This window comes from Peromyscus californicus, unplaced genomic scaffold (genome assembly GCF_007827085.1).
Source record: "Peromyscus californicus insignis strain IS unplaced genomic scaffold, ASM782708v3 Scaffold_23__1_contigs__length_62951481, whole genome shotgun sequence".
In the NCBI taxonomy this organism is placed as follows: Eukaryota; Metazoa; Chordata; class Mammalia; order Rodentia; family Cricetidae; genus Peromyscus; species Peromyscus californicus.
This window is the reverse complement of record NW_026294534.1, coordinates 37,302,163-37,424,058: the sequence shown is the minus strand read 5'-3', so window position 1 is coordinate 37,424,058 and position 121,896 is coordinate 37,302,163. Positions and strand designations below refer to the sequence as shown.

Sequence of the window (121,896 nt, the reverse complement as noted above, 5' to 3'; positions counted from 1 at the left end):
ACAACAGGCTTGAAAGAAATTGGGAGTTAGTTAACATCTGTTAACACAGAGCAGGCCAGGAAAGGGAAAGAAAATGGTTGCTGTAAATGAGACACCTCTAAACCAGTCATACAGAAAGAGAATTACTCCGATACAGTGGAATTAAACCCAAAACTGTAGACCAATGGCTGCTACGTCTCCTGACACCATCGCCCTCAAGCAAAGCAGCTTCTAAGACAGGAGACACTTACCCTTTGTAGTATAGATTCTATCCCATGATGTTCTTCCCCAAGCATGGAAGGACTGTGGCCTGACCAGTGGAGGGTAGGGGCAGTGTGAGTGTCATAGAAGGACTGGGCTGAAGGCAGAGACCAGGGACGGGAAGGAAGCAACTGGAAGGGGTCCCAGAAGGAGGGCCATCCCTACTCAAGGGGCACCCCATGGGCTGTCTCCAATGTGACACTGCACTCGAAAGACATTCTCCACTCACTCGAAATGCAGAAATATTTATTTTGGTTTCCTTCATTGTTTTTGGAAATTCTGTTTTGGTTTATAAAACATAGAAATAGCCAACACGGAAAGCAAACATTCAAAACCCCGTTGTGAAAATTATCGACTTCTTGTGTAATTAAGAATACAGGTATGAAGTTAGGCTACCAAATAGTGTTATTACAATGATGATTCTTTAGTGCAAACCCAGCTGTGCTTCGGTAATACACACACTGTCTGTCACACGGCCAACAACAGTGGCTTCCAAGGTACAGATGACAGCTTTACTAGGTCACATGTGGCAAAGACTCGTAGGCAAGTGAAATGCTGCTCAGTTCCCAAATTAACTTTGAAAAAAGAAATCCCTTTTGAGAAGTTATTCCCAGGATTCCCCCCCCCCCCCCCCCCGATTTCTACATCCCAGAATTTTGGCTTGTCAAATGCATCTCACAGAAATCAGGAAGTTTTACATTTACTTACTACTGTCCATTTTAATAAGTACCCATATTTATCAACTCCTTTAGTAGTTCTGAAGACATGCTTTGCCTGAGTTTAATTGGGAGGGAAAAAAAAAGCAAGTTGATCACATCATCTTTTGCTAGGAAAACCATGTTTGGAGCCCAGTGGCCGTCACGGACACGAGCTGGTTCCACGAGGAGCGAGTGGACAGCGGCGGAGGCGTCACAGCTGAACATGGCCGATCCAGGTCGTTGTTTGAAATACCATCTTCATTGCAGAGTCTAAGGCAGGATTTCTCATAGCCCCCGGGAAGGGGGTGGGGGACCAGATCTGGAGAAGAGTCTAAGAGCATCCTGCGGTGTGAGCGGGAAGCTGCTGGCTCTCAAGAGCCTCCATTTCTTTTCTTTTCTTTTTTTTTCTTTTCTGAGACTGGGCACCCACAGTGTTCTGAGGAGGATCTGTCCTTTCATTTACTGGGAACCTTGTGTCCCAGCAGGCACAACAGGGGACCATTTGGAACCCCCCTTACAAATCAGAAAGGTTGTGTGAGTGTACTGGACATGAGGTGGAGAAGTGCAGCGGGGGGGACTGAAAAGAGAAACCTGTGGTCCACCGTGACTTTCTTCGGCCTGGACGCCTGCTCTTATTCTTAAAGGGACAGCTTTCCTCCAGTGCACTGTACTCTTCGGAGCAGCCGACGGCTGCAGGATGTGCAGCAAGGAGCAGACATATCAGAAAGAGGCGAGTCCTAACCCCTCCGCTAGAAAGACCGGAGACAGAAGCGTCAACACCCACCTTATTGGTTGAGGAAGTCTTAAATAACTTAGCACTTTTATGGGTTCCCCTTTACTATATTTAAGGCTCGTTTTGGAAAGTGTGTATCACCAGGATCATGGGCGGCAGCACAAGTGGCTGTAAGGCGGTGTTCCGTGCCCTCGACTATCCCTACGGCAAGACCCTGTGGACAAGTCCGTCACGGCCATGTCCCTTCCGACACTTGCTGCAGGCAAAGTCCCCAATGCGAAGGCCATTGGTACAAGGAGGATTGTGGAGGTGTGCCGTTTCTTCCAAGTCGTCTGCCTCGCCTTAAATCTTGATGGTGGAATACATTTCATCTATCTGTGACCTGAAATAGTTCCGTAGCTCTGGCCTTTTGGCCTTCATTGTTGGAGTCAGAAGGCCATTGTCAACAGAAAATAATTCCGTGTGTATAGCGATGCCTTTGACCTGCAAATAAAGGAGGCTGTTAGAACGAGGGGAGGAGAGGCCAGACACACAGAAGCCGCCTCAGAAGTCTCAAGGGAAATGAAGTTCTCAAAGGAGACGGAGACCCTTACGGCATCCAATCTACTCTCTCATTTCACTGTGCATTCTCAACAGTGGACACGGGTCCCATTAGGACAGACTTTAGGAGTGTGTGATAACCTCAAGAAAAAGAGCAGCCACATACTGAATAAAAACCCTAACACTGGAGAGATGGCTCAGCAGTTAAGGGCACTTCCTGCTCTTCCAGAGGACCCAGGTTTAATTCTCGGAACCCAAGTTGGGTGATTCATGACTGCCTATAACTTCAGCTCCAGGAGATCTGACACCTTAGGCCTCTCTGGCACCTGTATTCATGTAAACACGTGTTCGAGCACACACACACACACACACACACACACACACACACACACACACACACACACACACACACCACATAAATCTTTAAAAAGAAAATCCTTCTGCATCAAATTATTTCCAGCATTTCTTTAGGTCCGCTCTTCAACCTCTAAAATCTACCCATTGAAAACCATCAAGTCAGGTTCTGTTCCATACTGAATTTGTACTTGGACCAAAGTCACACCTGTTCGAAAGGCTTCAGACCAGCTTCCTTCCCGAGTTTCACCATGTCTTCCAGGATAGTCTTCTGCACATCCTAATAATGCATGAAAAACCAGATTATTTTCTCTCCTCCCTCTAGGCGCTGAGGACAGAGGGCAGAGGCAGAAGACGGCTGGGACACTGGGGCGTCTCACCTTGTTTCTGCACAGTTCCTCGAAGGAGCCCTGAAAGCCTCTCTTCGAGGCCCAGGAACCCAGGTTCTCGGCGTCTGGGACCACGACGGCTATGAGAAATGCCTGCAGCACACACAAGTGAGTCGTTACCGGTTGACTGTTCTGCACTGCAGGCCTGTGGGGTTGTCTGATAGTATTATGGGCTGTCACTCAGCATGTATTCCTGCCACGTCCCTTCCCAGGGAGGGCTGCCTGAGCCCAGGTGAGGAACTACCAGCCTTACCTACTGATGGTGATACCACCAGTCACTGGAAATCAAAATCTAACATCAGAGCAATTTTTATTTACTTTGATACAAACATTTTTACTTGTTTATTTATTTATTCATTTTTGAGACCAGTGTCTCATGTAGCCCAGGCTAGCCTTGAATTGGCTACACAGCTGAGACCGGTCTTACACTACCGACTCTCATCTCTACCTCCCAAATGCTAGGACTACAAGAGCGCACCACTCTGCATGGCTGTGTATACTTCTGGAAATTTCTATATAATTATAATACTAATTTTGGTTTCCAACAGCAAATATGCTTGACTTACAACATAATTTTCTCAAAAAAAAAGATTTATGATATCATAAATAAGCTAGGCTTAGTAGTAAGTTTAAAAATGTAAAACCTTCCCCGGGGTCCCTGGTCTATCTGGTCTTAGGTTCAAATACCACCATTCTATTAGAGGAATGTAGCAATAAAATGACTCTAGTGAGATTCTGCTGCACTCCTAGATCAGTGCCTTGCTCAGCCACCATCAGGGAAGCGGATGGGAAAACACAGAGATCCACAGCTGGACAATGTTCAGAGCACGAGAGACTGTGGAACACTCAGCCCTAAATGGGATGTCTCCATCCAATCCCTCCCCTCAGGGTCCAGGGAACCCTTCAGAAGAGGAAGCAGAAAGACTGTGAGAGCCAGAGGGGATGGAGGACGCCAAGGAAACAAGACCCTCTAGACACATCAGGACCGACACACATGTGAAATCAGAGCCTGTGGCAGCATGCACAGGGCCTGCATGGGTCCAAACCAGATAGGGTTCCAGCCCTGGGAGAGAAAGTGGGCGCATGCCCCATCCCTAACCCAGAAGCTATCTCCAGTCGATAACCACGCGCAAAGGAAACATTAGTTTTCTCCAACCAAGTCTCCCTGGGTATACAAACTAAACAAGGGCAGGCCCCACGCCCAGCAGATGTCAACACAAAACGAGCTCAGTGATGTCTTTGGAAGTTCTTTGTTTAAAACAGTAATCAGAATGTATTATATGGAAAAAAATCTCCTTTATTTATTTTTTTTGATGCTGTTGTTTGATTAAAACAGGGTTTCTCTGAGTAGCCAGGGTTATCCTGGAACTCACTCTATAGACCAGGCTAGCTTTGGACTCAGAACTCCACCTGTCTCTGCCTCCCAAGTGCTGGGATTAAAGGTATGCACCACCATGCCCAGTTTTGTTTTGTTTTGACTTGTTTTTTTTTTTTTTTCTTTATTAAAACAACTATTTTCGGTAAAAAGCAAATAGGAAAAAAATGTAAGCTGTGCCGGGTGTGGTGGTACACTCCTTTAGTCCCAGCACTCAGGGAGCTGAGGCAGGAGGCTCTCCATTGAGTCCAAGTCTGTCTACAAAGTAAGTCCCAGGACAGCCAGGTTGACAGAAAGAAACCCTGTCTCAAAACAAAAAAATGTAAAACTTGGGGCTGGATTGATGACTTAGCAGTTAAGAGCACTTGTTACTCCTGCAGAGGACCCAGGTTCGGTTCCCAACTCCGACATAGGGGCTCACAACAATCCATAACTCTAGTGCCAGGGAATCCAGGGCCTTCTGACCTCCACAGGCATTATGTGGTGCAGATGCACACACTTTTACACACAAAATAAATAATCTTTAAAAATGGAAAACTGTGCTATATTCCATAAGTATTAATATTTTCATTCATAATTAAATTAGAAACATACTATCAAATCCCTAGTATCTTTTTCTAACTCCTACTGATATACCACAGCAATTAAGTAGAGTTAAAATGAAAATCCAGAAACGGAAGAGACACCAACTTTGGGGGATAGTGAAGGCCAATGGCGCAAACCTGCCAGTGAGTCGGTTGTAGGTCAACGGTCACTGACTCAATCTGTCAATCACCTTTTTGTTTTGATGTCTGAAACAAGGGGTCTACAAGCAGTAGCACAGGTTGGCCTCCAACTCATGATCCCTCACCCTCCCAGGCGCTGGGACTATGGGCGTGTCCCACCACGCATGGCTGTCAATCACCTTTAAAGCCCCTAATTCCATGGCTTTGCTTAGCAATGGTTCTAGCCTAGAGAGCACATACCTGCAAGCTTTCTCCATGGACAAACACCTGGGCCAGGGCTTCGCTCCGCAGGTAGATATTTTCAATCTTTTCTGGTGCTATGTACTCGCCTTGGGCTAGTTTAAATATGTGCTTTTTCCTGTCGATGATCTTCAAGGTGCCATTCTGTGTGTCAGAGAGGAAGGGGCGAGGGCTGAGTTCCAGGCTAGTTTACCACTGTCAGTCACAGTACAGGGCATGTGAAATTGCCTAGGGCCATTGAGCCATGCTGAGAGAAAGTTAAGAGCCCAGGTGACATCTGCTTCCTCACTTAGCATCAGACTTAATCACTCTGCTTCATTTAGTCTCCTGTCTCAAGCGGGGACACATATATCCTGCTCACCAAATGAGGTGTGTTCCCTGACGGCCAGGACACAGCCTTACCCTCCCACATCACTCTACACAGGCCAAATTTCCACCGCCATTACCATTTTTTAGGGGAAGGCAGGTGCTTTAGTACTCTGGGAAGGGCCAGTCCCAACATCTACAAACCTGTGGGAATGCTAGCCAGCACCCAAATTAAGGTACAGACTTGATGTAAAAACCCACCATTTTTTTTTTTTTTTTTGGATGTCAAATGGGAGGCAGCTATCAACTGATTTTAGGCAGCAAGAAAGCATTGTGCTACAGTGAAAAATCAAGATTTTAATCAAGTATGAGACTTGAGAACGTAAGCCTGCCTCCTGCAGGACACAAAGGATCATTCAACAAGGAGAGGGGTGGGGTGCAAAAGCCCCAGGCTATACAGCCGGGGTGGGGAGGTGGGCAGGGGGAGGGGTGGGCATGTTCCTCTCTGCAGTGAGACAAAACTGTCTGTAGAGAGGAGAGGGGATAACTTACTGGTAGCCATTTCCCAATGTCCCCCGTGTGTAACCAGCCATCTTTATCCAGGGCTTCTGCTGTTTTTGCTGGGTCCTTCAAGTAGCCTTTGAACACATTTGCCCCTTTCACACACACCTGAGGAAGGATGGTCTATTAACATTTCCTCGGGATTCGCCCCAGAATTCACACACGTGTATTCCAAGCTGAATCTGGAAGCCTTCGGTTCTAGGCTCTAGAGGGCATTACCAAAGTCCCACCAGGGTCTTGGAACCATGTCCAGTGTCCCCACTTCCTTTCCTACTGACCTCGGGACAGTCAAGGCACAGGGGAAATGACATCACTTGTGTGAGGAGGCTTTACAGGCGGCACAGGCAGGGCCATTAGCAGACTGGAGACCAGTCCCACGGGAGCGTCTGTATGTATCCTGCTCTTGGGCCCTAACTGCCCTGCAGGCGGAAGGACTAAAGTGTCCTCCCTCCAACCCCAAGGGGGTCAAACAGAAATGCACCTTTGACCTGACCTCCTTGACTCCAAGATCCCAATAGAATCCAGCTTAACAGCTGTATCGAGTGCTTTCCGGAACTGTGCTCCTAACAGCGGTTGTTACGGGAGATGATGTTACTCATCCGTGATGGACAGGCTTCCACTCACCTCACAGGAGATGTTACTCCTCAGTGATGGACAGGTTTCCACTCACCTCACCCTCGCCCTTGGCGGCCATATAATTCATTTCTTCCACATCCACAAGCTTCACATAATTGCAAGGCATGGGGGCACCAACATGGCCTGCAGATAAAACGGGAGAATCGTTTCAAAGTGTACTAGAATGGCCTCGGGCCAAAGCATTTTTACAACCAGTAAGCCTCCTCATAGTAACAGCTGCTATAAATTTCTGGCTTTTGCAGTTACAGTCTGAGCCTGGTAAAATAATTTTGTTTTGTTTTGTTTTTGTTTTTGTTTGTTTGTTTTTTGAGACAGGGTTTCTCTGTCTAACAACCCTGGCTGTCCTGGATCTCGCTCTCTAGACCAGGTTGGCCTCGAACTCACAGAGATCTGCCTGCCTCTGCCTCCCGAGTGCTGGGATTAAAGGCGTGTGCCACCACTGCCCGGCCTGGTAAAATAATTTAAGAGGGTTTCTTTCTCAAAGAGAGGTGAGAATACCCAAAGGTCTATTCAGGACCTTTCCCATTTCTGAGGCTCTGAATACATCTCCAACATTTAAACTCCAGCCACTGATTTGAAGGTGGGCACAGATACTTGGAGGCATGCCTTCTAAATAAAACCTCAATTCCATGATCTGACTGGATTGATTTCACCAACCCATATACTTTTTTTTTTTTTGCCTCCAACTCCTTATATAGCTGAGGATGGCTTTGGATTTCTGGTCCCCCTGCCTCTACCTCACCAGTGCTGGTCCAGGCATGCACCACCACAACCTTCAAACTTCTTCATATCCACTCTCTGAGAACACAGGCAGCCCTGGACACCCTGGTGATTCTCTGACACACCCCTCGGCTCCGATTGACACAGCCATTGTTTTTAGAAGAGCGTGTTTTTACATTTAGGTCTCTTAAGACATTTCCACAGTCAATTATAGTCTCCTGTCTAAAAGAATTAGGGACAGGACCTGTGCTGCTTAGTTTTTTGATAACTTGATTCAAACTAGGTCACATAGAAAGAGGGATCTCAACTGAGAAGATGCGTCCATTAACACTGGCCTGTAAGTAACTCTCTGGGGCATTTTCCTGACAAATGATTGATGCGGGAGGGCCCAGCCCACCGTGGGCGGTGCCACACCTGGGCAGGTGGTCCTGCATCCTATAAGAAAGCGAGCTAAACAAGCCCTGGATAGATAACAAGTCAGCAGTCTCCCTCCCTGGCCTGTGCTTTGGTTCCTGCCTTGTCTCCTGCTCTGAGGTCCCTCAGTGATGGATTACGACTTCAGAGTAATAAGAAGAAATAAACCCTTTCCTTCCCAGGCTGCTTTTGATCCTGGTGATTTCCCACAGCAACGGAAAAAGCCAACAAGGAACGGTGTCTTTTTCCAAGACAAACATAAGCTATCACAGATACATTTTAAGAGTCTCACAGATAATACTTCCTACGTTTCACTAATCTGATATAGAGGTGGTTATTCTAAATCCTCTGGCTGTTAAGGAATATGGTGATAAAAAACCTGAAGGTATAAGGATGGTAGAATTCCGGGTGCCGCATTGATTCCTATAGAAGTACATTATGAGACCGTGCTAGAGGCTGGGGTCTATGTTGTTAGATGGTTACTAGATCTGTAATGCACCCGATAAGCCAGGGGAGCTCATCCACTGCTGTGTAGACTATCCCATCAATGGGTTACAGAGAGAAGCATGAAGCTTTGCAGTCCGATTCACGGCTCCGCAGCAATGCAGTGAGTTCTCCCTGTCTGCAGGCTTTTTAAGCAACACCTATAACTTATTTCCCCGAGGTGTCACAGGGATAACACTGACACGGTGTCCACGAGAAGCCCTTCCTACAGACCCGGATCCACTGCAGAGGCTTGTCCTTGGGTCTTGTCCTCCCTGCTTGCTTTGAGACAACGGGCTTGTGTGCATTCCTCTTGGCAGTTCCAACAGCTGGCACAGCACACAGTATAATGTAATACCTACTTATGGGTTAAAACCACCAGCAAATGAGACCCCGCTCCATCACCGGCAAGTCTGTGGAGGAGGCAGCTCCTCTCAGATACCTCTGCTAGGATGCATCACAGTCTCATCACACTGGGTCCAGGGACATTTCCTACCCGGCTCACAGAACCTCAGGACTATTTGCCTGAGGCCTAATTCCTTGAGACATAGTATGCATTGCTGTGCAAGGAGGCTAATGGACCAGTCAACGATGACTCTACTCCCAAGGCATCCCAACCTGCAACTCCAATGAGGAGACCCTGGAAACGGCTCTCCTGACAACCGTACCTGCTGTCCAGTCTCCAGGCAAGCTCAGGCAGCACCCAGCGGTGCACTCGGTCTGTCCGTAGCCTTCATAGAACTTTGTCATCGAGAAATAAGAAATTATTAATGTGGGGCAGCCATGTCTTTGCAGGAAGTGCACAAGAAATTAAGTTTTACTAACTCCCGAGGAATCCCAGCCTTTGAAACCTTTCAACTTTCAGTTTAGTAAGTTCATTCACCAGCATAAAATGCATCCAAAGGTCTCCACCACCATGCCAAACACTGGCTGTAGTCCATGTTGCCTTCCCACTCAACTTCCTGCAGACAGGCAAAGGGGGTGCCTCCATAGAATGGGTGAGCACCCACCTGGTAGTACTCCTGTTCTGCTAAGCCAGGATATCCTACACATGTCCTAACTGTCAGCATGAGTTCTGGGTTCTTTTGTAATAGCTTCTCAGCATGGTGTGTGGGCACACTTATCACCTATCCGATTCCTCTAGCCATACTCTAGAGGCATGGCTCACACCTTACCCTAGATAAAATTACACACACATCTTGCATAGGGCCAACCGCATACAGATTTATTCCCCTAGGAAATCTGGCACTAACCTATCCTAAGCAAAACCAAGACATACAAAAGAGGGGCCAGGAGGCTTGGAAAGATGGAACAGATACTTGGAGGCATGGCTTCTAAATAAAGCCTCAAGGAGGAGTGAGCTCAAGCGATCTACTGTACAGCATGGTGGTGAGTGGGCTCAGGGGCGACCACATGGAAAACAGAGCAAAATACAATGAACCATCTACTTGAAAATGTCTGAGCTGTTTCTAAGTGTTCTCACCACACACAAAAGCGATAAGTACGTGAAGTGATACAGCAATTTAGCCATTACTCAATGCAGTCATATGACATGCTGTACAATGACAATACATATAAATTTCTGTCAATCAAAACATGGGCCCACAGCATTACAACGCCTGGAATAATTGGGTGGTGTGACCAACCTCACCTGACAACCGAGCGCCGACCTCAGAAACGTCAGTACCGTGGCGGACACTGGGGCGGCTCCCGTGATCATCAGCCGGACTTTCCCACCCAGGCTCGACTTGCAAAACAGAGAGAAGGCAGGGTTACCTATGCACAGGTCAGAACTCCTCTGCCAGACACTTGCTTGGGACCAGCTGTCCCGCAGCTGCATGGACAGGACTCTCACTTGAGACAGAGCTCTTGGTGTCCACAGCAGGACCCAGGGTAAGCTCATTCCTCCCGGAGCTGCCCATGTCCCCTGGCAGACTTGGCACTAAGCCAGCACTCTGCTGATGGCTGTCTTAGGGATCAGATTATGGCAACTACCACATGTTTGGCATCTGGGACAGCCCCTGATATTACACATTCTTATTCTCAGGCTTAAAACATCACCTCAGGAGTGGCACACTTGTTCCAGAGAAGCTAAAGGAAAGCTAACACACCCCGAATCCTTCTACCTAGAACAACTGTAGCATTTTCAGATGTAGGTAGAGAACAGGGTCCACCTAACAGCTCTGTCTCTAACTTTCAGATGGGTGCCAGAAAGAACGGAAATGTGTTGTTGTCTCTTGGCTTCCTATCTACCCCGATCTGTGTGTGTGTGTGTGCATGTGTGTGTCTGTCTGTCTGACTGATCTCTCAAGGCTGTGACGAGCATGCTAGCAAGCATTCCACCACTGAGCTGTGTCTCTACCCCTCTTTTTATCTTTAACTTTGCAAGAGGGTTTTACTAAGTTGCTCAGGCTAGTCTTGAACTTGCAATCCTCCTACCTATGCCCCCCTAGAAGCTGGGATTACAGACCTGCACCATTCAGCGCTCTCTCTCTCTCTCTCTCTCTCTCTCTCTCTCTCTCTCTCTCTCTCTCACACACACACACACACACACACACACACACACACACACACACACTTGCACGCACACACGCCCGACTTTCCAAGAGACATCCACGAGGCGAGCGTCTATCTGCTACCTGTATCTTGTGAAAGATGAGTTTGTCCCACAGGCTGTTGTTTCTGATGATGCCGCTGCGAAGCTCAGCTTCTTTCCTTTTGGAGGCAAAGTCCAGCAGCCACCGCTTCACTGCAGTGTTGGCTTGGCCAAAAATCTAGTGAGGCAAGAGGGGAGGTTTTCACATCTTCCAAGACAGCCAAAATCAAAAGGGCAGACAACAGTGTGGTGGAGACAGCACGCAGGAGCCTCGGAGCTGCAGGAGGGGTGGACACAGCTTTGGAAAACTACCCGCCAGACCCTCTAGCTGTGAAGTACAAAGGTGGCCCAAGACCCAACTCTACAGGAACGGAGACATGTCCACAGAAACCTACGCACAAGTGTTATGTTGACAGCAGGCTTATCTGCAGCCGTCAAAAGCTGAACCCACCCAAACGACTGTCAATAAAGGCACGGCTAAGTAAAATGGGGATGACCACACAGTGGGATATATTAGGCTATGAAAAGTTGTGGAACACCAAAATGTACATTTTGAAGGTCTCCTATTGGTTGCTCAGGAATCTAGCAGGTGGGAGGTAATGAAGAGCAGGTAAAGGGTTCTTTTCTGGGGTGCTGAAAATGATTTTTGGTGTGGTTAGAAAACTCTGAAAGCACTCAGAGATCTTTGGAAGGAGTCAGTGCTCCCCACTATAGCACCCACGATGATACCCTCAAAGACCATTGAACTCCCCACTTTTACTGCTGGGCTTGAACTGAAACCTCACACATATACCTCACTGTGAGCTCTAGACCCCCAGGCCCTGCACCGCACAACTCAAGAGGGTAAATTATACACTATGTGAATTACATCTCCTTTACTTTCTTTCTTCTTTCTTCTTTCTTTCTTTCTTTCTTTCTTTCTTCTTTCTTTCTTTCTTTCTTTCTTTCTTTCTTTCTTTCTTTCTTTCTTTCTTTCTCTTCTTCCTCCTCCTCCTTCTTCTTCTAAGATTTCTTTATTATGTATAGTGTTTTCTGTCTGCATGTATGCCTGCATGCTAGAAGAGGGAGGGCATCAGATCTCATCACAGATGGTTGTGAGCCACCATGTGGGTGCTGGGAATTGAACTCAGGACCTCTGGAAGAACAGCCAGTGCTCTTAACCACTGAGCCATCTCTCCAGCCCGTGAATTTTATCTCAATGCAACTGTTTCAAAGGTGTTTTTTTTTTTTTAAAAGAATGGACTAAAAACTAACAAGTTTTTTTTTTTTTAGCGATGACAAGAAAAGAAAAAGGGAAAAGTATTATTAACAGTGCCCACTAGAAACTCAGCTTGAAGACTGGCCATGCTGGTCTTGCTCAACTGAGCAGTCTGTGCTGAGACAGCAGATGCCACATCTTCCCAATTGGCACTGCGGCCTGGACACTTCTCTCAGTGAGGTGAAATGAGGCTTCATGCACACAAGGGTTGGTGGAAAGGTTAATAAACCATCTCGCAGTTATTTGTGAGCGGTCCACTAGCCCCTTGATGAAACAGGGAGATGGAGAGTCCGTTTTCTAGATGAGGAATGAAGATCAAGGATCATGGGAAAATAAACTGTCCTGCCGCTCACGGCCGAGCATCTACAGAGTGCGGTATGTGTTCCCTTACCTACAGACCTGTGCAGTGAGAGTTCTACTTCGGCAGAGGTGTAGACTGAAGTTCTGTGAGTAAGGGAACTGCTGATGGCCGTCGAGGGGTAGGTGGCTGAACCTGAGTCGGACTGGCACCAGGCCTCCCCGCCCCACCTTCTGTCCCCTACACTGCATGGTTGGGGACTCACCCTGTCAAACATCCGGTTCAGCAGCCTCGGAACCACCGGGAAGATAGTGGGCTGAAGCACCTTGAGGTCATCCATCAGAAGCCTGATGTCTCCTTGGAAAAATCCTATCTTCGCTCCATGACACAGCATTACACACTGGAGTGGAGACAGATGACAAGCTTCAGTACCACCAGGAGGGCTCCACGCACCCAGACTCAGAGCCCGCGAGTCTGCAGCACTAGCATTTCAAAGCAGCTTCCGGAAACCTTAAACCTCCCTAAATATGGGTGCTTCCTTTAAAAGTGTGTCGGCATTGACTTGCCACTGTACAAACATGTAAACGGAGTATTTTCACCACTCCAATGCCACAGGAGTTAGTATGAAAGTGGGTTGGGGGGGGGCGGGCAACCCCTTTCTGATGGTAATGAGAAGGGTTATCTGGGGCTAACAAGCAACATCTGTTGGATGAGTTATATGTTATTTTACATACACCAAATATTTTTAACCTTCCAGGAACTTGAAAGCTTATTTATTCCCCAAATAAAAACCTGTTGCCTCCAGACCAGGCTCATTAAAATCTCATTTCCTTTTTTTGAATCGAGGAGAAATTTTCTGAAAAGACACTGAATTAGCTTGGGTCAGGACTCCAAGTGGCTGGCCACGAGATTATCCCAAATGTTGCTTTCCCTATAGCCTGCAAACGGTACCGGCCACCCAGGCAGACTACACCAACCATCTATCTGCCGATCTTAAGTTCAACACAAAAAAAAGTTTCATCGGGTGGTAGGGGCACCTGTTGTGGTGCTGTGTGCATTTGTGAGCCTAGCACTGGTGAGATGGGAGCTCTCTGGGACCTGGGACTCGCTGCCTAAGCGAGGCTGGCTGACCAGAGCTCCAGAACGTTGTCACAAGGGTGCAGGGAACAAACTCGGGTCTTCACGCTTCCAGAACAACCACTTTACCAACTCAGTTCTCTCTCTGCCCTTGATCAGGTTTTAAACTGGGCGCATGGTTGTGTGTGCACAGGGAGCCCAGACAAAGGTCAGGTAGACACCATCCTCCCTCCCGGGGGCATATGGAATGTTAGTGAAGAGATTCAGCCAAGCTGTGTATCAGTGAGAAGCACAAAGAGGGAGGCGTCTTCCACAACAGGTGCCTCAGAGACATCGGACTCAATGACTTAAAACATTTCCTTTAGAGATGGGAACTAACATGGAGACCCACAGCTGGACACCCCGCAGAGTATGAGAGACCTCGGGACACTGAGTCCTAAGAGGGATGTCTCCATCAAACCCCTCACCTCAACTCAGGGAACTCAATGGAAGAGGAGGTGGAAAGATTGTAAGAGCCAATGGGGACGGAAGGCTCCAAGGAGACAAAGCCTTCTAGACACAACAGGACTGATGCACAGATGAACTCATGGAGACCGTGGCAGCATGTACAGGGCCCGCACAGGTCTAAACCAGACGGGGCCTCAGCACTGAGGGGAACTGGGCAGAGGCCCCCATCCCTAACCCAGAAGCTGTCTCCAGTGGACAACCACTCCAAAGGAAACATTAGTTCTCTCCAGTGAAACGCCACAAATCACACCAAAAGGAGGGCCCACGCCCAGAAGTAGATGGCCAACAGACAGCCAAACCGAAGGTATCTTTTGGAGATGTTCTGTCTCAGAATGCTTTGGGAATCTTTTTTTTTTTTTTTAACTTTACTTGTCTTTTGCTTATCTATTATCATTTGCTATTTTGTGTTTATGTGGGTTTGTCTGCCTTGTGTATGTGTGCCTGTGTATGTGTTTCTGGTGCTTTTTTTTTCTCTGTGTGTATCTGTTTGCTTTATTTTGGTTTGCTACTTTTCTTTATTGGCCTGTTGGTTTTCTAAAGAGAGAAAGAAGGGTGGAGTTTGATGGGTGGAGAGGTGGGGAGGATCTGGGAGATGAGGAAGGGGAACAGTGGTCAGAATACACTGTATGAAAAATAAAGTTATTTTCAATTAAAAGAAAAAAACAACTTCTTTTAATAGTTCATCTGCAACAGTGTGCTTATGGGCATTCTTTGTTCAAACTCTCAGCTTTAAACTACAGGGTTAAAGTTCAAATTCCCAGTTTGGACCTAGAAGAAGAATTCATATTCTTTCCAATAATCTGCCGCTGCGAATGGAACCGAGCGAAGAACCTTGCGTGGGACGGTGGCTGTGCACCACACTTACCTGCAGCTGCTGCTCATACATGTGTGCCAGTGGCAGGTATGAGATCTGTGTGTCACTGGCATTCAAGGTCAGTGTTCTCTGCAAGACACAACAACTTAGCAGGGCACGCACAGACACGCGGGGAGACACGGTCGATGCCTACCTCTACAATGGTCTCAAACATATGGGCCAGAGGCAAGAAAGATATCAGAGTATCATCTGGGGAAGCGATGAATGCGTTCTGAAAGCAAGGACACCAGCAGGAAGAGAAGAGTTAAGACTTCCAGGATGTCCCCATTTCCCCTCAGAGCGGGGCGCACGGCCCCTCAACACTCGCCATGGACTACTTCTGCTCACGTCTGCCATGCTTTTTCTCACCAAAGAACCGAAAGTGACTTTTTTTTTAAAGAGTAGTACTGGGGATGGCGGTAGAGCAGTGCACATGCCAGGTAAATGCTCTGACACAGACTACATCCCGTCTCAGAGCGACACCAGCCAGAGTGGGAGTCACTCCTAATCACCCAGCGCACCCACTTCGGAACGATTTTCCCTTCGGTAAAGAAGCTCGCCCGAACCGGAGTGTTGAGGGACCGTGTGCCCCACCTGTTTCAGTTATGACACCCCAGTACCAGGTAGTTCCCCTGCCCCTCAAGCACCATCAGACCAGTACCAGGTAGTTCCCCTGCCCCTCAAGCACCGTCAGACCCGCCGCCTGACAAGACAGCACTGTTACCACACAGGGAAAGGGAGAAAGGGTTCCCGGGCCCTTTTCTTTCCAGTATCAGTGGTGCTACTGGATGAGCAGGATCGATGTTTTTACCTTAACACCTCCCTTCAGCTCAGGAAAGTACTCAACAGTGGTTAACGCAACCTCAAGTCTGGCTTGAGGAGATTTGCTCTCCTATAAAATCCTGACCAAGAGGAGCCTACAGGCAGATAAGTGTGGATGCCTCGTTTTCCTCAGAGTGGGCCTTCTTAGGGATGGATGCAGGGCATGTTATTAACACGAAGAAAGCTTGCCCATGCAGCTGCAGTCACATCAATCAGAAATGGTGTGTGTGTGTGTGTGTGTGTGTGTGTGTGTGTGTGTGTGTGTGTACGCGTGTGTGTGATCTCTACTAATTTCTAGGTCATTTACTCTTATCCCCAAAGCTGGATCAGTCTTAGTAACAATGTAACCCTAAGTGGGGTCACTGACTATGGGATAGTTAGGCTATAATTTAAGTTCAATCTAAAAAAGTTAGAAATGCATATCAATTGGTATTTCTTACTGTGACATTGCTACATAATGAGAAATCAGATCCAGTAATATCCATATACGCATGTGTGTTTATATGTATGTACATGCGTGAGTGTGTGTGTGTGTGTGTGTGTGTGTGTGTGTGAATATGGACTGAACCCAGGGCCTCGAGCATCAAAAGCTTGCTTTCTACTGCTGAGGTACATTCCCAGCACTCATACTTTTAAATTTCTGAGATACCACCAGGGTCACGGTTAGAAGTTTTAGAAGTGGAGCTTAATCCTTGATAGTGTAACTATTTTCAGTGATGTTCTGTTGCCATTTAAGTGATCCCTGAAGGCCTATGGGGAAATTCAAATTTCACTTTGGTGGGGCATTAAGTGTTGAGCTTTGTTTATACAGCAGACACCCCCCCCCCAAAAAAAAAAGTGACGATGGAGTAAAATTAAGTGGAAGCACCCTCAAAAAATCCGCCTTTGACAGCCACCAAAGAAAGATGTCCGCTCCCCTAAACCCTGAGGTACAGACAGCCTCCTGCCGCAAGAAGTAGGGCTGCAGGATACTCCCAAGAGCCTGCAACAGCACACCGTGTTAACCGTGAAAAGAATGTGCCTTTGCAAAGATACGCATGCAATCTATCTTTGGAGTTCCAGACTGAACTCTGCTCCCTCCCAAATTCACACTCAGCAGTCCCGGGCCCCAGGTCTCAAGAACAGGGCCCTGAGATGACTGGATTTGGGAGTAGGCTCCGACCCAACAGCCTGGGGTCTCATTAGAAGAGGAGACACTGGAGCACCCAGAGAGAGGCAGCCATCGGCAAGCCAGGGAGAAAAGCCCTCACCAGGAACCAAACTTGCTGCCAGCTGGTCCTGAACTCTCAGCCTCCTAAACTGAGGGAAATAATGGGCTGTTGGGCTTTGTTAAATGGCAACCCGTGCAGACTCCGACCTGTGAACAGAAACCTTCAGATGACAGCACATTGGCTGGAATCAAAGTGACCACAGGACAGAGCGGTGATCCTAACCTTCAGCTGTCTTTAAGCTTCCCTGGTAACTTAAAGAAATTCGGTTCCTAACACTAGAGTAAAGATGCTGGGAGGCCTCTCCTTTGTCTTTTCCAAAAAGCACTTATAGAGTGACATCCAAACAGTCCCCACACGGAAGCCACCTAGAGTTCCATCTGGTGATTCATCCCGTGTCACAGTAAGGCTTACAGAACTAGGTCCACAGGTAAGCCATCTGAGAGAAGGGGACTCTGGGCCTGACTTACATCTCGCTGCTTACATGCAATGTGGACCTAACGGGGAAGAGGAGAGCTTTAGGTCTTTCTCTCTTGGGGCCTAAAAGCAATCGGTGAACGTGAAGACCCGGATGATCTTCTCAAGAATTACCTCTGTTGCTTTCACAAAAGCTGAACAGTCGCTCACAATGTTTTGGTGAGTGATCATTGCTCCTTTGGGGTTGCCTGCGGAGCACAGAGGGAGCAGAGTGAGGTTAGATACCCCAGCCAAGAACAGCAGAAACCCTCTACCATTGGGGCCTCGGATGACTTTGCTGGATACCCACTGGGGAGCCCAACACTGAGTAATAATACATTTCTGAGCAACCTACGATCCTTTCAAGGAAACTTACTATCAGGAAATCACTGTAAACAGTCTTCATTAAGGTCTGTATGTGTATCAACAGGGGAAATAAACTAGGAATTGTATTCAGCAGAGACCCCGATAGAGTACATCTGAGGTCACTTTCAGTAAGCACTGAATTAACTACAAAATGCTCTCAGATTGGGAGACTGCCTCACGGAGCAACAAGATGACGTCACTCAGTCCACTTCTGTCTCCTGCTTTCCTGCGCCCATCTATAATTAGTCAATACATTACCCCAAAGGCAGGCAGAGAGCACAGGCTTCCAGATACTGCTTTGAAGCAATTACATCTCAAAATGTACCTGTGGTTCCACTTGTGAAACAAATTATTGCAAGATCTTCAGGTGCTGGAGGCTGAAGAAAATTTTAAAAGAGACGGGTTACATCAGAACAGAATATATCAAGCCATAAGGTATCACCCTGCATTTCCAACAATATGACTCAGAATTGCAAAGAACAAAAGGCTGTAATTCAGAGTAATCCAGAATGCTTACCTTGGGTTTCTTTCTGTTCACTTTTCCAAGGTCCTTAATTAGAGGAGAGAGAGAAACAAAACCTCAGTGTTAAGATTTTCTAACAATGAAGAGTAAAGTCAGGGCTGTGGAAATGGCCCAGTGGTTAAGAGCACTGGCTGCTCTTCCAGAGGACCTAGGCTGGATTCCCAGCACCCACATGGCAAAAACAGTCTGTAATTCCAGGTCCAGGGAATCTGATGCCCTTTTCTGGACTCAGCTGGTGCACATCTATGCTTCACAGACATGCATGCTGGCAAAGCACCCGTATACAAAAAAAATAAAAGACCAAAGTCCTACCAGTTACTGCCTTTATTTGCAGATTTCACTCTCAGCTGGCTGAAATACCATCGTTTTCAAATTAAATGAACTAGAACAATGCTAATGAACAAAAGCCACTGTATCTATAGTTCTAGGAAGACATTTTCCAGTTATCTGTCTCTTACATGAAACCACATAAATGGTCTTGGAAATAGGATTGATTCCAAAGACAGCAAAATCCTCTGCACTGTATTTTAGTCCCCTTCCTTTTCCTATGATGGCGTTTAACAAAGCCTTGCTCTTCTTGACCTTAAGCAAAGACCTGCCGGTCCTCTATCCCATGAGAGAATGCACTCCCTGAGCACCTGGCTCCACCTCAACGACCTCTTGATAGGTAGAGACACTCTCTGCCCGATTTAAACGCTAGCCCTGTTAGTGAGGCTCAGCTGTCCACGCTCCATACATGGGAAGGAGGATTTGGGCACTTTGAACTGAAACAGGCTGCGAGGAGGAGGGAAGGCTGCTTCTAGACAGGGCGTTAAGTTGTTCTAAGCTCTGTCTCTAGGCGCAGGTGTTCCCGGAGCAGACTTCTGCTATCCGGGATGTGCTTCAGTTTACATGCTTGAGAATGCATGTGGGGTGCGCTGGCATCCACCATAAAATGGAAATTAGATGGGCATGCTCCACCTAGCACACTTTCAATCGATTTAAATTACATACATCATGACCAAAGATTAAAAACAAGAACACTGACGTCTAATTAGAAGTCAACTAGGGTTGGGCACTGCAGCACACACCTATAATCTGAGGCAAGAGGACGGCTTGAGCCCGGGAGTTCCAGATCAGCCTGGGCAATGTACAAAGCCACCAGCTTAAAACAAAACAAGACAACAACAAAAACCACCCCACAGTCAATAAGGAACTAAAGCATAGCACTTCTGCAAATTATTTTCCCAATAAGCTTTATTGCCTTTACTGATTTCTACTCATCCATTCACAATTTTCTCCATTTTGTTGTTGTTGTTGTTGAGGCAGGACCTCACTCATGTAGGGCAGGCTGACCTCAAAATAGCTAGGTAGCTGAAGATGACTTGGAAATGACCCTCCTCCCTCCACTTCCCAAGTTGCTGGAACTACAGGCATGCACCACCATGCCCAGCTAATCTGTTCTTAAGTGACTTCTAGAATCTTCAGCTGATGTTGAGTAAGATAAAGCTAGAGTCACATGCAATTTGCTTTTAATTTAGGAAAAGAAGCGTGACCTCCACGGGTCCATTACTTGGAGTGACAGCTTCAGAGCCTTAAGTTTGTCTTGTTATTTCTTAGGGGAAAAAAGACAACAATTACTTTTAAAAGTGGTCATTCTAGGTGAAAAATGAATAAAACTGAGTTCTAGTGAATGACAAGCCTAGTGGAGTACTTATGAGTAATGGAGTCTGTTCCCTAATAATAAATATGGATGGGTAGATGGATACTGGGGGAAAGTACTGCTGAAGCAGATGTGTTAAAACCTTAACCACAGACTCTTTAGTAGGAAGAAGGGATATGGCTGTATGCTGTAGCACTCAAGAGTTTGTATGTCTGAAATGTTCATAACTAAAACACAGATGATGCGAACATTCCAAAATGCCTATATCCTACCTTGATGCTACAAATATATGTATTAATGTAAATAGACAGAAGTATCACAATCAACCATGATGTGAACTTTAAATTCTTTTCTTCTCAGTTTTGTTTACAAAATGTCTAAAATGCATAAGTGACATTAAGCAGGTGAGTGTGAAACAAGATTTCAATATAAACTCCGTACTATAATTGTCATTCATTCATCAAAGTAATGTTTAATTTTAAAGTTACCTCTTCCTCATGCCATGGTTTTTTAAAAAGGCAAAAGCAAACAACGATGTGCATGTACCTCAGAGGAGGGACAGGAAAGCAGGTAGGAAAAAGATTTCAATAGGATGAAAGGAGACTACAAGTTTAAAAAACAAAAGGACACCCCAGTGGAAAATCTGGGTAAAAAGCTAGCTAAACTCTAGTGTAAAGATGAAGCCCAGGCAAAAATGCATATGCCGTCATTCCGTATGCTGCATGAGCGGCAGGTGAGTGCATGCATAGTTGCATGTCGGTGTTGCAATAATGAGTTTCCCTCTGACGACTGGTTCCTCAAGAAAGATCCTACAGACCCTGCTCTGTAGCCTCTAATTCTCTGTAGAAGGAAGGGAAGTAGACATAAAAAAACTAAAAGCTGATTTCTAACAGTGTCTCAAAAAGACTTCCATCTTCAGCAACAGCGCAGTGTGATCTACTACCTATGAGGCACATGTAAAAAGGACCTCCTGCTGGCCTCCTTGCTTCCTAACCTAAGGTCAGGGTTGGATCAGATCACATGCACCCCCTGATACTCCTAGAACGGTTACTGTTAAAGTTGTGCTTAAGCTGAAAATAAACCACATCGAAAATAAAAACAACCAAGAGATAAATAAGTGAGTTGTGCCAGATAGTTTTCCTGTCAACATGACAGCAGCTAAAGTCATCTGAGAGGAGGGAAGCTCAATTAAGAAAATGCCTCCATAAGATCAAGCTGCAGGCAAGCCTGTAGGCATTTTCTGAATTAGTGACTGATGGAACAAGGCCCTGCCTATTGTATGGGCTGTGTGATTGTGATTGTATGGGATTGTGTGATTGGGACACATAAGTCAAATAAACCTTTTCCTCCCTCAAGTTGCTTTTGGCCATGATTTTTACCACGGCAACAGAAGCTTAACTGGGCCAAGCGACTCATTCCTGTGATCCCAGCATTTGACAGACTAAGGCAAGAAAACTGCTACAAGTTCAAGGCTAATCTGAGCTCTGCAGTGAGTTTTAGACCAGTCTCAGCTATTACAGCAAGACCATCTTAAAAAACCAAGCCAAGCAAAACAGACAAATAACGCAGCGTGCAAGTCCAATCCTCGTCTAGTGGGAAGATGGGAATTTGTCCAGTATCTTTAACATGACTGACCAGCACTGGCATGACAGTGTCACTGGGTACCACATCCAACCCCTCAGAGAAGCGGGCCATGTGGAAGGACTCACCTCCAGAGCCCTCAGGCTGATGATTTCCACCCCACACTTCTTGCCTCGTTCCACCAGATCACTGCCATAGGAGTCCATGATGACTATGATTTTAAGGCAGGGAGTTAGCTTATTTTCTACACCTTCTAACAAAAGTTTGGCCTTCTCCGACTTGTCAGCAAAAATCACAGCGAGTTCAGCTGTAAACGAAGAGGAGATAAGGAGTGAGTCCTGGGAGGTCAAAAGCTTGACTGTAACATATGACACAGACATACGAAACATGCCAGAGTGGTGCAGATTTAAACGTAATACTCCCCCCTCTAAGCAGATACACGGATGTAAAGTCACCGAATCTGAACCCGGAACTAAGACAGTGGTCACACCAAGGTCAAAGACGTACCTTTGTTCACTATGTAGGTGATGGCTTCGGCTCCCAGGGTATCATAGAGTGGAACAACCACCATCGAATAAGCAAAGCATCCCTGCTCGATGATCACCCACTAAACAGGAAAAGTCACAGAAAGAAAAAAAAGTGACGTCTCGCCAGAATCATTGCAAAGGGCAATATGCGGAAAGTCAAACCAGAAGCATCTACTGTAGCAAAATGAACATTAGCCTGTCTACTACTGTGCACACCGGGTACCAGGAGAGTTCAAAACAAATACTCGCTCCTTCGTTTTATTTGTCTGTTCTTGCAATCTTCTCCTTCTTTTTAAGTTAGTGTACAAAAATCTGTCTCTTGTTAAAATCAAACTGCAATCTGCCTAAGGAAGAGAGGCAAGCGTGTGAGGACAGGACCATTACAAGGCAGTCTGGCTTAGAGAGCAGGGACCCGCTGCGGCTTCTAGACGGCTGCGGGAACCTTGGCGGGGAGAAATCTGCGTGTATCCGTCGTAACAGAGACACCATTGGAGCACGGGGGAGACAGGGAGAGAGAACAGCAAGGGACTTGCAATATCTAAGGCTGGGAGGCAAGTGAGCAAGCAGGCTGGATAGAAGCCTGGAGGCATGGGCGGACTGGAGTGAACCTGTGCCACAAGGGTCTGGCTCTACTCCACGGGCCACCCGGAACTACTAAGGTATTCTGGGCAGCCCAAAGGCTGCGGGGTTTGAGGAACGCCATTCCCACAGCAGTATGGAGTAAGGTCTGAGACCTGGGAGCAAGAACACCTATCTGTCAAATAAGAAAGCTGTCTTGAAAACAATTCTCCCTAGAAAAGTGACCAGGGCAATTACTGGTTCTCTTGCCACTAACCTTGGCTGCAGAGCAACTCGCTGATGTCCCAGACAGGTGGCACAGTCCCCTTTCCTCTTACAACTCTTTGAGACACCCCTTTATCCCAGCTGCACTTTTCAAATGACACCACAGGATGCTGATCACAGCACAGAGAAGGATAGAGCTGCTGTGAGCGAGGAGCCACTTGGTCACGTGCATGTGGCCTGGATCTGGGACGGCGCCTGTGTTATTAGGATTTCCTCCAAGACTCTACTCAGGGGCTCTATGTCCAGAAAGCATGTCCTGGCTGATCCCCCACAATCCTTCCGTGTGTCCACACTTACCACATTTGAGAGAAAGCATCAGTAATCTATTCCTTGAAGTAAGGGATGTGTTTTGTGGTTGTGTGTGGGTGATAAAAATTCTCCTGAAGCAAAATTTTAGGCTGTGTTTCTGAGACGTGAAAGAAAACCAAATCATTCCATGAGATTAAGCACAGGCCAGCTGTGGACAATGCGGCTTATTGGCAGAACGTGAGGCTCAGTCTAAGACGACGTTCTAACTTATGAAAACAGGACGCAACACAGGGGTAGCAGAACTAAGAGGCCTTTCTGGACATGAGCAGAAATAAAAATAAATTTGATGCTTGCATTTTTCCAGGGCAGCGAATGCTGACACAACCAGTTAACAGTGCCCCAAGAGGGACTCCCCACTTCGAGTCACTTTATTTTTAAAATTGTGTGTGTGTGTGTGTGTGTGTGTGTGTGTGTGTGTGTGTGTGTGTGTGTGTGTGTGTATAGGTGCCCGTGGAGACCAGAGGAGTTGGATCCCCTGGAGTTGGAGTTACAAATGATTGTGAACCAAACTCTGGTCTTCTGGAAGAGCAGTGTATGCTCCTAACCACTGAGGTACCTCTCCAGCCCCTGAAGTCACTTTTCTGAAGTACTAAGCGTGAGCTTCCACAGCCAAATAACAGCTGTATACAGCCACAAAGGCCAACTCAGAATGGGTATTTCATGGTATTTTAAGTTTGGAAATTTGATCAGAAGAAAGGCTCAGACCTTTTAAGGAAGAAAAGTTTGCTTCTAACAAAAATATACCCAAGATTTCTGGTCTAATTTATCAATAATCTATTGATGCCTTTTATCTAGTCACAGAGGTAGCCCATGAAGAGAGGAGACTTCCGATATGAAATTTTGTTCCTAAGAGTTTTGCTGACAACCGGAATTAAGAAAAATGTAAACAAACAAAAAAATTATGGGGGCGTGATGGTTTTCTTTTTCTCTTAAAGTTTAAGAAATTCTCGGTTCAGGTTTTCATACCTCTAACTTTCTACGGAAAAACCACAAAGCCATATTCCCAGCAGAAAACAGACAACAAAATCTCGTCCCCAGCAGCTGCAGGCGTGAAACCATGGAGACTCGTGGAAACCCTGTGCAGTAAATGGCTCGTGGTTAATACCTCAGGTCTGTTTTGAGAAAAGATGCCGATGAACTGTTCTGAGGCGGCCTTGAAACCCTTCTGGATCAGCGCGGAGCCTATGCACTCAGCCAGTTCTTCAACCTGCAGAAAGGGGAGGGGGGAAAGGCAAGCATTAGCAAAGAGCAGCATTCTCATGGCAAGGACTTTAAAAGCTCACCAGGTGACGCCAGTGTCTCAGCTGCAAGCAGAGCTATTCAGAGAAGGGGAGCTATGCCTTTTCAAAACTGTCTGCACAACACAAGGTTTTATTCACCACAATGCAGCAGTGTCAATGGACCTGGCCATAGGATTCCTTCTGCAAAGCAGGTTGTTCTCAGTTTGCAGGGCTCACTGGGACAATACACATACATTTATGATTCTAGAAAGATGGTGCATTTTACTCTTAAAAAAAAAAAAAAAGACTCAAAGAGATTCTTACTTTCCTAAAAGTCAGTCTTGTTAAGTGAGTAAAAAGTAAATTGAGGTAAAGATCTCTACAAAGCCAGAGTCGGCTTCGGGTAAATTCAGCTCTGTGTCTCTGCCAAGCCTCTGGCTGAACTGTGCAAATCACACAGCAACACCTTCAGAAACTCCAGGGACTTACAGTGTGCCCTGAACACCAATCTACAACAGATGCCTTGTTTCTTCAGGCCAATAAACCTAACAGAAACAATGCAGTGAGCATTGGGGAAGTCTGTGGAGCCTGAGGGCTGGCACACAGTGCCCTGTGTCCAACACACAGTCTTGCTATAGAGACTCTGGAAGCAAGGGTCTTAGTGTTTTGAGGTGGTCTCACTCGGCAGCCCAGAGTTGGACTTGGCCTCCATATGTATCCAAGGCTGGCCAGGAACTCACAGGGATCCTCTGGTCCCAACTTTCCCAGTGCTGGGAGTACAGATGTGAGTCAACACTGACTGATGGGGGGGCGGGGGCAGGGACCGGATAGAAACTAGTCTGGACTTTGGTAAAGCCAAACAGAAAGAGAGAAATCCCTCTGGTCACGTGAGTTCCACAGGCAAGGTGTTATAAAACCATCTCCCTTATCTCTCTTAAGAGACAAACACTACCCAAGCAGAGCGTCGGGCATTCTTGTCCACCCTCTGAGGAGGGACAAGGACAAATCCAGGGCTTCAATCCAAGAAGCTCTGACAGGTGCTACTCCCAGGCTGGGGTTTATGGCTCCAAAGGACAACTCCCTCCACAGCCACACCCTCAGACAAGCCAGCTACTAAAAACGAGGAGGGAGAGAGTCAATTTGTGCTGTTCATGAGTGTCACAGGATTACCTGGCCCCGGAACAAGCAACAGTGGAGCCCAGGGACAGAAGCCGTTTCCTGGACAGCTGTGTAGGAAAAAGGAAGGCAGCTAAACTGTGCTCACAGCTGCGCCTGCCCATCCTGAGTCCAGACCGGAAAAGCAACAACAGCTTGATCTGTATGATCATAATGAGAATTAAAAAAAATAAAAGGTGACATCTTCCTGCTCTGAGACACACTACTGAATCACAAACTGTGATTCAGACAGTTATGGCCGCTGATGAGTGAGGATGAGAGCACTAAGTGTGCAAATATCCAGATCCTAGTTTTAGGCTTACACAGACAGGCAGAGGTGTCCTCTGAACATCTGGGCTCTTCCCTATGGCCGCCAAGGGGTTAAATGCCACACCCTGGGGAGGTGGCCAAGGACAGTTTTGAGGATCAATGAACAGATGCCAACATGTCCACGGTACACCCGGCTCTGGTCTGGTTTCTGCTACTCACACTATGTGAGCGTGGGCAAGGACATTCCCAGGGCATTTTTCCCCATCTATAAAATAGGGGGACACTCCAAATTGGGGCTTTTAAGTTTCCTAGCACCCCTCAGGCAAAGACATCCTAGGCCAGGGGTGGGGGGTTAGAGGGAGCATTTGCTTCTGGAGATTTCTAGAATTATCTGAAAAGTTATACTTCCCAATAAATCCATACAAGTTGCCAATGCAAAACTTTAATCCATCCATTAGCTAGACTTTCCCAGGATTTCCTCTGCTCTGTTTTTCCGTAGATGCTCAGTGGAGTTCCCAAAGTGCAGCCCATTTCCTGCCCCAGCAATCTTTCAGCAGTGTGCTGGACCAATCCACAGAGCCATTCTTACAGCTGGAGTCTGAAATGGACCACGCAGGCACACGTGCTTAAACACTTGGCCTCCAGCTGGTGGCAGAATTCTGGAAGAGGCAGAGCCTTGTGGACATGGGGCCTAGCTGTCACATAGAGTCACAGGTTTAGGCTAGCCCTGCTTCAGATCGGGGCTTGGCGCTGCAAGCCGCAGGAAAACGTAATGGAATTCAGCTACTGTCACAAAAGCTACTACTTGGAAAGGTCAAGGACTTCTCCAAAGGTCAAGCCATGGCTTAAGAAGTCTTGGTGACATTTTACCTTTTATATATATATATAAATATATATTTATATTTTAATATAAATAAATAAAATAAAAATATAAAAAAATAAAATAAAAAAATATATAATATATATATATTAGCTGGTTCCTAAAACAATTTTCTTGTGTGCTTCCAAGAACTCCTAACAGTGTATTTATCTAAAATGCCTATCAAGCATCCAAGGGCAAACGAAACAAGATCTGTCTCCTAGGTCAGGCAGGTAGCTTTATTTCTTATGCAATTTAGGGTGAGACCCTCCTTTCTTGTACAACCTTACCAATAGACCCTAACTTCTTTTTTTTTTTTCTTTTCGAGACAGGGTTTCTCTGTGTAGCTTTGCGCCTTTCCTGGAACTCGCTTTGTAGACCAGGCTACAGAGATCCGCCTGCCTCTGCCTCCCAAGTGCTGGGATTAAAGGCATGTGCCACCACCGCCTGGCTACGACCCTAACTTCTTACCTAACCACTTCTAGGAATGTAGACTGCGCATACAGATCTCCTTTTTGATATACTAACCGGTCATTAGCACTCAGTTGACCTCCTCTTTTACCGCTGCTTGGCTTTCAGATCTGTTGAGATCTAACAAGCTACATAATCCGCTTGCACAGCCGGGCACCAAGCCTTCCCCACCATGGCGGACTGGATACCCCCAAACCCGAGAGCTCAAATCAACCTCTTCTCCATTTATGTTGAGTATTTGGTGGAGCAGTCCACTTAGCTGCTGACCCTGAGAATCTGGCCACAGATGTGAGGAGAGCTATCAGAGCCAGGGAACTCACCTGCTTGTAGGAAATCCATTCGTAGGGCTGGTCTGGCTTTCTGGAACCCAAACAGGGACCATTGTCTACAAAAGAAAAAACAAAGATGAAGCAGAAGATGGCCTTGACCGTTAACTACTCCTGCGTTTTCTTTGTTTCTCTCTCTATTCCTCGAAACAGCAGTCTAGTCTTCAAATTAGAAATGGTTTTCCCGCCTGGAGTCTAAAGTGATTGTTATGTTTCTTTGTTTAATTTGCTCTGTTTCTTAAACAGAAGGGGGTTGGAGATAAATAATGGAGAAAGGCAGATATTAATATGACTGACTCTTTCGTGGTTGGGTTGGGTTTTTTGAGACAAGATCTCTCTCCTCTCTCTCTCTCTCTCTCTCTCTCTCTCTCTCTCTCTCTCTCTCTCTCTCTCTCTCTCTCTCTCTCTTCCCCGGAGCTGAGGACCGAACCCAGGGCCTTGCACTTGCTAGGCAAATGCTCTACCACTGAGCTAAATCCCCAATCCCAAGACAAGATCTCTCTTATCTCATCGCTCTGGCTGTCCTCGAACTCACTTTGTAGACCAGGCTGGCCTTGAACTCACTGAGATCGACCTGCCTCTGCCTCTGGAGTGTTGGGATTAAAAGTTTGTGCCACCATGATTTTCAAGAACATTTAACTTGTAGCTTTTTCTTTCATGCCAGTGACTGAGTGTAGAGATGCTACTGTGGGTTTGCAGAAGGGGCAGCCACCAGAATTCCTAGGGAAGCTTCAAGCATTCCAACTCAGAATGAAATGCACCCCAAAGGTCAGGCATTGGAGGCTTAGGTTCCAGCTGATGGGCTTCTGAGGAACAATGGAGCCCTGAGGGTTCGACCAAATCACTGGGTTAATCCCTCCATGGGCTTGTCATAGGAGGGCAGCACTGGGACAAGATCCTTGAGGATAACATCTCGCGCTGGCTGCGAGTTCCTGTATCCTGCCCCAGCCCTGCTAACTTTCTGTCCCCCACCCCCACGGGGAGGAAGGGAAGGGAAGCAAAGATGCCACAATGTCTGGGTTCACCAGTCCCACATCTGAGTTTGTAAAGGTGTTCTGATCTGGTATGGGGACACGGCAGAACTGGCAAGGAAGACAGGAGAATGGCTTCCCCGGGGGCTGTGACAAGCCTGGTGCTAATACCTAGGTCAATGCCTAGAGGAGTGTGGCGCGCAAATGGATTCAGGTGTCACTCAGCCGTCGAGAAAATGGGAGGACATGAGCTGGGCTCCTGAGAGTTCCCTGACAGCAGACCTGACAAAAATGGTCCTTCCTCCAGACTCACTTCCATTTACAGTACCCTAACCCAGGCTGGGAGCGTACGGTAGGGGCAGCAGCTCCCCATCATCTGAGGGGAGACCCCTCAGCTACAGGAACCGATGTCATTTTATTCCTCAAGAACTGAGACAGGCGAAGTGCAGCCAAGGGTCACAATGAGCCAATGGCTGTTTCTGGAAGCAGTGTTAGTAGAACACGGCCTTACCTACTCATCCGCCTGCATCTGAAGCTGCAGAGAGTCTGTGGCCCCAAACGTCTAAAGCCTAATGTATTTACTGTTTGGTCTTTATGGCCACAGCACGCTGATCCCAGCTCTAGAGCTGTGGTTAAGAAGAAGCTCACTGACAAACTTGAAAATACCCATTCCCAGGCCCTACTGCTAAAATCTGCTGTGACTGGATGGCTGGGCATGAGCTTTAGAATTTTAAAAAGTGTCCCCAGGTGACACCAACTTGCAGCTAGGTGAATTTTAAAAATATTAGGTTTGAGGGGACTAGAGAGATGGCTTAGCAGTTACAAGCACTGGCTGCTCTTCCAGAGGACCCAGGCTCAATTCTCAGCACCCCAAGTTCATCTCTGACTCTAGTTCCAGGAGGTCTGACGCCCTCTTCTGGCCTCTGTGGGCACTTCATGCAACAGATGCACAGGCAAAACATACACAGAAAAACAATTTTTAAAAAATTAAAATGAGGTTTAAAAAGCTCTAGGCTATCCCAGCACATGGGAGGCAGAGACAGGTGGATCCTTCTCTGAGTTTGAGGCCAGCCTGATCTACAGAGTGAGTTCCAGAATAGGCTCCAAAAGCTACAGAGAGAAACCCTGTCTTGAAAAACCAAAAAAAAAAAAAAGCTCTAGGTTAGCTTCTCCTGCCACTGAACAAACTTCTGACCGTCTACGAAAATGTTGGGCTTTGCTCCTCTATAATTTTTTAATCCTGAGATATCCTAAGAAAATTAAAGTTTAGGATAAAATGTTTCTTAGAGGAAAAAAGGAAACATTGACTTAAAAAGCAGCTGCCTTTAATCTGTGTGTATGAAGAAAGCTGACATTTCCCTTTCCTGTGATTTATTGAAAACCACTTATTTTCCAATCAGACAATTGACAACAGAACAGGAAGCTGTCTGCATGCCAGAGGTCCAGGGTAAGTCAGCCGCACACTCCTACATACACGCCACTCTCTGCTTACAGAGGAAAGGCTGTGTACATCACTTACAACATAGATTTTCATGTAGCTTGATGCTGGCCTGCTCTACCTCAGGGAGATTTACTGTCCTAGATGAGCTCAGCCCTTGATGCCAAGGTCCAAAAGTTCATGTCATAAATGACATACAAGGAGGTTTGCTTTCTCTTTACCATGGGCTAATGCGCCTTTTATAGGACTAGTCGGCTGAACACAACAGGCTGAGTAATCAGACCACACCAGTGTCGCAGTAAACAGCAGGTACTTGTTAAGTGTACACATGTCCTGTGGGGCACAGAGAACGCAATGTCCCCTGGTTCCTGACTGTACGGTCCCAATCTAGCGACCAGTGGCAAAAAAACAGAAGCTAGAGTATGGATGTTAAGATCTATTTCTATAGCAGAACCTCAGGAAAGCAAGAGTGGCCCTTAAAAAGAACCTTCCAGCCGGGCGGTGGTGGCACACACCTTTAATCCCAGCACTTGGGAGGCAGAGGCAGGCGGATCTCTGTGAGTTCGAGGCCAGCCTGGGCTACCAAGTGAGTTCCAGGAAAGGCGCAAAGCTACACAGAGAAACCCTGTCTCGAAAAACCAAAAAAAAAAAAAAAAAAAAAAAAAAGAACCTTCCTTCATGGACAATGTATTGAGTATCCAGTGTGGACAGGTCCTGGTCAGTGCTGTGGGGAGAGCAAAATGGAAGGACATGTTCTTGGGGAGCACAGGCTGAAAAGCAAAAGGTAGGGCATGCAGGCAGGAACACCTCCGCACAGTGAGGGTTCACTGCAGAAGCAGACGTGAGATGCTGAGAGGAAAAGGGGAGAGGCCCCACAGGAGTGAAAACGACACACTCCGAAGATGCTTAACAGAAACACTGACATGCAACGGGGTCTCAAAAGAGCATCAGCGCCGGGCGGTGGTGGCGGCGACGGCGGCAGCGCACGCCTTTAATCCCAGCACTCGGGAGGCAGAGGTAGGCGCATCTCTGTGAGTTGGAGGCCAGCCTGGGCTACAGAGTGAGTTCCAGGACAGGAACTCCAAACTCCAAAGCTACACAGAGAAACCCTGTCTCAAAAACCAAAAAAAAAAAAAAAAAAAAAAGAGTACCAGCATACCAGCATGTCCAGAACACTGACAGAAGTGTGGAAAGCGCAGGCCTGTGACCTGGAAAGAGGAAGTGCATGAAGCCGTGAAGGGAGGGACCAGCAGTGTTCTCGCTTGAGGACCGGTCCAAGGTGGGGAGCTGGAGAGAGGCTGTAACGGAGGGAGGCAGGCGATTGGACAGCAAGGGCTCTCTAGGGTGTTTCTGATGGGGTGCAGCTTCCCTGGAAAGTTAGCATTTCTCTCAAAATAAGAGTGTTAATGGGGGCTGGAGAGATGGCTCAGCGGTTAAGAGCACTGGCTGTTCTTCCAGAGGTCCTGAGTTCAATTCCCAGCAACCACATGGTGGCTCACAACCATCTGTAATGAGATCTGGCGCCCTCTTCTGGCCTGCAGGCATACACGCAGGCAGAACATTGTATGCATAATTAATAAATAAATCTTTGAAAAAAAAAAAAAAAAAAAAAAAAAGAGTGTTAATGGCCCAGGAAGCTTGAAAAATGATGGGCCAGGGCCAATTAAACATTTTTTTTTTTAAACTATAGGAAACATTGGAGCACAGTACATGTGATTCTCCATCAAATATAGGACATATTTGGTGACAGAGGACATCTGCAGGGTCCTATGAGCTTTGAGACTGACTGACAGGTTACGGAAGGAAGCGGAACACGAACAATGCTGGGCATGGGAAAGACTGGCAGATGTGCCTCTTTGAAAGGAAGGCTGCTCGTTCCTCACGAGGAACAAGTGTCAGTCACACCCACGCAGCTACGGGCTTACTTGACACCTGCATGCCCCTCTGGAAGCCATCGTACAGTGTTCGGACATCGTCGTAGATGTACACCAAGAGCTTGTCGTTGTCGAGGAGTGCGGACCGTCGAGCACCGTCAGTACCCTGGGGAGGACACGGGCGAGGAGGATGTTAGCAGAAGCCCACAGCATCACGCCTTTACCGAAGTGCGTGTCACGGCCAAATGAAGTTAACCAACGTGCCTATCGGCCCCCCACCCCACCCCGAGCCTTGTCGTTTATTTGTGGTACAAACACGCTCTCCTGTCCTAGCAATTCTCAGGTGGACACTAAATACACTAGTAATGAATGGTGGCCATGATACTGTAAAAGAGATTCTGTGAGCCTATTTTACTTACCGTACACCTTCCATATATGTGATTACTATTCATCAGACGGATGTAAAATAGATCCTAACTGCTATGCGGTGACTAGCTGCTGAATGAAGAAGTGCAGAATTTGTTGATGTGCTAATGTAAGTTATGGGGGGCCTGCCCTCACCTTCCTCCCCCAGGGTACTCTTGAGGGGTGAGGGATAAGAGACTTAGATAGAAACACAGAGGGGAGAGAGACAGATAGAAACACAGGATAGCCTCGGGAGGGCCTGGATCCTTATCCACCAGTCCCTTCTGTCTCCTCTAAAGGGTTTTTAAAGGAATGCCAAGGGGTGGAGCAAAAGACCTCCCCCTATCTCAGCCAAGTGCAGACCCTTCCAATCACCTGGTAACCACACACATGGTCAAACAATCCTCTGATGCACCCTGCTGGGTAAAGCAAGCTCAGATCTCACTAGGAAATGAGCTTTGTGGACCTCCACACTAAGTCAGTGTTAGAACCACGGTGGCTTTGGAGAATGAGGCTAAGACAATACAGCCATGAATGAATCTTGGGGAAAGAAAACGGAAAAACGAATAAATAAATAAATAAATAAATAAATAAAAGCTGCTCACAGACTCATAAGTACTTGCCCTGCTAGACAAAGCCAACGGGAAGGAGAGGACAAAAGGAAAATGTCACCACCTCGTGTACCCAAACTGCATCCACCAACAGAACAGAGAGGATGACCCTACCAGCTTGGAAGGCAACAACCGACCACTCAATTTTAACTTCCGTAAGTCACCTATGCAGGGTTACTGCTACAGCTCTCACTCATTACCAGCTGCAACACAGTCCGGGAGGTGTCAGCTACTAAAGGTGAGCAGACGCAGGTCTTTCCAGGTGTTTGTTGGACAGGTGTGCACATCTGCTGCTCAACACCATCTAAGTTCTCTCCACCTGCTAGGGCCTAAACACAACTGCCATGTACAGGGACTCCTGACCATGAACAGAATGTCAGTTCCTAGCCCCCCATCCCCCGAAGTAGCAGGAGGAGCTACCGAGCTCTCTAGGATCATAGATCATATGATCTCTAGGATCATACTACACGGGGTCCAGAGAGCCACAGGAACCCCTCAGACATCTTTTCTACACCGGCAGGTAAGAGCTCAACTACTAGGTTAGAGCCTTCTTCCTATTTCACACTTCAAAGAAGAGGCCCTTCGCATTTACGACACCCAGGAAACCCTTGGGGGAAATGAGAACGTGGTCTGAGAACTTCCAGCACCACAAGAAAGGATTGTCCAAAAAGTGGAAGAGATCACTTGTGGCTTGAGGTTAGGTGAAAGAAAACAGGAAACCACCCCAGCCAGCAGGGTCAAAGAGCAGTCAGAGTGGAAGTACAGGCACCCTGGCTGTCCCATGCTGTCCACAGGCAAGTCCTTAGGACACTGTGCTCAGGATGGTGCCTCTCATCCCACTCACCCACTCATCGTGCCACGGAACCACTCATGGCCTTTCTCTATACCGCGTTAGCTCTTTAGAAGCGATGATGATCCATACCTGCATTCCACGGAGAGGTTCTCACAGCTCTGAGTGGAGCAGTTGAGAGTCAGATAAACAGGGGGCCTAAGACTTCTGCTATGGTGTGAATCTGAAATGTCCCCTGCAAGCCTCATGTCTTGAATGCTCATGCCCTAGCCAGTGGTGCTATTTTGGAAGGCTGCTGAACCCTTAAAAGGTGGGGCCTCTCTGGCAGAAGTAGGTCACCAGGTATAGGCCTTTGAAGGTGACAGCATCCAGTTCCTCCCGAGCTCCCTACATCCTGTCTGCCATGACACGCACAGCCTCTGACACATAATCCCATTGCTATGAACTAAGCTGCCCCATCGGGCCTTCTCTCCCATAGGGGACCGATACCCTCTGAGACCATGAGCCAAATTAAAGCTTGCCTCCCCTAAGTCATGATGCAGAAATGAACACCGGACAAATGGTGCTGCTGCTCTGACTGCACCTGACCATGTGGTTCTCGGACTGTTGGAAAGGATCTGCGGGAACAATCTGGAAGACCCGGCAGCGGCAGCGACTATGGTGGGAGTTTGGAAAATGAAAAATGCCTTTAGGATTTCAGACAGTAAAGACGGCTCACGAGTTTTCAGATGGGAGCAAGGACTCCATTAGGAATCCGGACTAGAGTTCATTTGTAGGATGTCCTGGTAAAGAACTTGTCTATAATTTCCCCACACCCCCCCCCAAAAAAAAATTAAATGAAGCTGAACTAAAAAGTAACAGTAATAACCAATCAATTTGGAGGGGAAAAATGTCAGGCTGTTGCATGGTTATTACTAGTTGCTTTTTAGTCAGGTTTACTTTGAGACTTGTAAACAAAAAGATGGGGAGAGAGAGAGAGCGAGAGCGAGAGCGAGAGCGAGAGCGAGAGAGAGAGAGAGAGAGAGAGAGAGAGAGAGAGAGAGAGAGAGAGAGAGAGAGAGTACAGCTGGCCAGAATGGGACTTATTTAATGTTGTAAACAAAGGAGTAGTTAAAGAGACTGACCACTTAGGAAAAGCCGGCTAGTCTGTACCAGGAAAATAGGAAAGGGGCCTTGTGGACTTTCCAAGAATTGGAGAGACTTTACCCACCCAAAATTCCTGGATCCTGGGTTTTATATATTTCACCATCATATTATATATACACACCATTTATATATACATCACCACCATTTTATATCACACACACACACATCATCATCATCATCATCACCACATACTATATATGACATGAAAGTAAAAATGAAACCACTCAGGGGAAGGCAGAGGGTACGAGAGAGAAGATGGTCCGACTACATTTCACACTTGTGCGAGATGCAGTACCATGTGCTGTGAATACACACCCATGCTGAAGAACTGAGTTAAAACAACAACAAAATAAACCCTCCCGTGTCTAAACCCAAAAGCTTATTTTAAAGACCTTCCTTATAAAGAAAAACTCTTCCCTGTGAAGCAGGGCGAGGGGCTCTCTCACAGGGCCCTACCCACAGACAAAGAACTCAGGCAACTAAGGAACACTAAGAACGGAAGACACAGTCCCCTTGGGAATGAGTCCCATAACTGATTATCCAATACCAAGTGGTCAGGCCTAAAATCACACACATACAATTAACACTAAATGGTCTGAGCAGGTTGTAGCTATATATTTAGGAGTGTGTGTGTGTGTGTGTGTATCTGTGTGTGTGTGTGTGTGTGTGTGTGTGTGTGTATAGCAATAACAACTAAAGAAAAAGGGGCCACAAGCCATGATTTTGAGAGAGAGGTTTACACAGGAGGGGTTGGAGGGAGGAAAGGGAAGAAGGAAATGATACAATTATATTTTAATTAAAAAATAATTATACAAAGGTAATGTATTTTTAAAGCTATGATAATAAGTAACATCACTTTGTGGATGCATGGATTCCCTTATGAATAAACATAATTAAAATGACGGAGGATGCTAAGGAGAAAATGAATAATAGCCACTAAACTGTGAGAACAAGGACAAAGTTTTCCTAGGGTGCCTGACTTGCACAGAGCAGCATAAGAAAGTGTCTTCCCAGGTCTCCCACCCCAGAACTCAGAGGTGACTGTGACCATGGTGCAAGGAGGCATGGGCCTTGGAACTGGAACCCAGAGGCAACTGTGACCACAGGGCAAGGAGGCACAGCGGCTGCCCAGGCTGACAGTGGAAACATTGTGTTGTCCGGTGGTACTCGTTGTGTGGGTGGGCAGAATCCTAGAGTCATGGAATCATGGCAGCTTCCACCAAGATGTTTAAGAAATTCTTGGGAACCAGGCCAATGTATATAAGCATCAGATTTGCTGCAGGGAGCCCCCGAGAGGTCTGCAGATGAAGCTATGAAGGCGAGGACTAAGGTATAATGGAGTTCCAGGATGGTGGCGAGGACAAGAACACAGGCTGTCTGTCAAGGAAAGCTGTAAGCACAGAATAGAGCCGTCCCAGAACGGAGGCTGCATGTGTCACTTGTGGCAAGGAGAGGTGCTTCCCAAGGTCACTGGGGCACACATCATGTCAACATGTGCCTCTCACGCTGGACACAGAAGTACAGGACGCGATGTTTGCCCTGCTGGCTGTGGGCCTTGCTTTGGTCCTACCATCACACACACATTCACACACACACACACACACACACACACACACACACACACACACGGCCCTTGCCATGCCACCATCCCTCCCTTTTAGAGTGGCAGTGTTTACTCTGTGTCATTGTATGTTGGAAGTGTATAGTTCCTGTATTTTCTGGGAGCTCAGAGCTAAAAGACTGCTTTGGGTCTCAGCGAAGATTCTGGATGCAGACTTTTGGACAGTGACGGAACTGTGAAGGCTGTGGGACTCTAAGTTGGACTAAATATATTTTATGTTATGAGATGGTCATTAGCTTTCAGGGCCCAGAGGTAGAATGCTATGGTTGGAATCTGGAATGTTACCCCACAGGCCCATGCTTTGACTCCGTGTTCTCTAGCTAGTCACTCTATTAAGAGAGGCTGTGGAATCTTCAAAGGGTGGGGCCTAGTAGACAGACTTGGGTGATGGTGTAGGTGTTTTAAGGTGTATCTTGTCCCTTGTTTCTGGCTGGCTCTCTGCTTCCTATCTGTGGGAACACAAACAGGAACTTCTTCAGTCACCATGAACTGAGTGCTCCACAATGCCTTCCCCTCTGTGAAGATGGAAACCTGTGAAACTGTGAAGCCACAGCCTTTCTTCCCTTAGGAAGTCGCCTCAGGTGTTGTGGCCACTGCAGTGCAGAAGTAACTAAGACATCTTGTCCTTGAGTGACCAAAGACTCCAAGGAATATTGGCCAATCCAAACAAAACAAGGAAGTCAACAAGGACAGACAAGAGTAGGTCTGGACTCCGAGGGGCACAAACTTAACAGAATTGTCTTTGTTAGAAATAAGTTCTGGGTTTCAAAGAGAGAGACCATCATCCCAACTGCAGTGTCTGGACAAGGGAAACTTTACTCTTGACCAGGAGGTCACACTCGGAAGAGTGAACACACACACTGCACTTGGGGGCGGGGGGGACTCTGTCCTTTCCCCATTGGCGGGAGTGGGACCTCATGGCCTCATTTGATTGGCTAGTCCATCTTAAGGTCATAAAATCCTGGAATGCAGCAGGAGGCCTTTGTGTAAACAAAGGTTTATCAGTTGGGGGCGGGATTAAAAATTTTCATGAAAGTTTTAAAAGGTGGGGAAGACAGAAAGTTTTATAGTATTTAGGAGAAAAGACTCATGCTTAATATTTCTTACATCTGAGAGACCAGGTCTACAAAATACAGACCGGGGGACAACTGCCATTTGTTGGGAAAGGGAGTGAAGTAGGCTGAACCTGAAACTCTGAGGGTGTGACCCAGCAATCAGGGTTTCAACAATATTGTCAAGAGATCCTGGGCCAGCCCTACAGTCTGAGAAGCAGGATTCCAGGGACAAGCCCCAAGCTGGGGAGTGGTGAAGAGCAGGACAGCACTATAGAGAGAAACCTACCACAAGTGCAGTGTGTAGGAAGGGCTGTGGGAGGGAGAAAAGGATTTACGTGCGCTCAGTCTCGGGCAGTGGCCTGGGGACAGGGCAAGGGCAGCCACGCCACGTGCCACATGAAATCTGTCATTTAACAGAGAAAAGGGAAGAATTAAGGCATGGAGAATCATAGCTCCGAGTCCAGGGGACGTTTGAAAAGCAGATGGGGTTTAGCTAGACAGTGATGACCATAACCCTCAAGACAGGATGAGCCTCTCGGTCTACTTCCCAACTCTCCAAAAACTGCTCTAGAGGGTCACTGCAGAACAAAGCTTTAGCTAAATCGTTCTTTAGTTAGGCTTAGGCTTTTGGTGTTAACTGAGCTGCAGGACTTGAGGAAAGATGGAGGCAAAGCTATCCGACCAACCCTGAAGAAGTTCATTGTACTCCTAGTAAAGCCATCATCTTGACACCATATCCCAAGGATAAGGTGTTTATTATTGGTCTAATTATCAGAACTAAACTAATTGGCAAAGCCTTGGAAAGGAAGCAGTAAGGAGATGCCAAGGAAGAGGTATGAACTAGAAGGGACAGGTGGAACTGGGCCAGAGGTCCCACTCACTGTCACTCAGTTGTAGGGAAAGGCTATGATCTGGAGAAGAGGGCAGCGGAATGGGGGTGCCATGCTTTGAAATCTGTTCTAGGAATGATCACAGATTCCCCTAAACGGATCTTCATCTTGGATGGGCGGGAGTGTTCCCATTCTTCCTGAATAAAAATGCTGTAAGTAAAAACTGGGCATTCATCACCCGAGTTACACAAACCTACAGCAAGGCGTACTGCACTCTGCAGGCCAACAGCTGGAGCCCAGAGTGCCCAGATGTGCCACAACACAGAGCCTCTAATTGCTAGGTTATCCAGGTCCACAGATACGGTTCTAGGAATGGCTGCTACTGAAATGGAAAAGGTCTTAAGTGCAGCCTCCCAACATAGCCTGCAGAAAGAAGGTTGGCTGGGGAGTAGGCTGTGCTCAAGAGATAGCTACCAGTACATTCTCCAACATCTACAGGGTGCTAAGGTCCCTTTGGGATCCGTTTTTCTATACATCGAATTAGTAAATACAGCTGAGGCTGAATTAGGCTAAATTAGAAAGTAAAAACTCAAAATTCCCCCTGAGGGCAGAAAGGGGTAAAGGCAGGGATAGAAAAACAGGGAGCTTCTGTGTCTTAGGTAGTTCTGGAGACTAAAGCTCTTGTCAGGATTTGACAAGCAGGAACCCATGGTGGTGAGTTATTCTGACCTATCTTGATATATAAAGTATAACAAATGATGTCCCTGAGGAGTTCCTACAAGTAAAGGGTCCAACTTGACATTGTAGCCTCGCTAATCTCAGTCTATAAAATGGGTAGCTACAGGAACATAAGTAAAAAGCAACCCAGGAAGATAAAGAAACCAGAGGGAAGGAAGAAAAAGAGAGAATAAAGGAAGAGTAGTGGGCTAAGTCACTTCTCAAGAGACTTCCTAAGGCTCGGATTGTAATGCTCAAGCTGTCCCAGAAGAATGGCAGCAAACAGAAGCACTGTCCTGGTGGTGAAGGGCGGCACCTCTGCCCCGTTCCGGAGTCCGCTTCTCCCAGCACTGCACCTGACATCTGCCACTTGATTGACAAGCCGCTTCCCAGCAGCCCACCAACACACACTTCTCTTCAAAGACAGGATGAAACTGCTCTTCAGCAACACTAGATCTCGACATAAATGAGGTCTCTTCGAGGCCAGCCTGCGGGAGGCACTCCACACTCCAGTGACCTCTCAACGGTAATGGACAAAGTATTTAAACAACACCCCTGAACCGTCTCAGTAGGTACAGGGCAGAGGCTGCAGGGCAAGGGTCATGCTTACTATTTAACTAGACAACAACCCTGGTTCTTGACTCCCACAGGCAAAGACAGCACAACTGTCATCCACCGGTTGGTGCTGGATTTCCACTAGTAGAGGGAGAACGTGTGGGGCCTCTCAAGGCCAGCCACCTCTCAGCAAGGACAGGCTTGCTGACTGCATCCCTCCTCACTTCCCTGTTTACAAGGCAGTGAAGCAGAGCTTCCAATCCAGCTAGCCTGGTGAAGGGTTCTGCAAGCAGGCTCCTCCAGACTTGCCCACCCATCATTCCCTTCATGCTTGAGAGGACAGGGTCCCAAGAAACACCACCCTCTAATTCACAAAGCCCTTGGCGCTTTCCAAATCGAGTTAATTCTCTAATTCTTGCTAATGTCCTGTGTTGTCCACTATCCCAATCAGAAGATTTGTTTAGGAGAAATTGGGGGTGTGTGTGTGTGTGGGGGGGGTGTAGCACATAAAAAAGTATCACTAGAAGAAAACTCAGCACACATTGCTCTGGAAAAAGGAGAAGACTGTCTATAAAGTTTTTCCCTAGCCCTGTAACACACAAGGCACTAGGTGTCACCTCTGCCTGGCCTAAAGGGGCCACAGCTCCAAGTCCTACCCTATGTGACCCCACCTCTTGGATGTTGGTGCGCAGTAGAAACTTTCTGCAGGAAGCACAGAGTGGTGACAAAATTGTCATTTTTTTTTTCATTTGGGACTTTTTGGCCTCATTTGGGAGGGTATTTTAAAACTCAAGTAAATATTGCAGAAATCCTATCTGTCACTTCAGTGTACATGCATCTCTTGTGTAATAGCAGGTCAAAATCACATGTGTTTTCAGAATGGGTTTATCATATTCCTATGCAATCAACCCTTGCTTTTCTTGGAACTCAGTAACATACCAATAGGCAGGTATATTACATATTATATAAATTGTTATTTTGGGTTTATTTATTTATTTTTATGTATATGAGTGCATCTACAGATAGCTATGAGCCACCATGTGGGTGCTGGGAACTGAACCCCAGTCCTCTCTAAGAACAGCACGTATTCTTAACCACTGGACCATCTCTCCAGATGCAGTGTATAGTTTTTTAAGACTAATAATCAACTTCTTTCTTTCCTTAAATTTCGAAGACACCTGCTTAAGCCTTCTGCAGTCTGGTGTTAGTGTGAAGGCCAGAGCTCTGCCCCGAGTTCCCAGCAATCCCTGCCTTGACCCCCCAGTGCTCCCAGTCCACTGCCACTGCTCATTACCAGCCTGACACTTCCTCCTCCCAGGCAATTCAAAGCCCCAGGCACATGCATCACTGTTCCAAGTCAGCAGACTGCTCCTAGGAACACCTTATATTTAGGTTCCAAGAGGGTGAGTACGGTAAGACAGCAATATTCAGAAAGGTTTCATAATTTATCAGAAAGCCTGTTAAGTTTTGGGAAAGGTGCTAAAGTTACCGAAAGGCATGAAACGCTGATGTCTGCAAACTTCCAGAAGACTCTCTGAACAGAAGCACCCTGAATATGCTTTCTTTCTTTCCCTCTGATCCCCACTGTCCCGTGAGGACTGCCAGCTAAAGACATTCTCGGACACTGAAAACCCCTTTCAGAAAAATGTGTTCAGGAATTCTCGGAGTTGGTGGAAGCAGAACTGTGAGGGCAAACTTTGGCTCCTCTTTCTTTGACCACCTGTACAATTACTTTGCGATCAAGACCAAAACAGACCATGGGAAACAGTGACCAGGACCCCGAGGGGACAAATGGTAAGTCGATGAAAGTGACTGCCTTCAGGGTTCATGGGACAATGACAGATAGATACAAAGCCAGTTTCGTCATACCAGGAGGTTCTTCTGAAGCATCATGGGTACTTCCAGTCCTACACACCTCTACTAATTGCTCTCTGTCCTAACAGCGTCACAGAGTTGAGAAGTAGTGCTCATCTACAAATGACTACAAAGCAGTATTTATGATGTCATATTTATAAATAGCTGCAGAAATAACCACATCCTACCGTGGTCCCTAATATTGCTCAGTACTCAACTGCTACTTCCCTTTCACTTAAAAATTTACAACCAAGTGGCTTGGGCGTTTCCGCAGACCTTCAGGTTTGTGTGGGAGACAGCCACGGACACCAGCGTCCAACCTCATTCCACAGCAGCTTCCACCCAGGGTTGTTGCCAGCTGTCCACCTCCCAGCAGGACTGGATGCTGCCCACTTCAACCAGAGCTCCCTGGCTCAGAGCTGGTCATAGGTTTTCAAGTCCAAAAGGGCACAGCCATTCTCTGAGATTTCACCATCATTACCTTACAGGCCTGTGCTTGTTTTATGGCCACAAGTCTGGTGTGAGTAAGTCTTCATAAAAATGTATCTCTTGTGTTGAAGAAACTGCTCATGCCAGTTGGTAAGTGGGCCTTTGCATATGCGCATGGGTAAAGACGGAGTATGTGGAAGACTACTCACAAATATGTCTAAATATGGACCAGGACAGCTGGTCCTTGTTGCAGCGTGCCCTTGAGCTCTGACTTCAAGAATGGCAAGCTGGGCGGTGGTGGCACACACCTTTAATCCCAGCACTTGGAAGGCAGAGGCAGGCGGGTCTCTGAGTTCGAGGCCAGCCTAGTCTACAGAGTGGCTTCCGGGACAGCCAGGGCTACACAGAGAAACCCTGTCTCAAACAAACAAACAAATGGCACTTGACCCCCAGCAGTCCCTCTCACAACCAGAGGTTTCACAAGGACAGAGGCCTGCCCTACCTGGTAATGTGTCCATCATGTGGCAGAAGCTCGAGTACTTGCTGAATAGACGCAAGTCTGACAACTGGATTCAGCGAGCGGAGGAGGGCTCCGGAGGGCTCCGGCAAAGCCACAGCCTCTGCATCAGACTTTCTGGAGCATATGATTAGCACGCTAAGAGGAGTCACTAGCCACATGCAGCCCAGCATAGGAACCCATAAGTTCCAACCCTCCATGTATGAGGGTCACCAGATAGCATGCAGCCTACATATCGTATCATTTACTGTGAAGTGACGTCATCCAACTTAGAAACCAGATGAGTTATACCCAGGGAGCTGGTTCTGCATTTGAGAAGCTATGAATCCAAACCTGAACCCACATCTACTCACAAGCTTAGACACCGAATCTGCTATAGCCCATGGTTTAGTCACCAGAAGCAAATTCTACCCTAAATTCTCATAGTCCAAGAACTGCTTTCGATAGGCCAAGGACTTACAGGCGTAAATTCTTATTTGTTCCAATTTATTCATTTCCATAACTGGAGAAAAAACAAACATGTGTTTCCTGAAGTTCTTTATGACCTAGTGGTAGTCACAAGCCTTTCTAACCTAACTTGACAGGAAGCCATACCTCTCTTTTCTCTCTACGGCCTCCTCCAGTAATTCCCATGGACCTCATCTGCACTTTGCAACTGGTTATGTCCCAAATCCTTTGAGCCTCATAGGTGGGCACACCGCCCTCACCCCTGCAGTAGCAAGCTCCACTCCAGTCACATCTCTGCCCAACCGGGGTCAAAGGTCAGGATGGACAGAACTGCTGGCATTTCACAGCTCCATGCCTTCCTAGGCTCTCCTACAGCCTCAACCACCTGATTCTTAACAGTTTCTGATTCTATATCCACAGACTTTAGCCATCATTTCTTATCTTTCTTACTTTGTTTTGTTTTGACAGGATCTTGCTATGCAGCCCAACCTGCTGCCCTCAAACTTGCCATTCTCCTGTCTCAGCGCTAAAATTACAGGCCTACACATTCAGTTTCAGAAAAGCCTCCTCCTGAGTCCCAAGGCTCCAGGCACTGATCTTTCAGATTTCCTGAACCCACTCAACCTTCTTTATCATAGTAGTCCATTCTCCTCCCCAGAGCTCTTGTTTTAACAAACTAACACCAAACACATCACAGACCAGGCAGACGTGTGTCTTCTAAGCAGTGCTAGGCAGGGGCTTGACTTATGTTTCTTAGACATAAAATGTGGAGGTTAGAAGAGTCAGATGACTATGTCGGGGCCGTCAAGTCTCTATCTTCCGGGTCCTTCCTGTCAGGTCCAAAGGAAACTCCATTTCCCCAAACTCTGGTGGTTAGACAAAACCCAGCATATCGCAGGAGCGTGTGAAGCTGGTTCTCTCAACCAAAGAAGCCATTTCCCATATCGCAGGCAGACGGGACAAATGGCTATCTGCGGTGTCTGTTAGCATACCAAAGTGCACGCCGGCCTCCAGGCTCCCTCAGTGTCACAAGGACCTGCTACATATTTCAGAGTCCAGCCTGGCATCCTGGCTCTGCTCACCCCTCCCTACTCCAGACTTCTCCAGCTCATGGGCTCCCCTCTCCACAGCTACTCACTCTCCTTATAACCCTGCCAGTTCAGCTATGTTCTCTGCCGTCCTCTCTTCTGCCCTCTCTTGGTCCCCTGCCCTCTCTTGATCTGCTCTTAGCCTTCCTTTCTCGCTCTTCCCCCACCCTCTTCTCTCATTGCCCGGCCCAGTCTGCTGTCCATGTTCAGTCTGCTACTTTCCCTCTCTGCTCTGACTCTTCCAGATGTCTCTGGTGGTTCTCTCCTTCATGTCTACAATTAAAAAAAAATGTTTCCATGAACCATATCTTAGAGCGGCCATGTCATCAGTTTATAAACTTCTCAGCCTCAACGTATCTTAATGCTTCCCTTAACTGCAGGCAGCCCCCAGGGTCTGGACCCTAACCAATCAACAAAGGTTTCAAGTCACCATCACCGCTGTGAACAGCATCTTTACTAAGGGAAGGTGAAGAATTCAAACTCAGCAAGCAAGGGCAGGTGAGGAAAATAAGAGATCTTATATATCAAGTATGAAAGTAGTTTAAAACAAACCAAAAAAAAAAAAAACCCCAAAATCTGTTTTTATGTCTGTTCAAAGTCATGGAACAGCAGAAGCATCCATCTGCAGCAGGTGGGTGTTCCTCCTAGCTGCCAGGGAGAGGTTGGCCTTTAGGTAACCAAGGCTCCCAGGTGAGCTGCAATCACACACTCTGGGACAGGGCTCTTGAAATACAGCCTGATTAAACCATACTCAACTTTTCAAGATCCTGGTGCCAAGCCCGGCCACGTTCTGGAGCTGTACTGCCTTTTCTGATGGGTCCACAGAGATAAACTCACATCCTCTCTAGCACCCTGAGTCGTCATAGGAAACTAAGATGTAACTTACACCGAAGCCCTGGGTTGGTACTGTACAAACCAAAGCTAGGAAACAGCTAGAGTGGTCGAGGAAGAGAAGCATCCAAACCAAAGTGTGGACTCCTCATCTTAACATCCATGTAAAGTTTATAGAAAGGGAAGTGATCGAAACTGCATGAGATGGGAGGAGCAGGGGAAGGGCCAAATGGCAGGTGACTAGCAAGTGGTACTCACTTGCTTTCAAAGTAGGAACAACACAACAGCCCTTGTCCTGAGAGACAGCTCGAAACAGTTGTCAGGTGTCAGGAATACCTTAAGAAATTAGTGGTATTTGTTTTTCTTGCTAACAGAGTTTCATAGAACAATGCTCCCTATAATGTGTCTATAACTACTGAGTATATAACTCCCTATAATGAGTCTATAACTACTGAGTATATAACTCCCTATAATGTATCTATAACTACTGAGTATATAACTCCCTATAATGTGTCTATAATGACTGAGTATATAACTCCCTATAATGAGTCTATAACTACAGACTCCAACTATGTTTAAACTTAAAATTTTATTTCAATTTTTAAAAAGCAAAGCAAGTCCATTATTCCTAAGATCACTGAATTCTGAAACTCAGATCTAAATCTATTTCTTATAAACAGAAAAGAATCAGAACTCCTATATACTGAACAGTAAAATTATAATTTTAGTGTTCTGTTTATCTGTAATTTTAAACTGTTCTTCAGAGAACATGTGTAATTATTTTAATCAGGAACAATCACTTCATGCTAAGATGGAACTTTACACACTGAGGGTTGGAGAGGCAGCTCAGTGCTTAAGAGCATTTTCTGTTGTTTCAGAGGACCTGGGTTCAGTTCCCACACCCACACGGCAGCTCACAACCATCTACAACTCCAGTCCCAGATACGACATCATCTTTTGGCCTTGGAGAGCATCTCCATGCAATATGGTGTGCATATATCCATGCAGGCACACACTCATACACATAATGAAAATATAAATAAACCTTTTTTTTTAAACCACACTGCAAGTGTCCCCACTGGTGCACTGTCTCCTCTAGTGAGACCTGGGTATTTCCAAGAGTCGCTGCTGAATTACTGGGGTCTGAACTCTGTACCTGTCTCCTACCCCCTTGAGAGTGACACCCACTGTACCAGGTGCCATGCAGAAGAGAAGGAATGCCACAGTCACACCGACTCTAGGTTGAATCCTCCTCACTGGAGTATGGAAAGCTGGGTGGAACGCCATCACCTCCCCATGGAAATGAAGCAGAGAGCCCAGCTTTCTCAGACAACCCTTGCCTGTATCGGTCACAAATTACCGACTTATTTGGTATATTTTAAGAACTTCGTATTAACAAATCCCAGGACTCATTTAAAACAAAACCCCAAAATTAGCATCCCCAAACTATTAGTCTAGCCAGGGCTTTCTGCGGAGGGGCACAGTGGTCTGCCACAGCAACCAACTGGGGGAAAGGTGAGGGGACCTTTCACCTCTCCGTCCAAAAGCAGCAAATGCCTGTGTTTCCCAACCTCTTTCTGTGTTGAAAGTAACAAATGCTGACAGCTAATTCTGACCAGAGCAGAGGAGAGAGAGCAGCTGTGCAGTGGAGTATGTGTGAAGAGCCAAAGCACCCTGAGGACTTGGCTTCTCGGCCTTGTCAATCACTTGCGTGTTCTGTGAAATTTGGGAAGAGATCAAGAGGAGGACACAGGAGTGGTAGGGAAGGGAATTCAGGGGAGGAGGGTCTAGAGGTTCCTTACACCATCCCACCCACGATTCCTTATCACGTTTGCCAGCTTTCACATTCATGGTTACTTCGTGACCTTCCGTTTGCCCGGGGCCACAGACAACCTGGAACTCACGGTGCCAAGCACAGACGCCTCTTGAGTTCTGGCTCCTTGTGCCCTGTCCTAAACACTGCAGCCATGACATTCTGTTAAGGGCTGATGACAGCCTTCACCTGAGTCAAACCTCAGCATCCCTTTCAACAGTGTGAGAATGAGCTCTAGCGATCAGATGTGCCACAAGTCAAGCTCTCAGTGACATCTTCCCTACGGAACAAGGCTCTACGTTCTCTCTTTCTCCGGGCAGAATGTTCTATTCCCGCATGGAGTCTAGTAGCACAGGGAAGCTCAATGTGATTTCTGGGACCATCTTCAATGTAACTATGGAAAGACAACTAACCTACCTCACGTTTTCCGTCCCCATGCCCTGCCCCGTAATTTGGCTTCTGCATGTGTTTACCACCACCAACTTCTCTTTATAAACTGTCCTCAAAGACATATCAGCGAAGTTAAAACTAATCAGGGCACATGAAGAGAGAGCCCACAAGACAGGCCAGGCCCCCACTTACCGCTACTTCCACGGACTGCATGGAAAGGTCACATGGTGGCTTCAGAGCCTTAGGTCTCGTGGCGTACCAGAAAGTGGTAAGCGCTGCAAAAGCTCCAAAGCCCATGAGTGTGTTGGTTGGAAGGGTACGCACATACTGCCGGATGTCAATCAGCTCTGGCATCCGGAAATACCGGAACAATTCATGGACTTCCATGGTCCTGTGTTGGTGGCTCCTTAGGCAGAATTCTGTTAGAAGAGAAAAGATGCATGTTCAGTCCAGGGAGCAGGACACTTCTCCAGAATTCCCACAGACCAATCACTAGTGCCATGGCTTGCTGCTCAATCCAGCCATTAAACCCAGAGTCGAATGGTCCAGGTCTTTTCCACAGTCAAATCTCATTTTTCTGGTAACATTTGAGTCATTTACTTTTGTTCCATTTCCCCATTATATTGCATATAACAAAGTTTTCATTAACTACATTAAACTTAGAGAATTCTTGCCATATAATGTTCAAGTGATTCAGAAAAGAAGAAAATGACATCTTTGCTCCCTTCCACTCAGCCTTCACTGTCAAGGTGATAACATGAGTAAAGAAGAGTGAACAAGCCCAAACCACCTAAGGGTCAGGAGGAGTTGCTCCTGCCAGGAGATTCCAGAACAAGTTTTCCAACTGGTAAAACAGACCAGCCTCAATTTCAACACGTCTCTCAGCTTCCCAGTACAAGTGGCTACAAATGTCAGGAGATCCATAATCAGCTGTTCTAATCAGATCACTTTCTTTTATATTCCCCAAGGTATTACACCTAAACTGAATAAATAAATCAGTGCACATGAACTTGAAAACAAACACCCGAAGTCTCGAGAGGGGTTATGGAATTGTATTTGAGAGAAAGGTAAAACGGTATTGAAGACTGTACTCTGGAACCAAGGCCAGCCTTTGTACTCTCCTGGCTGTGTGAACAGCTTCTTTTGCCTTGCTGAACCTTGGTTTGTGTCTCCATAAACGGAGATGGAAATAGTACCCATTCCAGTGAGCTTTCAGTACTACTGAAGGATTCCCATCAACAGCTGAGGATGTTGTGTCTTGTGCCACACACAAGAAATTACTCAATAAATGTTAGATGATATTATCATTTCCTCTACCAAAGCTCTCTGATGAGTCCTGAGCTCAGGATACTAAGTTACTGTGGTAATAAAAATGCTTACCTACATTTTACAGAGCCCAAAGAAGAAGCCAAGATACACAGAAGAAAATTAGGTGAACATTAATATATACCAAAGCCCCAAATTGCATCTTCTAAGCAATTTATGTAGAGACTAGTCTAAAATAATTAAGTGTGCACTAGAGAGCAGGAACAGTTCTAATTTAAAAGCTTATGAATAATGTGCTATGTGCCTCAAGGCTGGCACATAGCAAAGGAAGAAATAAGAAATAATCCGGGAGACTGCACTCCTCTCCACAGCACTCAGCAAGTGCTCACTCCGCCACTCAAGTTCAGACAGCATACGTTCCTTTGAAAGCTAGGTCACAGGACTGGAAATATCTTTTTGAAATATAGAAATCATCCTTTTAAATCAAATCTACACGATTATACTATTCCCCCCCCCCCCCCCCACAGAGTAACAGAATATCAAGCTGCTTTTCTGAACCAAGACTATGACAGGACCCAACATCATAATACATGTGCTCAGCTTGTTCAGGCTTATGCTATCATGGTTCAGAGTAAGAGTAGTCATGTACACGCAAACACACACACACACACACACACACACACACACACACACACACACACACCCCTCAAGGTTAACGTGCTAACAGAAAGAACAGATAGGCCAGTGTCTTCAGATTTTAATTCTGGAAAGAAAGCAGCCATGCCTACTCACCATCTGTGCCACGGACAGCTGACTGCTAGGTGACACACCACAGCAGAATCAGAAAAGGGCAGTGAGGGTGGGGGTGGGGTGGGGGCCAGGGCAGCTCAGTGGGTGAGTACCAGGCCTGCCAAGGTCTTTCAGGGCATTAGTCACATGCCGAGTCCTGCCCTGCTGCCCACTGGGCTAAAGGTAACTAGCAGACAAAATCCATACTTGACTTCTCAGGGGAACAGAGGGTGGAGGATGGGCCAATGAGCAGCTGGGCGTAGAGTCACCCCACTGCTCCACCCATGGGCAGGGACCAACATCAGGGAGGGTTGCTGCCAGGGGCAGTTCTTCAAACAGACACTGTTTTCATTTCGCTCAGCTTCCCATAAGAGGAGACAATGGATAGGTTTCTTTTCAACCACTGACATGAAGGCTAGGATACTGGGTGGTATGTCTAACCACCATGAGACAGCTCGGGGAGAAAGATACCAAGACTCACTGGCAGAGTATTTGGTCTCAGTGTATTCACAGGAACCGAGCTCCTCCCGTCCTCCTGCGGATCTGAGTGCTGAGGGTGTACCCAAGCACCGTGCTGGGCAGGAGCTGGGGAGACAGTGCTAACGATCAAGTCAGTCACTCAATGGGTTAACCACCGAAGGAGGAAGAGAATGAAATGAGCAAAGCCCACTAAGCATCCAGAAGGGTCCTTCTGAGAACCAGACCCTACACTGAGGCTTCAAGGATAAGCAGAGGAAATCAGGTCTCATTGGCACCGGCACAAACAGTATTATAACTTGGCACACTTCTGATCTAACACGCCAACCTGTCTTGCTCCCCAACCATTCTATTCCACTTGTCTCCACGGCCCTTCATCATTGTGAGTCTGCAGAGGCATTATCCACCCCTTGCATACACACCCATGGCCTCTTCTTTCCTCAGTGTCTGGGGAGTAATTTTTATAACATCTAGATTGTGTGGATTTATAGGAGTTGAATACAGTAGAATTACATCCCTGAGTGAGGCTACTAATTCATCTCTCAACAAATAGAGTCTCACACAAGAGGACTAACTTCTCTATTTTAAGCAATGGCAGCCAAGATATAGAGCGCATTGTGCAAAGAAAGTTTAATAAGGCTGGGAAGAAAAATGTTTTAAAAACCTTCTGAGACTTATATATTAATAGCATGTATGCAAGAACATCTTATTACGTGCTAATCTGTCACGCTAAGCATTTAAATCCAGCCAAATTCTGACATTTAGTGGGGGGATAATGACAAGCAATAGCCATTTAATCCATGCTAGGAGCCAAGTACCAATCTGCAGACCAACTCTACCGTGTACATTGGTAAGGCTGTACACTGGAAACTCTGCGTGAAGAAGAGAATACATCATTTAGTTCTGTCGAGAACAAACATCAAGCACTGATCGCACTATAAACCTTGCTTCTTCTACTCAATGCTGTTAAGGAAAAGGTAGTCAGATGTGTAAAATGTAGAGGTAGGCTTCCAGTCAAACAAACAAGACACTGTAAACAACCATTCTATGACGACAGATACCATACATACCTAAGATTCAGTCCTCGATAGGTTTTTGAGCACTTCCTAATAAATGGCTAGAACTAAGGAGACACATTGTGTTCCTAAGCCAATGGTATTCTGTTGGGAACTTTCTTGGATTTTTTTTCAAAAGCAAATTTCCATATCGGCATCTAGCAGAGCTTATAGCTCTGGCACATTCACCACACTGCTCTCTGCTAATAACATGATTCAGTTGGCTTAAAGTCTTAGGAAGAAGACATATGTCTCAGTGTGGAACATACAGACTTGCTGACGGCCAGCTGTTCCTTCGGCTACAGCCGCTCCTGTGCACACCCTTCCTTCCCTGCTTACGGAAAGTGTGTGTGGAGCCGTGGAGCCGGAGAGGCGGCTCAGCAGTGAGGAGCACTCGCTGCTCTTCCAGAGGACCTAAGTTCAGCTCCCAGCCCCCACACTGGGCAGCCAACAACCACCTACATCTCCAGCCCCAGGGGACTTCAGCTTGTTCTGGCCTGTGGCACCCACATCCATGTAGCACACAGAAATACAGACGACAAACCTAGACATTTTTCACAAGTATTTGTTCAGCTGGCTTGTTAGAAATGCCGCTAACACAAGAGTCCAAAACCACAGAGTGACAGGAAACTAATAGTCCAGAAGAGCCTTGCGAACTCAGCGAAGAACAAGAATGGAGGATGCCTCTAGGTACATGTGGGTAGAGACAGGTAACAAGGGAGAACTGGATAGCAAGACTATCAAAACCAGAAACGCCGGGACCCTCTGCCCAAGCTTTGAACCGAAGCATCATTTAGCTGTACCCGGTGCTTCAGGGAGTTTTTCATATTCTGCATCTCATTAGAAAATGACCCGGAGGAAAACCAGAGCCGGACACAGAAAAGGCTTCTCTGAGGTGTCTGTCAGAAGGAGACACTAACCTGACTCTAAACCCAGTTCATATGAATGGCTCTTCCTCTTGGCTGCCCCCTGACCTGCTCACTGAGAACATACACAGGGTTAGCTGCACATGGACTCCCGGTCCCCTTCAGCCTGCTCCAAGTTGGGAGCTAAGAGAACAGGACAGAAGGGTCCTTCCAGCAGTAATACTGACTGGCGTTAGGAGAAACCCAAACCTGAAATCCATTTGAACTCTCCATGTCTTACGTAAACGCTACCATCGATCCTGTCTCCCCGGCCTCTGAACACGTAGGTTCAGTGCCCATTGTCCACAAAGGTTCACCTCTGTGTCTGCATTATAAAAAAACAAAACCAAACAACCCGTAGCTCTGAGCCAGAGGTGACCCACAAGGGCATCATTCTCCCTAGGGACACATGAGGTCGGACACACGCGCGCGCGCACACACACACGCACACACACGCACACACACGCACACACTCCTGCAATTCTGCAAAGTCAATTCTTTTCCTTACAGCAGCATTTTATTCTCTCCTTGTGATCTAGATCCCGTGTGTTTCTCTCCTTCCGACGCTCCTCGAGCTCCCATCCATCTGAGCAACAGCAGTTGGATGGAATGCTCTGCGAGGAATGCAGACCTCAAACAAACCCACACAAATCGCACACTTGCCTGACAGCAGCAAATTGAGAAGTCCTGACATCTTTCCTTAAGGCCGCAAGCCAAGCTGGCATGCTGCTGCCATTCCCTGCCCCACCTCCTCCCCCTGACACAAGAAGCTATTTACAGGGCTGAAAGTGCCCCCTTTGTCCCGCACTAGCCGGGCAGAGCTCAGGCCCCAGGAGGAACAAGAGGGTGGCAGCTAGGCCATTTGCTGGTCTTTCAGTCTGCCACTCCAGAGTCACTGGAGTCGTGCTCCTTAACCCGGTCTGGCAAACCACCTAATGCTAGATTTGTTTAAGCCATAGCCTAGGAACCAAAGAACAGTGGGGCTGCCCCTACAGAGGAGAAAGTACTGGGGACCAAACAAATGGGAGTCCCCAGTAGAGGGGAGGCAGGGGCTGCTGGCCAAAACCCATGCCATGGGAATCTCCAACATACTCACTTCTTTTGGCCCACGTCATTAACCCAGAGGACCACTTGGCGGGGTGGGGGTGGGGTGGGGGGGGGGGTGGGGAGGTGACTCTGGGATCCTGTGCACAAAGAAACAAGGGGATCCACAGAGAATCCATCATTGTCACCTATCACTTTAGGGCTTTTCCTCTCAACCAACTATAACAGACCTTAGACCAATGGGGTTTTTAGTTGTCATTTTAAGTGACTGATCCCGTGGACTACCAAGTTAATTTCCATGATGATTTTTAAAGGAGAAAACAAAGCAGAGATATTTTGCTTCTAAAAGCTTGATTTATTTTATGAAATACTGGAGTCAAGTTGAGTACTTCTATACTCAGGCTTCTTGCCCATCCCTCCTAAAGTTCTCAGAGGAAGAAATGAACACACAAAGCATTTAAAATACAATTAATGAGGTACTACTTTTATCCACTAAGAGTAAGGTCATAATAGTGGCTTTAGGTCACAACTAGCACATATGCAACACCCCAACAAAATATCCCAAATGTAGTACATTAACTTGAAAAGATACACTTTTAGGGATACAGATAGGACTGGTCAAATATCTGTTCATAATAATTTCATATTCATTAAACTTATATATAGATAAGTCAAATGACAAACTAAATTACTTCGGAAATATTACCTAGGCTTGCTTATCTATCTATCCATCCATCCATCCATCCATCCATCCATCCATCCATCCATCCACCCATCTACCTACCTACCTACCTACCTACCTACTTACTTACCTACTTACCTACCTACATATCTATATACATAACTATCTACCTACCTATCTATTTTGCTATATAGTCTAGGCTGGCCTTAATCTTCCTCAGCCTCCCTAGTAGAGTTCTGGGACTTCAGAACTACACCACTTCAGACCTACAGTTTTCTGTGAAGTATCTTCATATTCTTCCCTTTCATTTAACTTGAGTTGAATCATTTTTGAAATCATGTATGCATTTATCACTAAACACAGTCTCCCCAGGTTACAGGAACACATTTGATTATGGATCCATATTTATAACCTTGATTGCTTTTTAAAGTGATTTTCAAGTCTCTTAGAGCAATAGTCAACATTTCTCTTTGGAAGGTCAAACGCCAAGAACTAATTAGCTAGCTTGCATTATTTTTCTTTGCATTACAAAAAGTCCATCAGTTACTTTACAAGGACCTGAGACTGAGTTCAGGGCTAGGTGTTTGCTCTACCTGATGCTGCTCAAAAAGTGGCCGACAGCACACCTCACCATATGAGAACACTGGTGGGACTTTGAATATGAAGACTGAGTAAGGGATTGGAGAAAACCCTGCCCTGGTAATCAAGTACAAGACTAATTTCCCACTTAGAGAAATAATTAGACAAACTGAGAAGAACTCAGACCTGCTCTTGAGACTTGGAACACAAACACAGGAAGAGGGCAAAACAAGGCAGCAGTACAAGAGACCGTGGCACGGGCCCTCAGGGGAGCTGCATGGTAATAGCATAGGCTGGCCCTCCAAAGTGGGGACAGAGCTGAGACAAAGACAAGCCACTCCCACTTAGGTCTAACACTATTGACAGATGACCCTGGAACAAACTGACAGTTAGGGTGGATAGGAGAGGGGAAGGAAGGTATTCGGGGAAATCTGTTGAGTCACGATTTTTAAAACTTATTTATTTTTATTTTATGTGTGTGAGTGTTTTGCCTGGCTACATGTGTGTATGTGTACCATGTACATGCCTGGAGCCCTTGGAGGGCAGAACAGGGTGTTAGATCCCCTAAAACTGGAGTCACAGACAGTTGTGAGCCATCGTGTGGGTGCTGGGAACCAAACCTGAGCCCTCTGGAGGAGCAGCCAGCGTGTAAGATGGCTCTTAACCCCCGAGCCATCTCTCCATGCCCTAGTTCCAATGCTCGTAAGAGTCCAGTGCCGGCTCTGCACTTATAGCATAGCAGGCCCTACCTAGACTATTCACGCACACACATGGCCAAATGTCAGTCTTCACAATGGCCTTTCTTTACTGCGTGAGGTAGTTACTGCCCTCTAAGAACAGGACATTCCCTGCTCCTAATCCACTCAAGGAAGGATAAGTAGCCAAAACCAGGCTGAGGTCAAAGCTTACGGACTTTGAGAGGTCAACACCGTGACTCAGGCAAAGGGACTCGAACCCAGGCAGGGGTGGGAGGCCGTGATGCTAACGACAAAATGCCTCCATACACAACGCTTTAAAAAGCCAGTATCTGAACCCAAACGCCCATCACCAGACAAATGAATAAGCCAGGTTGTGGCGTACATAGGCATACATATACAACAGATCAGCATCCAGCCTTTCAAAGAAAACCAGGAAACCATCACAACAAAGGTGAGATTAACGAATGGAGAAAACACCAAGCTAAGTGAAATAAGCCAAAGGGAAGGACAAATATGAGCTTATCTACACGAGGTACGCAGAATCAGCGATTTCCCAGACAGAAAGTAGTACAGAGGTTACCAGGGCCTGGGGGCAGGAGAGAGACACATGAGCTACATTGCCCAACAGCTGCCGGGGTTTTGTTTGGGGTGATGAAAAGTGTGGGGCTGGACAGTGGTGATGCTTACACAACTCAGTGCCATTGGGCAACCGTACACTTCAAAACAGTTCCAATGGTAACTCTGACATTAGGTGTGCTTTACCACCAAAAGAAAATTCTAAATAATTTATAAGAAGCAGAAATTTGGGAAATAACTGGCAATAAAGGATAAGGAACTGGAGAGCTGAGTTTTGGGGGCCTGGGAGGATGAGTGGTGGAACAGTTATAAGAGCGGAGTTTGAGATTGGGAAGTGGTCCCCAAAACTTTCCTCCATGGACAAGATCAGAAGTTTTGGGGTGGCCACACTCGGCTGGGTCTTTGATTCAGCACCACCACAGGGAGAGGTCCACATGTAATGCTGCGTCAGTCCCCGAGTCTGAGCGTCTGCACCTGCCCTTTCTACACCCAGCAAATCTTCCCTCTAGCCTGTGCCTGCTCTGCATCTTTCTTTCTCAATCTCTTCCCGAGGCCTGTTTTATGACGTCCAAATCCCACCCGAAGAAGACAGGGGTCACTTTCTCTAACCAATTCTTACAGGATCTCCTCGCTGATAAACAGCTCATCCTCCAGCTGGACTCCAGGGATACTTCCTTTGTGGCCTTTGTGAGTACTTGGTGCTTCCTGCTAGACACTCAGGAAGTGCGGTACCTACGGAACTCCTCTCCCCTCCTACCCTGGTGCTTAATACAGTGCGCAGGCCAAAACAGGTACTTGCTGAATATTCCCTGAGTATTTCCTGACTATGGATCTACTGCAATCCACTGGAAGGGGCGCTAACACAACAGGGGACTCTGAAGAGGAAAGAGATAGCCAGGGTGTCCCCACACTTCAACACCCCTCCTCTCCCTCCCTCCCATCTGCAGAGTCTCAGGTGATCACCGGAGTCCCCATGCTGCTTTATATGTCTCCAAGCATTTCACTTCCTGAGAAGTTTGTCAACACCAACAGAACAGTCCTCGGGTACTTAAGGATGTGACTCCTCATCAGTTTAAGACGATCAAGGCTGCCCACGGGGGCGCAGATTCTATGGGCAAAGAAAGGAGGTCCCAGGGTGCTGCACCAGGTGAGTTTTCTATGACAAAACAGAATCCTACAAACCAGAGAAACACATTGGGCTTCTATCCCTGGAGCCGGGGCAGCACAGGGCTGTGGTGAGGAGAGCATTCTCCAGACACTGAGAGGGCTGCGTGGGCGGCCCTCTGAGATGTAAAGGAAGCTGACTAGAGGACCTGTCCAGCATTCCCCACAGCGTGTTATTCACAGTCAGCACAACATACAGCTCCCCCCCCCTGCCCCCGCTCCATCCACACAGACACAAAGAGGACCTGTCTGTCTGGAGACTCCTAAGAAAGACACCTAGGTCATGGGAAGGCTTTTATGTAGGACAACATGGTCAAACTTGAGTCACATGTATTGAAGAATGTTCCTAAGGGAAGCAAGATGACTCTATTTGTCTTCATATTTATTTAATACACAGATGAATAACGTCTGACGGGGCAGGGGGTTGTTTTCCTCAGTGGTACAGCCACTGATGAGGCTCTCATGCTCCCCTGAACAAACCCACATTGCTGTAAACGATCCTAATGGAACGCATTGGGTCAGGAAAACACAGGAAAGTAGGGGAGGGGCTAGGTGGGGAGAGGAAGGGGATACATGGGAGTGGAAAGGGGACAAAAGAGGGTGGGAGGGATGACTATGATTGCAGCATCTTCTGTACATCTATGACAATATCGTAATAAACCCATCATATACAATGAACACAAGCTGACAAGATACTGCAGTATCGATCGACTTAACACTGTTCCATTTCTGTACAGATGTCATAACAAAGCAGGGTGCTTACTGACGAAGGCTAGGGAAGGAAGCAGGCTTGGACGGGAGGGGCCGCCTCAATCAGCTTCAGCGGATGGAATGGGTAGACTGACCCAACAATCCCTGAGGACGCAGACAGAAGAGGCTTCTGAAGATTAAACTTCCGGTCATCAACTGCATCGGACAGGGCATGTCCTGTCAGATGGTACCTGACCCAAGGATGAGTCCTAATTATGTCCACGAGACTGCAGGTTGAGGGGGTGACACCATGGTCTCACCACGCTGGGCAACACAAGTAGAGCCTGTTACTGTAGCAGGTAGAGGAGGAAATAAAATTCCCCTGGCTACGAAAATAACCCACAAGAATGGACCCACTGTTACTGCGGCAGGTAGAGGAGGAAATAAAATCCCCCTGGCTACGAAAACACCCCACAAGGACAGACCCTCCACCTTACAAAGGAAATCAGGAGTGAGAAACCCCACCGTGAGAAGGGAGAGAGCTTAACAAGTGAAGGGACTCCATGTCTCTCTCCTACCACAGCCAGGGCAAGAAGAGTCCTCACTGAGGGCCTGCAGAGAGGAGGAAGTAAGGTCCCTGTGCTTCAGAAGGGGACCGAGCCAATCCTCGAGGTCCCCTCAGTGGGTTTGCCCAAGCCTGTATCTTCCAGTAGTGACTAGGAAATTACACAGCATAGAAACGTGGAAAGGATTCTGGACTCAAATGCAAAAGGGTCCCATCCAGGTACCGGCTGTGCCCAGACGAGCTGCATGTCATGAGCAGGGCCCCTGCCTGTGTGGGCCCTACAGGCACAAAGAAAGGGGTGGGACCAGCGGGAAACTGCTCCTCTTTGGGTCAAAAAAGCCATGCTGCGCCGCCCCCCCAAGACAAAAGGATGATGGAGTCATCCTGTCAACAAGATCAAATGAACAGGCGTCTACCCACACCTTGAAACCCCAGGTAATGGGTACTGGAGGAAAACATTAAAAACCACCAATTCTGAGCTGGAGAGATGGCTCAGTGATTAAAAGCATATCAAGTTCTGTTCCCAGAACCACCTGTAACTCCAGCACCACGAGGATCCAATGTCTCTGCCCTGTGTGGACATATGCAGTCATCTATACATACTCACAGACAGACAGACAGACAGACATAGACAGACAGACAGACAGACAGACAGACAGACACACACACACACACACACACACACACACACACACACCCCTCTGGCCTCTGTTGACATCAGCAGTCATACTTGCATACAGACACAAAGACAGACAGACACACACTTCTGCCCTCTGTGGACACAGGCAGTCACCTACACATACACACAGACATGCAGACACACACACACACACACACACACACACACACACACACACACACACAGAACTTCAAAATAAATCATAAAAACCCAGCAGTTCTGTGGTAGTAGGCCTGTGTTTATTCATTATTATTTTATTATGCTTTACATTTGGCTCCACCCCCCCAGCTTTTTAATTGTAAACGCATAACATAAAATTTGCCCTATCAACCACTAACTATATTTTCAATCAATTCTCAGGATAAACAAGGTATGACCAGGTTCAGGTTGGTTGATATTCTTTTGTATTTATGTATTTTCTACCTGCTACACAAGGATTTAGGGTGGTAACCTGCCCTTATTAAGGAGTGACAGATGGGTTATAAAGCTCTTCCAGAAAACACAGCTAAGCCTTCCCTGTCTGTCCTGAGCTGGGCCCTGGCGCAGGCCCTCACCAGCCCTGGGAGCAACTTCCACGTAAGTGTCCTTTCAGAGAGGGCCTCACTGCAAACCAAACAATATTGAGGGAACATTGGAGGGACATAAAACTTGGCAAACAGAAGGTCATTGCCAGGACGATGGAGCCCTAGCAATGTTTTCTCCACCTTCCACGAGTTCAGGAGAACAGTGAAGACAAACACACCTGCAGGAGTTAAGGAACACACACCGGACAGCTGGGGATAACCTCTGGGTAGGAAGAAAGGGGTGGGCTCTGCTGCTGCAAGCATTTGGCAGGTAGAGAACACTGTGTATGGGCTGGAGGCCACCAGAGGGCCATGCAGAGGCCAAGGTGGACCTGGGCCAAATCTAAGCAGTCAAAGACAGGTGGGGGTAGGGAGACACCCGTGAAAACCAGACCGTATGGGGAGCAGGGAGGCAGGCCGGAGCCCTGCAAGAGGCAGTTAGGCGCGGGTTAGGGACTGGCCGCCTCAGCGGCCAGGAGACTGGGCCTCTCTCCTAGGACACTATTCCTGTCAGCAGGTTACAGAATAGCTGCTGGAGGCTCATCTTCACCCCGGATGCTTAGTGTACAGAGTCAGCCACGTCCTTGCGGGGGGCCTAGGTCAGTACGGGAGAGAGAAGAGACTCAGTCCTTGTCCTCAAGGAGCCCACAGGGCCCAGCGACTCAGAGGTCACAGCTATCAAATAGCAGTGACCTGGATAAGAAGGCTCAAGAGGGCACAGGTTGGGTAGGGTTACTGACACCTCTTAAAATAGAATAAGACTCCAGAGTAACCGTCAACGGGAGAAATGGCTTAGCCCAACCCAGTGGGAGTCGCAAGCCAAATACAAACACAAACTTCCACCCAGGGAAGGCCAGTCACTCCCAAGGTTAGAGAAGTCACCTTGGCATTTTAACAGACCTCAACAGGTAACTAAAAAAGCAGAAACCGACGGAATCTTTAAAATATGTTCAAGTTGTGAGGCTGCTTGGAATTGAACGGAACCTTTAAAGAACATGGGCCCCTAGGTCTTTGTGGAAGGGAGCGAGGCTAGGAAAAGCAACAGGCGAAACAGAGGACCGATGAAGCAAGAGTTTGCTCATTGTATGGGAAGGCATGAGAGGGATCAGTGACACCACGGGACACGAGCTAAAATTACACAGAGTTCAGGTAACTTTAAGAAGTGACTGGCTTAGGAAAGCTAAAAACAAAACAAATCTAAGTTATGGAAGATTACAGAATACAGACCAATAACCTACTATTTCAAGGAGAGGAAAAAAGAAAAAAAAACCAAATGCCAAATTTGGTTGTTACCTGCTCAGAATAAACAGGCTACATTAGTTTGGGGATCTTTCCATTCCCGTTATAGTTAGTTTAAACTCTGGCTACAAAAGTCCCCAAATCTATTCAAGAGTCCACACAGTACAATAACATCACCATGTACTTTTTACCTTCAGTCAGTGTCAATCGCAGCTAACACTTTGCTAATATTGTTTTATTATGCTCTTCTTTTTAAAACGGTTGGAAAGCAAAGCCCACACATCCCGTCATTCAGGAGACACTCTGAGGTGCCAACAGTCCTCTGACTCTATAGGTTCAGAAACTATTTGTGCGGCGGCAGTCAGCCTAACTGGCACACGTAGTGTACCCTGCCAATGGCCCAAAGAGCTAAACAAAGGGAGCCAAGTTAAATGTTGACTTGAAGCAGCCAGTCCAGCGCAGTATTTAATTTCCATGCAAGCAAAAGGTCCCGTGTATTCGGTTGGCAAATATTCATTGACCACCCACTATATACCAAGCCAGCCCAAGCCTCAGGAGATGTGGTTGTAAACCACAGAGAAAATAAAGGATCTGTCTGTCCAATTAAGGCTTTCACACTAACAAATCAGGAGAACAAAATCCCCAAGCACTCTGGCTCTTACTAACTAACTCCCCTAAAGTCAGACACATTCTGACAAGGCTCGGAACCTAGTTCCAGAGATAAGTTTCAGTTTATATCCCCCTCTGCCAAACTGAGTCACCTTTTTAAAAGTGGCCCTCAGAGATCAAATGCCAAGCTGGCAGTTGAGGGGACAACTTTCTGGTTCTCTACTTCTTCTAACACATCCCACTAAGTGACGAATAAATGCACCTGTACATGCTTTCATTCATAAACTAAATCCATATCCTCTAAGACAGCTATGGCTATGAATCAAATCTGGATTTAAAGAAAAGCAAAAGGGTGTCTAAAATAGTTCTAATATTTCCGTCTTGCACTCTATTACATGGTCTAGCTGCCCCCCCAACCAAGAGAAAACGTAACCCCTATCAGAAACCATCCTCTCTGGCACCTGCCTGGTGAGGCTCACCTGTTTCTGCCAGAGCTGCCAGCAGTTCCCTCATATGGGCAACAATACATAAGCCCCTAAGAAGCTTGCTGCATCAAAGAGCCTGCAAAAGAGACCACAGCACACAGGATAAAGACACCTACCATCACCTGCTGGACGAAAGACGCATGCTGGAGACTGTCACCAGACCACAAGACTGGGTCGGTTGGTCTGTAACAAGGAGAATTAAAGCCACAGAGCCATGCCAGCCTCAGAGGCTGGCCACATTTGAGGAACTCTGTCCAGGGCTGGGAATCCTACAGCTTTACGCTAGCTCCAATGCCAAGTATCCTTACCTTGCTTACACTCTGCATTCCCGAATTCATCTCCAAGTCATGTCATGAAAGAACAAGAGACTGGCACTGTCTGTGGAGGCTAGCCCAGGGCTCTGGACTGCTCAGCTATACCCTCTGGATTTTGGATCTGTCCTCTCCAGGGTGTCCGGTCGGACTGGTGATGCATAAGGTCCCTGTCAGCTCCACATGCTATGATGCCTCACAGCTTGCCTGAGGTACAATGTGGGTAACTGTCCCACAGAAGGAACAGAGACCTATTTGACCAATGCCGTCCTGGCACAGAAACAAGGCACACCTTTAAAGTAGGAATACCCGGTAAGTGACGACTCCAGTACAGTTATGCAAGATTATCTGGAATTCGACACTAATCTCCCTCTCACATCCCGAGAAGCCCAGAACCACCTGTTTCTCCTCCTCGCTGAACTACAGACAGGAAAGAAACCCCTGAGCTGTGTTCTGAAACCCAAAGTTCACCTCCAGGAAGCGCACCTTGTGGTCCACAGATTTTCAACTCCTTCATCTTAATTGCTAAGATCCAGTTTAGCAGAGCAGATAATGCGCATTATCGTCAGGGGCCATTATCTTAATGCCTCCCAGTTTCCATCAGTCATGAAGACTCTACGAAGGGCCTGTTGGGGTAAGGCACTGTATAAAATGCTGGCTGAGGGACAGCGAGCTGAGGCCACGCTACAGAGGCCCCCACCAGACAAGCTTAACAAGAGACCTGGGGCCTGACTGTGGAGAGCCGTGACTATTCTGCTGAGGAAGGATTTGATCAGACCTTGGCTTCAGGGAAAGCAGCTATCCCCCTCTTCCCAGCACCCCGACCCTCTTTTTGTTTTAACTAAGAGCCTTCACCTTCTACGCTGGAGGCAGCAGACTCTAGACGAGGCTGGTGGTGCTAAGAATCAAAGCAAGGGTCAGGCGCCCGCTGGGTGCTATCGTTCGGAGAGGACATGAGAATGAGCAGACCCTGCCCATTGACTGGGTTTGGGGACACAAGTCAAGGACAATACCTAGTTTCAATAACTCTTCAGGCCAGTCCAGGGCCCAGGAACACTTCTGGAAATATGGAAATGACAATGATCAGGTCCCCTTCTTACCTAGAGGTCACAGAAAGGTTGAAGTGCTCGTATGAGGATGAGAGATATACACACATACCCAGAAGCATGCAAATCAGAGGCAGAATGCTCACCACAATATTAAATAACCACTGAAGAAGATGCCCAGTTTCTGAATTCCGGGTTGGGACACTTGGGACCACAGGCATTTTTTTTTTAACTGGTCTAAGCGAACTTCAACATTTTAGCCATCAGCTGGATTGCTGTTGCATCCTGGCTGGGGGTCAGAGAACTCAAGGTTCCAAAGTATGAGAGTCTGAAAAGGGAGTTACCTCTGAGCAACAGCTCTCCGAGGAAAACGGTTGAGAAAATGATCAACATATAGAAAGGCCCATGAAGACACAGACACACAGGGTTTTCGAGGTCTGTGCCTCCTTCCAGGATACAGGCTAGCAACTCAGGTATCTGGACAGCTTGCAGAGTCTTAGGGTGCATAGTTCCTTCAGCCCCAAGCACCTAGTGTCTTGTCCCTAAGTCCCTCTTCATGGAGCTTTGAGACAGGCAGAGAAAACAGCACCCTAGAGCCAGGATGTAGAAGCCCTTGAAAGGCTAACTAAATAAAGACTTGGGACTGATGGATTCTGCCCTGGAGTTCTGCTTCAGAAAAACTTCCTTCTTTCTTAATCATCATCACCTCCTTCTCTTCTTCACTTTTGAGAGGGAGTCTCGTTCTCTAGTCCAGGTTGGCCTGAAACTCACTATGTAGTCCAGCTTGACCTCCAACTCACAGTGGCTCTCCTGCCTCAGCCTCCCGAGGGCTGGGATTCCAGGTGCTGTCATGTTCCGATTTGTTTTTTTATTTGTTTTCATCTTAACTTTTTGCTGCCTACACTGGAGATAACCGACTGTGAACTTCCTAAGACTGCAAGGCAGAAACAGGTGCATGCTGGGAAGTGCTGGACAGAGAGTAGATTACAATAAGCAGACGAAACCGGCTGACTGCCTGCGTCTCAGGACATTAAGTCAAGGGCAGGCAATTCTAGGGGCCAGTCATTCCTCGAACAGGCATGGGGCCCAGGAACAAACTCCATGTGTGTGTGTGTGAGAGAGACAGAGAGATGGCCAGAGGGGAAGGCAGGTTGTGTAACCTTGACTGAGTCATACTCTCCATTCACCACAGCTCCTGCCTCAGTGGGAAGAGGAAGCCTGGCTGTTTCAGAGGTCGGGGATTGTCTGAAGAGACGCTGAGGTGCCAAGAGATAGAGGTGACTGTGTGTGGATTGCACCCATGCTCCTTACACCTGCCTTCACCCACGGCAGCCCTGTTGTATCTGCTAGCTCTGTACTTTCAGCAGGAAAGATGGAGAATCACCCAATGATGCCACAGCTCCGAATATGGAGGATTCCACTCTCTTGTCTATTATGTTTTCAACATTATCACTAGACCGTGCCAAGAAGGGGGTAGAAGTGCTCCCCAGATACACAGCAGAGAGCAAACCCACGTGTTACAGTGAGGGGAATCTCTTAGTAAAGCGCTTGGCTCCACAGTCTGTGCTAAGCTAAGGACCAGTGCCCACCTGCCGTCTCCAATACTCAGGGCGTTCACTGATCATGCACCCCCAACTATGCTCCAGGCTTCCAAGACCTAGTTCAAAGGCAGACGATTGTTAACTTTTAATTACTCTTTAATTCTCCAGAAAGTCATAGCTATGCAGTAAATGATCTCAATCACACACTCCACTATGCTGAATCAAGCGGTTACCTCTTGGAACTCCGGTGTGACCAAGAGAACATTCACCGTTGAGTGTAAATGAGACACAAGGAACGGACCTGCCTTGTTCCTAGATGAGTAGAAAGGAACTTCCCAAGCCTCAGAACCCTAGCTCCAGAGACAGCAGAGGGAAGCATTTGAGAACACAGGTCCCAAAGCCAGGCAGCAGCCTAGGCTCAAATCCTGCCTTGGGCAACTTAATCTCTAAATAGCACAGAGCAGCAGTTCTCAACCTGTGGGTCAAGATCACTTTTTTTGGGGGGGGGGGGGGAGGTCAAACAACCCTTTCATGGGGGTTGCATATCGGATATCCTGCATATCAGAAATTTACATTACGATTCATAACAGTAGCAAAATTACAGTTATGCAGTAGCAATGAAAATAATTGTATGGTTGGGGTCACCACCACATAAGGAACTGTATTAAAAGGTCGCAGCATTAGAAGAACCACTATCATAGAATCTAAGAGTAGGGCCTGCCTCACAGGGCTGCTGGGGAGGCTAATGAATTAACATCTCTGACGCACCAAGAACAGAATCTATCGGCGAGTACTGGCACTACTGCCCCTCAACTGGTCCTGTTCAGCTGACCGGCGGCTGAGCCTAAAGGAAGAACCCAGTCCTGCAGTGGCTTTCTCTTAATTCGGCTTCATCAATGGTGGTCTGACCTCGTGGCTCCAGACATGCTCTCCAGCAACAAGGCTGAGTGCAGAGTGCCAATTTCTACAGCAGCCAAAACTCTGCAAATGGGTAGATAATACATTTATCAGAAGTCGCACCCCAAGTGGGGAAACATTCTAAAGGGCAAACCGCACTTTTCTGATGCCCTACCTCCTTTCCATTTATCTTTCCAAACCATGAAATCCTTATTTCAACAGTTTTCCACTAAAACACATGAAGCCCAAAGCCCATTAAAACCCATTCATTTATTGTTTTCAAATTAGTTATAAAACCATGAGTAGTTGTTCTTTTTTTTTTTTAAGAGCATGTTTTATTTTAAACATGCATGTGTTTAACTAGAGAAAAGAGCTTGGTAAACCGCTCTGAAGTCAAGAGAAAGAGAGAAATGAACACATTGAAAGGAGTCATCGTCAAAACTCACTGAAAACAAACCCGGAAGGATCGCTCTGTAAGTTAGGTGATTAAAAGTGACTCGTCAGTCTGGAAAGACGGCTTGGCAGTTAAGAGCATTGGTGGCTCTTCCAGAGGACCTGGGTTTGATTCCCAGGATCCACCAGACAGTCCCCAACCATCTGTTATTCCAGTCCCCGGGGACCCAAGGCCCTCTTCTCAGCTCTGCAGGCACTGCATGAATGTGGTACACAGACATGCATGCAGGCAGATTATCCGTACACATAAAATAAAAATAAAGGTTAAATTTTTCTAAATGAATTGTCAAAATGTTCAACTTCAAATGACAATATACGCCTTAAAATTGTTTTTCAATTGCTTATAAAACTGGAAAAAAATGAACCCAGATGTGCTTTCTTCAAGACTTTTAGTTTTATACGTCCTAGTGTTTAATAACAAGTATGTATTACTTTAATAATATGAAAAAGCAAAAGTACACTTTGATTTAGATATTGAGACAGCTTTCCGTTTTTTACTTAAAACCTGAAGACTGGCAAATAATCCATAAAGAGAACTAACCCAGGTTCCTATGTGAATTCGGCCACTGGTTTTGAAATCTCAGACTTAGGACACAGGGCATACCTTGTTCTCCAGCAGCCCTTCCTATCCTAAGGGAATACAGCCTTCACACACCTCCAGGTTAAAGTGGCATCCCTCCCAGCCAGCCAAGGAACAGGAAAAGGACCACTCTGGGGCAACCCCCAGCCCTCCTCAGCTTGATTCCTCAAAGGTTACAAGTGACTGAATACCACTGCCTCCGACAGTTAAGAAATTATAAACATCAGGATGGACAAAGTAGAAAAAATTAGCACAGCTCATTCACAGGATAGTTTTCTTTCCCTTGTCCACATTACCTACTACCCTAGAATTACACAAACCACAATGTCCTAGGCGTTGACATCCAACACTTTATGAAGATGAGACTCTCAGAGTACTATCACCAACACCGGCAAAACTGCCTCTCCTGTCTAGTTCATCAAGTTCAGCTGCCACTTTTGAGGGCTTGCTTGCATTTCTTTAAAGTTCTCAGCAGCCCCTCAAGGTACCAGGATGTTGAAACCCAAACTCAAGCACAGCAGCTTCAGATTAGCTCTGCGTACTGAGAACCATCCTCCTGGCAATAATGCCAAAGGTACATCATGACCCTAAAATGTTTGTCCAATTTGGACATGAAGGCCTTCACTAAAAACTCAGGCACCTTAATCTAGCTGGGCCGAACAGTCAGGTTTAGAGAGGGTTTAGGAAACTCCCAGCTGTGAGCTGCCTTAAAGTGAGTTTCCATGTTGCAGCGGCATCATATAAACAAGGCTGTCCATAAAACATTTCTAATGGTGTAACTCCAGGAGAATTTAGTCATAAGGGACAGTGCATGCAAAGGAGCAATCGGCAAGCTTACCCAACAAGTCAAACTGATCTTACAAACCCTCTGAAATGACTGAGTATAAACGTCTAGAAACTACTGTAGTTATCCCACAGCCTAGCAAGAAAAAAAAAAAAAAGCCACAGGGAGAAAGATAGAAATCTCTACATGTAAATGACAAAACCACCTGATCCTTCCCCTGGCCCCTACTCCAAACACTGAGCCACACTGCACTAGACAGCCACATCAAAACCGAAGATGTGCTAAAGACATTAACACTGACTGTATCATGCTGGTTTGCACTTATTATTCCACACTTAACTCAGAAACCTGGAGGTAGCTGAAAAGTACCCGTATGGTATAAATAGATAACCTGCCCCTATTTGCAGTTGTCATATGCCCATGTGTTAAATGTCAAAACGTGTAAGGCCCAGAGATTGCAGTCAGGCTGCCCTGATAATAAAACACTGACAAAATATAAATAACAAGACACAGGAAGGAAATGTGTCAAAATGCTTATAATCGTGGGTGGGGAGGCTAGTCTTGTTTGTTTGTTTAAGTTCCGTCTGTTTACAGTAAATTCAGAAGAGGTGAGTTGTTAAGAAAGCGTGTTGCTTTGAGTTTTCCTTCACTAGCCACCTAATTGGAGCTCAAGACCTTTTCATCTCGATGCACACCAGTCACAAAAGCACCAGGCTCACACCAGAAAGGGACTTCTCAGTTGAACTACAAGAAAGAACATCTTCTAAGATCTGGTCCCGCTTGTTTTCCGCCCTAATCACACCGTGTTTGCTGCCGGCTGATGGTTCCTTTTGGCTGTGTTCTCAACCCTGCCCATTGCAGACCACCAGTTCAAACTCTTAAGTTCAGGTGGACTTAACAGTCACAGGCACCTGAAGAGAACCAGAGCAACTACGAGGGTCTGGATGATTGCCGTTTGTTTGGGTTATGCTAATAATTTCCACTGGGGTAAATACAGATCGCAGGTTCAAACGTGTCCCAGAAACATAACAAAATGTCAAGTCCTTTAGGGCATACTCACAGTTCAAGATGCTTAAATGTCTCGGCAGGGCATTTTCATAATGGCCATTCTTACCTAGGCTCCATAACCCTGATCTTGGGTGGAGTGGAAAGATGGTTTGCAAGCCCTGGCATAACGCACTGATGAGATGGAGTCTCTAGAATCTAAGCCACGTGTTCTTTCAAGTCCTCTATCAGCCTTAGCTGTCTATGCTTCAAGGTGAGAAATACCATGTTTGCTCCCTAATTTAAAAAAAAATGTAAAGCCAGGTTGCCTAAAATCAATGGCTCCATCACTGCTGTGTGCAGTGACTGTGGGCGCTCCTCTTTGGAGACACCGCGAGAATTTCTCCTTATGACATCGGGCTCCCGGGCGCTGCCTCCGACCCTCCTCGAACGCTCGGCGCAGTGGCACGTCACAGAGCTGCACCGGGACAGTCCGTCTCCACGCGCGCGGTGCGAGCGCGCCTCCTCACAATCCCTGCCTCCGGGGCACCAAGGGAGGAGGCGGCGGAGACACCAGGGGTCCCCGGCCGGCAGGACCACCCTCTTGTCACCTGCGCCGGGCAAGGGCTCCGCTTCCTACCGCCACCCGAGCCCCGGGGACCGGTGGCTGCGAGGCGCGCCCGGACTCGGCGGTGCACCAGCCCCGCGCGCGCACGGCCCGCGGGGAACCCAGCTCGGGCACCGGAAGCGGCGGCCGCCCGGGCGGTCCCGGAGCCTCCCGGTGCCGAGGGAAACGAGGCCGCGGAGCCCAGGCCGGGGGGGCGGGAGGGAAAAAGCGGAACGTCCCGCAGAGCCGCGCGGGGAGGCTCTCGAGTCACGGCCCCGGCGAGGGGGTCGCCTGGGCTGACCCGCGCGCGCGGCCCCCCTCGCAGCCGGCGCACTCACCTCCTCCGCTGCCCCGGCAGCTCCGCCGGCGGCTGTCACGGCAGTCCACGAACTGCCCCGCGCCGGGTCGCGATGCTATTTAAGGAGTCGCGGCTGCAGCTGCTCCCTGGGCTGCGCCACCGGCGTTGCAGTGGCGGTAGCGGCAGCAGCAGCAGCGGCGGCAGGGCCGGGTGGCTGGTAGTGCGCGTGCCGCGCCGCGCCACCCCTCCCCGCCCCGTCCTCAGGCCCCTCCCCGCCCCATCTCCTGGCGCGGCCCGCTCCCCCGCCCCCCCCGCCCCCCCCGCCAGCTCCGCCCAGCTCTGGTCGCGCAGGTCGAGCCTGTCCCGCCCCCCCCTCAGACCCGCCGCTCCTCTCAGGCCCCGCCCCATCGGCGCCATTCCCGCCTCTTAAGCCCCGCCCCGTCGGGCCTGTTCCACCTCCTCAGGCCCGCCGCTCCCCTCAGGCCCCGCCCACCAGCTCCAAGTCCGTTCCGCCCCCCCCTCGGGCCCCGCCTCTTTATTTGTGCTCTCCGGTTCTTCCCCGTCAGGCCCCGCCCAGTCCTGCCGACCCCGCCTCTAAGGCCGCGCGGTGGGCGTGGCCTCTCGCAGGTCCCAGGGCGCTCGTGGCTGTCAGCAAGCAAAAGCCACTACAGTCACCCAGACTGCCCTCTAGTTTCACAACGAATCTGAGGCAGGGCAAAGGGTGAACCCGTGTCTCAACTCCAAAGTGCCCTGAACCCTGAGAATGTGATGCTTTGGAATGTTGTAGGCGCCCTTTAGCTCTTCCCGTCCTCAGCAGTCTGCCCGGCTTACTTCTCGGCATGGCCCTCGGGGGTAGCATCCCTGCTTCAAAGGACCCTGGTGGCCCAAGACTCCCCATCTTTCCTTAGCACCGATATACACGACCCCCTTTAATCCAGTTTCACCATGGTCCCCACACCAGGTTTCGCCACAGTCCTTGGCTAGGAAGACTGGACTTCCGCAATGTCCTGGCTGTCTCTGGACAACCCAGGCTCCGGAGTGGTTAGAGTAGACATTGCTCAAGGACGATGTCCACCTGCCAAGTTCTAAAGACTGGTCTGCCCTGCCTCGGCTCTGTGGTGGACTGGACAGATCCCTTGAGATGACCTTTGGCTGCCTTCCAAAGGCCAATGCAAGGCCAGCAAGATGACTCATTTGGGTAAAAGGTGCACGCATGCTGAAGATCCTGATGATCTGAGTGCAGTCCTCGAACCCACATTGTGAGTACCCTGTACACGTGTGCCCTCTCCCAAATAAATGTAATAAAAAAAAATTAAATACACTCCAAAGCTTTAAGAGAATCTTTAACAAGGTCTAATACTAGAATGAGCACTGTTGGTCAGTGTCCAGAATTGGTCAGCGTGGCTAAATTGAGATGCAGATCACGCTAACATTTTGAAGAGAAAAGGTCAACACAATTATTCCTGGGCTCACCTGCTAAGAGCTACTTCCCTTATTGCCTGAGGCTACTCATCCAGTTACAATAGTGTTTGCTCCCAGCATTAGGTGGAATGTTTGCTAAGGTTGCCTTGAATTTGAGGGACAAGAATTATTGTCACAGCTGGGCAGTGATGGTGCACACCTTTAATGCCAGCACTCAGGAGGCAGAGGCAGGTGGGTCTCTGTGAGTTTGAGGCCAGCCTGGGCTACAGCGTGAGTCCCGGGACAGCCAGGACTGTTACACAGAGAAGCCCTGTCTCAAAAAAAAAAAAAAAAGTCACAATAAACTCCTCTTACAACAGATATCATTTACTAGGCGACACTGCTAATAAACTCTACGTAATGCTCATCGTATCTCTGTGAGATGGTGCCACCACTGGTCCTCTTTTGTAGCAGAGAAAACTGAGAGTCAGGCAACAGGAAGGGCAAGAGTGTTCTTGAAATTCAAGGTTGTCTGCTTCTAGAATATGGCCTGCACTCTTGGAAGATGACATCTGTTCCCTCCAGTCCAAGGTATGCTCAAGTTGACTCAGCAAGTACGTACTTTTCCTGGGTGTGTCTGGTCTTCCTCCCGTGGTGTGCTAGGCTCCTTGTACAGTGCTGGTGAGAGGTCACTGTAGCTAGAGTTTTCCTGCCTGGCCCACAGTCAGGACAAATCTCTCTCACCTGCCAGTCCCACAGCCACTCAGACCCGACCAAGTAAACACAGAGACTTATATTGGTTACAAACTGTATGGCCGTGGCAGGCTTCTTGCTAACTGTTCTTACAGTTTAAATTAATCCATTTCCATTAATCTATACTTTGCCACATGGCTCGTGGCTTACCAGCATCTTCACATGCTGTTTGTCATCATGGCGGCTGGCAGTGTCTCTCTGACTCAGCCTTCCACTTCCCAGCTTTATTCTCCTCCTTGTCCCGCCTACACTTCCTGCCTAGCCAATGGCCAATCAGTGTTTTATTTATTGACTAATCAGCAACACATTTGCCATACAGAACATCCCACAGCAGGTAACCCTCACACCAACAGCCCTCTACAGCAACTGGGCCTTCCAGGTCCTTGAGACTCGTACATTCTGTGTCTACATGCTCCTGTTTAGAAGGGGGAGAAACAGGCTCCACGCTCATTTTTGCTTTTCATTTGGCTTCTCTCTTTGAAGATCTCTCTCTCCCACCCATTATTCTACCCATTTTATCTCCTTCTTTTCCTCATTCTCTTCAGCCCAGGGCCGCCTCGGGCATTTTCTAGGTTCTGTAGTGCTGTCCTTTTCCGGGGCTGTGCAACCCCAAACCAGAAACCAGGCGATTTCAATTGCAGACACCGTAGTCCCACCGTCGTGGTGATGAGATTATCCAAAAGCAAGGTGTCAGCAAGATTCATCATCCTTCTGAGGTCTAACCAAGAAACGGCCTGCCCCAGGTCGCTCTTGGGCTTGCAAACATCTGTCTTGGCCTTTCACGCCATCTTCTTAGTGTCTTCACCCAACCCTCCTCCTCAGCGTGTGGTCTAAAGCTCCCCCTCCTTCCCCAAGGATGCCATTTTAAAAACAAGGCCACATTCTGAGATTCTCCAACCGAGGAAGGAGGCACGTGTGATTCCGTGCTGACGGTTGGCTGGGGTTGTCCTGCCTCATCTCTTCCCACAGTAAGACATTCTTCCCCAAACTGGGTATCTCATGTTGTGCCCAAGCCCTGGGTCTCAGTCAGTGTTCTTCTAGAGCTGCGAAGAGACGCCGTGGCCATGGCAACTCTTCTAAAGGAAAGCATTCAGTTGGGGCTGGCTTACAGGTTCAGAGAGGGTCAGTCCATGGTCATCACGGCAGGGAGCATGGCAGCATGCAGGCAGACATGGTGCTGGAGAGGTAGCTAAGAGTTCTGCGTGTCTGGATCCGCAGGCAGCAGGAAGAGAGAGAAACACTGGGCCTGGCTTGAGCATTTGAAACCCCAAAGCCCACCCCCAGTGACACACGACCTCAACAAGGCCACACCTCCTAGTCCCTGTCAAGTAGCGCCACTCACTCCCTAATGACCAAGAATTTAAAAACTATGAACCTATGGGTGGGAGCATTTCTATGCAGACCACCACACCCTGAATGCAGGGGATTTATAATTTGTAGAGCCAAGCATAGAAGAGTCAATTGGGAGATTTCTCTATGGAAGACTGAGTCTCCTTTCCGTTGTTCTTGCCTCCATTACATTTTGACCTGATTTCTTTTAAATGTGGCTAATTTCCGCTATATTCAAATCTGTGTCTGTCTAAAACTAATTGATCAGTCTTCTAGAGAAATTAAGCAAAGCTGAAGTTCTCTGGAGATACAGGCTGGTTGGCAGATTGACAATGGCCTTGTGTCAAAAGCTTTGTTATGATCATCAGCTGCAATGTTGTGATGATCATTGAGCTAGCATGGTCTCCTGGAGTATAATCACACTGATTAGTAATAGCCAAAGTGCTTTTAATCCAGATCTTGTCAATTGTGTGGTTAAAGGAAGGGCTGGCATCAGTGAATATTTGATGCTTAATCTTTGTGTAGCCCTGACTGTCCTGGAACTCGCTTTGTAGACCAGGCTGGCCTCGAACTCACAGAGATCTCCCTACCTCTGCACCCCTGAGTGCTAAAATTAAAGGTGTGCACCACCCTGCCCAGCATGCTTAATCACTTTTGAGGTCGAATCTTTATTAGGAGTGTCTCCCTGGCCCTCACGAAACTACAAATACCTGGAGAATAGACACCATATCCCATTGTCTTAGTCGGGGTTACTGTTGCTGCGATGAAACACTGGGTTCTTTGGTTTGCACTTCCACATCATAGTCCATCACTGAAGAAAGTCAGAACAGGAACTCAAACAGGGCAGGAACCTGGAGGCAGGAGCTGATGCAGAGGCCATGGAGGAGTGCTGCTTGCTGGCTTGCTTTCCCTAGCTTGCTCAGTCTGCTTTTTCATAGAACCCAGGACCACCAGTCCAGGGATGACATCACCCACAATGGGCTGGGCCCTCCCCATCAATCACTAATTAAGAAAATGTCCTACAGCCAGATCTTATGGGGGCATTTTCTCAATTGAGGCTCCCTCCTTTTAGATAACTCTAGCTTGTGTCAAATTGACATAAGACGATCCAGCACACCCATGAATCCTCAGAATCTATCCCGTGTCTTCTCATGTCTCTGTAAGGTTTGGCCCAGCATTTGTACATGGTGTTGGTCAATTGTTTCATTGGATATTTTCCTAACTATTCATATGGGATCAATACCAATCAATGGTGCATGTGAGTGTTGAGAATCTGGAAGATTATACAATTCTAGAAGCCTCTTTAAGAAAGTTGCAAGTACGAAGTTGGATATCAAAGTGAATACTTACATGGGAGTCAGGCCTTTAAATCCCAGCACTCAGGAGGCAGCGTGAGGAAAGATGAATTGAGGCCTAGTCTACATAGTGAGTCCCGGGCCAGCTAACGTTTCACAGTGAGACCCTGTCTCAAAAGCAAAATAAAACAAAATGAAACCAAAATTCAAACCAACCAACCAAAAAGTGAATACTTCTTTGAACGAGAGAACAGAATCACGGTATGATACAAACGTAGAATCTCTGTGTTCTCTGAGGCCTCAAGCGGTAGGGAGGCAGGCCAAAACAAACACAACAAACACGAATTTCACAAAGTTAAGAAAAAGAACCCAATTTTAAAAACTCTTTCCCTACCTGAATAATAAGCTTCCCTCCTCCTCCAACACTCATCCATTTCTTTTTTAAGAGGTTTTTAGTGAGTTTACTTTTTAGAACACTTTTCAGTTTATCGAAAATTTTTTTTGCAGCGTTCTCATAAACCCCTTACCCAGTTCCCACTCCGACTGAGATTTTACAGTAGTACAACACATTTATCACTATTAAGAAACTGGCTTCGAGATACCATTTGTTTGGAGGTGTGTGTCCTTATTAGCTAAGCCGTTTTACCAGCTAGGAATTTTTTAAGTGAGAGTTTTGATCAGATGTGAATAAGAACGAAACCCTTTCTCTTCCATCTTAAATGAGTGCCCGTTGGGAGACCTTCCCATGGTACTTTCTGGCCATGCACATTGCATTTCCTGTCTCTCTCACTTTTACCACACACTTCCAGATGCCCCCTGACAGGTTAATTTGGAGGGATGGCCCTAGACCTTTAACCTCCTGCCAGGATGATAGATGAGTTGACAGAGTGGGTGGAGGAGTCTTGAAGGCATTCCTGTTAATGAAAATCCCATAAATATAGCTTCTAAAACCCAAAGTGTATGTGCAACACCGGTTGCCCTCAGCTAGGCTTCAAAAATGACCTCAGCACCCCAAACCAGGGACTGGCTGGAGTAGACAGTGTTGCCTTTTTGGATTCATAGAAGTCAAATTGTCTTTTGCAAAGTTAATCCCAAAAACATTGAACTCTGTGATCACACTGCTAGGGCTCCTCCCTAAATCTCACGAGGGGCTTCTACTAGTCACTCCCCAAACTAAGCTATGTAAACTTCCTAGTTAATCTAACTCAGTTGGCAAAAATTTCTCCCATTTAATTTTTGAAGTCTTTCTACATTCTATATGTGTGTGTGTGTGTGTGTGTGTGTGTGTGTGTGTGTGTGTGTGTGTACGTACACATTCACAATTAGATCAGGATGTACTTACACACACACACACACACACACACACACACACACACACACACACACACACGCCAGAGCATGTGTAGGGAGGTCAGCAGACAACCTGAGGCAATGGGTTCTCTTCTTCTAATGTGTGGGTTCCGGGGATTGAACTCAGGTTGTCCGACTTAGCGGCAAATGCCTTTACCCACTGAGCCATCTCACTGGCCCCTCCAGTTGGCAAATCCTCTTCCACCATTTTGGTGCCATTGTTTAGAAGTCTCTTGAGCTTGTTTTATAGCTACTGGCAGCTGTCACATGGGCCTCTGTGGCCCTTATCAAGCCATACCCTGCCTTCTTCCATACCCCTTTTGTTTTCTGAATGCACTTGACCCATGGTCTTCAGGCACTTGACGTGAGAGAGCTCAGCTGCCGCTGCTTAGGCACTAGCCTCCCTGCATATCTCTCTTCCCCACCTTGGTCAGAGTCCACCAACTCTCCCAGCCTCCCTCTGTGTCAGAGATTGCATTTCTGCCTCAACACAAAGCTGTCCATTGGGACAGGCTTTCCAGACCCCACCCTGCACCCCACAGCACGCTACTTCCTTATCTTGAGGCGATATGAGGATTTTAATTAGTCGAGGGGAATAAGAAGGTATAAATTCTTGATGTTTCCAGCTCTCTGCAAGGTCATTTAAGGGACACATCCCTATCCCTACTTTCTTGGCAGCCATTTGGTTTGGCATTCCTCTCCCCAGCTAGATGGAACTCTGTGTGGGCTAAAGGGGTCTAGAGTTTAGTGTCAGACCGCTTACATTAGAAATCTGTGGCTTACTTACAGGCTTAAATCAAGCGACTCTCAAATCCCTAGTTTTTTTTTTTTTGTTGTTGTTGTTGTTGTTGTTTTATCAGCTAAGTGAATCTTAAACTACATTGCACCAAATCTAAATCACAATTAGAAGAGGCATTACTGTTTTATGCAAAGAAAAAAAGTGAAGCTCATTTTAATTGCCACACGTTATCAGTCAAACGGCACACACTGTATCAGTTAGCCTTTGCTGTGTAACAAATCACACCAAAACTTATTGCTTAAAACAATGGGCATTTATTACTTCATCATTCGGTGGGGTAGTTCTTGTGCTAGACTCAGCTAAATGGTTCCTTCGCTGGTCTCTTCAGAGCTTACTCCAGAGGATACTAACAGACATAAGCTTATCTGGGGCTGGACGTTCCGGAATGGTCCCACTCTACCTGTTTGATGGTTGGCAGGCTGTTTGCTGAAGTCCTCCTGTTCCCCACACAGGCTTTCCAACAGTCTGGTTCAAACATGCTCACGGGTGGCTTCAGATCTTCAAACACAGAGGGCGCATGCCATTATACCATCTTCAAACCTTTGCTTGCTAGGTCCCTGTTGCTGAAATCAAATGACATGATTGATTTTAAAAAAAAATCCATATAGCAAAGGGCTAAGCAAGCATAACTACCAGGAAGAGGAATCAGGGTGGTATTTTGCAAACCACATTGGCTATTAAACTCTGAGAAAAAAAAAAAAGCAAGAGAATACAGAGATAGTAATAGTACTTACCTCAAAGGCTTGCTCAGTGGGCTAATGTCTCAGAAGCACCCAGCACAGTACTTGTTTCCTGGTGAGTGCTCAATAAATAACATACTCTATTGCTTCTTTTGGACAGGGGTGGGTGGGGGGACTTTCACTCAATGCGTTTTCCTTTTTTGTCCCCCCAAACCTAAGTCGGACATCACTTTTCCCACAACATACTTATTTCCAGGGCCAGCTGCCCAGCACGCCAGGCACACTGCTTTTGTTGCGTGTGGTAGGTCGTCCTCTTACGGCTTCTAGTCAGAGGGCCCAGCTTTGGGCTTGTTCAAAGTAGATTTTGCTGATAGGTTGAGTCTAGATGCTTTCTGCCCCCAAGCCAATGCAGAGCCTGATACTCCATCTGGTATTTATGTAATTGAACTGCCACGTTACCTCCAACTGAAGTACTTCTCACTCCCCACCCCCAAGGTACCAAGGCACCCCCAAGGTGTGCCTTCAGCGCTTTATCATATGACCAGTGGAGGGTTGGTCATACTGAGTTATGATTACATGTGTGTGTAACATATACACATACCTGATTTTCTGTTGCACAGAGCTCCCTAACATCATGCCTAGAACATTCTAGAAATACTATTTGATGACTGAAAACAGAGCCCTCAATCTCCGTCTTCTACGCAGGAAGGCTGGTGACCTAGAAATCCTGATCAAAGTCGGATCAGTACTTAACTCATCGGTGATGTTTCTGACACTACTCCTGGAGACTCGGCTCCGCTGGTTTCACTCTCCGCATTACAACACAGCTCATTGCCAAGCTCTACAGCGATTGTAATCAGACCCAGTTCTGTCCCCGTGGCCCACCTAACACCACACCCCCAAAACAAATGTACATGCTTACACACTAACATTTCAAGTTTCTCAGAGCTGAATGCGGCTGTAATAAGACGAAGAGTGAGCAGGAATTGGGACGTGGCATTTTTTTAATCCCTGAGGGTAGATAAGAGAGTTGGCACACCAGCTTGGAGGAACGCTGCATGTGGGCAAGCGGAGACACACGCTACCTGCCTCCACTATCGATTTTACCTTCCTCTACACCAATGCACTAGGCAAACAGCCCATGTCTTTGCCTTCTGAAAGTTGTGGGCCACCCTAAGAGCCCGATGAAAGATCCAGAACCTCTCCTCACACACATTTCCAATATGCATTCTTTGGGTTTCTTGAGTTCCTAGTTAAGGCCCTTGGTAAAATCGAATAGGCCAGGGAGGGGCTGTAGTGGTAAAGACCTAACTTCGAGGCTGAATTCCTCCTCTTCTGCATCCTGTGACTAATCTTTCTGAGCTGTGGTTGTCACGTCTGGAGATGAGGTATCATGACAGCTGTCACTGTGGGTTGTCAAGTGCCTGTCATGGATGAGATGCTCTCCATCCCAGGCTCCCAGACATGCTGTAACTAGTCATAGGTTCTTGTCATCAGTAGCGGGTTAAACCTACATTTCACATTTTGAATGTCACTTCTTAAAAATACTTATTTACTGAGCATTTTACTATGTGGTAACCATGGTGGTAAGTGCTGTCATATAGATGTGTGTATGTATTTGGAAGCAAATACCTGGCCCTGGCTGTGAAAAGTATACTGAACACAACAGAAGAATTCAGAGGCTCACAGTGCAGATAGCCTAGTGCCCATCTGTCTCTACAGTGAGATCTCTCCTAAAGTTTTTAGCACAAAACATTTTTCCTAATTAGCTCACTAAGAGGATGTGGTGTTGTTGATGCTCACATCACTCTGGCCATGTGATCAAAGGCTGGTCCTTGTCTGTCTCCCACGTATCTCTGAGAAAACAAACATTCTCTTCCTTGACTACTAAAATCAAGTTCTCTTTGAGGATATTCAGGGGGAGTCAAAATTAAATGGAATGTATTTAGTCCGACTCTATTTATTTAATTTGTATGTGATTTTAAAATTAGTTCAATATGATAAACATTGAGGCTTTCACTGAATAAAACTGGTTATAATATTCACTCTGGGAAGCTGAAGGTTACTCACATGTGTTTGGGGGACACTGATTTTGTTTTCTAATGACTCAAATTCATTTTTATAAACAATACACTGGTCAGGCCATTCCTCAGCATAGTTCTCAACTTAAAACACAAGCAGCTAATGGAGTTCTGGTTATTTGGACTCATATCCAATGCTTCCATGTCTGTGAGCTTTTCTTTCAGTTAACCAGAAGGTGCTAATTCTCAGAAGCTAGCCTTTTGGAAATCTTCTGGAGAGAATAGATTTAAATAGTGTGAATGTACAGAAGTCTCCGTCTCCTCAGTTATTTTTACCGAAGCACCACTTGCTATAGGTTCCATTATTCTATTTAAAAACGCATAGCCATCTGCTTTAGGTTAACTGGTCTGCTCCAACTTGTCACAGTAACTTTGCACCTGCTCCTGGCCACTACACTGGTCCAGGAACCACTGACTGTAAGTGGTTTCTTGACTGTAAACAAGATGTCAACATTGACTGTCCTAAGTAGATCCGGAATTCATGAGAAACAAAATGGAGAATTTCACCAACTAAAAGATTTGATCTGGCGTGGGAGGGCCAAGAAGTAGGAAGAATTAATGTCACCTTCTTAGAGAAAAAAAAAAAAAAGCCTCGTCTGGATGCTGACTTATAACTTCAGTAACTGCCTCCATGTTGTATAGCAGGGACACTGTTGGCACATGTAGTCCCAGCCATTCCCCTCTCTCCAGGATACTCACAAGAGTCAAAACTTGAAGCAAGGAATACTAGCTGGCAGGTGGCTTATTTTCCTCTGACAGTTAAAGAATAAAAGAAAGGAAAATGGGTCAGCACAAAGTGAAACTTTAATGGCGTCACTAACTTCTTGGGTAGAGAGAATGTTCCAGAGTTGTGCGCCACCAATTCTAGGGGGACATGGATTTTTTTTATTTGGGCTCAAGTACCCCTCTCCCCTGGTAACTCCCCCTATTCTCCAACTAGGCTTAAGGTGTTCATGTGTCCTTTTCGGTGTAGGGATTGGCTAGCTCACTCTTGCCCACAGGGCTGGAAACATTTGGGTGGTAGGGGTTCGTCAACAATCAGAGTGAACCCCTAGCCCTTCCTTTTGATGTTATGATAGTCGAGAAAGTAAATTAACAGGCAAAGAGAAACTTAAAACAGAGACGGGAAAATGGAGACTCAGCCCCTCTTTTTTTTCATCTGCTGTTGGAGTGGGGTGGGGCATGATAAGAATCTTCGGTCGTCAGTTTGGGGTTCTGCGCCTGTGCCCTAGCCACCACCCAGAGAGAGAAGAAGAGCGCCTTTCTCCACTGTGCCACCAGCCATTGCAGTCCGGGTAACGTAACACTCCCACCCCCAACGAGGAAAGGGGATAAAGAGACTGACAGTGTTCACCACCCTGGATATTCAATGAGTCAAGCTCAGTATTAAAATTCATGTAGATAAAGTGAAATCATTTTCTTTCTTGCACGCATGAAATGAGAGAGTCGTGGCAGACCTCACAGAGGAGTAGACCCTTCAGCAACGTTTTAAAACAGAAACAGATCACAGCAAATAATGAGCCTAGACAGAGTGGGAACATGAATGGAGGCTTTTTTAAATTTTTTTTATTATTTTATTTTATTTTTTTTATTATCAGCTTGATATAGTACAAATTCTTTTTTTTTTTTTTCTTTTTTTTGGTTTTTCGAGACAGGGTTTCTCTGTGTAGCTTTGCACCTTTCCTGGGACTCACTTGGTAGCCCAGGCTGGCCTCAAACTCAGAGATCCGCCTGCCTCCGCCTCCCGAGTGCTGGGATTAAAGGCGTGCGCCACCACCGCCTGGCAATACAGTACAAATTCTTATCCTAATAATGAAATGTTTCACTGAAGCTTGCCCAGTGATTGAGTAAAACCAAAACTTATTATAAGCCACAGTCATCCTAGGGTCCCAAATGGAGGCTTTTTTAGTGTCTGAGACAGCCGAATCCAAAGATGAAGAAGGCTAGAAAGACAACGAGCAGCACTGTCTGCTTTCCTCTGCCAACTTAGATGGGGGCACGGGATGATGGAGGGCTCCACTCAGCTCATACCCGTTGTGTGGAAAGCTTTTGCATCTCCCTCTTTGGAGGTGGGGGCTGTGACAGGAAATGTTGTGGGTTGACCTGAGTTTGGAGTAGGCCTGGGAAGACTGTTCTTAATTCTGCTTCTTTTGTCTTTAGTTGCATGATTTGGTAGATTTGATATTTATCTGTCAAGACCTCATTACATTTTTAAAAATGCCTTATTCAGATAAAACAATTCTTATTCTTTTTTTTTGGGGGGGGGGTTTTCAAGACAGGGTTTCTCTGTGTAGCTTTGGAGCCTTTCCTGGAACTCACTTGGTAGCCCAGGCTGACCTCGAATTCACAGAGATCCTCCTGGCTCTGCCTCCCGAGTGCTGGGATTTAAAGGCGTGTGCCATCACCGCCCGGCTCAGATAAAACAATTCTAATGTCTTTTCCACTTTTAAGCATCTAGGACTTAGTTACTAGAAAGGCAGGATGGGCTGGGCGTGGTGTCGCACGCCTTTAATCCCGGCGCCCTGAAAGCAGAGGTAGGCTGATTGCTGTGAGTTTGAGGCTAGCCTGGTCTACAGAGTGAGTTCCAGTTCAGCTAGCTACACAGAGAAAAAACCCTGTCTCAAAAAACAAAGGGACAAAAAAAATCCACGTAGTAATATAAGATGGAGATACATACTGTGTAGAAAGGTAAATCCAGGCTTGAGAGTGTGGTTTAGACACATAATGCTTGCCTAGTACTGTGAGGTCTTAGATTTCTTGCCCAACACTAGAGGGTGGGTCGGGCAGAACAGTAAAGCCGCTTAGCAGGACTAATGGTGACAGAATGGGAGTGACATTCGACACCCGCCAGCATGGATAGCTTCTCAGGGAAGAGAAAGAGATTTTTGAGCTGAGATTTAAGAGATTTAGATTAAAGGAAGGATCGAGTTTTCTGAAGGTAAACAGAAGGTTTCTTAAGCTGAGCGATGTGCCGAGGTCTCTGGTTGACATGTTTCAGGCAGAGAGGGAAGGTCGGTGAAGCAGAGCCTAAGAGAGGGTTTCGGTGAACGGAAGAGCAAACACTGAGGCTGAGTCGTCTCTAATAAACACCAAGATTATCCACAGAATGGGATAGAGTAGCTGAGGAGAGGGTGAGAGAAGGCGTAGCTGAGGGCTAGCCCTCTATGTGGGCTGCTCCTCCATTACTTCAGTGTTGCAGGCACGATGCAAGTTTCTAGAAACACAGTCGTGAGCTGGCCGCATCTCCAGGGAGCTAGTCTTCCTTTTATTAGCTACAGGAGAATGTCAAACACAGTTCCAGCCATCAATGGTATTCCTATTGCTCCATATCTTGCCGTCTTTCATCCAACTCTTCTGGCCCACTAAGCTTTTGGCACAGGATGTTTGCTCGTATCATTCCATGCATCTATATCTTCCTTAGCCATTAAGATTCCAATCAAACACTAGTTCCAGCAGGCAATTTCTAATACCAAAGGCCAAAAGAAATCACTGACACTCTAGGTCGATCATCCAACTGCTTATCCCTCCCTCCCTAGCTACCCCTTCCATTTATCCATCACATCCATTGATTTTCCCCCACCCACTAGACAGTGAGCCTGTCTAAGTACAGCTGACACGGTACTGAAAGAACAATTTACTGCTTTTGAGTAAGTCCGAGTGCAATTGTGAAGTTAGGCGAGAGAATCAACCACAAAAGTGTTGGAAAATATCTTAATCATTAAAAAATAAAAATCAGGCACTTGCTGTTTAATCAATGTCATATTCAGCACAATGCCTGATAAAAAGAAGTAAAATATCAAATCCCTGCTTCAGAGCCCAGGAGTGTACGCACTCGGCTTGTATAAAGCCCTGAACTTGATCCCCAGCATCACATAAACACATAAATAAAAGCTAATTATCTTAACACTGAGCATGGGTCCTATTTTACAAATAAGAGTTTGTAAACAATAATCTCAGTGTGGGGAATAGATATTAAATATCTTCTCCCCTGGGTCGAGCAGTGGTGGTGCACGCCTTTGATCCTAGTACCAGGGAGGCAGAGGCAGGCAGATCTCTGTGAGTTCAAGGCCAGCCTGGTCTACAGAGCGAGTTCCAGGACAGACCCTGAAGCTACACAGAGAAACCCTGTCTCCAAAAAACAAAACAAAACAAAACAAAACAAAACAAAACAAAATCTTCTCCTTAGCCTGGAGCAGCATGCATAGGGCCTACACAGGTATGTACCAAGTCCTCTGCATGCATGCTACAGCTTTTAGTTTGGTACTTCTACGGGACTCCTGAATGTTGAAATGACTAGGTCTCTGGTTCTTGTGCCTTCTCTCAGGGCTCTTATTTTTCTGTTGGCTTGTCTAACTTCAAAATGACATTTTATTTTGTTTTGTTTTATCTTACTGTATTACTTCATAGTGACTTTACACACTATTCTGAAGTGTATTGCTAATTGTTATTATTGAAAACACGTATGTGTTCGGCAGTCAGACATGGGCACATTGCAGAAGGATGTTACTATCAATTTAGATGCACCTGACATCGTCACTAGAGAAACATGCCAATTATTTTGCATATGCAAAATAGTGGTATTTATTGGGCCCTGACAGTGACGGATCCCATGGACAACTTCATTGCATGAAAAGAGAAGAAATACTGGTATTTATCAAGTCATGTCAATATGAGTGTTGGTAAATAAGTGTTAGCATTGGACAAAATCCATATCTTCTGTACACTCTTAGAAATGTCCAGATTCTTTTTTTTTTTTTTTTTTTTTGGTTTTTTTCGAGACAGGGTTTCTCTGGGTAGCTTTGCGCCTTTCCTGGAACTTGCTTTGGAGACCAGGCTGGCCTCGAACTCACAGAGATCCGCCTGGCTCTGCCTCCCGAGTGCTGGGATTAAAGGCGTGCGCCACCACCGCCCGGCAGAAATGTCCAGATTCTTACTCTGTGTGATAGTATTAATGTTATTGGCATAAATAAGGTTGTGGAGTATGTTCAAAGTCCGGAGATGGAGGTATCTTCTCATTAAAGATTTAAAGATGAAATACAGGAATTCAATTGGGTGATTTGGTATGACACCAATAACCGTCTAGTTTCCTCCTATATGATTTTCACAAACAGAACCAATCTTTTAAACAGAAAATTTCTTGTTTCCTTTCTTTTTTTTCAAGATTGTGTCTTATATAGACCATGCTGGGCTTGAACTTGCCATATAGCTGAGGATGGTCTTGAACTTCTGATTCCCTTGATTCTACCTCCCAAGTGCCAGGATTACAGGCATTTACCACCACACTGGTGGCTAAAGATTGCACCCAAGGCTCCACGCATGCTAAGCAAGCATTCTCCTAACTGGACTACAGCCCCAGTCCAGTGACCAGTTTCTTCATTGGTTAATCAACTGATCAAGAATTACAATCCTATCAACTAGATCCTGAGCAAGAACACCCCTCAAGGTATTTTTATGCTTGTATCTAATTCTGAGGATAAGATTTTTCCAAAAAGATAACTACATTTTAAAAATAAAATACTGGAGGATAAGGCCCAAATGAATGGTGTGTAGGGAATCAATGCAATGAATTTGGAGGAATATTGATTAGGGAGGTCTTAAACGCTCCCTTTTGTGATGAGCAAAGTTCAGATAAAAATAAGTGAAGAAGCCCCAAGCCAAGAAGGTAAAAGGAGCAAAGATTTTTCTGGAAGCCAGTGACATTACAAATCAGAGAGTAGAACAGAGTGTTCACACAGACTTAAAGAGTTGCTCGTGTGTTTTATCATCATCCTTGGCATCACTTCTATGACCTAACACATTCAACAGTGTTGGATAACTGGAGTTCAAACCAGTGCATGGATAAGTCATTAGGAAACGACTTAGGCTGGTTTGGAGCATGACTTGAAGCATTTACTAATTATTCTCTATCAATAAAAAAAATCGGGAGTCCAATATCTGGGTAAGAGCCTGAAAGATCAGAGAAGCAGGGCAGCAGCCACCAAACGCCTCCTACCTCTTCTCTTCCTTCCTCCAAAATGGCGGAGATCCTCTCTCAGCCCCACCTACCACTTCCTGAATCCCATCTGTCTACAGTCCTCCAAACCTCTATGGTTAATTTTGGTCAGCCAGTGGCTAGCTCCGCCCTCTGACTCCAAGCAAGCTTTGTTTGTCAGAACACAGTCAAAATATCACACAACAGTGACTTCAAAGGAAAGTGGAGGACAAGGAAAGGTGTGAAGAGGGGATAGCATTCTGGAAAGTCATGGCCACCTGGAGGCACAGTGGTGTGAGCCTGCTGCCAGGATACCTTATCAGTCTGTGAAGCATGTGAAGGATTGTATAAAAGCTGGTGATGGGTATTGAGTGACCAGAAAGACACTGTGGTCAAAGATGACATCAGGGACTTAGGAGAGAGAGGAGGATATTTTAGGAGAAGGTAAATTTTAAGAGCAGAAAGAGAGAGCACTTGAAGCCATAGGCTTACAAACCTAATCGCAAGTGAACGTTGGAGGAGGTATCTGCTTTCCCACTGTGCACAGAAGCTGGCCTAGGTCCCACGGGAAAGGCTCGGGCTCTGGGTGTCTCCCTCCATTTCTAATAAGGCAATCCCTGTTCTCTGAAGCTTTACAGCAATACAAGCTCATCATGCATCCAAATCAGTGAAGTGTGTGTGTGTGTGTGTGTGTGTGTGTGTGTGTGTGGGTGGGTGTGTGTTCATTTGTACAAACGAGAATGCATGCCACAGTGTGTGTGTGTGTGTGTGTGTGTGTGTGTGTGTGTGTGTGTGTGCAATTTAGTTCCGTAAGCGATTTGATTCTATTTTTTCTGTGATCCTGCAGGCAAAGGCTGACTTTCATGTTTTGCAGGTTTCAAGTAAGAGGCAAGGGCTCTGTTTTATTTCTGAACTAGGGAATACCCTAGGTGAAGTCTCAAGAAAAACCCAGCAGAAGGAGCCCTGGGTAGAGTGGGGCCATGGTTGCCATAGATATTCCTACTCACCCAGGAGCGAAGGGGAGCTTCTCTTGACCCCACATCTGCGAAGAGCTGCATAAGGAGTGAATTGATGTCCAGACCACCTAATGAAGATCTGCCTGGAGGCAGCTGTGTACTTTGAGGTATGCTGAGAGGAATGCTCCACCGTTTTCCTTCTCATGGCTTTTAAATTTCTATTTCATTATTTTCTGTGTTTTTGGTTTTTTATTTTGTTTGTTTGCTGAATGTATGTCTGTACACCATGTACATGTCTGGTGTTCATGGAAGCGAGAAGAAGGTATTGGATTCCCTGGAATCCAATAGCCAGTGATGAGCTGTGATGTGGGTGCTGGGAATTGAACCTGGGTCTTTTGGAAGAGCAACCAGTGCTCTTAACCACCGAGTCATCTCTCCAGCCAATTCCATCCCACAATCTATGTGCTCTGTACTGAGGCATTTGTGAGACTCAGATAAAAATCATCCTATCATCTTACAGTAACCTGCACCACCAGGCATCCTGCTTTTCTTCATTAGGTTAATAACAGCTCACAGAATTTCTAATGGTGATGTCGGCAATACCTGGACCAGTAGGAACAATAATACGTCAGGTACAGGAATGGGATCAGTGACCGTGGAAAACACATGTAGACATTTAGAATATATTTTGCAACAGAGTCGATAGAACTGCTTCTTGGTTGGATGATTTGCAGTAATGATGAGGAGTAAAAAATAGAGGATTAAAAAAAACATTTTATTATTATTATTATTATTATTATTATTATTATTATTATTATTATTGCCTGAAAAGGTGAGATGGCAAAAACCTGGGCAATTGCCACCTTATCGAGGGAAATAAGAAATTCTGATTTGGAGATGGTAAGGTTCCTTCTGCACACTGAAGTGGACAGGCATGTGGACAGATGTGGGCTGGGGAGGTCAGGGCTGGAGTCTCCCATTGGATGAGTAGGGTGTTCCAAATCTTTTGCTTCCCTCTCAGACTTCAGGTTCACATAACTAGGGAGCAGAACTAGTTCTCAAGAGAAACCAATAACTCCTGTCTGTTTATTCTCTCATGCATTCACTCAGCCACCAGAGGTTCATTGAGTGCTCTTTAGGCTTGGAGACCATGCTAGGCTCCAGGGGCTAGATCAGCAAAACCGGATACTCACTGTCTCATTGAGCTTGACATCTAGATGCCAGAACCATGGAATCGACTCTACATTTGTAAGCTGTACTATATAATTTGTATTTATTTTGGTATCTATGCAGGTGCACATACATGCCTATGAGAGAGAGAGAGAGAGAGAGAGAGAGAGAGAGAGAGAGAGAGAGAGAGAGAGAGAGAGAGAGAGAGTCAGAGAAAACCTTAGGCATCATTTCTGAGGCATCTTCCACTCTTTTTCAGACAGGGCCCCTCACTGGCCTGGGAGGCACCTGGAATTTGCCAAGTCCTCAAGGCTGGCTGCTCTGTAAGCTCCAGGCGTCTGCCTGTTGCTGCTTCCTCCTCATCAGGATTAGGATCACGTGTTACCATGCTCGGCTGTCTTCATATGTGTTCTGAGGATCAGACGCAGGTCCTCACGCTTGTATGGCGAGCACACTATCTCCCCAGCCTCTGGAGACTGCAATCCTTTCAGTGGCCACTCACAATGGTAGAAAGATACAAGGGCGGGGGCGGGGGTAACTTAATCATATATTTTATTCACCTAATACATCCAAAATTAGTATTATTTCACCATTTAATCTGCATAAAAGTTACCGCTGGGATACTTTGTATTCTTTTTGCTCACACTACTTTTGGAATTCTTTATGGGTACTATACATATCTCAACTTGGATTAGCTACATGCCGAGTGCCCACTACTACATGTGGCTCTGACAGAGTGCAGATCCAGAAGACATTTTAAGTGGCTTTCTTCTTCCAACACCGGAAGACTGAAGCTCCAGGATGCTGTCAGACAGTGAGGTAGAACTCCAAGGATCACAGCCCAGATCAAAGTTCATGCTCCCTGAAGAACTGACAATGGCGATGTGCATGTACCGAGCCACTATTCTACAGATCGTTATCCAGCTGCCCCTAGCCACACTCGAACTAGTTAGTGACCTACCAGGGGATACCCGGTACACAGGCTGCACCTGGGATCATTACTGCTCAATTAAATGTGTTTGTTAGCAGTGTGGAAAATGAATTGACTTTCGATAAAAAGCTGTTTCAGTGATGCAGTCTTCCTGGCCCGTTCCTTTTGTCGTGTTTCCCCGACATTTGGTGGTGACTCCATTTGATAACATTTCTCAGAGTCACACTGTCTGGGTGTTGCATGGCTCAGAACGTGTTTGGTGGATGACCACACACAGAAATGGTAGGCTTGAACCATGACTCAGGTGAGGAAAGTGTGGGGTTGTGATTCTGGCACTGTCTGTTTTTTCTAGTGACACATAGGCAGACTAATGCTGTCTCTGATGTCTTCCTATCAGGAGGAATCTGCAGGCATATTTCTGTGTTGAATAGGAGTGTCACCTTGCAGACTATCTCCTCTTCATAATGTACAGTTCGAAGATCAACAAAACCAGCCAGAAGGACACTGGGGAGATGGCTCAGTGGGTAAAGGGCTTGCTCCACAGGCACTGAGAGCTGAAGTTGTATCCCCAGCACCCATACGGGTGCAATGGAAGGTACATCTATACCCCAGTGCTGAAGAGGCAGAGACAGCTGGATCCTAAGAGCTTGCTGCCAACTGGCCTAGCCATTCAGCATGCTCCGGGTTCAGTGAAAGACTCTGTCTCAAAAAATAAGGTAAAAAGTCATAAAAGAAGACACCAGACTACTGGACTCCACATCTGCACACACGATTGTGTACACGAGTATATACATGTGTGTGGAGACACAAACACATAGACACACACACAGAGAAATCAACTAACAGCAAAAATGAGCCTTGAGACTTCAGTTTGGGGAGCCTGAAGTGGACACAGAAGGCCAGACAAAAAAATTTTTTCTTTTTTCTTTTTTTTCCCCACAGTGAGCCATGCTTTGGGGAGGCCAGAGGAACCCCTGTTAGAGATCAGCCGCTGCTTTACCCATGCCAAGAGGCTGCTCAAACACGTGCCCACAGCACTGTCACTTTGCAGGCCTTGCTCTCCCTGCCTAGCAGTCTTCCATCTTCAAAGTCAGATCGAGGGCAGCATGGCATGCTCCTGGAACTCTACCTGGCCTTTCTGCCTTTTGCTTTCCTTATTTCCCTGCAGATCCACTGGAATGTCTGAACACTCCTTCTGTTCCCAACTCCCCAGGCTGCCTGGATGCCCTTTTGGGACCTCAGCAGCTCAGGCTGAGACAGAATGTGGCCATCTGGAGTCTCTGAGGAGTCCAAGCTGAGACTTGTGTTAAGTAGCTGGAGAAAGCTGAGATTCCATCAGACTGCTATGTATGGAAGATCTGATATGAAGTGATGGTCCCCTGTTGGTCCGGAGGGGTTGGAGCCCTCTCTCGAAGAGCACCTCAGTGTTTTCTGAGGACCCTTTCCCAAGCCCACACTCAGGTTGTCTCATAGACAAGTTGCATGGCCTTCCCTCACACATTCGTAGAGCAAGCACTACACACCCCAGTGGAAGACACCCTGGAATTGGCTTCCAGCCTTGATCTAATACTTTATAGTTTCATAATTTTACATGAATCAGTGGATGTCTGTTTCTGTTGCTATAACTGAATGTCACAGAGCAGGCAATTTACAAAAAAAAAAAAGTTTATTCTGCCTGTGGTTCTGGAGGGTGGAAGGTCAGAGCTGACTGATTCTGGCGGGGGCCTTCTTGAAGGTGGGAGCTTTGCAGAGAGACGCCAGGCATCATATGGCAAGGAGCAGAGTTCAAGTTGGCTTCTCTAACAGACCTGTTCTTGAGGTAACCCATGGACAATTCAATCCACAGGCCCAAGACTCCACCGATGGATCCATCCTTCACAAGGACAGCGCCCCCGTGATCTAATTACATCTTACCGGTCCCACCTGGCATCAACTCCCAGTCACTCACCATGAGGAGTCAATTTCAACATGTGTTTTGGTGGGCGTATTCAAAGCATAGCACCAACTCTCTCAGAGCCTCCGTTCTTAAAATAGTAATTGTCTTGCAGTGCTGTGTAGAGAGTGAAATGACCTCATATAGTGATGTTTTATATAACATCGACTTCTCCTACCACGATACTAGGGTTCAAACCCAGGGCCTTGAACATGCCAGGCAAGCCCTCCATCACTGAGCTACATCCCAGAACCACAAAGCAAGGATTAAGTTATTAAATGACAAGAATTCTGGTGTTTTCCTGTAAACAGGATGTTCTGGTTCGTAGAGTTACCTAGAAAGAGGGACCCTCAGTGGAGGAATTGCCTCCACAGGATTGGCCTGTTTCTGGGGCATTTTCTTGATTAATGATTGACTGGGGATGACCCACACAGTTCACTGTGGGCAGTACCATCCCTGGGCAGGTGGTACTGGGTTATATAAGAAAGCTAGCTGAGGAAGCCTGGAAGCAGCACCCTCCGTGGTTTCCGATGAAGCTCCTACCTTGCATTTTGACCTTGACTTCCCTCAGTGATAGAGTATAACCTATCAGCCAAATAAACTCTTTCTTCCCTGTGTTGGTTTGATCATGGTGTTTATCACAACAGCTGAAACCAAACTAGGTCAGAGAGTCGGTGACAATGACAGAGACGTGCCCATCTTCTGGTCCTCATATTTTTATACAATACTGAATGCTGCCAGGCATGGTGGCCCACACATTTAATCCGGCTGCACTTGGAAGGCAGAGACAGGCAGGTCTGTGAGTTTGAGGCCAGCCTGGTCTCCGTTGCAAGTTCCAGGCCAGTCAGGGCTATATAGTGAAGACAATGTTTTCAATCTAATGGTCTCAGTGACTCAGCAAAGGTCTGCTCTATCCACTATGTTCTTGGCAGAGACTTATAAAACTTTTAGAATGCACAGGGACTGAAGAAGATGACGACTATTTCAGAAAGGCTTTACATTTTTACAAGAGTCTATTCTGCAGATTATGAGTAAATCACAGCTGGTGGCTTAGCAACGCGAAGTGGTGAGTCAGCAACGCTCTGCGGGTTTTCTCCAGCTCCTTCACTTTTCTGCTTGGAAGATAAGGGAGCCACTGATAGTGCTTCAGCTCAGAGACATCCCTTAGTGTTTATTCGAGGGAACTCCAGAGGTCCGAAGTCTGTAACACATCTAAGGGATGGGAAGCGAGGCCGTAGACGGGGCTGGCAGCTCAACCCTCAGAGACCCGGCTCCCAGACTCACTCACTCTGGACAGATTCCAGAAGGTGGGGAGGGCAACGCTTGAATGATTCTGTGGGTTATTTCTCAACAGTTGAGGGATTTAGAACTGGGTTGATTCTCCGCTGGGGGAAAAAAAAAAGATAAATGAGTAGACGGTCTTGTGTTAGAAACTCAGTGTAGCCCTGAGGTTGCCATCATCAGAAATGAGATGGTAGGATGGTAGGAATCAGGGAGGCAAGGGTGGAGGCTCCCTAGCAAAGAGTGAGTCACACCACTGACAACTTGATGATGAGGCAATACATCACCCCATCTAAGAATACACACCCCCGGACAGAAGCTGCCGCAGCCGGCTACACACCCCCTTGTCGGTCTTAAGAAGCGTTTCATCATCTTTTGCCACCACCCATGGATTGGAACGGCAGGGATTTCTCCCTCACCCCCAGTCCCACACCTGTGGCTTTTTCTATTTTCCTTTCCTCGTGGCCAGGCTACCTTGACCACTCCACAGCAGTCCAGAAGCCACCGCCAGTTCAGAGGACAGGTGTCCACAGCCCGAAGGAACACATGAGACGTTGATAGAGCAGTGATCTCTCCAATGTCTCTGAAAGTGTGGCCCCCAGACGGATTGCTGCATCAGCATTACTGAGAGAGCTTTTAAAGAAGGCGCCCTGGGTTACGGGTGTGGCTCAGTGGTAGAGTGCTCACCCTGTGGACATTATGCCCTGGGTCCGATCCCCATCTACTGCAAAACCAAGCAAAATGGAAGGCGATGTCTTCTTTCTATAACACAGTGGGGTGGACTAGAGGTCACACATGGATAGCATTTATTACAAAATAGCCAGAAGAAAGATTTTAAATATTTCACCACCAAGAAATGATAAATGTTTAAAGAGAGAACTGTCTAGCACTACTTGAACTTTACACAATATATACATGTATTGAAACACCGTGTGGTACCCCATAAATACGTGCAAATACTGTCAATTAAAATGCAAAGATATCCTCAGGGTATCATCTCAGCACTTGGGAGGTAGAGGCAAGAGGACTGCCGTGAGTTTAAGGCCTGTCTGGACTACTTAGCAAGTTAAAGTTCAGTTTGGGCTATATAATGAGAGCTGGTCTACTACAATTCCCCTTCTCTCCCTCCCTCCTCTCCCTCCTCTCTCTCCTCTCTCTCCTCCCCCCCCCCCTCTCTCTCTCCTCACTCAGATTGTAGAGAGGTGGACTCCAGAAGCTTTTCCTTCCAGTCTTCCCTGACTCTTTTGCAGACAAACTTAAGATCCAGCTAGACAACCTAGGAGCTATCAGATAAAGTCTTGTGTCTTAGTGATCCCACCTCAGGAAACCTTTCTCAGTTGCTGTGGTTTTGAAAGTTTAAGCTCATTCCTTTTTTTTTTTTTTTTTAAATTTCCTGAACAGCATTCTCTCTGAGTCTCCAAACTTAGTCTTTCCTGTTGTTTATTTGTTTGACATAGGGTTTTACTGTGTAGCTCACGCTGGCTTCAAACTTACTATGTAAGCCGGGCTAGCCTTGAACTCATGATCTTGCTGTCTTCGCTTCCCAATAAACTATTTATAAAACCATACATTGAGTTTCTGTCCAGAAAAACCCCAGGATTTCCAGCAGCGAAGTGGACACTAAAATATCTGATGTATCCTTGGCCCAAAGGTACTTCTGGGTTAGCAGGGTTGCTGAGAATGTGTGAGATCAGCTTTGTTGCAGGGCAGAGGGTGCCACTGATCATTCAGGAGACTTCTCTTCTGAGTACTCAGTATTTGGCCTTTGCCAGTGGATAAATATATTGAACCTCAGCCTTGGCGATGGGTATCATAAGTGATAAGAACAAAGTTCTCCAGTATTTTAGAGGAGGAAGGCACCAAGATTAGTTAAGACAAGTAGGAGGGCATCACAGAAGTGAGTGAGACCTTTAAGGACAGGTAAGATTTCAATGCAAGAGGACATTCTGGTGGAAGAAACAGTGCAAGAAAAGATGCAGGTGTGGAGAACTGTAAAACTTGTTCACGAACAGGAGATGTTCAGTTTGGGCTGAGAGGAGGGAGGCTTATTTGGAAAGAGGGACATGTATCTGCCAGCTTCAGCTGTGTAACAAACTGAAGGTTCATAACAACAGTTCTTCGTTTCGCTTATAGATCTACAGGTTGTCTTGGTTTCCCTCAGTGTGGACCCACTTTCGGGGTAGTTTCCATACACGGCTGGAAGTCGGGAGGGAGCAGCCATCTGTTCTTATGTGGCTTACTTACAGTCTGTGCTTCCTCACAGCAAGGTGTTTCAGGAGACCCGTGCTAAAGACACACCAGAATCTGGGACTCAGCGTTGGGAGTCACTGTGATCACAAGTACAGTTAAATCTAAAGAGAGGTAGTCTAATTCTCAAAGGTGGAGTGTTGAAGCCATAACTTTAAGAGGAGAATTGGGAAGGGAGACACTCTTGAGGGCAAATTTTTAAAGTACATGTGAGGCCAGGTGTGGTGGTGCACACCTATAATCCTAGCACTCAGGCGGATCACAGTATCAAGGCTATTTGAGCTACTTAGTAAAACCTATCAGAACAGAGGAAGGCAAGAAACCACCCATTCCCCCAAATACAAATTCAAATAAACTGTAATGGTCCATGAAATAATACCATGGTTTTTCTTTTCAAACACACACAGCATTGGGGCCAAGGAGTGTAGCTTAGTAGAGAAGAGCTTGCCAAGCATGTGCAAAGCCTTGTAGTAGGTTCAATCCTTGTAGTATGATAGCATCAACAAACCATCAAAAACCCTCACAGAGCTTTACCATCTGTCAAGATGCTGTTGGGCTTGACAAAGCAACGAGCAAATCTATTCTTATTTTACAAATAAGGGAAAAAAAAAACCTCCAAGTTGTAAGTAAAAGGGCAGATTTTCTCGCCATTTTAAAAAATGTTTAATTCATTATTTACTTATTTTATTCATGAGTGTTTTGCTTTTATGTATGTCCTCTTTTTTTTTTGCTTTTGTAACCTTTAAAAATTATTTCTTGTATTTGAGATTGTAATGTAATTAAATCATGTTCCCCCTTCCTTTCTCCCCTCCAAATATTCCATTATAGCTCTCCTTGCTCTCTTTCAAGTTCCTGGCAAACTCCCTGTCCCTCTGGCTCTTGCAGTCTTCCTGCCCACTCTTCCACAATGGTCCTGGTCAGGACTGCACTTACATGTGGGTAAAAGCACACATCCTTAGACTGCCCTTAGGGATTGTACTGGCTTCATAAAATGTTTGTAGCTTCTCCTCCAGGACCCGAGACTTCACTAGTCCTGGGTAGCTGGCTGAGTTTTCAGTACCAGACCTCTTGTTCAGTGGGTCTTAAGGGTTTTTTGTTTTGTTTTGTTTTGTTTTCTTGGGGTTTTTGTTGTAGTTGTTTTTAAATAACTCACCAAATCCAATTTGTGCTGCCCATAAACTCATGAAAGAAGTTCAGTAAGATTACAGATAGAAGAACAATATGTTTTTAAAAATCAGCTGTATGTCTATATAATAGAAATGCATAAGCCAATAATTAAAATAAGAGTTCAATTTCATTTATAATAAAAAAAAGTCAAAACACTTGGGAATAGATTGGCAGACACCCAAAGACTATGGGCCATTTTGGAAAGAGATTGAAGAGAAACCTAACATATGGAAGGGCATCCCACGTTCACAGACCAGAAGAATTAATGTTATGACAATCATTCCCCAGAAGGATGTACAGATTTGGCTCACTTGCTGCCAAAACCCAGCTGGAAGTAACAAGCTGATCCTAAAATTCATATGCAGATTCAATGGACTCACGATGGCCTGTGGTGGTTTGAATAAGACCTCCCTCATATTTTCAGACATCTGAATACTTGGTTGGTGACCCTGCTTGGGAGACTTCGGAGTTGTGGAGGCAGTAGGTCCACTGGGGGTGAGCTTCAAAGGCTTAAAGACACGCCATTTCAGGTTTGTGTTCTCTGCTTCCTGTTTGTGGTTTGAGATGTGAGGTGTCAGGTGCTGCCCCAGACACCACGCCTGGTTACTGCCACCCTTCCCCTCCATGATGGTGATGGACTCTTATTCCTCCAGAACTGTAAGACGCCCCCAAAGCCCTTCCTTCTAGAAGTTGCTCTCGGTCATGCTGTTTTATCACAGCAATAAAAAAAAAAAGTAACTAAGACATGACCAAAACTGTTGTAAGTTTTAAAAATAGGAATAGACAGCCTCAAAGAGGTAATTCTATAAAGCAAGGTATACAAACGGCCGTCTGGCATATGAAGAGATGCTTTCATCATTAGCCTTTAGAGAAACGCAAATCACCTCCACAAATGAATGTCACTGGGGTGGTTCTCATTAAAGACATTGACGGCTGTGTTTGGATGGCGTGGAGAAACTGGAACTGTCGTCACATTGCTGGTGCAGACGGTAAACCGGCAGCTTTTTCTGGAAAATAGCCTGGTGGTTCCTGCCTTTACACACAGAATACCGTTCAGTTCAGCAATTCTATAACTGTTCTTTGCCAAAATCTGTACGTACGTGTTCACGGCAGCATTATCCATTATAGCCAAAATGTTGGGGGGTGGGGTGGGGAACCCAAATGTCATCATGGTGACTGCATAAGCAAAATGTGGCATACCCATACAACAGAATCTTATTCATGAATGAAAAGAAGCTAGTAGTATTTACACCTCCACATCCCTGAAACTTGAAGACATGCTAAAAAACAAATAAAAGGCCAGGCACAAGAGAGTATTTAATGATTAAATTTGGATGAAAGGTCAGAATAGACAAATCTGGAGACAGAGAGACATGAGGGTTGTCTAGGCCTTAGGAGATGGGGGATTGAAGATTGATGGCTAAGGAATGGATGGTTCACTTTGGAGTAAAGAATAATTGAAAATTAATTGTGGTAGAGGCGGCAAGCTGGCTCAGCAGGTAAAGGCACTTGATGCCAAACCTGATTACCTGAGTTTGACTCTTGGGCCCCAGTGGTTGGAAGAACAGACTCTCGAATGTGAGAATCTGACCTCTGACCTGTGCGTGCTCGTGCATACACGCGCACGCGACAGACAGACAGACAGACAGACAGACACACACACACACACACACACACACACACACACACACACACACACAAATAAAAAGAAACAAGCAAACTTTTAATAGGATAGTTGAGAGTGGGGCCAGGTCAAGACTCTTTGAGTATATTAGTAGGTATTGTATTTTGCGTTTTAAATGGGCGAATTATGTGGTGTGGTGTGTGAACCATAGTCTAATAAAATTGCTCAAAAGAATTAAATGTGGAGAAACCTAATTTTTTTTTCTGGAAAGAGTCAAAATGAGCCTGTGTCTCTTTAAATGATGGAGGAAGGTGTATCCCCCAAGGAAGAAAATCAGGTTTTTAAAAAATGATTTTCTGGGATTAAAGGCATCTCGAAAAACCAAAAAAAAAAAAAAATGATTTTCTGGTCTAAAAATGACAAAGATACTAAAAATAAAATTTGAATTCTATCTGGCAGGCTTATATTTCAGTACTGTAGAAGAATAAAAATTCCACAACTGTATTAATGCATTATCAGACAGCCAATAAATCAGCCTAAAGGTATTAGTAGTGAGTAGTGGAAGACTGAACAAATCAGAATGTGAGAGGCAAGGAAGGCCTCTGTGAGGTCAAATTCATGCAGTAGGCTCATGTAAACCGGCTCTGGTTGCTGCAGGGTCCAGGAAGGATGCTACTCCAGCAGCAGGAAGTCCGCATAGCACCTCGATCTTGGCCTCTACGTCTCCCTTTCCACGAGGAGAACTCATGTCTCTTAGAGACATAGACAGCTAGCTCTGAGACTGCAGGAGGGCAGGTACAAGAAGGTCTTTGGACTTCTATATTATTTTGTTGGCCAAGAAAAAAAAATGAAGGCATGTCAGAAGGACGCAGGGGCTAAATGAAATGGACCCCACTCATGGACGTTGAGTCAATTAGACCATAATGACAGAAATGGATTGTAACTTAGGGGATATAATATGACTACATCTCCATACATGTTCAGTATACACAGGAAAATAGAAGGGGGGAAGAGAAAAAGGAGGGGGGAGGAGGGAAAATCTTCCTCATATTAAAATGTAACTAAAATTTAAAAATGTGAGTTAGAAGTAAGGGTATGTGAAGGAACCTCCAAGGCCACTTTCACCAGGAGATCAAATGTGACATCAGTAGTAGCCACGGCAACATTTTGTGCTTATGTAGGACAAAGGTTCTTACCAGGATGTCCACAAATCCTTCACTAATTCACAGGTGTGCTTTCTCTTTCTGTTTACTTGCTATTTGAAACACATTCTTAAATAAGACTCTCCAGAAGCCATGAATATTGTTCTAAGCTCATGGCACAGCATAGCTTCTGTAGCATTCCGGCCCAAATTTGTGACCCGAATATTCATAAGGAAATGTCACATCAACCAATACTAAAGGTCATTCTGGAAAGGTAACTGGACAGCATACTACAAAAATAGCATCGTAAAAGAAAATACGAAGCCAAACGATGTCTCTGGATTACAGGAGCCCTTGACTCTGCACTGGCTACTGCTGTGGTTTGAATCTGAAATGCAACACCCTCCCCCTCACCCCAACACACACACACACAGGCTCAAGTTCTGAGTCCCTGTTTCTCTGCTCGTGGTGTAATTTAGGAGCCTGTAGAATTATAAGCACATTGGGCCTAACTGGAGGAAGCAGACTTAGGGGTGGGAATTGGAAGGTTCTGCTCATCTTTGTCCTTTCTGACACCTGGTCCACTGTGCTGTGAAACACTTGTGTCACACACATCTGCCACCAAGGACTGAGCGGCCCTGCCATATCTCCCCTACCAGAATGAACTGAAAATCCCTGAAACTGTGAGCCAGAATTAATTTTTTTTCCTCTTAATTTGTTTCTATTAGGCAGAAGGATCACAGGTGCCCAAAAACAACTAATACAGAGCAAATGGAGAGAAGTTGCTATGGAAGACGTAACTGGTACAGTTGGCGAATGGGACTATAGACTCTAGATTAGATAACATTGTATTCCTATTAAATTTCCTGGATTCAACGGGCACGCTATGTTATATCTCTTTTCTTAGAAAAGGCAAGCTAATGTTTAGATAAAGTGGTACACACAGTATATTCTCAAATGATACAGAAAAAGATACAAGCCTGCACACATCACACACCAAACATGACAAAAATAAATTAAGCAAAGTTATTTTAAATTGTTAATTTTGGGCAAAGGGTGTATGTGCATGTGCTATACCGTGTTTATAATTTTCCTGTAAGTTCAAAAATACTTCCAAGTGATGATTTTTGTGAGCAGAAGGAAGTGCCTAACCAAGGGAGAAATTTTCTCTTGCCAGGCATATAGTTAACCGTGCAGTATGAATAATTATGAGTGAAGCATACAACACAAATACTTTCTATTGTTCCCAGACAGTATATAGTACAGGAAAAGAATTCTCAAAGGCTAGAAAGGTGACTCAGTCACTAAAACACTTGCTTCACAAGCACATGGCCTGGATTTGATCCTTGGTATCCACAGGAAAAATCTAGTGTGACATCTCATGCCTATAATCCCCGTGCTCGGAAGGAAGGTCTCCAAGGCCTGTTGGGCAGCCAGAAAGACAGCTGGTATTGACCTCTTGTTTCCGTATGCACATGTACACACTTGCCCATGCATCCACACCAGTACACCTGCAAATACACATACACACATATACACACATACACTCCTCACAAGATACACACCACACTAATAAAATGAAATTATACAAAAATCACAAACTCCTTCAGACAAATTTATACATTTTAAATAAAAATAACCAGAAAGTCTTTGGCTTAGTCCACGATCCCATTAATGAGGAGGAGGAAATATTAATAATATATTGGGGAAAAAATCCTGGGGCTTTAACGATTTGTCATAAAACAGTGGCTTCAATAAATTTAAGAGGAAACTAAGCACATTGAGGGCACTGATGACAAGCTGACTCACGTGGGAACTCAGCTCCAAATATTTATGGTTAATCGCTGCTGGGGATGCTATGAATGTATTGTTCTGACTGATTGATAAATAAAATGCTGATTGGCCAGTTGCTAGACAGGAAGTATAGGCAGGACAAGCAGAGAAGAGAATTCTGGGAACAGGAAAGCTGAGTCAGGAGTCGCCAGCCAGACAAAGGAAGCAAAATGTAAAGGTACCGGTAAACCACAAGCCATGTGACAACTTATAGATTAATAGAAATGGGTTAATTTAAGATGTAAGAACTAGTCAATAGTTAGCCTGAGCTAATGGCCAAACAGTTTTAATTAATATGAGCTTCTGAGTGATCATTTTATAAGTGGGCTGCGGAACTGCAGGGGCCCAAGCGGGACTGGAGAAAACTTCAGCTACAAATCACTGCAAAGAGAGCCCTCAATCTTATGGAGAGTTAGGAGACGCTCTCTTGAGTTTCACAGTTCCCTAAAAGCACCCACAAGATAATGTAAAGCCAAAAGAAAAGCAACTATCAATAATCAATAAATTGGTATCAATAATACTAATCAATCTTGCTAGAGGTAAGGCTGAGTCATCCTTCTACATACTTGTGACATATTACAAAAATAATTGCCATATAGTCAAAATAAAATTAAAGGGCCTAAGATGCATGCTTATTTTTCAAGTATTGTTACTTTTCTGCATTATGTTTGTCATATTGGCTAGCTTTAAATCCATTTCATTTTGGGTCTATACTCAGTCTTTCATGCCACAGATATGGTTTTGTCCCTGGTAGAGAGTAATGTGCCTGTTACCATTTCATTCCTAGTCTGACCCCTTGATTCTCTGCCACAGCTCTTTAGAGATGGAGTTTGAATGGCTTTTATTGGAGGTGTCTGTGAGGGGGAGGGAAATGACTCCCTCGAGTGCTTCCAGAAGGTTCCTGAACCATGGTGCCCTGCATCAGACTGAAGTGAGTGGGTTTAGGTCACTAGCTGAGGGGAAGGGAGGCCAGTGAGATTTGAAAGAAAGGGATGTGAGAGTTATCTCAATGGGAGAGATGACAGGAAATTACGGAGCAGTTTGGGATCATGGGGTCTTATGGCCTAAGTTCTTCCTTTTATTTTGTGTTTCAACATCTGAAGAGGAATTTCAGAGAATCTGGTGATGGAGAACATTGCCAAATTGTGGAGTGTGCACTTTATAATGTTGGTGTCGAGGAACCAGCCAATGTTTATAAGCAGATCAGTGATATAATCTGAATTTTAGGAAATCAACTCTGGCACGACTTGGTGGAAATAGATAAAATATTCAATAAATTCAAAAAATTCAATAAAAGAACTAGGTCAGACTCTGTGACAGAAAAGACTTCTGGGTGGACAAACAGGAAAATAGTTGCTGCTCTCTGTGATGAGTGACTGTGGATCTGGTCATGTTACTAAGGAGACAGGATTTCAAAAAGGGATTCTCTTAGTTTTCCATCCCTGCATCAGAACACCCGAGAATGCCCAAACAACAGGGTTTGTTTTCATTCACTACTTCAGTCCACATCTCCAGGACCGTGGTGAGTTAGAACAGCAAAGGGGCATCCCGGCAGACAACTGCTTCCTTCACTGAAGCAGGGAGGTGGAGGGTTAGAGAGAAAGGGTCTGGGGACATGATACACCCTTCCAAGGTACACCTCCAGTGGCCTACTCCCTTCCACCAGACTCCACCACCAACAGTCCATTCAGTTAAGAGTTCATCAACAGACGAATCAATGGAGTCAGCTAGAGCCCTCACGATCCAATGACCTCTCAAAAGCCCTTCAGCTGGCAAACCAGCCTTCCATACAAGAGCTTTCGGGGGACATTTTTAGATTTTTAAACCATAACAGAGATATAATGCACAATACTGGTTACTTTTGTATACATGTCCATGTTTTATTTTCTTCTTCTTCTTCAAAACTGTTTCTAAGAAGGAGAAAAAGAAATGACTAACATAGTTTGTGCTTCTTTGGTTAGGACTGTACGACTTCTATCTGTATTCTTAGCTCCACTCCAAGTCTGTAGGACAGAGTCTTGTACTCGGGTGTCCTGACGTCCCTGGGGAACACATAGATGAATCTTAGAGAGTTTGTGAGCTCTCTGAGGGACAAGCAAGATTTTGTCATTTTGTGCCTATGTGCTTTTATATAGAAAGACAATCTTATGGATCCTTAAATGAGTAAGAGACTCACAAAGGCCATGATCCATCGTTCGTGATCCAAGATGATCTTAGCCAGTGGGAAGGGACTTAGAATATTAAGCTATAATTTTAAGTCTTAACAGCAAGTCGCCCTTGATCCTACTTTGATCTGGATTTGGTTTGTAACTCAGTTTATAATTGAACTTATACCCCATTCTTAAGATACACTTCCCATCTGGATCCTAGGGAAAGTCAAGCCAGTCAACTGAGTACTGTACCACCGGACTATGATGTTAGAGGTTGTGAGGTGCAAACAGGCTGGAGGGAATATGGAGGGGGACCTGGGATGCTGTAATGTTTTGTTTCTTAATCCAATAAAGCTGGAAGATTTGTGACACTATACTCAGACACATGTTTTCCTTTATGTGTGCTGTGTTTCATTTTTTTTAATTGCCCAAAAATAGTAATGAGTAAGATTCTTCTTTCATGTGTCATAATTGGAGGGAAGGAAGAGTTTGGCTTCAACCTGATCTGAATCAGAGCCTGGCCTTCTTATCTCCCGGGGATACATTTTTCCTCAGCAGTCTTTGCTACTGATTCTCCCTTTCTTCACTTGTTACTCAAGGCTATCAAGGACCTATATTTCAGGGTTACTGTAGGGAGTATGGATCACATAAATAAAGTACTAGAACTGTGGAAACAGAATGAATATGAAGTCATTTGTGCCCATCCCTAGCGAAAAAATAATAAATAAAGACGGTGAATTCATGCAGATATTTCTGACATCCAAAACAATTGTAAAAGACTTTGCCGGAACTACAACATCACACAGTGATCATTGAGACCTTACACAGAAGAGCCTTCTACAGAGCATCTGTCCACCAACTGCCTAGTTAACCTTGGTCGACACAGCCGTAATTATTGATCCTCATATCAAAAACGGTTCAAAACAACTTAGGTAATCTTTCCCATTTTGCCTTTAAGAACCTCCTCTTTGCTGTAGCCTCTTTGATATAGTTACTATATCACACATGTTCTTATTACAATGCTATTCTCAAATGGGTTTAACTTTTGGAGACTCTCTGTGATTCACTTTGACAGTTCTATAAGAGATGCCTGCTCGTCACGGTTTCTGTGGGGTTTAGAGACAAGTCAAATATCTGACAGTAAACTCACCCCCTTTTTTGCCCATGAAGGTGTAGCAAAGCCTACAGGTTGACGCTCCATGCAGCTAATGGCCATGTGATGTAGTTCTGAACAATGAAATGTCTGTCGAGCCATGCTTATATTGGAAACAAACATGCCTTGTGTCTTGAATTTTTAAACTAGCCCAAATGGCAACAGCCACCTTGTGACCTAGACTAAGCGTGAGAGAACGCTAAGAAAATTCTCGAGGTACCGTTGAGCAACAGAATCAAAGCTAGCATCCCCCTGTCTCTGTACTCTCTGCTATTGACTGTTAAAGTCTATGTAAGTCACTTTCCTGATCAGAACATATTTCTCACTGGAACTCACTTTAACTTCTGTTATTAAACACAGAACAAGTTTTTGATACTTTTATTGACCGCATCCCACTGCTATTTCCAACTGGCCAGTGATCAACTAAACATGATAGCCAAGTACTGTTGCTAGCCTCCAGCTGTGGAATTTGTGTAAATAAAAATCCAAGACTCTTCCTGCTAAATGTTAGGCCATTTTTCTCCTCTTGAATTTCTCAGACATTTATAGTTCTGGTTAGGATGTTATGCTCAATCAATAAATATCTGCCTTTAAAAAGAAATCATGTGGCCGAGTGTGATGGCACACACCTTTAATTTCTTGCACTCAAGAGGAAGAGGCGGGGGGACTCAGTGAGTTCAAGGCCAGATTGGTCTATGTAGTGAGTTTCAGGCCAGCCAGGGCTACATAGTGAGACTTTGTCTCCCCCCACCCACAAGAAAGTCTTGAACCAGCCCTTCTTGGAAAATTTTAAGAACTAAAATTTCATATTGCAGATGTTTCCTGTATATTCCTCTCCTTCACACCAGCCTGCCCTTCTCTCAGGAGGACTCTGCTGTGTTTGAGATGATATCTAAGTCCATATTCCTTTTAGTGAACTGGGGATCTTTTGGGTGGTGAGACAGAACGTGTCCATATACAGAAAGCAGTCACCACGTGTGTCACACTCTGGTGAAGGGCAGGCTGGGTGCACGTCTCTCGTGTTGAAGGCTTGGTTCCCAGCTGGTGGCACTATTGGAGGTTAATTGTATCATGAGACACTGACCTCACCCACAATGGGTTAATCCACAGATCAACACACAACTGAACGGGCTTTCAGGTGGGAGGGCATACTTGGAGGAAGTAGGTCACTGGGGGGCATGCCTTTGAAAGGTATATCTTATTCTTGGACCATTGCTCTTTCCTTCCTTCCTTTTTCTCTGCCTCATACCTGACCGCCATGAGGTGAGCAATTTTGCTCTGCCGTGGCCTCCCACCATGATTTCCCGTCTCAGCCCACCTCAGAAACAAAGCTGTCAGCTGACCACAGATTGCAATCTCAGAAGCCATGAGCTAAAACAAATCTCTCCTCTGATATTGTTTCTGTCAGGCATAGCGATGATTGATCTCCATCATCAACTTGATAGAATCTGGACCCACTGAAGTGTAATGCCTTTGGTGTATCGATGAATACATCTCCAGAAAGGATTAACCAAGGGGTGAAGACATGCCCTCAGGGTGGATGGCACTATTCCGTAGGGGGCCCAGATTTAAAGAGATCCAAGAACAAAAGCAGTACACACCTGCCTGCTTTTGCTTCTTCTTGAGCCATCGATGCTGCCATTCCCATCAGACTGCAGCTTCTTCAGCCTTCCAACATGGAAGAGGACCAGAGACTCTCCTGGAAACTTCTAGGTCCTCATTGTTGGATTGTGACTTCTGAAGTACCCAGCTTTGTGGAAAGAACAGCTATCTCAAGCTCTCTGCATTTCTAAGATACAGGCAACCACCATTGGACTACCCAGTCTCTCTTGTGTAAGCCAATCTAACACATCTAGCTTTTTTTGTTTGTTTGTTTGTTTGTTTGTTTTTCGAGACAGAGTTTCTCTGTGTAGTTTTGATGCCTGTCCTGGATCTCACTTTGTAGACCAGGCTGGCCTCGAACTCACAGAGATCCACCTGCCTCTGTTCTCCCAGGTGCTGGGATTAAAGGCGTGCGCCACCGCTGCTGGGCCCACATCTCCTTTTTATAGTAATATTTATTCTATCAGTTTTGTTCCTCTAGAGAGCCCAGCCTGATACAGATATTTTGTCATGGTGACCAAAAAAAAAAAAAAAAAAAAATCAATGTAACTTAATTTCCAACAAAAAGGGAGAGCCTCTTGGCATTTATTCCCATCTGGCCCCTCCCAGTCTGGGCTCCATGATGCTACTTCCTGGACTGGAGAAATCTTTCCCCAGCCCTCAGTCATCCCTCTGCCCTCAAGCCCTGGGCACAGCAGCCCCCCTCTCCTCTGAGCGTCCTCTTCTGCTCTCACTCCTGTGTCTGCACTTCCCGCTTGCCTAGTCTTTGCTCAGTGGTTTGTTTTCCAAACCAGGTTCTCCATCTGTGAGCACCGCTCCGTGACAGCCCTAGCCCTCCAGCCTTCTCTCTCGACTCTGCACTCTAGACCATCTCTATCGATCCTCTTATGTTGACCTCCAAATCTGCTCTTCCACTCACCCCTCAACATCTTGGTCAAGGCTTCCAGTGGATACTTCTTTATGTGTTATTAGCCATCAAAACTCAAAACGTCCAAGCTTAGCTAATCATTCCCCAAACTAGCTCTCTTCCTCAGTCTCTGCTTCTGTTATGCTATCTTTCTCGAATTCCCCTAAATGTGCAATCACTGGACGTTCCTTATTTGGGCTCTTAGATCATTCACAGTGTCCTGTAGTTCCACTTTTACACATTTGCAAATCCATCCTAGTCTCCCTCCTTAGCCCAAGAGCCCCAAGCCATCTCATTCACTCTGTCCAAGAAATAACAGATTCTCTTCAGGCTGACACTCTGCAGCAGTAGTTCACCCACTTAAGTAGAAGGTTGGAGGACATTGTCTCATTTCAACCTTTCAGCCCTGAGTTGATGCCACTGCTAAGCAGATATCACCAAGAAGAAAGCCACAGCTCAGCAAATTTAACTATCATTTCCAGACTCTCACAGCCACCGTGAAGCATAGCCACACAGACTGATCTTGTCCAATTGCCAAGTTTGTCGGCGTACGTATGACAAACCCACAGCCAGTCTCCTCTTACACTAGGTCAAGGCCATCATCCTCAGCATCCTCTAGCCTAGACTCACAAGTCTGCTCTCAAGCTTCTCTAACTTTGCAAAGTGGTACCTTCTCAACTGGCCCACAACATCCACAGGCTTTGAGGATCACATGAATGGCAGAGGACAAGGTGATAAAGTATGTGTTATAATCAGGGCCCATGTGATTATTCTAATATCGTTACTTCTGTGCTTTTATTCATGATATTCCTCACATGTATGTTTGAATTCCTTAAGTCTCCAGCACAACTGTTCTTAAGCACAAAACTCCACCTTTATCAAACCCTTTTCTCACTACAGCACATATTGATCATTCCCCTCTCCAGTTCTGAGTGTATTTTTATAAACAATGGACAGCTTGTATTATTTATTATTCTGTTCTTAAATGGTTTCAGGTAGATGGGTCTCCGTGATAAGCTCGTTTACATTTCCCCTATCATTATCTTTCTGTTTTTACCTCACAGCTCCCGGCAAAGTGTCCAGGAGTGATCTACGTAGTCATTGATGGCAACATTTAAATATTAGGCCAAGTCAGAGAGAGAGAGAGAGAGAGAGAGAGAGAGAGAGAGAGAGAGAGAGAGAGAGAGAGAGAAAAGAGAGCAAATTGAAAAATAATTTGTTTTACTTCAGCTGACAATTGATGGCTTGTATTCAAGTTATCTAGGAAGAGAAGTGAGTCAAGAGGGAAGCCCAGGGAAAGAGATGGTGCCAGCCAGCTGTATATCGGAAAGGAAAAAAAAAAGACCTCTGTATCGAGCTGTCGCCTTACAGTTCTTTCCTTTACGGAAGGGGCAGATCCAAGAGGAAAAGATTTGAGATAAACTCTCAGGGAACATTGAAAGAGACTGCTCACAGTAAAGATGTACAAATCGAGGTGAAGGTGCCGTGGGCTGGACAAAATGAAGCAGCAAACTCACATCCTCAAATCAGAAGACCTGGCTTTGGTTCCCAGGACCCACGTAGAGGTTCAAAACCATCTGTAACTCCAGGGGTCCTGACACCTTCTTCTGACCTGTAGGTACCCAGGCATGCCTGTGATACACATATCGACAAGCAGGCAAGCACTCATACACATAAAATCAAATCTAAAAAAGAAACACACATAAAGGAAAACAAGAAGAATGTTGAAATAGAGGCAGCACAGGTTACATGTTTTAAAAAGAAAGTGAGATTGTGGATGCTATCAGCAGAAGAGGAAGAGCCTTGAGTTCACAAGCCCGGTGAATTAGGTTACGTAAAGCGTTGCTTAACGATAAAGGAAATTAGATAACCATATTATTTTGAAAGATCAGATTATTTTAAATGATGAGAAAGAAATGAAAGCTGGGTAGAAATATTTAGTATGGTTTTCTCAGATTGAATCATAGCAGGAAGTCCATTTTTTATATTTTTATATTATGTATTTTTATTTTATATGCGTGCATACACAGAGAGAGAGAGAGAGAGAGAGAGAGAGAGAGAGAGAGAGAGAGAGAGAGAGATTGAAAAGATAGTATTGCTGCCCTCCAGTTGCCTTTCTTATTCTGTTGAGATGTCAGCTGTATGCTACCTCTTGTGAGAGAAGATTATTAAATAAGAGCCTTGTGAGTCATCTGTGAAGCATTCGCTGTAATCCTGTCCCACAGCAAGACTACTATAAAGATCCTAGAGGTGTGATAGTCTTAGATTTGCTCAATTTGAAGGAAAGGATTTGGGATCTGTTAAGTGCTACACCAAACAATACAAAAATTCTACTTAAATGCTTGGAATAGCTACGAGCCTTGGCCTTCCGCATGAGACTGGGGTCAGAGCTCATTGAAAGCACTTCTGACACTAATGTGTGATTTAACGTCATCCAGAGAGCAGAGAGAGGAAGAGGGAAAGAGGGTATCCGTGGCCCCCAAGCAGCAGTATCGCTTCCACCGCACTCAACTGCTGAGAATGAGTCAGATGGCCCCAGCCAGAGGCAGCAGTGACTGAGAAATTCACTTGACTGTTTCCAGGAAAAGAAGAGAGTATGATGAGTCAGACAGATAAAAAAAAATTCCAGTAATGATTCATATTTTTCTACCAGTTTGCCCATATTTATGAAATGACTTCATTTCACTTATTTTATATTGTAAAGACCCCCCAACTATATAATCTCTCTCCCCTCTTCCTCTCTCTTTCCCTCCCTCCTCTCCCTGTCCTCCCCACTTCATAAAACCATATGAACAGATGAGGAACACAGAAGCCCCCTGTTGAATGCATCCCTGGAGTTATGAAGCCTTCCTTAGGGCCCCAAATCAGAGCCCATAGTCAGAGGTGGCAACCAATTCCACACCCAAAGAAATAAATTGTTTAAATCGTAAGAGGCAAGCGTGAGAAAGGACCGCGACACTCATCACTTAGACAACCATTGCATACACCAAGAGACAAAGAGTACAGAGCATCAGAACAGCTGAAATTCAGTGACTTCAAAGAGTCATAACAGCATCAGGGTGACATTTCTATTTTCAGAATATTTTCATCATTTTCTGGTTTCCAAATCATTTCATACTGAAGAAAATTACCAGGCCTTTCAAGCCAGTGGCATAATACACAAAGTTGAGGGAGTCTTTACAAAGGTGGATTTAATTGTAATTCAATTGATTGATTATTTATTTATTTATTTATTTATTTATTTATTTATTTGGAGATGGGGCCTCTCTTTGTAACTCCAACTGCCTTGAAACTTACTATGTGAACCAGGCTGGCCTCAAACTCACAGGGATTCTCCTGCTGGGATCAAAGATGTGCACTACCACGCCCGGCTAATTTTGTTTATGTGTTTATTTTTGCAATGTTTATGTGGTGTGAGTGTGTATGTGGTGTGAGTGTGTATGGGCATGCTTGCATGTGTGTGTGTGTGTGTGTGTGTGTGTGTGTGTGTGTGTGCATGCAGGTGAAGGCCTGAGGTGAATGCTGGCTGTTGCTTTGACTCTTTACCTTATGTACTGTAGCAGGGTCTCTCAGGAACTCAGCTCACTGACTCAGTCTAGCTAGCCAGTGTGCCCCAAAGATCCCCTGTCCCGCTTGACAAGTACTGAATTACAGGTGAGCCACCAAGCCTGCCTGGTCTTTCCATGTGTGCCGGGAATCCAAATCGCAACCCTCATGCTTGTAGAGAAAGCACTGAACCGTCTCCTCTGCCCCCAAAGGTGTGTTTTCAAGTAAAAAGAACGTGACTAACACAGTATAGCTTATGTTGGTAGAAAGGGAATTCTCACTAGCACAAGGCTGCGAATTAGAAATAAATACTGCATCACTTTACCTATGGGAAAGAAACTATCCAGAATCTCTTCCTGGTGGGCAGAGAGACTTACCTAAACACTGAGTGTTGTCACCCCAGTAACCATGTCTTCCCCCTCAGAATGCTCATGTCATGAATATGACACCTTAGTCCTACTTCACAGAAGGTTACAGCGTGACCACATAATAGAATTTAATACCCGGTTTAACTCCGAGTGCTGAAATGATTTAACCGATGTCACAGTTGAAACGCCACAAAAACATTGCGACCTGAGGGTTTGTTGCAACCAAGACTACTTAGATACAAAATGCTGACCTTGACGAGAAAGATGATGAAGGAAGAGGGAAGAAGGACTCTGGGGCAAAGATTCTGGACACTCCATAAGCAGATAGTGAAAGGATCCTGGGACTCAACTGGCGAGGCCTGGGAGCAGGGGATGCACGGAGCCTTCGGAGGTTTAGGATCAGGACCCCAGAGGACTGTCTTTTCATCCTAGGAGTTGACGTTGTAGGTTGGTTCAACTGCACAGGGTGGGGACAGGTTGCTTACTAAATCCTCAGAGGTAAAGGCACCAGCCACGCTGTCATGGTTAGACCCTGGGCTCTTCGTCTGGGCTGGTGGCTTGTTCTCCAACCCTACCAGGTATGTGATGGTATCAGAGGATGTCAGGAAGGCAAAGCCCTGAGAAGTGAATTAGGTGGAACAGACAATAACACTATGGCCTCCACACATCCCAGAATGAGGCTGTGGACATTTGGAATCTCAACACATCTTTGTCACTTGATTCCGACAACCTATCTCTATCCTCAAACTACAGGAAGGGGAAGAGGAAGTTGCAGCCTTTTCAAAATCGGGACTGGACGTGTAGCTCAATGGTATAGTACTTGCCTGGAATATGCAAGGCCCTGGGCTCTATACCCAGAACTACAAAAATAGGAAGATGATAGGTAGATAGATGGATGGATGGACGGACGGACGGACGGACGGACGGATGGACAGACAGACAGACAAATAGATAGATAGATAGATAGATAGATAGATAGATAGATAGATAGATAGATAGATAGATAGATAGATAGATATGACAGACAGACAGATAGACAGAGGAGAGAAACTATTAAATATTGGCGCTGAATCTCCATGAATGTGTGATTGACTAAAGCTTACTTTGAGCACACGGTCGTCTCATGGGAAGTAGACAGGGCTGTGCATATTTAAGAATTGGATGGTGCTGAGCAAGGGATGGATGATGACACCTTCCAGTCAACCCATCTCTGGCATAAACCAGCTATTCCTCTCGATTTCACCTCACAAGTTCACTACACATTTTCTCAAGTCAGAGAGAAATCATTAAGAAATAATTGCCCAGGAGGCAGAGGCAGGTGGATCGCTGTGATTTTGAGGCCAGCCTGGTCTACAGAGTGAGTTCTAGGACAGCCAGGACTACACAGAGAAACCCTGTCTCAAAAAAACAAACAAAGGAAAGGAAGGAAGGAAGGAAGGAAGGAAAAAAGGAAGGAAGGAAGGAAGCAAGGAAGGAAAAAAGGAAGGAAGGAAGGAAGGAAGGAAGGAAGGAAGGAAGGAAGGAAGGAAGGAAGGAAGAGTTGCCTGTCTGGACAATGCCATGCTACTACAGAGAACTGATACTGGATCCTTCTGTGGCCAGAGTGTACACTGTGTGTTTTGGATGTGTTATCCTTCCCACAATAATTATGAGCCCAGTTTACAGATGGTACCACTGATGCAAGGAGAAGTTACAGCGATCAAGAACCAGAACTGGGATTTAAGCTCTGCAGCCTCCATTTTTAAAGTACCAAGTGCACAGACGTCCCTAGGGGGACAGACTCAGCCATGAACAAAGGGAAAAGGAAAAGGAAGGCAGAGAAACTTCTAAGGGCGTGCTGACAGCTGGAGATCTGGGGAGAAGATGAAAAGAATTGAAATGGAAGCACACCAAAAAGAAAAAAGAAAAAAAAAGAAAGTCCATTTTTTTTTGTGATAAAGTTGAGACTGTGATTAAAATGAAGGCATCCAAACTGGTTTTATTCATTCATCATACTCTAGTCAATGAAAAATTCATTGGATGGTTTGAATTAAACATGCTATCATGTTTAGTTTAATTTTAGCTCAGGCTAAAATTCAGATGTTCTTACACCTCCAGAATCTGGTTCAATAATGAATGAGGCTTCTGACGGGGAAGTCGTGGCGGTTACTGCCTTGAGCAGACCCCCAGCCTGAGGCTGGCAAAGCATGGGACCTTTTCAGCCGTAGAGGCTGGGGTCTCAACTGCGTGAGCTGTACAGCATAAAGTCCGATGCCGACAGAGCCCAGACAGGACTTCAATCGTTCCTTGAGTCTCAGCACTGAGAAGTTGTGAGGTCTCTTCCACACCATGATCGGGAAAGCAGAGTCAGTTCAAGGAGGTCAGCCCACCGACCCACCCCCAATCTTAGGCAAGATCAGACACAAGTGAACAAAACCTTAGTGTCAATTTTTTGGGGGAGAGAGAGGATGTAGAAATTGAGCCACTGGGGACTTCTTACATTACAAAACTCTAAAATTATTTTCAGTTTTCCTATGTTGTAAGAGGAGCCCCACATTAGCAATTTCTTAGAGGGAAGGTGCAGAACCGGTGCCTTCATTAACCTCTGCCTGGTGTGTCCAGTTACATTTTGGGAGTCTTCAAAAATTTAGTGGGTGGCTAGAAAGACGGCTCATCGTCACGTCAGATGTATGATTAGGTCGGGGTCTGCAGAGTGATAGCCATCAACATGTGGAGTGTACCACTACTTACTGCGTGAACCCTCCCTCTGCCGCTGCCTCCCTGCAGACCAGACCCTTTTCTCTTCTCTAGGATGTACAGGTTCACCCTGTCTGGAATTGTGAATGGCTTCTGTATAAGTCCTTTGGCTCACCAACCATCAGAATTATCATTTCACTTTTTCATAAAGGATACGATCAAAGCTCAAATAGCCCAGTGTCAAGAGGCTGAGCTACGGATTAAAGTTATCCAGCTACATCCCTTTCCCTCTGCATCCACACTTGAAAATTTCTGTTCAAGTGTGCCAGGTACCCAGAAATTAACATTGATTTCTGCTATTTCATGGGGGCACATCATCTTTATAGTATTTTCTTTACATTTTCTTATGCGTATGAATGTTTTGCCCACATGTATATATATATATATATATATATATATATATATATATATATATATATATATATATATATGTGCATCACATGCATGTCTAGTGCCCAGGGAAAATGGAAGAGGTTATTGAATTCCCTGGGACTGGATGGTTGTGGGCTGCCATGTGGGTGCTGGGAACTGAACTGAACTTGGGTCTTCTGCAAGGGCAGCAACTGCTCTTAACCACGGGTTCATCTCCCCAACCCTTATTTTTATACTATTTTCTAATAGTTCAGCAGAGTGCCTAAATGAGCTGGTTAGAATTTTCTCTATTTAAAAATCTTGGATTTTAAAGGCATGATAAAAGCATCAGACACATCAGATCCACCAGTGATCCCCTGTCTCTGCCCTCCAAGCACTGGGATCACAGATACATGCAACCATACCCAGCTCTTCGCATCGGGATTGGGATCCAAGCTCAGGTCCTCTTGCTTGTACAGCAAGAGTTCTTACCACTAAGCTGTCTCTCCAGCCTCCGGTGCTTTGTTATTGTTGTTGTTTTTAAAAACAGGACTTATGTAGCCCAGGTTACCCTCAAATTCAATACCTAGGTAAGGATGACCTTGAACTCCTGATCCTGTAGCTTCTTTATCTATTATCTATCTATCTATCTATCTATCTATCTATCTATCTATCTATCCATCCATGACAGAAAATGCAACTTTTGTCTTTCTTTTACATATTTTTTAGATCTATTTATCTTACTTTACGTGTATGAGTGATTTGCCTGCATGTGTATGTACCGTGTGAGTGCCTGGTACCCCCAGAGGTCACAAGAGGGCATTGGATGTCCTGGAACTGGAGTTAAGGATGGTTGTGAACCACCATTTTGGTGCTGGAAACTGAACCTAGGTCCTGTTCACGAGCAACAAGTGCTCTTCACAGCCGAGCGAGCCATCGCTCCAGCCCATGTGTGTTTCTTAATTTTGTCCTTCTTACCCCCTTATTTCCCCTTTTTGTTCCTTCTCTCTAGCAGGACAATTTCTGCTCTTAGTCATAAGATGTATGTGTCTTGTAGGCACAGCTCTAACATTCACATAGTTTTAGTTATATTTGTAGAATTCTAGTCATGAATATTGGTTGAACATTGTCAAATTCTTTTGATTTTTCTTTTTTTGGTTTTTCGAGACAGGGTTTCTCTGTGTAGCTTTGTGCCTTTCCTGGATCTCACTCTGTAGACCAGGCTAGCCTCGAACTCACAGAGATCCACCTGGCTCTGCCTCCCAAGTGCTGGGATTAAAGGCGTGCACCACCACCGCCCAGCCAAATTCTTTTTTTGATGTCTACTTAGGTTGTACCATGTTTTCCCCTATATAATATTAATAAGAAGGATTTTATGATTCTGTAAATATTAAACTATTCTTGAATCTCAGAGTAGACTGATTTCAACACAGCATATTCACTTTTTTTTTTTTTTTTTTTTTTTAAGGAATTGCCCTATTTGTTTCTTAAGAACAACTTTAGTGGTAAAATTGATTGAAGGTTCTCTCTTTGTTGTTACATCAATGTAAAACCCGGCCATAATTTGACTCTGGAAAGACCCCCATAGGCTCGTGTGTTCGATTGAGTAGTTGGTTCCTAGCTGAGGAACAGGCCTCCCTCACATACTACTGTGGCTGCATGCTCCTGACACCACACAGCTTCCTGTCATGCCTTATTAACATGATGGACTATTTATACTCTCTCAAACTGTGAGCCTAAAAACCCTTGATTCCCTTCAATGGTTTCCATCGGGCATTTCATCTCAGTAAGAACAAAGGTAACTAATAGAGACACTATTCCATATTGGCCCGTAACTTTCCTTTTTTATAATGGTTCTGTTAGCTCTTGCTATCAAGGTAAACTGAGGCCTCAGGAGAAAGCTGGGAGATATTCTCACTCTTAATTCTCTGGGGATGTTTAGGTATAAGTAACATTATTTCATTCTTAAGTATCTGGTGAAATTTATCAGCAATTTTATCTGAATCTGGAGTTTTCTTTACAGAAAGTTTGAAATGATGTATTCCACGCAGTTCAAACTCATCTCTGTCTCCAAATGATAATGCAGGACCTGGGGTCCTTCCACACATTTTTTCCCCAGCTGGTTCCCTCTTAGGCTGTGCCAGTGAGGGGCACTCCAGGAGACCTGGCAGTCAAGGAGGAGAGAGACACTTGTCCCTTGCTGTGGTTTCCCTGGGGCTTCCTGTCTGTGCTGGTCAGCGTCAGAAACCTCCCTTTCTTCCCTCCATAGCTGACATTTTTCTGGATGTAGCTGACTGCAGCTCCTTTGCGTTTTGGCACATTTACCTCCCTGTACTCCTCCAGAAGCACCGGCCACTGGCACCTCATTCTCAGAGGGCTGAATTTTTGGCTTTGTGGGTTCCATCTCAAAGTTTCTAAGAATACCTGTTACCCTAGCCCTAGGGGAGCCTGGTGCTCCCTAAAGTTGCTTATTCAGTCTAGAAAGTGTAAGACCTTAATGTTTTGTTTTTTGTCCTTGTGGGTTTCTCCAGGACAGCCCTTCTCCAAAGAGAGGCACCTCCTGATCTCCCCAAACCTGTGACTGTTACCCGACATGGCAAGAGGCACTTCGCAGATACGATTAAGTTGATTTGAGATGGGAAGATTACCATAACCAAGTCATCACAGGGCCCTCATGTGGGGGAGGAAGATGGTCAGAGTTGGAGCAAGAGAAGCAGGAACAGAAGTATGGGTTGGAGCGATGGGGAGGGGGAGGGGGATGGCACAAGACGTGCAGATGGCTTCTAGAAGCTAGGAAAGGCAAGGAAACATCTTGTCCCTAGGGATTAGCTTCAAAAGGAACATGGTTCTGTCAATGCTGATTCAACCCAGTAGAGCTATTTTAGACTTCTGACTCCAGAGCTGTAAGGTAATAAATTTGTGTCGGGAGCTAGAGAGATGGCTCAGCAGTTAAGAGCATGTACTGCTCTTAGAGAGGACATGAGTTCATTTCCCAGCACACAAGTCAGGCAGCTCACAACTGCCTGTAACTTCAGCACCAGAGGATCTGATGCCTTCTTCTGGTTTCTTCAGGAACCTACACTCCAGTGCACATAGCTTTCCTGACCCCCACCACACACTGCCCCCCCCCAGCAAACACACACACATGATTAAAAATCAAATGAATTCAATAAATCTGTGTTGTCTGAGTCACTAAATCTGTGATACTTGGTTACAGCAGTAACAGAAGACTGCTTCATTTACATGGTTACTATGCTGCATCAAATTCTTTCTGTTAAAATAACAACTATAGTGTGGATGCTGTCTAGTTAATATTCTGTTGCTGTGAAGAGACACCATGACCAAGGCAACTCCTATAAGAGAAAGCTTAGTTCATTATCATCATGGTGGCACACAGGTAGACATGGTGCTGGAGAAGTAGCTGAGGGTTACTTTCTGATGTGCAGGTAGCAGACAGAGAGAGAGGGGGAGAGAGAGACAGAGAGACAGAGAGAAAGAGATACTGGGCCCTCAAAGCCCACCCCCCAGGTACACACCTCCTCTAACAAGGCCACACCTCCTAATCCTTCCCAAACATGTCATCAGCTGGGGACTAAGTATACAAATATATGAGCTCACGGGGCCATTCTCATTCAAACCACAACAGAAGTCCTGAATTAGCCCCGCCTTTTGGTCTCAATGTGCCACCACATTTGGAGTCCATGTTCTATCTATGTGATAGTCAAGCAACTAGTTAAATTACTTTCATCAGCTTACTGAAAAAGAAATGAGTTGAGTAAGTGACTCAAGGTTATGAGGAAGGGGTTTGCCTACCTAAACCACAATAGAAACACACCTGTTGAGGTCCTGGACTGAATAAAAAGTAGATGCCAGGGGCTCACCAGCGTTCATTTCTCTTTTCATCCTGACTGTGGTTGCAATATGATTTGCTGCCTTAAGCTTCTGTTGCTGTGCATTCCTACCATTATGAGATAGATCCTTGTGGTGATTTGAAAGAAAATGACCCCCATAGGCCTGTAGGGAGTGGCACTATTAGGAGGTGTGTCCTTGTTGGAATAAGTGTGGCCTTGTTGGAGGAAGTGTGTCACTGGGGGCAGGCTTTGAGGTCTCAAAAGCTCAAACCAGGCTAGTGGCCCACTGTCTTTTCCTGCTGCCTGTGGATCCAGAACTCTCAGCTACCTCTCCAGCACCATGTCTGATGTCTGCCTGCACACCACCATGCTTCCTGCCATGACGATAATGGACTAAACCTCTAAACTGTAAGTCAGCCCCATTTAAATGTTTTCCTTTATAAGAGTTGCCGTGGTCATGGTATCTCTTCCCAGCAATAAAACCCTAACTAAGACAGTCCTCAAACTGTGAAACAAAATGAACCCTTCATCCTCTAACTTGCTTTTGTCAAGTATTCCTGTGTGTGTGTGTGTGTGTGTGTGTGTGTGTGTGTGTGTGTGTGACAGTAAGGAGAATAACACTCAAAATAACCTCCAAAAAGAAAGATTTAACAGCCGTGTGGGTGGAAAAGTAATGTGTTACTGTTGTAATTTAAATTCTTGCTTCCATTTTTCTCCTATTTATTGTCCAATCTATAAAGCTTTTAAAGATGTAGCAAGAAGCCAGGCAAGGTGGTGCACACCTGTAATCCTGACAATTGGATGGTTAAGACAGGAACATTCAAGTTTGAGGTCAGCGTGGGGTACATAGGGAGATCCTGTCTCAAGGAAAAAAAAAAATATATATATATATATATATATTTGTGTATATATATATATGTGTGTGTGTGTGTGTGTATATATATATATATGTGTGTGTGTGTGTGTGTGTGTGTGTGTGTGTGTGTATTTAAGAAAATAAATCCATTGTCTCTTTTACCCTGGTACCTTGTACCATGCCTAATTTTGTTTAGCAGGTATCTTTGGGTTTCTATGGGAGGAAAGGTTTTGTTTCATAACTGTCAGGTGATAACTTCATCACTGAGAGAAGTCAGGGCAGGAACTCAAGGTAGGAACCTGATTGCAGGAACTGAGGCAGAGGTCGTGGAGGAGTGCTGCTTACTGCCCACAATGAGCCGAACCTACCCAAACCTACCCATATGAATCATTAATCAAGAAAACGCACTATGGATTTTCCTACAGGCAAATATCATAGAGGGTTTTTTTCTCATTTGAGAGTCGCTTTTCCCAAATGTCTCTCCCTTTAGTCAACTTGACGGAAAACTAACCCACACAGCAGGCTTCCCCACAAGAGGGGCCAACGACCAATTGCATGGGAAGCGAGGCCCTGGCCAGGCTGAGAAGTGAGAGTTCTGTGTCCCAACTATTTCCTTCTTGCACTGAAACCATGATCTTTCACAAGACGTCCCTGTGTCACAAGCCCGAGGAAATCAATCTCCTATAGGCAAAGTTCACCTAGTGATGAAAAGGCTTTCCTAATGGAACATGTTGGAAAGAAGATAGTCTGGAGAAATGAGGCTGTGCAATTGCCAGTTTCATGAAAAGCCCTTCCAACAGTGAGAGGCCCTCCATTTCTGGGCCAAAGATCACTCAGGAGCGTCATCTTCATCTGTAACAACGGTCTGCAGCTCTGTGATGCTGACTGGCTTTCTTCTGTGGTTGGAGGTTTCTTCTGGCTCTCTGTGTGCCCGGTGTGTGAAACGAGGATGTACTCAGGAAAACAAACTGCCTTGTTTTCATTTCTGTCAATTTTGCCCCAAGGTTTGGCTAGGTCCATAGCAGCAGCGTTATAGGACGTTAGGGTGTTAGAAGATTCCAAATGTCTACGTAGTGGGGCTTTAAGAATGATAGAGTAACATTTCGAAACAGTTAATGAAGTGTTTCTGTTCTTTCCACAAGATAACATCGTTATATCGCACATGGCCATTTCGTTCTTTACAAAGTAAGGAAAAGGGGGGTGGCTGGTGGTAGAATGCTTCATTCACAAGCATGAAGACCTGAGTTTGATATCCAGAACCGACGTCAAAATGCTGGGAATGTTGGTGTGGACTTGCCACCCCATGTTGGGGAGGTGGAGATGAATCAGCGGACTCGGGGTTTGGAGAGAGGTCATCTCACAAAGGACATGGACAGAGTTCTTTTTTATTTACTTATTTAAATGTTTGAGAATTTTATACAGAAGTACTATATTTACATCATTTCCACCCTCTTCTTCTCCCTCTCCAACTCTTCCCATGTCCCCTCCACTCCCTCTCAAATTCATAACCTACTCTTTAATTATTGTTTTATACACACACACACACACACACACACACACACACACACACAGCCTGCTGAGTCCTTTTAGTGTTTTTTTTTTGTGCATGTATGTTTTTAGAGCTGACCACTTAGGAGTAAACACTAAGTAAACCCACTCCACCAGGGAGTCCTTCCCTGGAGAAGACTGAGTCTCTCTCTTAGTAGTTTCTCTTAATTGTCTGTAGCTCTTCATCTAGGGGTGGGACCTATGAGATTTTCCCCCATCCACATTGGAATGTCAACTCGTATCATCACTGTTTAGGTGACCTGTTTAGGTGACCATCATTTTGAGATTTCACGGATACAGTTTCATTGTCATATATGGAAGACACTTTCTCACAGCAGACATCCTGATCCTCTGACTTTTTACAATCTTTCCAGATCCTATTCCATGATGTTCCCTGAGTCTTAGGTGTAGATATATTGTAGATATATATCAATTTGGGTTGGGCATACCATAATCTATTTTCCCCTTAATTTTGATCAGTTGTGGTTTCTTGTAATGGTTCTCTTCTGCTGCAAAACAACAACAATAAAAAACTTCTTTCATGAGAGGTGAGAGCTGTCCTTACCTGTGGGCATAAGTATTTAGAATACAATTACAAATCACACTGGTTTAAGACAGGCAAGGGTAGCTGGTGAGGTTTACAGTACTGGTCATGAATTCCCTTCTATAGAGTTGGTGTTATTTATTAAGCGGCGCAATGATATTCATTAAGTGGCACTGTTTACTGTGCAAGAAAAGCCATGAGGTACAACGAAATCCGCTATTAGAGTTTATTAAGGGAAGGGAATAGGAAAGATGTGCTTAGGCCTATGGAATGATTGTGCAGGGAAGAGAGGGGAGGAATAGGTGGAATCTGCTTTTATAGGTTCCCCCTGCACATGCGCATATGGGCTTACGTAGCTACAACACGCTTGTGCATGGATTATGTGATCACACAGTACATGGATTATGTAGGGTGTGATGAACAAGCATCTTGCTAACGCACACCGGGTCATGTAGCTGGGGGAGTGGCTGGGAATTCTAACAGTTGGCCTTAAGTCTGTTCAGACAGTTGTTGGTTACCCTGGAGATGTGAGTGCCACTAATGCACCCTTGGGGGTGTCCCGTCCTGCCAGCCCATGGCCGCGATTCCCAGGCTTCATAGCTGAGCAGGACTATAGGTTGCTTTTCCCCCGTTGGTAGCTTGCATAGCACCTTTGAATATTATGAAAACTAGTCCCCAGGGAAACTTCTAGGTAATTTCAGCTCAGTTTCTCCAAGTCTTATGGTGAACAGAATTCTTGAGGATGACTTCTAAGCTTGTCCTCTGGCATCCATATGTCACATGCATGCACACACGGATTAACATGCAGTCACATACATGCTCGCATGTGCATTTAAAAGAAGGAAGAAACAATGTTCCAGTTCAGGGGGGGCTAATGAAGACTGTCAAGAGATGGGGTCTTTTTGGAATTTAAGTGTTGTATAGGGTAGAGGAATCAGGACAAGAGCCTGGTGAAATTCAGAAGCCGAATTGTGAAAGACTAGAAAAAATCCAGGATGATATTCAAACTGTAACAAAGTAGCCATTTGTACCAAAACTATCATGTTCAGAGGGGTTCACATTAAAGTTATCATCTTCCAAGGTCAGTGCATGGTCTCAGGGAAGGTCCTTCCTGTGTGTCCCTTGCACAACTCAACAGGGACATCCCCTGCAAGAGACAGGACAGAACCTATAGCTAAGCACACAAGAACCTTAGACTGAATTGTGCCACCCCACTGGTACATCCCAGGGTAATGGCACCACCCAGGGTAATACACCAGCTAGGCCATCCTTCCTATAAAACATGCCTTTTTTTCCCCCATAGAGCCCTCAGTGTCCCCTCTCCCTTATCTGCTTCGCCACAGAGCAGAACTCTGGGAGCACTGGAAATGTATTAGTACTTGAAAACTATAAATGGACTACCTGAGTTTTCCGGAAGGTGGAGGAGTATCGGTTGGGGACAGAGAGGAAACAAGATGGGTTGTGAGGTAGTAGTTACTGTATCATTATTTTTGTGGTGCTCGGGATCAAACCCAGGGCCCTGGGCATGTTAGGCAAGTGTTCTGTCCCTGGGCCACATCCGCATCCCTGGAGCGGCGACAATGGCTAAAGCTGGTGGTAAACATATGTGGGCTACCACACTTTTTACTGCCACTGTTTTCTACGCTTGAAGAATTTTCACCAGAAAATAAGTTCAGTGAGGTGGGGAGAAGGGAGAGAGGGAGAGAGAGAGAGGGAGTGAGGGAGGAGGAAGGCAGGAAGGCAGGAAGGCAGGAAGGAAGGAAGGAAAGAAGGAAAGAAAGAAAGAAGGGAGGAAGATTTTCTGGGAATCAAAGCAAGAGAAGCCGGATGTTTCCTACAGAGCATTGATCTGCGTGGCACAGTACATAGCTTCGCTTTTGCCAATAATTATGCCAAACAGACCAAGCACAGTGACAGAGACTGGCCGAGAACTGGAATAAGTCCTTATCGAGTGCCGTCTAAGAACCCACGTGTCTCAAGGATTCAGACGCCAGTGAGCCAAGCACCTCCCTTAGAGAAAGCCTCCATCCATTTACTCAACAATGCTGCCTAATGTTTAGTTTCCTATGGGCTCATTTCCTTTATTCTAGCAAGACCACTTTAACGACCGGATGTGGACAATTAACTCCTTCTGCCTCATTAGCCAGAAGGGTTTGAAAACTGAGATGGCAAAGACAGCACGTCCCTGGTGCCATCCCTCTACTTCCCGCACATCCCAGCGTGTATTGTGACAGAGGGATCTTCCATAGTGCGAATAATCTTAGCAAACGTTGGCTGGTGCCGCCTCGCTAGCTGGGAGTAACAGCTCCGAGGCAGAATCCGCGGTGGAATGCCTGCCTCTCAAGTACAAGGCCCTAGGTTCAGTCTTCAGCATAATCACAAAAGTGGGAAGCATCCCTGCTCAGTAGCCACTGGATTGTTGGGAAATTCAGCAGAGAACTATTCAGTAGTGAGGAAAGACAGAACATGTAAGTTCTTAGTGTTAATGATCACGCATGTATGAGGGTTTTGTTTGTTTGTTTGTTTATTTGTTTTTAAAGTACATGGTTGTGATTCTATTGAATAAATGGTAACTGTATTAGCCTGCTCTGGCAAGTCTAGGGAGCCAGGGCTGGTTCTGAGAATCAGATAAGTCAAGAATGTTCCCTGCTGGGTCACAGTTTCTAATTTTGGACGAAGTCACGTAGCCTGTGGGACATTTAAGAACACGACTATAGGAAAACATGATCTCTCAAATCTCGTTTTAGAGTTACACTTGTCGAAACCTGAACGGAAGGAAATTTGGCCAAGTCCATCCCGATCCCAGAAGCGTCTGCCTTTTGGCCCAGCACCCTGCTCCTGAGTGTTTCCCATTTTCCTATAAGCACACTTCCACACACGCAACAGCACTGTCACCGATCGTGGGCCACAACTGGAAATAGTCCAGATGCTTTGCCATCCACAACTGACTAGGTCAAAAGGCACGGTCATGGGCATGGTGGGTGTCATATGGCTACAAAAGAAAAAAAAAAAAGATGATGAGGACCGTCTCCACAAACAGTATGACTTGTCAAGAAAAAAAGTTAAGCGCTAAAAATATACCCCTACAACCCTTTTAAACAGCAGGATTCCCGTTAAGCACAGAAATCTTGTGTTTTAAGAAAAGCAACATTAAAAAAAAATTATTAGTCAGGAAAAGAGAAATCTTGGTGTCGTGGCTCACATCTGTAGTCCCAGAATTTCAGAGGCTAAGGCAGGAGGCTCAGACGTAGGAAGCCGCCTTGAGCTACATAGTGAACTCAAGACCAGTGTGGACTGCCTGAGGCTTTGTTGAAACACAGAAAGAGGTGGGGAGGGGTGGGGGGAGAGGAGGAGGAAAGGGAGGGGAGGGGGAATACTCTGAATGAAACACCTTTTCAGTTGGACAGGAAGAGGAATAAATTAAAGAGGGTTAGGGAGGCGGAGGGATGATGAACGTGGCGACGTAGGATCGTCCAGAGTTGACTTTCCAAGAGGATGTAAGATCTTGGGGAAAGTAACGCGCACCCCCAACTTCGCAGAACATCAGTGAAGCAGAGAGTGCTCGCCCGGCCATTGTCTGCGGTCCTTCTGGATCCTTAACTCTGTCTTGTTTATGGGCTCTTCCTCCGTAATTTTCTCTGGATATTTCATTTTACCGTCTTAGGACTTCCCCACACGCTATCCCTGGTGCTTTGCTTGGCCTTGGCTCCCCATTGTGCGGTAGCTCTCCATGTCACCGCTTCAAAGAGTTCTTTCATTGAATTCTGGTTACTCTCTCAGAGTTAACTGTTTGCTCTTTCCTCCACCGTTTT

At 45.9% G+C, this 121,896-nt stretch overlaps 1 protein-coding gene across 6 annotated transcripts; it reads right to left on the bottom strand.

Moving 5' to 3' along the window:
• Positions 1–469: 469 nt before the first annotated feature.
• Positions 470–68,768, bottom strand: Acsl1 (acyl-CoA synthetase long chain family member 1). Of its 6 annotated transcripts, none has more exons than XM_052752227.1 (21): positions 68,570–68,768; positions 47,156–47,382; positions 31,916–32,030; positions 27,576–27,640; positions 24,386–24,487; positions 22,109–22,208; positions 21,730–21,908; positions 18,373–18,405; positions 18,181–18,232; positions 17,625–17,698; positions 15,158–15,235; positions 12,832–12,966; positions 11,054–11,188; positions 10,066–10,161; positions 9,083–9,155; positions 6,832–6,920; positions 6,153–6,269; positions 5,295–5,438; positions 2,946–3,047; positions 2,774–2,845; positions 470–2,154 (listed from the first exon to the last, which is right to left on the bottom strand). In XM_052752227.1, the coding sequence occupies exons 2-21, from the start codon at positions 47,348–47,350 to the stop codon at positions 2,014–2,016; spliced, it is 2,097 nt and encodes a 698-aa protein (XP_052608187.1). In that variant the 5' UTR covers positions 47,351–47,382; positions 68,570–68,768; the 3' UTR covers positions 470–2,013. The 6 variants fall into 6 exon arrangements, with proteins under 6 accessions (XP_052608187.1, XP_052608189.1, XP_052608190.1 ...); XM_052752229.1 differs by lacking the exon at positions 68,570–68,768 and adding an exon at positions 67,701–67,998; XM_052752230.1 differs by lacking the exon at positions 68,570–68,768 and adding an exon at positions 67,755–67,998.
• Between the last annotated feature and the right edge of the window lie 53,128 nt (positions 68,769–121,896).

Coding starts and splice junctions, on each gene's coding strand:
- Acsl1 (XM_052752226.1), bottom strand. CDS start 52,149: ATGTCAGGACTTCTCAATTTGCTGCTGTCAG. Junction 24,488..27,575: donor AATGGATTTCCTACAAGCAG/GTGAGTTCCCTG, acceptor CCCTTTCTGCAG/GTTGAAGAACTGGCTGAGTG. Junction 9,156..10,065: donor GGTCGGCGCTCGGTTGTCAG/GTGAGGTTGGTC, acceptor TCGATGACAAAG/TTCTATGAAGGCTACGGACA.